At 32.6% G+C, this 114423-nt stretch overlaps 1 protein-coding gene and 1 long non-coding RNA gene across 8 annotated transcripts; both read left to right on the top strand.

Moving 5' to 3' along the window:
* The first annotated feature begins 3851 nt into the window (after positions 1 to 3851).
* LOC127721939 (uncharacterized) lies at positions 3852 to 11577 on the top strand. The gene is made up of 4 exons (XR_007991535.1): positions 3852 to 3864; positions 7914 to 7943; positions 9227 to 9254; positions 10602 to 11577. It is a non-coding gene; the product is annotated as an uncharacterized LOC127721939 (long non-coding RNA).
* Positions 11578 to 33065: 21488 nt separating this feature from the next.
* On the top strand, positions 33066 to 90586 carry LOC127721937 (uncharacterized). 7 transcript variants are annotated; one of them, XM_052228783.1, is made up of 4 exons: positions 33066 to 33087; positions 70708 to 70784; positions 80301 to 80343; positions 87870 to 90586. In XM_052228783.1, exon 4 carries the CDS (start codon positions 87894 to 87896, stop codon positions 89511 to 89513), a length of 1620 nt encoding a protein of 539 aa, XP_052084743.1. In that variant the 5' UTR covers positions 33066 to 33087; positions 70708 to 70784; positions 80301 to 80343; positions 87870 to 87893; the 3' UTR covers positions 89514 to 90586. The 7 variants fall into 7 exon arrangements, with proteins under 7 accessions (XP_052084743.1, XP_052084740.1, XP_052084739.1 ...); XM_052228780.1 differs by lacking the exon at positions 33066 to 33087 and adding an exon at positions 33097 to 33223; XM_052228779.1 differs by lacking the exon at positions 33066 to 33087 and adding an exon at positions 62014 to 62034.
* Positions 90587 to 114423: the final 23837 nt, after the last annotated feature.

The following is a 114423-nucleotide window of genomic DNA, read 5'->3' as shown; positions in this document are numbered from 1 at the left end:
TGCAAAAATAAAATTTGAAGATTTGTATTTCTGCTAAAATTGTTTATAGGAAATTAGACACATAAGTATGAGAAGACAATATCGCATTTATACCTGAACTCTTTTTTTTTATCTGCGACGTTATACATTCTTAGTTCAAAGAAGAAAAGACTGAAGTTGTGTTATTTTAACACAAGAGTAGAGAAGAGCAAACACAATTCTTCTGGAATAAAGTGAATTGTTAAGCGACTTAAGTGACATTACGACTTTCGGTAGCTTATTTGATTTCTTATCCAGATGAGAAAATCATTTAATTTATAATGTATGATGACTGTACATCCATTTAGTATTGTTTTCTTTGCATTTGATAACTCTTACTCAATTTAAAGATTATAACTATTTCAGAAACATGCTAAGACATTATTGTTACAATTAAACACTTTGTCCTGTTGTTTCTATACAACAATATTGGTGACCTTAACAAACATCTTACCAATACATTAACCAACGAACATACCAACCTGGGATTGTTTATCCTTTAACTTTAAATTACTATTCATCAAAATTTTTTATCGCTTATATCATTCACCACTTCAGTTTCACCGTTTTAGAACTATTACAATGGGTATAACTGACTTCCTGTGACTTTGATGATATTTAATTTTAATAAGACATTTTAGAAAAAGAAAGTTGCACACACTTTCATAATTATGATAAGATAAAAGGAAAACCCTGTTTAAAACAATAAAGCCGAGTTTGATAGGACCTTTATCAATCAAACTAATAAATATAAGGTCAAAGTACGGCCTTTAACACGGAGTCTTAGCTCACACTGAACAGCAAGCTAACAGGTGCAAACTTTCATCCTAGCCTGAATGTAACATCACAACATTGAAATAGACACACTATACAATATAAAATAAATTGGCTTAAACTTTAAGTTTTGTATTCAATTACAGACCTCCAAATGAGGGGTAAGTATTGACAATCACTTATAATGGCAACATGACTTGCGGTTATTCAGTTTCTTCTCTTGGCGAAGGAAAAGAAAAATCTCATGTTTGTTACATATAATCAAAAACATCATCGAATTAGTTTTGTCTGCTATTTATCAAAAAAAAAATAAGAAAATTCAACATGTTAAAGTAAATATTCATTTCAGAAATCATGCTTCACCGTTATTTTTGTTATTTAACACTATGTTCTGTTGTTTTGATCTTATTGTTCACACATCAATGTTTGTCTATAAACACTCAGTACACAAGCTTCAATTCGATAGATTTGATACACAAATATTGCTATTAAAACAATTATTGAAATAATGTTTAAACAATGTTTGTTTTAAAATGTTTAATTTGCAAAAATAAAATTTGAAGATTTGTATTTCTGCTAAAAATGTTTATAGGAAATTAGACACATAAGTATGAGAAGACAATATCGCATGTACACCTGAACTGTTTTTTTTTATCTGCGACGTTATATAATATACATTCTTAGTTCAAAGAAAAAAAGACTGAAGTTGTGTTATTTTAACACAAGAGTAGAGAAGAGCAAACACAATTCTTCTGGATTAGTGAATTGTTAAGCGACACATGAAACTGTATGCACATAAAGAGTTATTGTTCCTTGTTTTTGGGATCGACCTATATAAAAATCATTTCAAAACCTAAGTGAAAGTTTTGCACACAAGACGCGAGTTTCATCTTATATAAGTCTCTTATGTGGAGCTTGAATCAGAAGAGTTGAAAGACGACGACGGTAATTATGTAAGAGCTTACAAAAAAGAATTCTAAAATTTTGGTCAAATATATCGAGAGCAATCAATGCCTTTGGAAAAGAAAAAGTCTACCGAAAAGTTTTTACATTCAAGGAAAGTAAATTTGCAGGAAATCACCACATACATAATATTCATTATTAGCACAATAGCACTGAATACTGGACTAGTGTTATACTCGGAACATACGTCCATCAACAGTTACATCAACCAATCAACAAGGCACATCGATACACGAACCGTATCGTATTAAATGACAGAAGCGTGTAAAAAAGTATATGTTCTGTTCACATTTGACTAATACTGTAAAGTGAATGGTTCCAAAAATTAGAAATAATTAAATCACGTTAAAACGAAACACTGCAAATCACATTCTAATGTGTTTTGCTTAGACTTCTTTGACATACAAAGTTTGCATAAAAAGTGGAACACGAGTATGATGCATTAGGTTTATTTTGTTAATGCCAGTTACATTTTTCCTAAAATATAATTGTTCTTTAAATGAAACAATATGCCACATCTGCAGATTTCATTTACGTTATATTTATGTAATGTGCAAAACATCAAACAGATATATATTGTTTTTAATTTTCTTTTTGGTAAATTAATGATGCTCCAAGTCATGTATATTTCCATTTCAGTCCTTCATATATTAGGTAAGTATTGACATTTCATCTTAATGGTAGAATGACATTTGCTATTTTAATATCGTCTCGAGATGCACTTTCATTAATACCTATTGAATACGTGGACAAAAATAAGGCAATACCTTTTTCATTTGATACCGGTAATTGAAAAACCAAATCTTTTCATTTTCCTAAATCAAATGAAAAAAGACATCGATGTGTTTTTGTCTTCCTTGTATTTAAAAATATTCTTAATGTTATGTTTATTTCATTTCAGAAATTATGCTGCAACGGCATTTTTAATATTAATCATTTTGTTCTGTTCTATAAATCCAACTGGTTTCAAATATTTTTTTTTTTTGTCTTTTAATGCTTGATACACAACCTGATAGCGTTCAAAACAGTTTTTAGTATTAAGACGTATTATTAAAACATGTTTTAATTTAATCAACTCAAACGGATTACATTACAGAAAATCTACAGCTTTAATATAATTAGAAATGTATCCAATTGATATATAAATATATCTATATATTGTTTTTTCTGTTTAATAAATATACTTAATTTTAATTATATTTCATTTCAGTTCTCCATTTGATAAGTAAGTTTTACCATTTAACTCAAACGGCAGTTTGACTGTCGCTTACTTAATTTCTTCTTTATTTTGTTCTGCAACCCCACTGCTTTCACTTCATTGTGTGCCCGTTAATTATTGATTTATTTTGATAGCTTTCAAAATTAGTAAGTCTATAAGACATGTCATCAAAATATGTTTGTTACTCATAATAAAAATTTATTGATAATTTGTATTCCAAAAATATCAATAAGATACAAGACTATTGCACGAGAAGACAATGTTGCAAGCACATCTAAATGCGTGTTTTAGAAACATTGCAAAGACCTAAACTGATTGGGTCCTACTATTTTACAATCTAAAATGGCGTTATACAGTAAATCTACCGTAAGGACAGTAGACATTAATCGCATCAATAATATTTCCTGTAAGCACAAGTGCTTACTACTGAGCTAGTGTTACCCTCTAGAACATGTAGAATAAAACGTGAATCAACAATCTCATCGACCCATCAGTAACTAATTATAAGGTATTCCAGGCACACTTGTCATATGTAATGCTTGAGCAGTGTATGGATATATTAGTTCTGAAGAAATAAGTTTTGTTAACTGAATGAGTAAAATTGGTTGTTGCACTGATTGTACAGCAATCAGTTTGACTTCTGGGAATCGCATTATTAATTGACATAGAATGGGCTTATCGTCATACAATGACAACGAAGTGTTGTTTTATTTCCTCCCGTTCAAACAAACAAAAACCGCACTACGACTTTCGTTTTATGTTATTTATGATAGATTCACTTTCTCCAATTCATTATTTTTTTTAACTGATATATAATTTCTTTTCTTTTCGTTCAATTAAGCAGATGCTGTGTTTAAAGTATATTTTTATTTCAGTTCTTCAAGAGAAATGTGAGTTTGTATTTAACTTAAGTGACATTACGACTTTCAGTAGCTAATTTGATTTTTTATCCAGATGAGAAAATCATTTAATTTATAATGTATGATGACTGTACATCCATTAAGTATTGTTTTCTTTGCATTTGATAACTCTTACTCAATTTAAAGATTATGACTATTTCAGAAACATGCTAAGACATAATTGTTACAATTAAACACTTTGTCCTGTTGTTTCTATACAACAATATTGGTGACCTTAACAAACATCTTACCAATACATTTACCAACGAACATACCAACCTGGGATTGTTTATCCTTTAACTTTAAATTGCTATTCATCAAAATTTTTTATCGCTTATATCATTCACCACTTCAGTTTCACCGTTTTAGAACTATTACAATGGGTATAACTGACTTCCTGTGACTTTGTTGATATTTAATTTTAATAAGACATTTTAGAAAAAGAAAGTTGCACACAATTTCATAATTATGATAAGATAAAAGGAAAACCCTGTTTAAAACAATAAAGCCGAGTTAGATAGGACCTTTATTAATCAAACTAATAAATATAAGGTCAAAGAACGGCCTTTAACACGGAGTCTTAGCTCACACTGAACAGCAAGCTAACAGGTGCAAACTTTCATCCTAGCCTGAATGTAACATCACAACATAGAAATAGACACACTATACAATATAAAATAAATTGGCTTAACTCAAGCAAAAGACATTTTCTAAAAAAACAAGTAAACATACACTGAACGACTGAATTTGAATTTGATCTATGACCCAATGTGAATATTATATCAATAAAAAAGGGGGAAGATGTAAAATAAAACCAGAAAGACAACTTTAATCTTGGACAAAATGACGTATAATAAAATAATGTACACAGGTAAATATAATAATTTTGTTTCAAGGAGTACATGGAGTACGGAAATATTTTATACAAGATAAATAAATTTGTTGTTCAAAGTACGAGAACAGAAGTGAAAATTAATCGTCATACTATAAAAAATAGTGAGACGAGATATAACACAAAATAAGTAAACATTGAACAACAAAAATGCATTTCAAATTGTTTCAACAGGTCAAATGAACATGTATGTACATTTGAAAGTACTCGCAGTTACTGAAAGGTAGTTAAAGGCCAAAAACAATTAATAATAAAAATTTATACACCAGAGACTAAAATCAACTAAAACACATCCTAGGGTTTTAATGTTTTAACGTCACGGACAGTCAAAGAATACATGTATTGTGCAATGCCAAAATAAAAGTATCGACAGACAGTAGAATAGTTCGGTTTTAACCTTATAATAAATATGTAAAATGTTATGTATAGATAAAGCAATCTCTATATAGAAAAAGAACGTGGATGTGTATTCATACATCCTCCAAAAGAGAAATATCTAGACTATAAAGATTCAAAGTCCTGTTGGAAATCAATAACAATTAACAGGCGCCCAGTCCTATATACAATCAGGCATCGGTAATGCACTACAAATCTTTGTTAAAGTCAGATTTAGACAAAGAGTAAAATCAAAAAAATACTGAACTCAGAGGAAAATTCAAAGCGTAAAGTTCATAATCAAATGGCAAAATCAAAAGCTCAAAAACATCAAACGAATGGATAACAACTGTCATATTCTTGAAAACCCATTTCTGTTGAACTTGAAAACACGAAAAAAAACCAATGTTCTCTGGATTACAAATATATTTGTAATTTAGTTAAAAAAAATCACTAAATTAAATTATGGTAAGTCAGGTGGTCCTGATTTGATAATGAATGAGTGTATTGAATAAAGCGCCTCGTCTATGGTTCTTGTTATTATTAAAATATAACTAAGTGGGAAAATTTTCAAAAATATGGAAAGTTTCATATATCTTTGATTTTTAAATCAGTTGATCCTAATGATTGTAATAACTATAGAGTTATATGTGTTTCAAGTTAGGTAGATTATCTTCTGCAAAACAGATTGACCATATTCATAGATTCAAAATATTTACTTAGTGTCAATAAGGGTGGTTTGAGAGAAGGATCTAGAACAATTGACCACATATTCATTGTTAAAAAATCAATAAAAAATATTTAGATAATGTAAAACAAAATCTTTTATATTTACTTTGTGGACGACAAAATGGCATTCGACAGTGCTGTAAAAAAGGCATTACTGCATAAACTACTTCAAAAGGGAATAGATAGCAAATTTAATGACTTGATAAAACATATGTATAGAAATACCTTATATAGTCGTAAAACTGCTTGTTTAATAAGTGAATCATTACAGGATAATTTGGGGGTATAACAGGGGAATGTCTAGGTCCTACCATATTGAATATTTGTGTTGGTGACCTAGATTCATATTTTAACACTATTTAAACTGGTCAAGTTATTCTGAATTAAATAAATTTTAATCATCTTCTGTATGTAGATGATATGGTTTTAATTTCAGAGACACCTACTGGCTTGCAGTACTGTTTGGATGCCTTATAGTCCTTTTGTATTGATTCGAGTCTTAGCGTGAACACTAATAATACTTAGATTAGGATTTTATCTAATAACCAAAAATAGATTTCTTATAGACAAAAATTGATTTTATCTTTGTCCCATTAGAATCTTTTAAAGAATAAGAGTACCTAAGTATTGTTTTCAGCATTAAAGGTGCCGAAACTCTTCCTGGTACAATAGGCAAGGCATATTTAACCTTCAAATTAATCAAAATTACCATATTCTAACTTTATTACAGTGGATAAATGGGTGAGAAATTTCAACTATATTGACTTGTGGATCTAAATTTGGATCTCAGATAAAATACTGCAGATAAATTTCCATTTGAAAAGGTTCATACTATGATTATGGCAAATATTCTTGGTGCTCATGGTAAGGCTTCCAATCTAGATTCATGTACAGAACTGGAGTTTTATCCATTATAGTTTTTATCAAATCAGTTAATGTTTGAATATTATTCTAGATTAACTGACATCGAAGTTGGTAACGACAAAAAATGATCTATTAAGATCTGCTTTTGTAGAAGATGAAAAATTGTATTCGCAGAAGAGCTCTTGCTGCCTTCAATCATCACATAAAAACTATAAATGTTACTTAATTTGTATAATAAGTATCATACTGCGTAAATTTGCGGATTCACTTATTATAATAAAAACTTTTATAAATGCAACACATTAAATCAAATTGAGCATACTGAATCTAATAACAAAGGTAAACTCTGATTTTATAGTAAGATTTGTTCATCGGTTGACTTGAAGGCTTACATTAGCTTTGATAAACAAAAATATGATAGATCACTTCTCACAAAAATAATTATTTGTTGCACATAACCTTACTATTAAAACTGATTGTTACAGTAAAAGAAAAACTTTAGCAACGGAAAGATTCTTCAATTCTGGCGGGGATAAAGTAGAAGATGAAGTGTATTTCCTTTTTGTATTGTGCTTTTTTTGAAAGCCTTCGAGAGAAAATCAGTATTTTCCATTATTTGTTCAAGATGATGATATCAAATCAGTATTATACTCACTTATTCCAAAATTGTCTCAAATGCCAAACAAAGATGTAACTTTTTTTATAGTTTATAATAAGGCTTAGTTTCAGTTGGTCTACTATTAGTAACGGAAGTACTGTACAAAAGAAGTGAAATCACAAAAATACTGAACTCCGAGGATAATTCAAAACGGAAAGTCCCTAATCAAATGGCAAAATCAAAAGCTCAAACACATCAAACGAATGGACAACAACTGTCATATTCCTGACATGGTACATCCGAATCGCTAAACCAAGATTTTGAAAGCCAGGCATGTACAAATACGTCGAAAAATTTGGATCTTTATGACCTAATCAATTTCAGATAAACTTTGATCATTTCTTTATTAACGGGGGATTTTAGTTTATACTGTAGATCAAAAGTTTTTTAAATAAGCAAAGTTAGTGAAGTAACTAAACAAGTATTAAGAATACTGCCAACTTTGCTAACTGACGTTAAAATTAGAGGGGAAAAAATCACATTTTTGTTTGAACTTATTAAAACATTTTTTTTACCTTACAGGCCACCACCATATAGCAAGATTAGAGATGTGTACGTATTTTGTCAATGTTTATTTTCTTCAAACGTCAACATTCCCACATGCATTATATCGAGCATTGTAACCTTGGTATAATATAGGAACAGCTATTAACATATTGTTGTGCCATTTTCACATTTTTTTATCGGTGTGTGAACAATATTTCTTCTCACTAGTGAAATATTTTTTCTCGGCAAAATATTGGTCGATATTAAATTATGACGTCAAATTGTCTTCGTTTGTTGCTGAATCTTCCTATAGTGACGTCAGGAAAAAAAGGCGACAATGCATGATGACGTCACATAAAAAGAACACAACTTTCTGCAAATCTTTTGTTGCAGTGCTTTTAAATATGAATTGTTGTGCCAATGTTCGGATAAATAGATTGACGTTCATCAGTATTTTTTTAAGGAAAAGTATATTTGGTATGACAAAATATAATTAAATAAGTATATACCCTGTTTTGTACTAGTACTTAAGACGACAAACTGAGATGGAATGTTAACTTAACAGTTTGTTTATCTTGGTACTTAGGGTAACATACTCATGATACTACATATATAGAATATCAAGTGAAACCACTAGGGTGATCTTATATTCGAGCTGATGAAGTCAGTATCAAAAATATTCTTTTTATCGGCAATTTGTTTTAACTGTATCTTATTTTAATTTTTTTTGGTTAAGAATATTAAGTAAAAGGGAATACTTAGTTAAATATCTTTTACGCGTACAAAACGTTGGGATATGTGTTCGGTTGAATTAATAAAGTCTCGTGCATTTCATTGATAAATTGACGCAGATGGACTTCAGCATGTGACAGTGGTGCACTGCCTAAAATTTCGACTATCAAGTCGTGTTTACGATCTAAAAAATATTAAGCAGTAATATCTAAGGTAAAATTTACAAATTCCGATAAAGTAAAACACGACTCACATTAAAGGCGAATTTTAAAACGCCGCGATCATCAGCTGTTGCTCTTGTTAATTGTTTAAAGTTTTGTAGGTTGAAAAATGCTTTGAAATATCTGTCTTAAACATTATTATAGTATGTTCTAAGTGCTTTAGTGATTAAAATATTTTTTTATATACTTTACATTCAACACGCATGTATATATCTGGTTGATACCGCATTTGAATCTAGTTGTTCAATCTGAAACAATTACTAGATAGACATCTGAAGACAAACACTATCACTCAATTTTTTTTCTGTCCTTTCGTTAGTTATGTTCTGTTTGTTGGTAACTTGTAAACATGTTAGACAAATTATACATTTAATGTATTTTTCTTATTTTTTTCAGAGCAAGCGTCGATAGCCAATCGCACAGCGTATGTATTTCATCCAAACGTTTAAAGTAAATCTTGTTTGTTTTAATATATAAATTTTCAGTGCACTTAATATTATATGCATACAAAGATCTAAAATATTTACAGAAATATTTTGCTTATGTAGGAAATCATACTCTTTACGTCATGAAACAGTTTAAACTAGTCATTATATATCATTATTATCGAAAGTTTGGTACTTTTATTTTGTAATGCATGTTTTATTCCTTCTTGCACTTTACATAATTTATAACATTAAAGAGTAAGAAACATATAGCATAATGCACTGCAAATAATCATGCGTAACTTACGATTTGTAATTCACCTTAAAATTACGATGTTCCATATCGTTTGTTATAAATGCCTGTTTTCTACAGCTACAGCCAATAAACTGCTTTCCGAGTACTAAAGTATGTTTCTTATTCAAGAAGTAGGCGTATATGCTCCCTTTTATTTATTCTCAAATTGTATTCAAAATAGGACGAAAGAGCGTTTTTTATGACCTGCCGATACTGTTTCCAATCTTTTTTAGATGGCAGACGATATTTCATTTTATTTCAAAAGTGTTTAATCTCTTGGTATTGAAAGATGGTGAAGTCCCTGGTAATGACATGGCCATTGAGATCAAATCTAAAATTTGATGATTCTCAGTCTCCAGCTGAAGAAGCATTATTTTCTAAACTGACGTATGATTATGACTTAAAATTCTACTGTTTGTGTATGAACACTAATAATAATTGGTTCTTTGCTATCAAAATAAGGGGTGTTAGTTTTATATGAAAGAGTCATTACATATACTAGATACAAGTTGATACAATCAATATCGATGTTGATATATTTATTTTCAGAAAATACAGTTTGTGAACTTCAGGTTTATCGATACTCGAGAACAGCCCATGGCTGTATTTATACACGTACTTTCAAATGTTTAGCTGAAAACGAAATCGTGTCAGACTCCTTTAAAATATAATGTAATTTACCAATTTGTGTTTGTCCAAGTTTAAATAAAATGTGATTCCTACCATTGTTTTTAAATATAGATAAGAGATTAGCAAGTGTATAATATTAGCGATGTTTAAGTCGTTGATCTCGATTGATATGGTTGCCTGTTACTACCTTGTCTGTTATCAACAATATTCATGATATCAACAGAGGAAGTTAGATGTTCCCTTGTGCCGATATATTGTCATTTAGACAATTAGGGGATAATAACTAAATACGTCAATTTTCGTTCGTATTTCAGAAATTTAATATTGTTGATTGATATAACTACATTATAATAACGTGCTTTTCGACAGAATTTATTGTTATTTTATATGGCCTGTATTTGTAGTATATGTATTCTTTCAGGATGAAGATCCTCGTAGATGTATTCTATCATAACAAAAAGGAGCAATTTTCAAGAAAAAAATGTATCCATAGATTTATTATTTTTTTCTTACAATTATAACTTAGTAATATTATCTTTGTAGATTACTATTGTAAGCATATTAAATCTGAAATAACAATAGACTTTTATTACAAACAATGTATAATATAGGGGTTAGTCATTTATTCAATTGCTAAATTGTTTGAAGGTATACTAACAAAAAAGAACAATTACTTTTTTAAATATAGCTCTAAAAAAAGAAATACATTTTTTTTTAAATAAGTCGTTACCTTTCTGGATGTTCGCTATTTTTTTTTGTCTATTCTCTATTTATTTTCTATATGTTTTTTTTCAGAGATTTATTGTTTGCTTGCTTGAACTATAATTACTTTAATAAGCGTGATATTCGATTCTTGCTGTACATTCCGTTATTTCGATCAGTTTTATATCGTATACATTACGAAAAATTTACTCATTGTATACCTAAAATGTTTTTCTTTTATGGTTCACAGAAACGTGTAGTTAAAAATTTCTACATGTTTCCATCATTTAGAGGTCTTTTGGACATTTTGTGTGTTGACAAATTCTATCTTTTTTTTTGCGTCATTTTGATGTAATTTACTTTTTCGATTGAAAAGGCTTCTTAATAATCAGTAAAGTAAGTGTGCATCCTTGAATAATTCAAGATTTTATATATACGGTATAGTTTTTACTTGCATAAATTTTATTTCTAATAATGATTGAACCATAATATACACTCATCAACTACATCTAGGAAGGGGGAAGGAGATAACAACCCTACTCTGATGCCTGACATCTAATGTACATTAGGTCACACGTAACAGATCATTGATGAAGCGTAGTTTTTATTTGTTTGAAATATCTCGATTAATTCCAACTAAGACCCACCAAAAAAAAGTATACAAACCTCTATCCCTTATCCGTAATTTTGATGGTATTTTTTCCGATTGACAAAGTATCTTGATAAATATTTCGTTTTTGAAATAAGGTAAACTTTGTGAATATACTTGAGTAAGGCAATTGAACATACTTGAATTTTTGAAGAATTGCATAATAATCATTATCATTTTACACAAAGTAGCTTTGCTCTCATTTTTAATTTGTATTTTTGTGTGGTGTATAGTATTGCTACATTGGTAATTTAAATCAATTTATGTCATTGTGACTTTTGATTACTTACTCGTATCTTAACATATTATGTTTGTATCCGCATGTGGTTTTTTTTCTAATCAATAAAATTATTCGGAGTGTCTTTAGCCTTTTCACTAATTTTATATCCAATTTCGTCGTTTTTGTTTTTTGCCATGGCGTTGTCAGTATGTCGTCGACTTATGAGCTTTGAATGTCTCTATGGTATCTATCGCCAATTTCTATATCCTATCGAACTGCATTGCTTATGAAAATAATGAAGGTTCCTTTAAGACCTACAATTTTAAAGATTCAATATCTTAAGTTTGAAATTCATTGTTGAAAGCACATAATACGATAAGGATCTCACTTTTTGCAATTAAATTTTTTTTTTTTGTCTCACTGTCCTACTTTGTTGCTCAACAACCTTAAAGGCAAATAACATTTAAAAGCTTTGAAATAATAAGATCTTTTCGACATTTGTAATACGTTATCACTAATACTGAAATGTGATATGTAACGCCACTTTTAATTATATCACGGTTGACGGTCGGAGTCATTTGCAACAACGCTGCGATATCGCAGTCAGCGCTTTCAACCAGGATATTTCAAATCTTTATTTTGAACATTTTACTAATATTACTGTATAAAAAGAATAACCGTACTGTGTTTGTAGAGTTGTTATCGTCAATTTGGGATTTGATAGTCGCAAATGCATTTTTACTGCCGAATAGGATCACTAACGGACAGTGACAACTCTTCAATCACAGATCTGATAATCATCAGTGATTATGACCTAGGATTCATTGAATAAACTTAGTGGTTTTTTTTCACTTTTTAGCTTTAGGAATTATTATAGCAATAAGGAAGGTCAAGTAACAAAAAATAGTTTAATTTTCTGAGGAACCATCTACGTCTGTAGCAATGGAATAATAAAACAATTTTATATGATTTCTGTTGGTTTTTTTTATTCATAATGAACGGATCTAGATACTAAATGATAAAGTCATTAAACAAATAGTATTTACAACTTCAAGGACTCACTAAACAATTTCTTTTCCATTCGACCGACTAAATGTATATCATTATACATCATTATACAAAAAGTAATTTTGTTTTTATTTTCTTAATTGTTTTTAGTGATTGAGTTTGTTGTTTAGGAGAACTCAATTCCAATGAATTACCGCTAAATCAAAAACCAGTCACGATGTCTGTGCATACGGCAAAATTTCAGACCATTATTCTTGGAATGAATGACCTGATATTTTGGTGCTTTCCAAGCAAACTGAACATTACACATGAAATAGAAAATTTGGGCACTTTTAGAACTACTATTGTTAAACATAAATCAGTCTATGTCATTGGGTCTTTTGATAATCTTGATTTTTATTGTTGTCGTCGCGTGGTTATTTCCTTATATTAGAAATGTGTATGTTCGGAGCGTTTAACTTTAAAAAAAAATGATATTCAATTTAAAGCCTATTGAGGTAAATTGTAAAGTGTCGAAGGCTCATTTGAAATCCAGAATTCAAAATTTAAAGATTCGAATATGTATCTGAACTTCCTTGAAATGCATGGTCAAAACTCATAAGTTATTAATTAATACAATGATCCTTTATTTAAAGTTCTAAATCACTTCAAGTCAAACACATGACCGATGCAGATATTTTCTTTTTATTTTGATCAATAAATTTTCAAATCCTCTACTGATGAAACGACGACGAAATTCATTTCACGCTTTGTAGAAATGAAACAAAAAAAAAAAAAAAATCACAAAAATCACCGAAAAAAAAAGATCACAAAAATCACAAAAAAAAGATAACAAAAATCAAAAAAAAAAAGATAACAAAAATCACAAAAAAAAAGATAACAAAAATACAAAAAAAATACTGGATAGTACAGCATACTACATCAACCAAAACATTGTCTCCTTCGAAAATAACACACATACGAAAACAACACGATCCAGATAGCCCGACTTGGTACAGGCAAAAAAGATGTGGGTTGAACCAGTATCAAGTTCGCACAAATCTTCCAATTGACCGATCTTTACCATATATGTCTTAAAACACACAATGAGGAAACCTGCACAGTGCGGGTACCCACAGGATGACCACTAACTTTTAAAAGGAAATAAAAAGGACCTAATTTAGAAAGCAATGTCAAAAAGTGTTCGATGCTACATGAGCTAGCTAAGGTAGCTAAGATGATTACAGGATTCTTCAAGTATCATAATATGAAATTGAAATCGGCAGTATTTGTAGGGAGCCAGATTACTCCCTTGTTTGTCATCCAGGTGAAATCGAATATGGTGGCATTAGAAAGACCGGCAAAAGAAACCGTGCAAAAGGATATTCTAACTTATAAGGCGTAAACAAATTGAAAATGCCATAGCAAAAACCAAAAACGACCAATATAGAAAATTAAAGACTGAGTAACACGAACCCCATCAAAAATCAGGGGGTGGGTGATCTCAGGTGCTTCTCAAGGGTAAGCAGATCCTGCTACATCTGTGGCACCAGTTGTTTTGTTCATGAAAATACAAAACATGTGATAAGTCTAATTCGGTCGGTCACATTCTAGGAAAATAGGACGGGATTGTGGTTACAATGTGGTAATAATAACATATAAAGTGTCATTGGACAAATTGAACCACATAAAGACTTTTGATAGAATTTAGCCAGTCAGAACCAAGCATAGGAATATAATGTAAGGATCTATATTTAAATCAATATATACATATATATCAATTATTTACAAATTAGATAAAAACATGGCCTTCAGAGGCTATTCATGGTTTTAAATGGTCAACATATGAATTTCTTGATCTATAATAATGCTTAAAGTGTACTCCTCTCTGTAACGTTATGCATGCATCCTCATGTCATGCTAGTGGAATTGTATATCAGCAATAATGCAGCATATGTATTACTCTTGGAGCCTATCTTGGATACTAATGACCTTGCGAACGATACAGACAGTAATTTGTAACGATCTATTTGAAATGTTGATTTGCATTAAGTATCTCCGATTTAAATAATTAACATGAATGCACTGGATTTCAGATAAATATTTAATTATTGTATTTACCTATATACAGTTAAAAAATCGTAAAAGTTTGAAAAATTAACCCTACAGTATATTGACTTATAGGATTGTTTTATTCACCAATATCCGTATTTTGTTAAATTCTGCAGTGGAAAAAAGGTGAAATCCTTTTGAAACAATAGATACAACAACCATTATACTCCGTTCCGATGCCTGCATTGGGATTGACATTTGTGCTCTGATTTCACTTGTATTTTGGCCTTATGAATCAATATAGAAAAATCCAAATAGAGGCGGCTCGTATTGTCACAGGAGCCACCAAGCTTTGTTCTAAAACTTAACTTTATTATGATAACGGCTGGGTAACTCTGAGTGAAAGAAGATCAAGACATCATTTCACGAAATGTTTCATGATCAAACTCCTGATTATCTTTTGTAGTCTCGTACCTCAAAATTTTACAAAGTTTATAACTATAATACTAGAAGGGCATTTATTGTTCAAAACCTGAACTATAGAACTTCTTGTTTTTATCAAAATTCTTTCCTACCATCAGTTATTCGTGAATGGAACAGCCTTCCACAAGATGTAAGATGAAATCCATCAAAATCACTCTTAAGAATTATTTAATTCATGATATGAGCTGCGTCGGATAAAAATCGACCTTATGCAAGTGCATGTATATGTGTACATGTGTAAGACTTTGATTGATTCTGGAACATTCAAATACGAAAGAAAAGATGAATTTTGGTCTGTTTTGTAGATTTTTCTTATAACAGCTGAATTTTCAAACAGTTACAGATTTTCAATAGAGATTTTTTCAACCCGAAATAGGTTAACATATGTATTGATATTCATTTGCATCAGGTCGATTTCTATCCGCAGCTCATATAAAAAAAAGTCCCTTCATATTATAATACTGGTTGAAGAAAAGGTCAAATACTTCACGCCAGACTCCGGTTGACTGTAGTAGCTTAAATGGACACCTTTTCAAGAAAAATACAGTGTTCATTCCAGCCTCTCTATATGTGGACAAGTTGAGAACAGTAAACACTATCTGCTAGAATGTCATAATTATAGACTCATTAGGACACAAACCATTTCCACACTACCAAGAAATGTTAATATACAAACATTATTATCAGGTAGCGAAATCATCAGTGATGAGAAAAACGAAAATATTTTTAAAGATGTACAAAGTTTTATTTTGGAAACAGGGAGATTTGGTTCATACATTTTTGATTTTTTTTGTCGAACTAGATTTTGAAACTTGGTAATTAAACTTTATTTTGTGAAAATATACATATCATATTCACAGCTACATATAAGACCACAATTAGAAATGAGTTGATCACATCTTTCGATCAAACTGACTTCTGAGTAACGGGCAAACCACAGAATAAACATGTAATGTAAATTGAAAATTATATTATTGCGGATTTATTTACACTATGCTCCCAATTTTGTCATTTTGTTAAGTGAGACGGATTTATATAAGTTTTTCTTGTTTCCGAATCCCTGTATTTCTATTGTATAATTGTAATTTGTGCACTTTTGAAAAATAAAATATTGTTTAAACTAATAAAGAAAAGTTGTCTTGGCAAGTGACGCAGCTTTATGATTGTGGCGAAAAACCGCTGCAAATGCTGTTTTTTTTTTAATTTTGATTTATCCATCCAAAGACCAAGGTTGAAAATAGAAAATTCACTCTGTTCAACAAAAATCTTTTTACAATGCAAATTCCGACCAGTCAAACTGTTCTGGCACAATGACATTATAAAATTAAAAACCAAAAATATTTATCATTAGATAGCATAAAAGGGAAATGATCAATCTAAAACAGCTAAAACCTAAAGTCAACTATGCCCTATCGAGTTTTAGTATTGCTAGTGATTTAGATTGCACAAATATGACGTGAAATGTAAGTTTAAACTTCATGTAATCACAGCTTAAACCAAATTGCTATGCAAACAAGAAGAATACAAATGCCATTTGCAATAACAGCCAACCCCTCCCTATCTCTAAACATTTCGATCAGTTGAAAAAAAAATAGTTGTTACAACGGACGAGCAGGCAATAGACGGACACTACGTAATAAACAAGTCTAATAGAATAAGCGTACAGAACACTTTAAAAGGGGGATAAATCTTTAGGATTTCATGCATTTACGTTTGACTTACTTCCCTTATACCGAACGAGGTTTTCCCATACTAATGTTATTGGTCATACCAATTGATAATTTGAAGGTCTCAAAACAGTTGACGCTAGGATAGAAGTGAAATGGCGAGAGGGAATATTGACTGATTTTCTTAACGCCTATAGGTTAATATATTATTGTTGTTGTTTTTATTTTGGAATCAGAACAATAACATTAACGGTACCTTTTTTATGCAGCAGATGCGCATTTCGACAATGATATTTCTTCAGTGATGCCCGAAGCCAAAATAGCAAAACTTAATAAAAACGTTAACATAGCTGATAAAACTAAGAGGATCTGAAGGAAACCAAATCCGGACAATGAATCAGAGCTTTGCTTGCTGGAGATGTTTTCCTTAATTTTAAATGATTTCAAAAATTTTATAACAACAAGTTTGAATTTAACAATATATTTTCATGCCATTACCGAAATACTGGCTACTGGGCTTGTGATACCCTCGGGGATTAATAGTCCACCAACAGAGGTATCGACCCAGTGGTAGTAATAACATTAACAGTATCTATTTTTATGCACCAGATGCGCATTTCAAAAATTAATGTTTCTTCAGTGATGCTAGAGGTCGAAATATTTGAAATTCCAAAACTTAATAAAATCATTAAAAGAACTGATCAAAACAAAAAGGACCTAAAGTATAGCTAAATCCGGACAAGGAATTAGAGCTTTGCATGAGGGAGATGTATTCCATAGTTTAAATAATGAAATATAGATCTAATCATACAGGTAAGCTCTAACCAGTGAACCCAAGGATAATCGTGAAATTTTGACAGAATTAACAAATGGGAATATTGGATTGTTAGGAAACTATACTGACAATTGGCCAATTATAACCTGATCGGAAATGCTGAAAGGAAGGCTTTCAACAAACATCGAACATTGGATCGAAATACCCAATCAGATAGAAGAACGTTGCCATGTATTTATACATTCATTCGACACAACCAAGCAATTACCAAGTGTTCTACAGTCGGATATGAAAGTCAGAATAACCCCTTCTAAAAATCATAGCTGTTTTCATATTGATCTGTTACAAGACCCCCGGTTTATTGTGGTGTTCGTATTGTCCACTCTCTTTGGAGATTTGTTTTTCATTATTTGTCTTTTCGTCTTTTGTCGTTTTTTGAGATGGCGTTGCTGGTTTCTCTTCGACAAATGGGTTGTGAATGTCCACTTGCTATCTTCTGTTTCTACACTGTGTGCGGTGTCCAATTTATAAAAAAAGATTCCATGGTCAGGAAGCTAGTCCTCCAGCCTGGCGGAGTATTTATGGTATTAACAAATGTATACAAAGTATACAGATCTTATACCATGTGCACAATTACATCCATTGAATTTTGATGTACAATATTACTACTGTTACAGCCATATCTCAAGCTTGGTATGAAATAGAAGGTAGTCGATCATTAGATAGAGTTTTATTTCTAAATGCAAGCTAACTTTGTTTCCTGGTTGGTTCATTTTTCGATATTCGTACTTACATCCCTGTACATGTATGTGATAAAACATATTCCTGGCCATTTTCGACATCCTTTAAGACGTACACGTATTTTGACTTGCAGCAATGTAATATGAAATAAATCGCCATAATCTATACTACTAAAGGAAGAGAACGATTTCATTGAGCCGCAACTCCTCTGAAACCATACAAAGTCGGAAATATGTGTGATATGACGTATAAATGTAGTGTTTTGTACTTCCTAAATTTGTCTTTGAAACAATCTTTTTTCCACAGAAAACGCCAATTTTAGCGAAAATAATCCAAATTCGGAGACCGTTATCGATCCGTGTCTTATACGTTTTCGCGCATGCTCAGTCGACGTACTGCCCGCGAAATCCAAGTGAAAGCAAGAAGAAGGATAGAAAATAGGACAGTTAGTCCTATAAGGATCATGTATTGTATTGTAAGTGCATCATTTTTCTAAGTTAAACGACATCCACCCTTTTTACTCAGGTGCAGAACAGTCCAAAGATGAAATGGGCGTTGAACGTGTCGAAGTGATCCTCCCCCTTTTTGTGTGCCTAAACACAGGCATCCGACGTCCGGACCCCCCTTTTTATGTGTAAACTCTTTGTTTTCAACACTTGCCCAATTGTACCGCGATTTCGCGGGCATCTTCTAGTTATCATAATGGTTGCAGACAGATTTGTTAGCATGTGCCAAAACAGAAAATATAAATCTTTAAAACATTCGCTGCAGTTTTTCCCCGATTTTTGATGGGATTTGCGGTGTAAATTTAAGATATTTCTGTTTCGTATTTTGTTCTTATATGAATATAAGAAGATGCGGTATGATTGACAATAAGACGAATTTCTACCAGAGACCAAATGTGTATAAGCAACTATATGTCACCGTACGGCCTTCAACAATGAGAAAAACCGATAGCGTATTGTAACAATAAACGAAAACCAATTTATGATACACAGTGACCAACGTCAACCACTGAATTACAATCTCTTGGCGTGGACGCGGGACAGGCACAGACAGAATGTGGTGGGATTAAACATGTCATGGAGCGCTCAAACCTCGCATTACTTGGGATAGCGTAGTAACAGTACGAGTGGGGTTTTTTTGCGTGTTTTCTTTTTTTGGTAATTGTGTGTTTGAGCTTTCTTCGGCTTGCACTTTGTGATTGTCCTTTGGCACCTGTTTTCTTGGCAAAATTATTTTTTAAAAAAGTTGCACGATAACAAAAAAAGCTTTTTGCACACATATGACGTGAAATGTAAGTTTAAGGTTACAATCTACCATTAGCTCCTATGGAACCAGTCGATAATGAGCATAACATGGTACTCAGAAACATAAACATGGCGGATTTTGATTGGGTGGAGTATGCCACAAATCATATTTTCCCCTGAAACCTTATGGATTCTTGGTTGAAGCAATGACAAAATAAAATTTGATTCCTCCTTCTGAAATAGCTGAGATTTTTTTCTTCCTGTTGTTGAATGCATAAATTTTACTGTTATGTTTCTGCGAGATTGATGGTCACCCTTGACAACTGTAAATTACACATAGAAAAGCAACGCGATCATATATTTTTTTTTTATGAAATATGTTGACACAATAAATATTCTTTGTTTTAGAAAAAGGTTTTATAATAAAAATCAGATCAACGAAATCAGTACAGCAAGAAACATTACTGTTGTCGGCAATGGAAAAACCAATTGTTTTTTACATTCTTAAACTTCATGTAATCACAGCTAAAACCAAATTGCGACGCAAACAAGAAGAATACAAATGCCATTTGCAATAATAGCCAACCCCTCCCTATCTCTAAACATTTCGATCAGTTGAAAAAAAATAGTTGTAAGTGTTACATAAAGGCAACAGTAGTATACCGGTGTTCAAAAGTCATAAATCGATTGAGAGAAAACAAATCCGGGTTACAAACTAAAACCAAGGGAAACACATCAACTATAAGATGACAACAACGGAACAACGGACGAGCAGGCAATAGACGGACACTACGCAATTAACAAGTCTAATAGAATAAGCGTACAGAACACTTTAAAAGGGGGATAAATCTTTAGGATTTCATGCATTTACGTTTGACTTACTTCCCTTATAACGAACGAGGTTTTCCCATACTGATGTTATGATAATTTAAAGGTCCCAAAACAGTTGACTCTAGGATAGAAGTAAAATGGCGGGAGGGAAGATTGACTGACTTTCTTAACGCCTATAGGTTAATACGTTATTATTTTTTTTTTTGGAATCAGAACAATAACATTAACGGTACCTTTTTTATGCACCACATGCGCATTTCGACAATGATATTTCTTCAGTGATGCCCGAAGCCAAAATAGCAAAACTTAATAAAAACGTTAACATAGCTGATTAAACTAAGAGGATCTGAAGGAAACCAAATCCGGACAATGAATCAGAGCTTTGCTTGCTGGAGATGTTTTCCTTAATTTTAAATGATTTCAAAAATTTTATAACAACAAGTTTGAATTTAACAATATATTTTCATGCCATTACCGAAATACTGGCTACTGGGCTTGTGATACCCTCGGGGATTAATAGTCCACCAACAGAGGTATCGACCCAGTGGTAGTAATAACATTAACAGTATCTATTTTTATGCACCAGATGCGCATTTCAAAAATTAATGTTTCTTCAGTGATGCTAGAGGTCGAAATATTTGAAATTCCAAAACTTAATAAAATCATTAAAAGAACTGATCAATACAAAAAGGACCTAAAGTATAGCTAAATCCGGACAAGGAATCAGAGCTTTGCATGAGGGAGATGTATTCCATAATCTAAATAATGAAATATAGATCTAATCATACAGGCAAGTTCTAACCAGTGAACCCAAGGATAGTCGTGAAATTTTGACAGAATCAACAAATGGGGGGTGTTGGAATGTTAGGAAACTATACTGACAATTGGACAATTATAACCTGATCAGAAATGCTGAAAGGAAAGCTTTTTACAAACATCGAACATTGGATCGAAATACCCAATCAGATAGAAGAACGTTGCCATGTATTTATACATTCATTCGACACAACCAAGCAATTACCAAGTGTTCTACAGTCGGATAGGAAAGTCAGAATAACCCCTTCTAAAAATCATAGCTGTTTTCATATTGATCTGTTACAAGACCCCCGGTTTATTGTGGTGTTCGTATTGTCCACTCTCTTTGGAGATTTGTTTTTCATTATTTGTCTTTTCGTCTTTTGTTGTTTTTTGAGATGGCGTTGCTGGTTTCTCTTCGACAAATGTCCACTTGCTATCTTCTGTTTCTACACTGTGTGCGGTGTCCAATTTATAAAAAAAGATTCCATGGTCAGGAAGCTAGTCATCCAGCCTGACAGAGTATTTATGATATTAACAAATGTATACAAAGTATACAGATCTTATACCATGTGCACAATTACATCCATTGAATTTGATGTAGAATATTACTACTGTTACAGCACTTATCTCAAACTTGGTATGAAATAGAAGGTAGTCGATCATTTAGTAGAGTTTTATTTCAAAATGCAAGCTAACTTTGTTTTCTTGTTGGTTCATTTTTCGATATTCGTACTTACATTCCTGTACAGGTATGTGATAAAACATATTCCTGACCATTTTCGACATTCTTTTAGACTATACACGTATTTTGACTTGCAGCAATGTAATATAAAATAAATCGGCATAATTGGTATAATGGTTACAGACAGACTTGTTTGCATGTGTCAAAACAGAAAAAAATGAAGATCTTTTTAAAATCCGATTTCCAATTTTAGACTTTCCTCTATCTTACAGCTAGAGGTTTAAAACTGTCTGTCATTCGTAAGGTGAATCACTGGTGGAGCAGAACCTGCGAACCGTTTCTGGGCATTTGAGTAAATCCGCTGCAGTTTATCCCCGATTTTTTATCCGGTTTGCGGTGCAAATTTAAGATATTTCTGTTTCGTGTTTTGTTCTTATATATATAAGAAGATGCGGTATGATTGACAATAAGACAACTTTCTACCAGAGACCAAATGTAAGCAACTATCTGTCATCGTACGGCCATCAACAATGAGAAAAACCAATAGCGTATTGTGAGCTATAAAATGCCACGAGATGATAAAAATATAAAACAATAAAAAAAAACACATATTTTATTTATTTATGTTTAAAACAATAAACCAAAACCAAATATGATAGACAGCGACCAACGGTAAACACTGAATTACAGTCCATTGACGTGGCCGAGAGACAAGCACATACAGAATGTGGTGGTGTTAAACATGTCAGGGAGCGCTCAAACCTCCCCGAACCTGGGACAACGTAGTAACAGTTCGAGTGGTTTTTTTCTCGTGTTTTCTCCTTTGGTCATTGTGTGTTTGGGCTTTCTTCGGCTTGCACTTTGTGATTGTCGTTTGGCACTTATTTTCTTATCACAATTATTTTAAAAAAGTTCTAAACGTTAGTTTATATATGGCAGTGTTTCCTATTTTGAAAACCTCGATAGTAGACTGGGGTATAGAATATGGTGATCCCTTGGTCTTTCTCCGACCGGCAGTAAAACTCTTTCCAAAGTGCAGTGCCGTTTGACTGTGCGGGATGTATTAACTCCTAGTCACGTCCGGTCAAAATTGGGACTTTCAATCCGATGCATCGTGGGAAGAGAGCGTGCCATGCTCCCTGCAAGTTAAGAAACATTGTTCCAATGCAACAATTTCTGTCCCTATCCAATTTACTCACATTTTCCAGTGGCGTTCCAAATTTGCCACCCAGAATCCAGGTCGACCTCCCATTGCAAGACCTATACCTATTGTATTTATTGTAAATTTGTTCTCATCCTGAACATGCATGAAATATTTGCAACTGGACGTAAAGCAAACAACAATCAATCCTTATTCTAAGGTCATGCATTTATAAAGACCGGGACCATTGACGTTGATTGGTGTGGTATATATAATGTGTTCCTAATTTTCAGATAAAATGCAACCGGGCGCATAATTATTCACAAAATTGTTATAAAAAATGTAAATATCAAAAGTGAATGCACACAGTATACGCACAAGAACGGTAATTTTCCTTACTCTACTAAAGAACAAATCAGTTTGAAATTCAATTGGATTTAAGTAAAATTGTAAACTTCATTAATTGTATTTAAAAGATTTTAAACGTGTCAAACAACCAATTTAATTAAAATTACAAGTTGTAATATTGTCTATTTGATGAGGTTTTTAACAACCGGATATTAAAGTCTCTACACGATGTCGGCAATAAATATAACCTAATGGGAACAAATATTTGCATAAAATATCCCGGATGATACAACATTGTTAAGTCAATACACATTGACTCGTTGTAATGAAATGTTAAGAGTAAGGTAATAGACGTCGTGGTCAACATAGAAATGTGCTTCTGAAAAATGTGATTTTTTTTTTCTTCGGAGGTGAAGGTTTTTAATTTTTTTGGATCAACCTATAAGAAAAATTCTAGCGACGGAAATTTGGCATACATTTGTGCATTACACAAAAATCTTTCATTTTCCTGTGAAGTGAGTACAGTAAAGCATGTATATAAAGGTCACCCTCTAAAACACAGAAAACGAACTTTGTAATAGAGGTGCATTTAAATTGAAGTTCAAAAATGCATAGATATTACTACTGCGGGACAAGAAGAATGTGGCCTTGCAAGACAGGATTCGCCCAAAATAGATATGACCTTTGCGGCAGATTTGACTGAATATATAAAATATTCTCTTGCAATATTAGCTACTGCATCTTTCTGCAATAGATTTATTTTTCAGTTTGAGTAAAGTGATTGCCTATACATAATTTACATGTATACATGCATTCATTGTATGCTTTTCTCTTTGTCGTTTTGTAACTAAGGTTTATTGTATGCGACTTTTGTGAGAGTTTATGTATTTGATTGAGTGTTATTAACTCAGCTAAGAAATGTTCCCAACTTCAAAAGCTCGTGTGTGTTTACAAGTGACATTATAAATGGCAAAATGCCATACACCTCTCAAAAATGTTTTATTTTCGAGTTTCGCCGACTCTTATAATGACCTCTTTAGTTCGATATATATATATATATATATGTAATATTTGCCACTGGATTTTAAGCAAATAAAAATCAACCAACAAGAATATAAACTGTTAAACTTGTATAAGCGAAATATAGAAACTGGTATAATTGATTAATTACGTGATTGTTTGATTAACGTCCAGTGGCAAATATTATGTGCATGTGCAGGACAACTGCAGTAATTGATAATCTTACTGTAGCGTTATTGTCGTTCTGCGTGGAACAATAAAGATGTTTTTTGGATGAAAAATATATATCACTGTAGGTTTTGTAAAGATTTTGGAATGAAACCACCGTATTCGAGCATTCTGATTGCCACTTAAAGTTTTGAAGGACTATGGTATTTCCCATCTACTGTATAACTTTGCAAAAAGAAAAATTAATATAAGAACATGTATGATGCATATGTCCGTGTTCATACTGTTTTATCAATATAAATCAAAAGGAAAATAAGAAATTCTAAAACATTGCTTGTGGAGCTAAAACCTTAGTTTTAGTACAACTACTTACTTTACTGGAAATTTACAGACAAAATGTGTCAATTAAGTCATGCCAGAACTGAAGTACTGACTTCAAGACACATGGTACTCTACTGACTGATAGTTCATCAGCAGAGATACATTGTTGTAGGAAAACATGTAAGATACTGCATTTTGTGTGCACAACACTTTTACTGCAATAAGTATCGTAAGGTTTGCTGTCAAAACTTTTGAAATCCAAATATTTTAAACTTTCAAGACCATGCATAAAAACCAAAAGAGCCAAAATGCAATTTGACCTACAGTGTATGGTCGTTTTGTTCAAGAAAGTTGCCATAAGTGATATATATCATCAACGTGAACGAGTGTTTCTTGCAGCAAAACCGTTCGGTGACCTTTTGGTGGGATTTTAAAGGTTAACAGTGTCATGTTATAGCACATGTTTATTTGTAATATTTTTAGTTTGCATACAGGTCGGGTAACATTTTGATCCAAGGGAGTGCGATGAGGGTAAGACTTCATTCAGAAACGTAACAAATAAAAAGAAAAAATACCATCTGAAATTATACAAACTATGGCCTGTTCCAAATTTCATAACTTCTCACTGTTTTGCCAATCGTTAAAAACTTCAAAAGGAGGCTGTAAATCAAAATTTTGTGTCTTTTCTCTTTTGAAGGGTGTCAGAACTTAAAACTTTCTGTGTTTAGTATAGCACGACTGCCGCTTTAACCTTTGACATCAGCTTTGAAATAAGCCTTTGTTCAAACACGGATAAGTGTGAACATTCAAACAGTTGCCATAATTCAATCATGCCTTTACTCAAATGGTTCAAATTACAATCATGCTTTTATCCTAATCTTTGATGTCGGTTTAAAATCTATATTTTGAATTATTGTGTTTTGGAGAAATAAGTCTAATATTTGTTAGCAATTATAATTTTAACTTTTTAAGCTTAAATAGTTAAGGCTGTAAAAGATTGATCCAAACGGAAGAAAATACGAAACAAACAGATAGCAAAATAAATTTTAAAAAGTATTTCTGCTATTTGAATGTTACCCTAGCCCGTAATAAAAATGTTAGTTATTTGTTGGGGAGGCTTGGATTTCTTTCTCTAAAATAAAGAAATTTGATCTTAATGTGTTCTATTTTATGGGTACTTTCCGGAGACCTTCAGGAAAAGGTTTCGGATTTAGTATATTTGTTCATTGAAAGTAGACGTTACGGGTCAAAACAATAATGTTCTATAAATATAAATGACAGTGAAGTACTGTGAAGAATCTCAATAAAAATACACACAACATTTAAAAAAATAGTTAATGTTGCAGTAAATTAACATAGTTACATTGATGGTGGGTCTTCGGTGGCAGAATGGTCTAAGTAGTCGAACTACTGTATGACTAGCCCGTCAACACTGGGTTGTTGGTTCGAATCCCGCACGGGGTAGCTGCACTCGACTCCAATTTTAATTGACTAGGATTGTCCATTTTCCTACAGAAGATCGGTGGTTCTGTCCGAACACTCCAGCTTCCTCCACCAATAAAAACTGACCGCCACGATATAGCATAATAGTGTTGAAAGTGGCGTTAAACACCAATAAAACAATCAATACATTGACAGTACTTTTAAAATGACATTTTTAGTTTCATGGAGGACGGCAAACACAAGAAATAAAGATTACGGTATTCTTCTTCATTTTTTGTAGACAGTCAGTGACTGCATCGATCGTTACGTAAATGTCATATAACTTACCATTAGCGTCAGTATTGGTCTATACGCATGCACCAAATTCGGTTTGTTTGACATATATCTTATCAACTTGAACAGTTGTCTGACATGTTGTTGTTCCCTTTTTGTGTCAGTTTATAAATCAGTCGAGTATATGTTACTTAATTTCCTATAACCATAAATATAGACTGTTTCAAACGCAATATTGACCAACTTTACCAAATTACACAGATACTTGATAAAACCACAGACTAGTTCATTCAGATGCCCATTTTTCATATGGTCTACTTTGACCTATAATGGTTTACTTTTACAGATTGTGACTTGGATAGAGAGTTGTCTCATTGGCACTCATACCGCATACCTAGGGGCATTATGTTTTTCGGTCTGTGCGTCCGTTCGTCCGTTTGTCCGTCTGTCCCGCTTCAGGTGAAAGTTTTTGGTCAAGGTAGTTTTTGATGAAGTTGAAGTCCAATCAACTTGAAACTTAGTACACACATTCCCTGTGATATGATCTTTCTAGTTGTAATGCCAAATTAGAGTTTAGACTCCAATTTCACGGTCCACTGAACATATAAAATGATAGTATGAGTGGGGCACCCGTGTACTATGGACACATTCTTGTTTTGTCTCTTTTTGGCATATACATGTAGCTCGTCAAGCATTTATACATTCCTGGCATTCAAATGTTTGGATTTAAGCAGCTTAATGGGCATGGACTCATTTTGTAAATACACACAATAAATGATTGAATATTACAATGGAAATATGTAGCGTAACCAAAGCTGACCATTGAAATCTTCAAATATATGCGAGGCTATTTTAGAAAGTTGCAGACGCGTTCAAACGCCACCAATCAATCAAATATATATAGTTTGCTTTAATTTACGCTAAAACTTGATTTTATTGTCTATCCAGCTTTAATCATGCATCCTTACTTTTACAGATAAATGTCGTTGTTTCTTAAACATCGATTCAAAACAAACAGTCAGTTTGAAAAAAAAAACGCAAATTGATTGATTTCTTAATGAAGTTCGTTTACAGCTGATAGAACTCCTGAACAATACCAAATTGACTGCAAGCAAATTTTCTTAACAGTACTGAATTTACCGAATTATATTGGTATGAAAAATACTGAAAGCTAGCTTACAAGCCAAGTATCTTTAATGAAATTTAATCATGTTGATCTGAAAACGGCTAACTACTGTGGACAAAACCTTTCAAGCAGGCATTATGTACACACAATCCAGGATTGAAAAATTACACAGGAAACTTTTATTATTACACATCTGGTTATTGAAACCTTCAAATATATATTAGGCTATTTTGGAAATTTGTGGTAACGTTAAAACGCCACCAATCAATCATATAATTAGAATTATCATCCAATCAGCCAACTATTGTACAAATAACAGGTATATTAATAGGTGTTTGCTTTAATTTATTTGTAATTGTACAATTAAAGTCTTCAACTTGAGCATTAGTGAACATAACAGTTCCTTTTGGGGATTGTGTGCGGTTCAGCGTTTTACCAGATTCAGATTCAATATTTTACAAAGGTCTCACCACTTATAGTACATATAATACAATCATTATAATGTATACATTGTATAAAACAACATGTCGATTTCTGGAAAAACCGAAGACAACGATTGGAATTGAATAAACTGAACATAAAATGTCAGGGTTAAATTGTAGGATGAAAACCATGTCTATAAATCATATTCGCTAGAAAACATGAGAAAAGCTCGGCGAGCCTCACTATTTATCTATGCAGTTTATAAAGCTCATACAATTTTTTTTTATATTGCGCATATTGCATATGGCCTTTATACCATCAAACCTGATTTTAATCGACGATCCAGCAGCTTTTTTAACATGCATCCTTACTTTTACAGATAAATGCCGTTATTTCTTATAAGAGTTACGTCGGTTCAAACTACATTAGTTTGAAAAAAAACACAAATTGATTTGTTTCTTAATGAACTTCGTATAAAGCTGATAGAAACTTTCACTCCCAAATTAAAACTCAAATTTATAGTTTCTGTCAGGAATCTACGATTGGATGATAATGAAAAGGAATTAATTTTAATCTTATGGAAAATTTCTAGATTACCATTGAAATAAGAAATTAAATTAGTTGACAAAATTGAGATCGTGGAATGTTTTCTGTCTATGGGTTTTCCCACTTGAGATAGTAAACAAACGTTTGAATGACAGTTTAATCACAAAAAGTATATTAACGTGTTTGTTACGACATTTTCCATGAAATAAATGATATTCACACTCTAAACAAGAGTGGTTGTGACAGACATACTCCATCGAATAACACGTGGTTATACAGGGCTACATGGAACACCATAATATATATATAATTCGTCTCAAATTTAGCCCAACAATGTTAGATCTGTAAATTTGCTAACGAAAATTTTTGTTCTTCCCTCAGCGGGATTCGAACCTTTGCTTTTGGGACATCGACAGATTGGTAGAATTGGAAAGGAATTGCAATTAAATATTCAATGAATTATTTGCACCAGTGATGATGATCTTTTAAGTAAACAAGTTGATAAATTCTATCAAGCAAGTTCCAGAGACTACTTCTGCATGAGGTCTTTGTAAAGTTTATACTGTAAGAGTATCACATAGAATTTGTAAAAACAGCTGCTCAGCTATACAGATTTTTAATCTCTTCGTAGGACTGTTATATGGAACTATATATCTATAATTATGGCCACCATCTTGAATTCCAAACAGTATCCTATTAACCTAGAGATTCTGTAAAATGGATTATCTGTATTTATTTGCCAATTGCAGATATTGCGTAAAAATTACATTTTAATGTAGGTATTTCACCAAAAATAATCATTGACCAAGACAACGCTACTATATAGTGACCATTTTAATTCCAAATAGAACAATATTTGCAAAGATTTTTAAAAACGGCGTCTCTGTATTATAATATTTTATTTATAATAAAATCATGTCATTGATAAAGAGCAATTTACGTTACCAATTAAGAATGCCCTGAAAGGACATTGGCCTACCAACGTTGTTTTCAGAAACGGTATCGATGACCTTGTGGTATCATGCTGGCTTCGAGTGCTGGAGATAATTGATTCCATCCCCAGCCGGTTCAAACCAATGACTTGAAATTGGTACTTCTCCGCTAATCAGGTGGCATATAGGTGTAAAGACTGGTCTACTTGGATTAAGAATGTGTCTGAGAAGAGCGACAAATCTTCAAGCGGACTGTAACCTTGTGAACTACTAACACGGTAAAAATCCGCCTTAACGCATCGGTCTTGTACAAAGAAGTGTTCTTATCTCATTAACATGTTATTATCCCGACATATATGTAATGTTTGCCACTGGACGTTAAACACCATCAGTCATCGTCACCATCTTGTTAAGAACCGATGAATAGTTAACGTCGTCATTAAGTTCAAGATTTCCCAAATGTAAAAGTCCTTTATTTATATTCAGTTGGAGTCCGATGTGGCATGTCATTACAATGCATAAATTAGATAAGTGAAAGTTTAGATAAACAAAACTGAAGATACGGCCTTTTGTGCAGTTTTATGTCATAAATAAGTTTTTCAAGTATCTTTTGTGTTGCTCATCAGTTTTGTTTGCACAATGAAATTGAAAACACAGGTGTCCTTTTAAAATCGCTTTAATTTGAATCTCGGAAATTTCGTTTTAGTACAAATAGCTAATAAACGTACATAAAAGTTAAAGATTTTTGACCACAGCGGCTGGAAAAGAACTTTGAGTGTTTCTGTAATGATTATACCATCGGAGTCAGATGTGAAAAGTACATTTAAATTAGTTGATCACAACTGTAAAAATCCAATTTATAACGTTTAATCTATGACCAATGTCAAAGGGGTATGGCAATAAAGTTCTTTTATTTTTCTCTATTTCCTTCAGTCTTACAAAAGAATAAAATGGACTGAACGTACTTAATATCTTACCTTTTAACTTACATGGGTGGCATGTGTGATTTAATTGTGAAACCCCCTTTATAAATTATGAATGATTCAAGAATTTTGTACTTTTTGAGAATTCAACCCTGATATTTATTGGTTAATGGTTATTTGTATTGCATGCAGATCATCCCATCCTTTTATTTACTGCAGAACATAAAACAATAAAAAAATTTACGCCTATTTAGTGTTGATTGATTAATCGTCACAATGCATGCTCACAAAGGCTCACAAAGACAAGCAAGAAAAATCCTTAAAGACCACAAAAATGCAAATATAGTACAAAGAAACTTTTTTTGTGAATGATGCATATCCACAAAGTGCACCGCCATGACACCATTTCATATACCTGTCACAAATTACCTGATTGTATCAGATCTTTACTAGACTTAATTACGTCACGCATGAATTACATATTATATCTTTCAATACACAGATTGTGCTCCAGTCAAAAAAGCAATAGCCCGTACCTAACAGACGGGACTTACCTGTACCTACAGGTGTAAGATCAAAGAAAAGATAAAATAATCACGAATTTAAAATCCGTGAAACCTAGCGTAATAAAATGCGGATTTAAAACTTTTATATTATTAAATGTTGATATTTAACGATTGATTTCATTAACATATATTTAAACACTATAACAGATGTGAGAAAACTTGTCGAGTTTTGTATTTACCTTCTCTTGAGTGGTTTATTTTAACGCAGGAAGATCAAATTTGTTATCAAGTTGAAACAATATTAATGCAGGTTAATACAATGTATACACAAACACAAATATGCCATAATTTTTTTTTGAAGAACTTCGTTTACGCAGTCCATTAGAAACTTTACGTTATGTTAAGGTTGTATACCTATAGATATAAGACGATGTGGTATGAGTGCCAATGAGACAACTCTCCACCCAAGTCACAATTTGTAAAAGTAAACCATTATAGGTCAAAGTACGGCCTTCAACACGGAGCCTTGGCTCACACCGAAAACCAATCTATGTCCGTTAATACCGAAAGTCCAGCATAAAAAAAAACAACAACAAAATTAGAAAAAAATTAAAACAAAAAACAAAAAACACTCGAGTGAAAACTGAAACAATAGTATGAATCTCATACAAAGCGACCCACATGTTCGTTAATAAGTTATTAATCTCCTGCTTTTCGTACATCACCCGTCATGTCAATAAACAGTCATATCCAGTAACAAGGGGCAGACTCAAAAACATGATAACGGGACTGCATAAGTAACCGTACAGTGGCACATACTTCATGCATATTCTGTATTTTACCAAGATTATCGAAATCTGTAGAAGTGGATTTCTAACATTCTTATATACTCGCATTTATATACTCACATATACATGAAAATTAACGGGAATACATGCTAACTTATAAGAAGATATTATTCTGACTCTGAGCCTGTCAGTCTTTGCTCTTACGTCTAAATGTTGCTTGTTTGGCGGATATGCAGCTACTTCCAATTATAGCCTTTAATTTGGCTCAGTCGGGGATACCACTCAAGAGGAGCCTACTACTATGTCGAGACAACCGAGTCGGTTAGAATTAAGACACAATGTGTAATGTGAGATGGCCGATAAAGTGAATACTCCAGATCTTTTGCAGCATGTTATAATACTGTTTAGAGATTTAAGATTTTATAAAAACCAACCAATTTATGAAAGAAGTTGTATTTTTTCTTTTTTTTTCGATGGCGTTGTCAGTTTATTTTCGACTTATGAGTTTGAATGTCCCTTTGGTATCTTTTGCCTCTCTTTATGAAAAATGGGTATATAGTGACGATTTTAGTCGTTCCTTCTCATAACCGTATCGGATCTATAGTTGTTTTTGAGAAAATTTTATAACCGTTTAAGTTCCAACATAATTGAGACAGGTTTTAAATTAAAATTTTTATCCCCGAAATAAGAGCGTGTTTCGGTATATCATAGCAGCTGAAATTCATTAACGCTGAGGCTGAGACAGACGGTTACCACTCGAGATTGGGAAGATGACAGTAAGAAAAATGACATCAGTGAATTTGTCATAGTTCATTTTTTTGAATCGTCCACCAATGTCAATTTCTGGAAGAATACCATAACGCCCCTACACAGTAGAAAATGAAATTATCCGAGCTAGGGTTTAATTCGGTAAACGCTAAATAGATTAACATTTTATTTTGTTAAAATATCAATGTTTTTTAACAAAATGTCCTGTGTTATCAATCTAAAATCTTTGCAGGTATTATTTTGTCAAGTGTCTCTTAACGTTACATCAAGGACATCAATTTATTCATTTCAATCTTTACTTGACATGTTTTGCTACCTGTAGATTTGAAGATCAAAGACGACAGGTATGGATAAACACGTTTATTTATATTTATTTAGTTTAATGGATTCGAGGTATTTTACACAACTTAAGAAATTTTGAGAAATACTTGTTGCTGTCGATTTCTATCAGTCACTGTGTGCTAAAGGTCAATGTTTCAAGTAAGTTGTTGCATTTTAGATTTTAGATTTTAAAACGTATAATTCATATGGTGTTTTATCTATATACAAAATCTGTTTTATTAAAAGGTGTCGGGATATCTCAAATCTTTCTTGCATTTCATTACCTTTTTCTTACTTAACCTGCCTGAAGAAAAAGAATTGTTTGTTTGAGCGCAATCAACGTACTCTTCAGACCAGGACTCCCCGACGAGGGGACACATAATTGACGTTATAGCTCCAAAAAGTAGTAACCCTTATAACTCAAAGAGGGTGTGAGAGTCTGAGCAGGATCGACCTACACTTACAACTATATCTCTAGAAGAGGGTATGCTTGTCGTAGCGGGATCGACCTACGCTCACAACTTTATCTTTTGAAGAGGGTATGTTTGTCTGAGCAGGATCGATCTACGCTTACAACTATCTCTTTTGTAGAGGGTATGTTTGTCTCAGCGGGATCGATCTATGCTTACAACTATGTCTCTTGAAGACGGTATGTTTGTCTCAGCGGGATCCACATACGCTTACAATTATGTCACTTGAAGACGGTATGTTTGTCTTGAGCATAATCGACCTACGTTGACAACTATGTCTCTTGAAGACGGCATGTTTGTCTGAGCAGGATCGACCTATGCTTACAACTATGTTTCTTAAAGACGGTGTTTGTCTGAGCGGGATTGACTTATGCTTACAACTATGTCTCTTGAAGACGGTATGTTTGTCTGAGTGGGGTCGGCCTACTCTTACAACTATGTCTCTTGAAGACGGTATCTTTGTCTGAGCGGGGTCGGCCTACTCTTACAACTGTGTTTCTTAAAGACGGTATGATTGTATGACAGAATCGAATGACGCATTCAAGTCCAATGTTATGGACCACTTTATTATTTGAATAGGATATGTTTGTCTGAGTGGAAGCGACCAAATAAATGCAAAAAACTAAGTTGAATTATGGTCATCAATGTGCATGAAATAATCTGTTTGTTACTAGTTGTTTTTGATCAATGAACATCCCTGGTGTTCCTCAATGCTCTTCAACTTCGTACTTCATTCGGCCTTTATTTTATCTGAGCGTTACTGATGAGTCTTTTGTAGACGAAACGCACGTCTGGCGTACAAAATTATAAGCCTGGTATCATTGATGATCTTTTTTTATCATAAGTTGATTTCTATATTGTTCTGTTGAAACGTTCAGTAAATTAAACCCTTATTAAATGTTATGTGTTTTTATATTGCCACCAGAATCTCCAAATACGCTTCTCATATCTAGTATTTAAGTATATCGTCAACCCGTCTTTGACTTGATATCCATTTATTGCTTACGCGAGTGTTTTTTCGCGCGTCTGTATATAGAGTTTGCTTTCTTGGAAAAGCCGGAATTGTGGATTTTTAGTTTGCTGCGCGCTTTAAATAAAAAAAAATTTCTATTTTTTACTGCAAGTTTCAAAATGTTTCTTTTGTATACACAATATAACATTCCATCCATCTTTGGCTAATTATACATTCCGCACAGCCAAACTAGTCCAGACGGGAGAAGTTTACAGTAAAACTCCCTTAAATATGAGCCACTCAATGTCAATCATTTATAGTCTGCTTCATTTCTAGTTATTTGAAGGAACGGGTCAGCCCAACAGAAAGAGTGTGAATGGATAATTGTATATGTACCATTGTTCTAATGATTTATTAGGAGTAAACAGTATTTAGAAGTGTCCGTTTTAGAATGGTCTTAAAATATGTATATCCGGTTGTGGTTGTCCTTTCAAATCACTCTAATTAGACATTAAAAAATTAACAAAAGTTAAAAAGGCTGATCTTAGCAACAACCTTGTAAACAGGGTTTCAATTACCACATATGACTTTATAAAATACTGAAATTATACTTTATATATACTCAATATCCTCCGCGAGTTCAGGAGCTGCCAACGCATCTGTCTCTCTTCCAATCGTCTTTTCTAGTACATTAGGACTGATTTGATATTAGAGACCTTTTAATACTTATTCACATCTTATGAATTAAGTAATTATAACTAAAAACAACGTCTATCTTACTATTGTTTTAACAAAAGAAGACTTTTTGCTTTTCACTCTTTCTTTCATTTGTTTTCTTTTTGCGCTCAAAATTTCCTAGATATAAGAAGATATTGTATGAGTGCCAATGAGACAACTCTCTATCCAAGTCACAATATGTGAAAGTAAACCATTATAGGTCAAAGTACGGCATTGGCTCACACCGAACAGCAAGCTATAAAGGGCCCCAAAAATGAAAGGTGTAAAACAATTCAAACAGGAAAACAAACGATCTAATCTATATACAAAAACGAGAAACGAAAAACACTTATGAACCACATCAACAAACGACAACCACTGAACATCAGGTTTCTGACTTAGGACAGGTGCAAACAAATGCAGCGGGTTTAAACGTTTTAATTGGCGCAGTTCTTCACCCTACCTGAAACAATAGTGCAACATCACAACATAGAAAGACACACTATAAAATATCAATTGAAATGGCTTAACTCAATCAAAAGACATATTAACAAAAACAAGTGAACATACACTGAACAAATAAATTTGATCTATGACACAATGTAAATACAAAATTAATTAAACAAGGGGGTTAGATGTTTATCATAATCAAAAAGAAAACCATAACCTTGGACAAAATGCCGCCAAATAAAATTACGTCCACAGGTAAATAAAAATAATTTTGTTGTAAGGTATACATGGAGTACAGAAATAATTTTGTTGTTCCTAGTGCGAGAACAAAAGTGAAAATTTATCGTCATACTAAACACTTATCAAAGGTGGTATATATTAAAAATAGTGAGACTAGATATAACACTGAATAAGTAAACATTAAATAACAAAAATACATTACAAATTGTATCAACAGGTCAAATTAACACGAAAGAACGATTTGAGAGTACTCGCAGTTACTGAAAGCTAGTTAAAGCCAAAATCAATTAATAATAATATCTATATTTCTTTGACTCTGTATAAAGCATGGTCATTGTCATGTAAGAGGAAGAGGGTCTGGATGGGGGGTGGGGGGGGGGGGGGGGGGGGGGGTGGGGTCCTCCGGTTCTGTATTCTTTAATTTTTTAGGCCATTTTTTCTATTCTTTATATTTTTGAAATATTATTCAGTTTATTCTTTATTTTGGCACCTCATTGTTTTCTATTCTTAATTTTTTCCGTCCATTTTTCACTATTCTTTATATTTTTTGCCCATTATTCGCTATTCTGTAAACCCCTTTCTCACCCTCATGTAACAGATGAAGGTAGGACACGTGTTTTACCTCCCTAAAAGAAAAAAATATATATACCATGTTACTGTTTTGACATTAACTTCAAGCAATCAATAACCAATTAATCGTTTAGTGTACCAAATAAAATAGTTCCTAATCTTTCGGTTTATTTATCAATGAATTATAGTACATAATGTGAAGTATGGTCGCAGACACTGGAGGATTAATCTGTCGTGGTTACTCTTTTTCAGATCCGGTGTCGTTGTTATTTAAGAAATTTCGTTTTTTTTTACTATGAACTTATAGTTATTGAAGAATAAGGCTACATGTGTAGTTAATCGAAATAAAACAAATCTGTTAAATCATAATTCATCCTTTGAACAGATTTTAGCAAGAATTTTGCTTATATGATTGACTCCGATGACTCTGGCATGTATTATGACGCTTACTACAAAACATTTTTTTTTTACATTTGATGGAACAGTGTACTTATAAAACCTCATTTGATAATATACCAAACAATACCTAAGTAAAGAGTGTACACGAAAACGGTATTTATCACTGTTAAACAGTAAAATGAACATGTGTATGGTTTGTAATTATTATACATATTAATTCAGGCTCCCAGTACCATCTAGTGCAAACTATGGTCCATATAAACCTCCAATAAGTTATGCATATCAACACTTGTGGATATTTTTATCACGCAGTCATGGTTATATAAAATGAATACTAAGTCTTGATAGCAGGTACACTGTATGTCCGTGCTAATGTGGTATAATGTATATGCACAGTCACGTTCGATAAGACTTTGGACATAACTTGAAAAGGTGTGTGTGACCTTACTATATAGATATAAGAAGATGTGGTATGAGTGCCAATGAGACAACTCTCCATCCAAGTCACAATTTGTAAAAGTAAACCATTATAGGTCAAAGTACGGCCTTCAACGCGGAGCCTTGGCTCACACCGAACAGCAAGCTACAAAAGGCCCCAAAAATGACTAGTGTTAAATCATTCAAACAGGAAAACCAACGGTCTCATCTATATAAAAAAACGAGAAACGAGAAACACTTATGAACAACATCAACAAGCGACAACCACTGAAAATCAGGTTCCTGACTTAGGGCAGTTGCAAACAAATGCAGCGGGTTTAAACATTTTAATAGGCGCCAACATTCACCCTAACCTGAAACAATAGTGTAACATCACAACATAGAAAGACACACTATAAAATATCAATTGAAATGGTTTAACTCAATCAAAAGATATATTAACAAAAACAAGTGAACATAGTGACTGAACGAATAAATTTGATCTATGACACAATGTAAATACAAAATTGTTAAAAAAGGGGGGTTAGATGTAAAACAATATCAGAAAGACAAGCATAACCTTGGACAAAATGCCGCCAAATAAAATAACGTACTCAGGTAAATAAAAATAATTTTGTTGTAAGGTATACATGGAGAACGGAAATATATTTTACAAAATAAATAATTTTGTTGTTCTTAGTACGATAACAGAAGTGAAAATTTATCGTCATACCAAACACTTATCAAAGGTAGTCTTCAGAATCGTCAAAAAATAAACTGTGGCGTGATTTAGTATTCATTAATATTAGAATATCATCAATGAAAATTAATTCTCCAGTCCTAATGCGCAAACTTTGTTTTAAGGGATCTATGGCTTAAGTGTGTTGCGTAAAACAACACTTATGTTATCGGACATAAACCTAGTACTTAGAAGTTATATTTGTGGAAAAGTATAGGACTCAGCTCCTGATGGGTTAAATACGGCACGTTTTGGTTAATCTCGCACCGAACATTCTCTTAAACATTGACTGACTATATGATATATCATACAATTATAGCCTTTGTATGAGGTCGATGCGAGGTTATATCGACCTAAGAGAAACATATTGAGTGATGACGAAGTCCGAAGTCGATATGCTTCTCGATATAACATTGTGTTGACCTCAATCAAAGGCTACATTTGCTATATTATTAATCAACAACTATTGCATAAACAATGTAAAAAATTGGGGATTTCTAGAATGTATTTTTTGTAACATTCTGCATGCCCTGTGCATGCCCTGCTTTTGACCTACACACAACAGTATTCAAATTGTTGTAAATACAAATGTACATGTGATCAAGTTTTAAAGAATCACAAATCCTTAGAACTATATAGAAATATAAATACTATCATATCAGACACTCTGTAGTTTGATAGGTTACATTGGTTGTTGTTTGCTCGGCGACCAGCGACAAATATTACAAGTATAGTCAAGGCGTGAACAAATCATGTAAGAACCAAATTAAACTAGACAAGTGATGTCCCCGAGCTCCACTCTGAAGTAACTGTATTATAACAAAGTCAATGTGCGACTTTCTTTGAGATATTATTGTGTCTTCAAGACACAAATGATGCCCCCGCAGATGCAAAGTGTTGTATTAAAATACACACAGTTGAGCATTAGATCACATATGTCTATGGTTCACTGTAGGAGGAGTTATTCGGAATCGCTATGCACTTCTTATGCAAGCATATACTCCAAAAAATGACAAGGTTCAACTATCTCCCAAAAAAGCAAAACTAATATTAATAAAAATCAAAACTCTGATCACATGCACACCATCAATATATGTACAAACAGCCAGCAAAGTGAAAACTTCCTAGCATTCAAACTGAAGGAGGAGTTATCCGGAATCGCTATGCACCTCTTATACAAATAAATACTCCAAAAAATAACAAAGTTCAACTATCTCCCAAAAGAGCAAATATTAATAAAAATCAAAACCCTGAGCACATAAACACCTTCAATATATGTACAAACAGCCAGCAAAGTGAAAACGTCCTAGCTTGCAAACTGTTGGAGGAGTTATCTGGAAACGCTATGTAACGTGAGGATACCCAAATTGCACCTATTTTGACAGTTTTTCACATACGTTTTTTAACGATCCAGACAAAAGTTACCATTCTGTGTTTATTTTGTAGATGTATCCTTTTTTACTGCATAGTTACACCAATTTAATTTTGAATCCATAGTGAATCATAGAAAAATGGGTTTGAACCGACCTCCAAACGATCCATGATTCTGTAATGAGGAGTACCCAAATTGCAACCATAATTTAATTCACATCCTTAAAAATCGAATAACAGTTGTTTTGTTTTATTTCTTCAAATATTTAGAACAATTTGACATTAGTCCATGCTTAGTATTCATTTTTTAAGAAATAGATGCTTGTAACATATTTTATTTGCTCATTTTTAAAAGATGACTTTTTGTGAACGTCGTATGGCGACGTTCAGTAGATTTTACTTTTTCCAGTGTGCTTCATCTGTTGAAATATATACTGTGAACGTTTTTTGTATATATTTGAATATATTTACCTATGTTAAAAGACGTCTATAATGTCAAATCATAAAAATACAAATCATTTAGTCTCAAAGAAAACTTGTAAGATTTTCGCAGTTATTTTTGTGGAATAGGTGCAATTTGGGTACTCGGTGCAATTTGGGTACTGTGACATTACCTCTTATGCAAGTATATACTCCAAAAATGACAAAGTTCAACTACCTCCCAAAAGAGCAAATATCAATAAAAATCGAAACTCTGACCACATGCACACTTTCAATATATGTACAAACAGCCAGCAAAGTGAAAACTTCCTAGCATTCAAACTGTAGGAGGGGTTATCTGGAATAACTATATACCCACAATAGGACAGACGGACGGACAGACGGACAGGGGTAAAATAATATGCCCCCAACTTTCAGTAGCGGAGGCATAAACAGGACGATTCTTTAAAATAATGGACCGGTAAGATAGGAGCGCAATTACAGACTTATCACACCAATAAGTGATTCAGGGTTTTTTCCTCGACAAACAAATCTGTTCAACTTTAATTAAAAACAAACAGTTTTTTTACCAATACAATAAAGGAACAAGTGTTTTGATACTCGATGTTCAGTTTATTCATTCTCCTAATGGAAGTCAACTATTTTTTTCACTTTCCTTTAGAAACTTAAAACTTAAAATCAAACTGACAATTAAAAAAAAAAATACGCTCCTCTCTTTTCCCATCCTCATACAAAAGATCGGTGGTCCATGTCATAAGTTTAAAGCAACTCCTTCAGGCAAAGTTAACTTTTGCTTTTTAAGCCCTGTATAGATTGTATCCTCAAAACTGGCTGTCCAACTTTTTGCCTCGAACGTATACGCGATGAAGGTAACACCTGCCACGCACAGGAAAATTAGTATCATATTTTCTCCCTTTTCTTTATTCATTTTACCTTGGTATATGACTGACACCATATACATACGGTGAATACTGCAACAAATGAGCCTTTTAAATCTCGGGTTTTAATAATGTACTTACAAGCCGAGGAAATACTTGTGGGAAAATATCATTATATACAACAAAAGAATATTATTTATGGTTGAACAATATTAGCTGACAAAAATGTTGGAACAAGAGATGAATATTTTATAAATATTATCAGTCTGTCTGTTAATGGGATGAAAAGTGACACCGAATAAACAAAACAAAACGCACGGATGAACTAATGTTAAATCAAGGACAAAAGAACGTTTTGTTGGTTAGCTGTTTCAGGCCGGTAAACAAGCTTCATGATAGAATTTCTTTTCAATGACATGTCAGTTCAAACGAAAAGTTGCTTACAGGTTAAGAAATAAAATGTTTATTATGAAGACAAATTATACTAAATTCGTTCAGTTGGGTGAAATGACATAACTTGTTATAGTGGTTTTGTAATGATTTTTTACAACATAAAGATGCTTCTTGTGTGTTTTATTTCTTAACAATACGAGTATAGAAACATACTTTTTATACATTTTACACTATAAGCACTTTTGATGTTAAAATTTGCATAGTTTTGAGTAAAGATGGAACACCAGAAAATGATATCACATAGAGGATACAGTATAACGTCTAGATAACCAACAACAATTTGAAATCAATTTAGAAATATCGGTTTTCAATACAAAATGCAATGAAAGGGTCACTAAATCAAGGGCGATATCAAGTTCATTAGAAAGTTTAATACAAATTATAGGCAGTTCCATAGTCCACTGCAGTCAGAAAACAAGAATATACATTAAAACGATATTTTTTGTTATCATCAGTGGAAGATTTAGACTACACACTATTTGTCACTAACGACAATTTCATTTTACATATACATGTATGTAAAGAACTGAAAAAGTGGGTAATTTGTAATAGCATCCAAGCTCGACAATAACATACTCACGAACACCCTTAAATAACTGATAGGATTAATTGACTGTTGCTAGTTTAATGCTGCAGCAAAAATGTCATGCATGTTCAGGACGATTTAACAATTAATTTCAAAAGTGTTTTGCAAGGTAAATCAAACGACAAAATTATTTCATTTTATTAATATTATTTTTACTGTTAAGTCTTTTTTTTTGTGATATCCATTTGACGTGACTCTGTACTCCCGTCATACTTTGAACGACAAAATTATTTTATATTTACCTGTGTGACGTCAAACGCGCGATTCTACGCCAGTACTTAAAACCTTCCACCTTTTTTGGTGGATTTTACATAGATAAATAAAAATCGTATAATAAAAAAGCAAAATGAGGATGTTAAATTTGATGTATGCCTTTTTGTGCTTCTTTGTTACATTTGTTTGTTTTTATAGTGATTAAGATGATAACACAATGTTGACTGTTGTATCCCTATTTTTGACATTTTTACCTATTTTGTCTGTTTTGTTCACGCATCGTTGTCAATATAATGGAATTTGATGCGACTGTCATACAAGTGAGAGGTTTAGCTAGCTATAAAACCAGGTTCAATCCACCATTTTCTACATAAGAAAATGCCTGTACCAAGTCAGGAATATGACAGTTGTTATCCATTCGTTTGATGTGTTTGAGCTTTTGGTTTTGCCATTTGATTAGGGACTTTCCTTTTTGAATTTTCCTCGGAGTTCAGTATTTTTGTGATTTTACTTTTTTTCAATCAGGCTTACCAGTATAAAGTGTCGGTAACTTGAACTGCCGCTTGCAAAAGTGGGTATATTGGATAGGGGCAAAAATTAGCCTTGGAACAGGCTACTAGACGGACCTCTCAAAGACGTTTTGTAAGGATCCTTTTACAAAGCAGAGAACATGGCATCGCAATTTACGTTCCTGTTCTGACCGGGCGTGGCTGCGTATTTATACATCCCGATAGCAAAATAGGCGCCCATCTTCAGCAAATGTTTTACTTCCGGAAGGGACAGTTTAGGGATTACAGTACTTATATACCCCAAGTTAACCCTTTGTGCTTCTTAATGGAGAAACATGCATCAAACAGATATAACCAACATTCTCCTAAAGACAGCTTTCACCATGTCATCTTTTAGAATCCCAAGAGTGTTTTCTGCTTTTTTCGTATCATCTTTCTAATGACAGTATATTGATTTCTCTTTAGAAATCGTATCACTATAAAACTGTCTAGATTACAAATAAATTTATCGCTACAGATTTGTTACGTTAAAAGCTTTTCTTTCTTGTTTATCACCAGTTATTCAAAACCCAGGAGTCATTACAATATTTGTAATTTTAAGTTAAATATTGTCCTTAGAAGAAATTTATTTTTCTAAGAAATAACACATTGGTTTAACTGAAAGTATAGGAATAATTAGGTTGCAGATATTTTAAGCACGTCAATATGCACATTTTGTTCAAGTTGCTCCCCACCCTTGAAAATTTACTATTCCACTAAAGTGTACACGGCGTTTTGATCATGTTAAAATTCGGTAATAATTCTTAAAGGTGTGAAAAGAGAACTATGTATAGCCAGGTGTGACACACATTTCTTTTATTTTTTTTTTACTATCTCTTGGTAGATGCAATTGTTGAACACTGTTAGTCTTCGATGGTGCCATCCGCCTAACAATCAATATTGCTCAGTCTTCAGTTTTATGTTTATATATATTTTAGAATTGTATATATATAAATATATATAAACAAGTCTAAATTGAAAACAACGTTCAAACCTATGATTACGTTGGATAAAAACCGCAATTTTTATACGTGTGCATGAATACAGCACAAACAACATTTTCCTGAAGACCAAAAAAGTGAAAAAGTATATTTTAACAAAACGCATTTGACTAACAGGTCGAACAACAAATGTTCTTAAACCCTGCTGACTGCCATTGGCGATTGCCAAATAAACGGATCACCGATGTAATAAATGGATCTTAATTATAAATTTAATACTAAACAGAAAGCAATAAACTTGCGGAAAAGATGATATACCGCAAACAACAGGTGCAAAGGTTTTTGTACACCATATCCGGATTTCGACAATTAATGTCTCTTCAGTGATGTTAGGAATCGGAACGGTATTTGGAAAGCCATACAATTTACCTCAATTTAGGATAGACTCTTGAATATTGAGGAGTCAAAATAGGATGAACGGATGATATAATCCCGAAGGCAAATATAATACAAGCCCAAACGAAAAAAACATAAACAAGTTTAAATTGAAAACAACGTTCAAACCTATGATTGCGTTGGATAAAAACCGCAATTTTTATACGTGTGCATGCAAAACAAATTTCTTGTTAGAGGGGTCTAAATATATATACTCATAGAAATTAGAAGATGTGGTAATCGGGATAAGTGCCAATGAGACAACTCTCCATCCAAGTCACAATGTGTAAAAAGTAAACAATTATGGGTGAAAGTACGGCATTCAACACGAAGCCTTGGCTATGAAAGACTCCAAAATGACTAGTGTAAAACAATTCAAACAGGAAAACCAACGGTCTAATCTATATAAAAAACGAGAAACGAGAAACACTTTAGAACCACATCAACAAACGACAACCACTGAAGCAGGTTCCTGACTTAGGACAGGTGCAAACAAATGCAAATGCAATGTATATATATATATAATTACTCTACATATCAGCACAACAGTAATATATATATGAATATGGTGTGTTTTGTAATCGTTTGTGTGTATAATGATCGTGTTTCGTCTTTTTCCATGGCGTTGTCAGTTTGACTTCGACTTATTCCTTCGGTATCGTCCGCCTCTCTAGTAAATTTGATGAAAAATTGTACAATCAGGTAGAACTCACTTATTGCAGGTAAGTTGACCATAAATGATTTGTTCTAGTGTTTAAGGTTCCATTTCATTAAACATCTCTCCATTTTTTCTTGAATAACCAGGCTATGATAGAGGGCGTTAAGCTTTTGGAAGTGATGACTTCAACTTAAGGAATTTTTGTTTCAAAGTTTCTCCCCTCTTAGAAATACCTCTTTATCTAGATATGTATATATATATGACGCGAACAAGATCCGGGATCTCGTAATAAACTTTAGAGATAACAACTCCATGTTTAGGTTCTGCATATAATGAAAAGTTTCAGGGGGACATTTACTTAATCTGGTCTGTCGTCGGATTGCATTTTACATCGGCAATGTTTGTATTGTCCTTTTTGGTTTTTATGTCTCTTTTTTATTTCTATGATGGACAACAATTTTTGGCAATCTTATCTTTCGAAATACTTTTTCTATTACATTTTTTGAGTTAATATTGATCACTTTTAGTTACAATCAATTATACAAACATTCTGATCGTTCATGTCGTCGAATTGCATTCTGCATATTTCTATAAATGTACAACATTTTAATTAATTGATAATATAATTTTGTTTACGACAGTATATCAAGAGTCACTAAATTTAACTATCAAGTTTTGTTTTCGGAATACCTTTTCTATTAAGTTAATATTGATCAATTTAGTCACAATCAATTATACAAAAAAATCTCATCCTTTGATGTCTATTTTTTATCATGTGAATCAGTCTCGTTTCTATGTTTTATCATGTCAATCAGCCTCGTTTACTCAATTCTTCTCCATGAATTCAATTAAATGTTCTCTTTAATCACAGAATTCAATTGATACTGATTTATATATTCATTTAATTTTATCATTTTAATTTATCTAGGTTAGAAATTAGGATTAAGAGGAGATTTATTCACATATTATTGATTTTTAAACATCAAAACAAATAAGAGACATGTTTTAAACAATGCATCAGGTAAGGGTATACGCAATTTTAACTCACGTCAACTCACGTCTGTAAACTGAGGTCAGTAACATTATTCAGTCGATTCCATACAAGTCGCGGATCACATATAAGTCGATTTCAAACAAGTCGCATATACCATCATAATATTCACTGATTCATTGTAGAAATGTGGTCACCTATACTTCCCTTATTAGGCAATTAGACCAATAATGTTTAGCCGACCGTTGTGTTGGATGTATAATTACATAGCCACATTAAACGGCAGAGGAAAGGTTGAAATTGCCGCCCCTTGTTGAGGTCAATAACATTATGCAGTCGATTTCATACAAGTCACATATATCATCATAGTCAATTCACTGCATGCTTGGTTTTAGAAATGTGGTCACCTTTACTCTTCTCGAGTCGTCCGGCAATAAGACACATATTGTTTGGGCGCCCGTTGTGCAAGATGTATAACTACGCAGCCACATTCAGTTGCAACGGAAACGTTAAATATGACGACCCGTGTCGAGCGAGTGCCACGCTCTCTATACATGAAAGAAACTTACTGCAACTTTATAAAGGGCCCGTAGGTGATCTGATGCAAAGCAAAAGTTCTACCTATATCCAACTTGCCTTGTCTCTCTCTCTCTCTCAATATCAGTCACTAATCTGTATGACGTCACGTAATCGATATAAGTTACGGTTACAAGGCCTTTATCAAACCCCTTATACATATGGTTTAAGTCAGGTCACGTGAAAAAAACATCTAAATTAGTTGTACTTGAGGTACATGTATATAATAAAGTGTATATGGATCTATATGATATGGCTTTTTCAATATCACACTCTGTATCTACCCTCAACCAATATAATCTCTCGAGCAGAACCATGTGACCATATTTATATACTTGACCCCACTCAACCTTTGCGGTGCTCAACTACAACTGATTTATTGTATATGTGAATAAAGTAAATCAATAAACAGGATCTCAAAAACACCTTCAATAAAATAAAAGAGGGAGAAAAGATATCAAGGGGACAACAGACAACATCATGGTCAGAATTTAAAATCGACAAAAAGACAAACATTTTCCTGTTTGAATGGTTTTACACTAGTCATTTTGGAGGCCCTTTATAGCTTGCTGTTCGGTGTGAGCCAAGGCTCTGCATTGAAGGCCGTACTTTGACCTATAATGGTCTACTTTTACAAATTGTGACTTGAATGGAGAGTTGTCTCATTGGCACTCATACCACATCTTCTTATATCTAATAACGAAAATTATCAAACTGCGGATGTAAAAGAACCCTAAAAATCTTATTTAACCCCGCTAAATGATGATACCCCTTCAGTCAAAAGTAAGAGCATCGTTGATTTGTTTTATGTGAACTTTAAATAAATAGTGCTGGTGGTAGATCTGTAATAGTCTCAGTTCAATATGCATACAGGGAAAGGTTGTTACGAAAGTTTTTAAGCTTGATATCCTCCTTTACACAGCACATGAAAGCACTCCATGCAGTGTTTGGTTTCGTTTGTGTTACGCAGTCTCTAGTTTTCTATGTAGTGTTTTGCAGACTCTAGTTGGGTTTTTGTGCGTTTTTCGCTTTTGAGATAACCATATTTTATATACTCAAGACACCCATGGATTTATTTACGACAAAGAAGCCACACGTTCACAACCTCTGGCTTCGTTTTTCTAAATACAACTTCCGGTTGGCAACGTTTTGACAACACCCATTATGACACCAGGAGAATGAAAATAAAGGATATATTTCACAGGCTAAATGAGAAGCGAAAGATACCAAAGGGACATTTGAATTCATAAGTCGAATTAAAATTGACAACGCCAAGGCAAAAAAAGAAAAAGATCAACAGAAAAACGGACAAAAAAATGTACACAACAGACAACATAGAAAACTAAAGACTGAACAACATGAACCCCACCAAAAACTGGGGATGATCTCAGGTGCCCCAGAAGGGTAAGCAGATCCTGCTCCACATGTGGCACCCGTCGTGTTCTCGTTTTAGTACAAACCCGATGATAAGTCTAATTCGGAAGGTCACATTCGGGGAAAAGGGGACGGGATTGTAGTTACGACTATTGGAACAAATCCGTTGTCATCTAATTGATGATTTTAAATTTACTGGGAAATCACTGTATTTTTATATATTATATCATGCTTTATCGGCTATTGTAACACTCTTTTGAGCGTTGTCTTTTGACTTGCACACCAAAGGTCACAGTTGTGCTAGATTCAGTCTAAATAAAAGATATAAATCTCAATTTTGTTTTATATACCGGTAGATTAGGTCCATAGGCGCGATTCATTTCTTTAATGAAATAAACATTCCTATGTAAATGTTGCGACGCTCGAATTAAGATTTATTTCCTTAATTTGACAGATAAAAACTGAAGATATTTGAAAATACAGGAAATTACTTCAGGGATTTAGAGAATTTGATATAATCCAATGGAAGCTTCTTCGTTTCTATTGTCTTTATATGATCCTGAATCATTAATTAAGACAATAAATATCTATTTCTATAATATTTGTTTGTTTTAAGTCTATCCTTTATGGAAGAAGTTACTACTTCCTCGTAATTCTTATCATAAAACTGTCTACACTTAATACATTTTACCATAAAAAAAGCCTGGAAACATTCATAATGAAAAGCAGGCCCCGGTTATACTACTATAAATTGTTGTTGTGGGCTATCTATCTGAACCTTGATCTCTTCTGTCCAGCCGAATAACCTGTATACACATGGGATTGGGGAGTGGTATTCGCTTGGATATGATGGATGTATAAATACGCAGCAACGTCCGTTCTGAATTGGAAAGTGTAAACAAAACAAATACTCCCATAACACGACGTTCCCGAATTAATTGGGACAGGCACATGGACATTTTGTAAGCACTTATACCTCCCCTCTAATATCGATCAGTGGAATAAAACAAAAGGTGTCTAACTATTTAACTCCTGCACGATATACATCAAAAACACATGTATTTTGTATGGACAAAAGTGATATACATTTCTTTGAAATATCTGGCACCGGTTGGGCCCGCGCCTTATTCTGCCCCGCAGCCCATAAAGGAAATTTAATCATTAATAATACACAAATACACATGACCATGTCAAAAGAAAATAACTAAATTCTACACATAAATCATTCATTGTTGCACTATAGGTACTGATATTCACATCTAGTTAGCAATATCATTTGTAGCAGTTTTGTTATCATCAATATAATAGATGTTAAGCATTGAACTTAAAAGAGAATCGAGAGCTTTTAATGTAGATGTAGATTTTTTATGAATGAATAAACCTTTTATAGCCGACATTCTAATTCTTGAAGTCCGTACGGTTGCCTATAATTGCTTACATCCATTTCATCTGAACTTTGGTGGATAGTTGTCTCATTGGCAATCATACTGGGCTTTTTATAGCCGACTATACGGTATGGGTTTTTCTCATTGTTGAAGGCCACACGGTTACCTATAATTGCGTGCATGTATCCACTTCATTTAATCTTCGGTGGATAGTTGTCTCATTGGCAGTCATGCCACATTATTTGTATACACTCTATATGAATATAATGGTGAAAGTTGTTTTTTTCATTCTTAATTGGTAACAGATTACGTCTTTTTAATTATTTAAGTTCTTTATCTGTTATTATTTTTTTAAACAAATCTAATAACGAATCATAACAGCTATTATTGTTCTTTATTTTTAACTGTATCCTTCCCCATTCATTTGATTTGGTCTTGTCGAAAGCAAGTTAAAGACGGGTGATTAACGGCAGAGATAACGTCAGACATTATCAGCGAACCAATCCGTTGTTTTCTCGTGGCATTAAACGGTAATCTCTTTATAAATATGGTGACACGAGAAGATAAAAAATATATTAAATCATGTCAAGAGCAGTAAACAGAACCGCAGTTTAAACGGAATGCAGCTATGTATAATATGTTGCCATTTTGGGGTCTTTTATAACTGACTATATGGATTGGTATGGTATTTGCTCATTTTTAGAGACCATACGGTGATCTATATAGTTGTCGTTACATTTTTTGGACTGTAGTTGATATCGTATCATTGGCAATCATACCACATCTCTTTATTTTTTATATTGACATGGTGTAAGTGACCGTAATGTTTGTGTATGGCGAGAATTATAAATTTTGTTCAGGATACGCATCGTGCGGTTTCCTATCACGGTCCCTACAGTAGGAAAGTAGTGGACACCTAATCCCAGAATTATAGCTACTATTGTAATGACCATTTTAATGTCTGAGTCGTATTGCAAAATATTGGGTTCATCAAAATGGAAATGAGTATAGTATGTTTGATATTCTCCGTTGGTATGAATAGTTCTTATGTGAGTTATCTTTGTTCAATGGCAGTTATGTTGTGGTTCAAGCTACGCAGTCTTCAGCTTTTTCTGTGCAATATTTTGCAAACAATTTCGTCTTTTTGTATTTTTTGCGTTTGGTCATTGTGTTGTTTGTCTTTGTTCGACTTCAGACTTTGTTAATCTCTTAAAGTATCGTCTTACTTTTGTTGAAATTTAATCAGATACGGTTGCATTCGTTCCTAGATGTTGTTTGTCCTATACTGTGGATTCTTTTATTTTCGTGGGTACCAATTTTCATGGATTGAGGAAAACTTGCATATTCGTGGATATTCAATTTCGTGATTTTGGCAAAGTCTGGATACATTCCTTTAGACAATATGCAATTCGTTGAACATTTAAATTCGTGGTTCCCCTGTACCCACGAAATGCACGAAAATTAGTATCCAACGAATATTGATGAATCCACGGTACTTTAAGACACCGGGTTATTGTTTCTGGTTTTATTTTTTTTTTTTTTTTTTGCTTATGACATTTAATGCTGAACTATATAAAAAAAAGTTGTTTGAATGCCAATGAGACAACAGTCCATCAGAACCCAAATGACGTGGATGTTTAAACAATTATATGTCTCCGTGCGGATTTCAACAATGAGCAAAACACATGCCGAATAGTCATGCAGCTTTTAAAGGCCCTGACAAAATGTGCTACTTTTCAAACGAGAAAACAAAAGGCCTGATTTATGCTAAAGCAATAAACGAAAAACAAATATGAAACACAGCAATCAACGACAACCACTCAACTACAAGCTCTTACCATTGAGAAAGCCATATATAAAATGTGGCAGGGTTAATAGCACTTTTGAAAAACAAGAACTTTAAAGCAATAAAAGTAAATTAGGCTAAGTTTTGCCAGAAGCATAAGATCATTGATAAAAAAAAGGTTCATGATAAACGACATCTGTGTTAGAATACTAAAAGAAATTAAATATTGCATAATCGAGTACTATAGCAATTAAACAAATACGCGGGAATATGATATACAAATTAAAGCGAACTAACGATCTTGATGCATCAACTTCAAGTATAACTAAAAACCAAATACGTACTTGACATGATAGAAGCTTGATCAATTGTGATTCAATTTACCAATCGTACATTATAATGAAGAGTAAATAAGTGTTACCAGACAAGATTAATCCTGTGTGGAGATAGAGACAAAGTAGGCAAATATAGAATGTATACAGAGAGGATTAACAAAGTAAAAACTAGATAACGGAAAGTAAATGTTGACACAGATGGTATACATGGGAGTCTTAATTGTGTCGTCTCTGGTATTAGGTTTTCATTATGGTTGATCTTTGTGAGCTACTGTCCGACACTGTGTCTTTTGGGTGGCTTCTAGCTTCTGTATCATTAAGAATAAATGTCACGGTTTTACACCGATAAAGATACTAGGTTTGGCCTATTAAAAGACATAGATTTAAGTACGTGGAAACGATTGATTGACATTTTCTTAATGACCAGTTGCGAATATTTCTACTTATTTAAGAAACATGCAATTATTTGATCATTTAGGTCTTGTAAACATGATTATATAACAGTTTTCTAAATAGGTTTCGTTGTATAGTTGCCTCTAGCGATGGAACAATGTTAATATAGAAGGAAACTCAGGTGTGTATTCGAATGTTGTAGGGAAAGGTGTTTTGACCTAAGGAAAATTTTAAGATGCGAATTGTTCAATCAGAAACAATTTATAGATGTGAAAAATCAAGATAATTTCATAATCAAAAGGTAAATATAATTGAACAAACCCTCCAGAGACAGAAAACTAAGAATAAGGAGAACATCTATAACAGGAGATTTATGTTTAACATATATATCCACAATATAATAAATAAGGAGATGTGATATGATTGCCAATGAGACAACTAGCCACCAAAGTTCAAATGAAGTGGATGTAAGCAATTATAGGCAACCGTACGGCCTTCAACAGGTATGAACCAACGACAACCACTGAACTACAGGCTCCTGACTTGGGACGTTAAGAATGTGGCGGCGTTAAACATTTTTGTGCGTGCTCAACCCTCCCCTAACCTGGGACAGTGGTGTAACAGCACAACATAAGAACAAACTATAAAAATCAGTTGAAAAAGGCTCAACTCATCAGATCGATACAAATACAAAAACATCAAACAAAAACAAAGACAGGGCGTGGCAGGGTATATATCAATCCCTCATCTCTAACAACAAAAAAGACACTAAGTATAGAGTCTGAGAGTACATGCAGTTACTGACAGCTAGTTCAAAGGCAATAACAACTAATTAAAAAAATCATGTATCTAAGACCACAAATTTACTTGTGGAAAAGTCCAGTAAAAAGCTAAATACTGTCCTAAATCGCGAACGAGGAAATAAATAGAAATACAAGGGGGAAATGATTTAAAACATGAACACGAGAATGAAAATCATCACCGTAGTCAACTGACAAAGACGAAACGACAAATATATATATCTTAACATTTATATACTGAACTCCATTAATACTCGGGTGATATCTTATTATCTGAACGAGTAAGTATGCAGTAGTTGTTTCACTAGAGATTACCGTGGTACCAAGTTAACAAATACCGTCTGGAGATAGGTCGTGTTAGTTGACAATACGAAACGAGTACTAAAAGAGGGTTGGTTGGTAAAAGAACGATGTTGTTTTCTGTGTCACCGATTTTAATAATCTTGTACGAACAGGAATTAGCCGATTGTGTTCTGTTCCGAATTGTGACAGTTTGACTGAGTAAATTCGCATGGCGGGTGAGACATGCATAGCAGGAGACACTTACCCTGTCGACGCACCCGGTCTCGCTACTTCTGGAGTTCATGCCATTCCCTCAGTTTTCGTTTGTTGCCAACTGACTTGTCTCTAATTTGCGAGATATAAACTTCGTTAACCCTCTTACTGCGGCAAGGACATATGTGTCTTCCCCTGGCTTACTGCGGGAAGGACATATATGTCCTTACATACATTACCTTTGTGATTATTTTTTCCCTTTCTTAATATTTCTAAAAAATACACTCTCCTCCATTAATTGAATACATTTTAAATATATTATTCCAGTTGAAAAGCAAGTCCTTGGAAACGTCCGTTGTCGTCAAGCTCTATCAGCAACAATAGCAGGGGGAATTAATTAGGTGGCGCTACAGTCGTCCGTGACGTCAAAAAGTCCGCCAAATCAATCGGCTAAAAGATTGACGTTTAAAGTATTTATTTCAACTTGTCATGCTTTTATTATAATTGAATTTTAAAATTTGTAGGTTTTGCGACCAATATAGATTCAATACGTCATACAAACATTATCAAAAATAGCTTGTTTTTGCTATTTCTTTATCCTTTCCGTTCTAAAAAATTTCATCCATCTTTTTTGTTCGCCAAAAACATCGATTTTTCATAACTTGACGTTTGCGTATCCAAATACGGAAGAGAACGGTTATAATCTTAAATGAAACCGGGTAAACTATTTCAAATTTCTACACAATTTTGAAGCCATCATTTTTTACTATTATACATCAATTTTGGTGACCACCAGTCATGTCAATTTGTACCTGGTTCTGGCTGCGTTTCTACTTCAAAACAGTAAAGTTCAACTTCTTTTCATTGTACCTGTTTCCAAAGTACTCTAAAATACTGATTTTATTATAGATATGAATGAAATTGTGATTAAAAATTGTTGTTTTTCACAATTCCATACGATACCTCCATTTTAAAGTAAAACCCTTTTTGATCCCCTACACAAATTGACGGTGACATTGTTTTCTTTTTCAACATACGTCATATAACGTTTACAAAATATGTGTCAGGGTCATGTGCATAGTGAAAATTTACACATTGGACAAGTTCTTCTTTATCGCGTTTGAAACTATAGTATAGGTCTAAGAAAATTTCATTTATACTGGAAGCAAATATGACAAATTAATGATGGCCTATGGATAAACAAAAGCACAAAAATAGCAATAGAAAATGCATTGCAAAGAAAATTTCTGGAGGAAAAAACATATGAAAAAAGGAAATGAAGGTCAGTTAATTATATTTATATTTTATAAGTTAAAAACCTTGCTTATTAATTATCTCTTTACTAAGAAAGCTACATTAATAAGGGAAAACACTAGCTTTTAAAGTCAAACAAGAAATTAATTTATAGAGATGTGTTCTTACAAAATTGAATTTATTCAAATGGCAAATTATTGTCAAATTTAATCATCATTGATCATTATTAAAGTAAAATGCACAAGATTAGTCATACCAACTTTCATTTCTGAGATTAATATCCAATTATTCAGGTAAAATATACAATACTTTGTTTATAAATATGTAAAGCAACAGATACAGCAACCTAAAGAGAAGAAGCACCATTTTTTTCAAAGAATTTACTTTCATAATCTATAAAATACCCTGAGAAATTGGACAAAGGCTACTGTGCTAGCTAATCTAATAGTTGAATTTTACAACAATAATGATTTTAAAATTCAAAATTATGTCACTTTCACTTATAATTTTAAGCATTTTTTTTACAGAATTTTTGTCTTTTTTTTGGTAAACTTTTCCTTTTTCTGTAGGATATTTTCTAGGCTGTACTGTACTGTTCAACTAAGAAACATAGGCTTGAGTTAAAAGGCTTTTTTTACTTTGAAGAAAGTAAATTTTGACTCTTGGTCCCACTTTATTAAAATATAAAATATAAATGGTCAGTACTATTTTTTTTCAGAAAGATTATTTAAATTGTATACAGTATGTTTTATTGCATTAAACATTGTTAGAAGTAGTTAAAAAAATCCATTAGGAGTGATCCCATATCCCATTATAAAAATTGCAAACTGAAAGTAAATTTCATCAGCCAGAGCTAATTTATATCAGTTCAGCTAGGTTTCTAGATCTAATTTTTACCATTTTTTTTTCTTTTAATTTTTACCTGTAATCCTTCTCTGAAAAGTAGGGAAGTATCTCTTCTTAATATTATAATAACATAGTTGTTAATCGACTTTCTTTTATTTTCTTCTTGATTTTTGTAAAATAAACTCCTTTTTATTCATTTTGGTGGGTTTTTATTTTTGACTGGTGATATCAAGGGGAGATAACCACTTGCACAAATCGGCAAAAAACCACCGCTTCGTGTTGAACATAACTTGACGTTTGCGTATCCAAAACTGTATTGCCTAGATATTCACATCGAGTGTTTGTCTTAATCAGAAGCTTTATTAAATTTAAATTCAGCCCATCATTTTTAGTTTCCTCGACAATATTTAGATTTTTCGATCAGGAGCCTTGACAATTTTCACACAAACTTCAAGTTTGAAGATAAAATAAAGAATAAAGGACTTTGAGTTGATGTGTAAGTTTTGACGAGTTAAAACTATGTATATTCAAGATTGTTTTGATCAATAATTTTTTTCTATGACAGTGGTATTTTAGTGAGTAAAAGTGAGGTTTGTCTCATCCGTAGTTTTACTGAATTTTCACGGTCACGTGACTCTATTGTTGCTGATAGACTTGGGGTCAAACCGTGACCTGCTTTCCAACTGATTCATTATGTGGTTATTATTTTTGTTGTTGTTTTCTTTTACCCATCTTTTTCATAAAACGTCATCATTACGTCATATCTTATTTGACGTCGTAATTGAGTTGAAGGCAAGATAGCGCTAAAATGAACAATTTCATTTTTAAAAATGCTTCTTATTGATAAGATAACATAGAATCATAGTATGAAATAGAACAAAATCAACATGAACAAATAATCATTGAGCAGTACAAACAAAAATATTTGATATTGGTTTTGATTCTTGTATCCAACAATATATAAATTCTTCAAACAAATGTCCTCAACTCTTTTAGATTGGAAGGGACAGTGATCAGCTATATACTAAGTGTTGAACTTGGTACTTGCCTTGGTTTTCTTACTTGTTTGAAAACAAATGAATTAAACAACGAAAAAGTCTACGTTGGTATATAAATAAATAAGTCTACAATTAATTTACTGACACGAATTGGCTCAAAAAAAGCATTATGTATTCTGATTATCTTTTATGTTTTATTAGCTATAATAAGCTTTAATTTTTGTGCTAAAATATATAGAAACAATGCAGTTATTAAAAACCCGTTAGTAACAGGAATCAGCCAAACAATGAGAAAAGCCATTATACCGAATAGTCAGCTAAAGAAGCCCCCGACATGAAAAAATGTAAAACAATTCTAATTTGAAAACTAACGGCATAATTTATAACAATACAATTTATGAAAAACATATGTGACAGGCACGAACCAACGACAACCACTGAATTACAGGCTCATGACGTGGGACGTGAACAAAATTGTGTGCTATCTTTATTTTTCCGGTCATTTTTTGTTTGACGAGTGTTTTTACCTTTGAAATATTTGCTGCTGAAAACTTATGTCTAACACTGCCTAAACTATTTTGTGTTATAGTTTTATTTATCCTGCCAATTATTCAACCTTTTAGAACATATATTATTCTTATTAACAAGTCTAAATTGAAAACAATGTTCAAACCTATGATTGCGTTGGATAAAAACCGAAATTTTTATACGTGTGCATGCAAAACAAATTTCTTGATAGAGGGGTCAAAATACAGCACAAACAACAATTTCCAAAAGACCAAAAAAGTGAAAAAGTATATTTCAACAAAACGCATTTGACTAACAGGTCGAACAACAGATGTTCTTAAACCCTGTTGACTGCCATTGGCGATTGCCAAATAAACGGGTCACAAGTTTTTACAAAATGGATCTTTTAAAATTATTAATTTAATACCAAACAGAAAACAACAAACTTGCGGAAAAGATGGTATACCGCAAACAAAAGGTGCAAAAATTAGTACACCATATCCGGATTTCGACAATTAATGTCTCTTCAGTGATGTTAGGGATCGAAACGGTATTTGGAAGGCCATTCTTATTATATATATATATATACAATTTTATAACGTGTTGACTGTGATGACTGTGATGACTCGACGTTACTCCACATTGGAAATGTATTTATACCACTAGAAGAGTTTCACATTTTTAAACGGCAAATTTTGAAATTCCTTCACATTTATTCAATAAAGTAACACCTTACGATGTTTAAATTTGAGACAAGTTTAGTTTTTTAACTCATTTCATGGTAATTCTGAAGACGACCTTTCATACAAAGATCTATATTTTCCTTATACTTCACGTGTTTTATATATTGAGTGTAAAATGCAAAGTTGCGAAAAAATAAAAATCGAAAGATGTACATGTAATAACAGATCTTTTCTAAATATGCATGTGTAAATATTACATTGATGTACACATATGAATAAAAGCATACGGTGTTATTTTGGAATAAGTTTTCATGGGTTATATATTTCTATATACATTTTTAGCTATATAGATATATTCGTAAGGGCCCTTTAATTATTTATTCTGTATATAGACCTATATGTATTATAATGATATTTACAAATAGTATAAATATACCATTGAACAATATTAATCAAAGAAATTAAGCAGTTATTAACGAAAATATTAGAATCGAACCGTAAAACTAAGAAACAGAAAACACAAACATGTAAATATATAGCCAATAGCGCAACCCATCCACAGATTCCAACACCTGAGTAAAAAAAAATACAGGTATGCAAAGATATAACAGTTAGGAAGCGATTTTTTGGTGGTAACTAGAAATCATGCAGGTAAAAAGGTGTGTTTGATTAGGATTTGTCATTCGTCAAGCGTCAATGTGATATGATAATGAATATGACATATGAAATATGATTTTAATACAAGTCATGTATAACATAGAAAATAATAACAGTATATATTATAAAACAAGAAATATTTCATGTGATGACACTAGCGTCGGTGCAACCATCGTCTACAAAGAAAAGGAATTAAGACGTTTGCAGTGTTTCACTGGGTGTAGGGAAAGGGGGGATATTTCCGGAGACAGATACATTTTACAGTATATATAGCAAAATATTTCACAGCATTTACATTATGTTGGCATCTTTAAACATTTCTATTAAAGTAAAGGATATAAATTGTGTCTGCTTGTATGCACGTGTAAACACCATTACTCTTAAATGGGTCTTTGTTAAGAAATTAAGGCTTAAAATTAATTGCATCATAGTAAACCAATAGAATTTGGCCTTTTTAGGTGCGACGATATTTATTTTGGGACACACACATCCTTTAAATCGGAAGAAAGATTCAACCCGACCAAAAGGCAGAAAACACCACAAGGCCACCAATGGGTCTTCACCTCAGATGGCCCCTAAACAATAATGAAATTATGTTGACAGCTCAGATTCTAATATTAGCGTGCTATGAAAATACATGCATAGGAAACACAATTAAAACAAAAGAAACATTTATTGTATAGGTTATAATTATATTCTGCACTCCGAGAATCATTTAAAAAACTTTTATAAATGCAAAATTTTATATCAACTTGAGCATATTACCTATGCTTTGATATACCAAAATATGAGAAATCTCTTCTCACAAAAATAAGAATAAGTGAAAAATGACTTGGTAATGAAACGGGGTGCTACAGTTTACCAAAAACTTTAGCAACTGAACGTTTCTGCAAATTTTGCGGATATAAAGCAGAATATGGTGTGTACTTCCTTTTATAATGTCCCCTATATAAAAACCTTCCAGAGAAATTATATGTTTAAGCTTTCAAAAATAAGTTAAAGATGATGTTATCAAATCAGTAACATATTTAATTAATCAAGATAAGTTGGCTAATGCCAACCAAATTTGTAAATATATGAGAAAAGCCTTAGAATATGAAAAAGGAGATGTTTTATGATTGCCAATGAGACAACTATCCACCAAAGTTCAAATAAATAGGATTTAAGCAATTACATGCAACTGTACGGCCTTTAACAATGAGAAAATCCCAATTTGAAGTTCAAAACAATGCTTAGTGTCAGTTAGTCTACCATAAGCAATGGAAGTACTATAAAAAAATAGTTCATTCTTATGTTGTACTGTTACACCACTGTCTCAGGTTAGGGGGAGGGTTGGGATCCCGCTAACATGTTTAACCCCGCCACATTCTGTATGTATGTGCCTGTCCCAAGTCAGGAGCCTGTAATTCAGTGGTTGTCGTTTGTTTATGTGTTACATATTTGTTTTTCGTTCATTTTTTGTACATAAATTAGGCCGTTAGTTTTCTCGTTTGAATTGTTTTACATTGTCATTTCGGGGCCTTTTATAAAGCTGACTGTGCGGAATGGGCTTTGCTTAATGTTGAAGGCCGTACGGTGACCTATAGTTGCGAATTTCTGTGTCATTTGGTCTCTTGTGGAGAGTTGTCTCATTGGCAATAATACAACATCTTCTTTTTTATATTGTAGTTATATATACAGCATTTAAATAAATTTCTCTTATTATGCATTATGTACTTTATATACCATGGTTCTTATGAGTGAACATATTTTAACAAACGAATCCGATGTCATATTTTTTATATGTGCTTTATCCAATAAAACATTTGATTTAAAATAACCAACCGAAAATATGTAATACAGACTTGAAATTTTAGAAAGTATAGTGGTGTTTTGCAAAAACTGAGCGTTTTCTTCCAACCTCTGCGAAGTGCTTGACGTTAGCTAATCTAGACAATGTTTTGGTATTTCTCTACGCACTAAGAGGGTTAAACTACTTTATCGGCAATTTGTACATTTTCCCTTTGGTCTTACTGGCTAATATTTTTAAAATCATTGACAGGACTTGATACTCGAAAATATTAGGCAATGACGTCATGTATCAGTGCAGCAACGTCACGTGCTCAAGTCAATCCGCGTCAATTTATCAATGAAATGCACGCGACTTCATTCATACAACGTAACAACTATCCAAGCGTTTTGTACGCATAAAAGTAATTTTACTTACTATTTTATTTTACTTTTTATTCTCAACCAAAAAAACATACAGTTAAGACAAATTGCCGATAAAAAGAATAATGGCATTTTATATTTTGATTCTGACTTCATCAGATCGAATATCAGCTTCCCCTAGCGGGCTCGCTTGATATTCTTGCTGATAAAGTCAGTATCAAAAACAATAATGCCATTATTCTATTTGTAGCCTTATTTTAAAAATAAACGACCAATGGAACATATCTGATGTATTCTAGGAACTAAACATAGAATTTTAATTCAGTTCTAAATTAATTCTAGTATGATTTTCAATTACATAATGATACAATCAAAATAAGAACTGCGACGCTGATATCTGGTGATACAATGAAGAACTAAATTTACTGTTTGTAGTGTAAATCGCGTATAACATATATTTTACATATTGTTGTTCTTTGTTTTTAGGTTTTTTTTTGTATAGGTCATCAAAATCTAAAACGTCTTTGCAATAACTGATTTAATTGTTATAGCCATCGTCCACAATGTAGGTTAGACATAGAAGTATTGGTTACATGAACCTCTTAATCTACTGATTGACAATAAAGACTTTGGTACTGACGTATCCGTTTGTCATTCTTGATATGCAACAACATAGTCCTGGCCTGTTCAATTATAAATTAAGATTCCAGACACATGTTGGAAAAAGCCCCTGCTCTCTTTACTATAACAAATTCGAGCAGCAACTCTTCGCAATTCCGTACATCACTGGTTGCATAGATGTCTTAATGTTCAGGAAGTCTCTTTTTCTTTAAATGAAAATTATCCTTCCATTCGTCCGTTCGTAGGTTCGCTTCCCTGTCTAGTCAAACCAAAGGGATTGCATTTGTATGTTTGCTTCTCTCCAAAACACGTGAAAGTTAGTATTAAGGACAAAGATTATATATGATCAGCTCAGAGCCAGCGAAATGTGATAGGGTAGGAATGCACATTTTGTTTCTTCTTATGGTGACCATGCGCGAGTTAGCGCATAAAAAATCGGACAAAATGTATCTATCTATCAAACAAATTGTATTTCAATCACATCTGGGAACACTATATCTATATATATGTTCCTTATCACACAACAGCGTTTTCATCATGTTATATGTTTTCAATTCAAAAAGCTTACATAAGTATATAGTTCTTGTCGGTCAGAATAGAAAAGAGTGTGTATAAAAAAAAAGATGTGGTATAATTGCCGATGAGACAACTCTCCACAAGAGACCAAATGGCATAGAAGTAAATGTCAACTATAGGTCACCGTAAGGCCTTCAACAATGAGCAAAACCCATACCGCATAGTCAGCTATAAAAGGCTCCAAAATGACAAATGTTAAATCAAAGTGTGTTACTTGCTTAAACGAATTTATTAAAATGGCCTGCACGAGGAGAATAATAATTTGAATGGTCTAAAAATAAATTTGCCATACTAGTATATCTAAAATACATTATAAACACAGTTTTATTTGAACTAACTAGACTACATGGTTACTAATAACAGACATCTATAAACGCATACTTAATCCTATAAATTATCTTTGTACTGAATCTAGGTAGTTTGGTCCACTTTCTTTTAATACATGAAAAGTTCAATTAAATTAAAAATCCCAACAAAATGACTTTCTTAACTTCACTTTTTACCTATGGTAATATTTAAGTAATGGTTATAATATAGTCTCATTTTCTAGTCACCAAGTATCAATACTCATATCTATTTTCACATTAGTAACAGATATCGATCTATGTTGAAAATTTTAATAGACTATTTTGAAATTTACAATATAGGAAAAACGTATTACAGTTAAACGTATGCAAATTACGATCTTTGATCATTTGGAAGTTCATTATATTTCTGTTTGTTGAGTAATATATCCCGCTGATAAATTTAAGTCATGTCGTTTGAAAAACATTTTTCAAAAGATTTATTTTTAAAAAGAGAAATATTCATTTTTTTGCACAATAGTATGGAATTATTTATGACAAAAGTTCGTGTCAGTGCTTTCAGACCGTAACTAATATTCATCGCGGATTAGCATTCGGAACAATGTTATCTCAGAATATGTTGATTTGATTGGACAGTTCAAAGCCGCATAATAGCTTTAGTTCTTTCGAAGGCGATAGAGTAAATAGTACACAAAAACACGGGAGATAACTTATAGCCGTTATAACAATAAATGAAGACCTATTTAGATTTTGTTACAGGTAAAAATTGTCATTTTCGTTTCACAGGTGAAATAACACCTGACTTGGCATTATCATACTGTATGTTTCGTTTCGTAATTTAAAAGGCGGAGTATTTTCGTTGGATATTTTTGTCTTAATTTGTTATGAATGCAGATTATGGAAACTACAAAATTATAATCCATTTCGTAAACAAAAAGGTTAGATATTGACGCATTGTTAGTGACTTATAATATTTTGGATATTTTCTGTGTTGTGGAATGAATGATATTTGTATCCGTAACGTAAGTTTTCACGATTTATTTTTTCTAACATCCACTGTAGTTTGCTTTAGTGTTTGACAGTTTAAAATACTTTTATTTTTTTTAATGCATTTCTATTTTTTCCCTCTAACATCAAATGCAGTTTACTTTTGATTTGATAGTTTTAAACCCTAGAAAAAAATCAGGTCTTTTCTTAATTGGTAGAATTTATCTCCATCGAAAACAGCCGTGTCGCATGATTAAGGGAACTTAAATATCATATACACTGATTTTTATAAAATTATAAAAAGTGAGACCATGGACCGTTGATTCTCAATTTCAACTATCTCTCTATCACTTTTTCTAACATCCAATGTAGTTTGCAGTTTAGTGTTTGGCAGTTTTAATACTTGAAAATTTATTTTTACACATTTTCTAGAATTTATCTCAATTGAAACAGCCGTGTCGCTTGAATTATGGAACTTAAATGCCACATACACTGGTTGTTATAAAACATGAAAATTAAAACCATGGAACGTTCATTCTCACTGGCAACTATCTTTCTATCTCTCTTAAAATACTAATGATGGAATTTTCTAACAGTTTTTCCCCATATACCTTTTGTGAAATATTAAATAAGGTTAACTTTTGAACGAAGATTTTTTTTAACATTTAGTGCAAATTAAAGCCGATGTGGGCTTATTTCCAATGAGATAGCAACCAAAAGATAAAAAAAAAACACTAAAAGTTACAATTTCTGTTGACAATGCACGAAGACATGTAAGCTTTAGAATTTTCCAAAATATGTGTGATCGGTTTTAGCAAATTTATGTAAAGCCATACATTTTCAGTACAAGAGGGATGGGTAGACTGAAATTTAGCCTCACAATGGCCCTAAGTTTAGCTTCTGGTAGAGTGCAATATAAGCAGAGCCTGGCGGTCAACTTATATATAAATTGATTGATTGATTGGTGATTGTTTTACGCCGCCTCAGACTAATATATATCAGACTTATATATACAGAAATCATCGGTATAAGCAGACCCTTATTGGCTAATACAAACATTTCTGTGTCATTTGGTCTCTTGTGGAGAGTTGTCTCATTGGCAATCATACCACATCTTCTTTTTTATTACTACTTAATTTTAGAATATTAATAAAAGTTAAAAACCAGAAGTACTTTGTCACTATGGTGAAATAGTACTTATTCTTCTAATTATGGAACACGAACAGACCTACATGTAGGAAGATTTGCAATAGAGAGGTATATAAAAATGCTTAAGTTTTAGTTGAAGAAAAGACATATTAAGTTAGTATTAAGAATCTATGATCGAAACCAATGTTAAACTTGCATACACATTTTTTTTTATTCATTCGTTCATATATCAGATTTTTACAGTTCAACTCTCTACAAAATTTTAATTTTACAAATGTGTATGAAGAGGGAAAACACATATATTTAATAAACTCTTCAACACTAGAATAAGCAAATGAACTAGGCTCTTCCTTTGTAAGGAGGTCAATTAGAACTGAAGACCTGCATGCTTACACTATTATGATTATAATTGTTTCCCTAGCTGTATTGTTTATTGACAATATAGTATTTGTGGTAAAATAGTAAATAAAAGTCAATTTTTTAATTGAATCAGAAACCTGTAAAATTGGAATTTTAAAAATAGCAAACTTATTTGAATTAAAATATTCAAGATCTTATTCAAATAATATTTCATGACATCGTCTTGATTGTGCATGGAATATTTTGCAATATTTGCCACTGGACGTTACACAAAAGAAATCCTTCTTATACGCCGAAGGCTGTAGTCTTCATAGTTACATTGTAAAATATAATTTCCCCTTAAATGATCAAAGAACAGAAGAACATAAATTACATGTAAATTACATACAAAAACAGATCATGTCATTTCATTGAAACATCATAGAAATAGTTATATGTTTTACATGCGCATGTCATTCTTGTGATGTTTTAATATCCTATAGCCCACGAGAAATTAAAATATTACAATAAGTTACTTTAGTTTCATTATAAGTTAAAAAAAAAATGACACATTTTAAATATTCAATTTAATTACTTTTTAATTATTTCTATTTCACATTATCAGTTTAAATGTTCGTTAATATAATTTTGCAGGTGACCTGTTATGTCTGTTATATAAGTTAGGTTCCTGACCTTACTCAAAGTTAAGCATATTATTTCTTCGTCATAAATATAGTTATTGTATCGCTGATATGAACTAAATATTTTATAATATATGAAAAAAATAAAAAGCTCATAACTCACAATCTCAAACTTTTTCACATAAATTTGCTGAATGTCATAGACAGATAAAAAAACGAAATGAAAATCTTTAAGCATAAAATTTGTTCCTTTAAAATTATCATAAATATATGACACTATATTCATTATCTGAACCCTTTAAATTGGTATGATAATACTTTATTCCAGAAGCAATACAGCTTATAGGATACATACACATGATGATAATAATTTAAAATAGTAAAAGTTTAGGAAAAGTTGCAAAATATTAATCAAGACCCCCCCCCCCCCCCCCCCTTTTTTTCCACAAACACATATACTACAGTGATGGACTGGAAATATTATTTGTACACAGAAATCGTACAATACTTTATTTGTTCATTGTCATTTAATAAAATAAATATTTAGTGCTACATAAATAAACAACCTTAAGTAGTACTTTCCCACACAAAACCGTGACATGTGACGTATAGAACTGTCAGCCACAGTGTCGTGATTTTGTCACCTTTTTAAAAACTTGTCCATTTCATTATGTTAATTACCTTTTTACTAATAAGTCCATTATGTCAATAATCTCTTTGTTGTTGTGGAGTATTAGTTAAATAATAGGACTAATTACCTACACAGGTGAAGACAGGTATGTTAATTACAGGCTGGTTAACAAAAGTACTATACGATGAATAATGGGGTAACTATTTTTATGGTAATGTTGTACATATTTGTGTATAACACCGAAGATAACATTTATTAATAACTGTCAGTTATTTCATCAAAGACTTCAGTGCAGTTTATAAACAGAGACGTACACTTAGACAAAAATAATTGGATTTAAATATTTAATTAACTGAAAATGGATTTATTATATTTATAGGTAGGACGTTAATTAAGTCTTAAATTATACTTATAAATAATTTTTTTTTTAAAAGTATATGAATTATCTTAACTTTTTCAAAATCCCTGCGATTCTGAGTTTTTAAAGTAGATAATAGACAGTCTGCTTAGTAGACATTTAGATTTTATAGCAGATAAAAACATTATAGTGTAAATAAACCTTGACAATTTGCCCTATTGGTGGAGGATTGGTGATAGAACTGTAAATAGTTTACTGTAAAGGACCGTTTTAATATACTTGTGGATAGTTGTCTTTTACTCCGATTGTGGAAGTGTGTCTAGATTGGCAGAAGATAGTAAATGCCGATACAGATGTATCTTAGTATTTTAAGTCGCTGTGTTGCTGTCTTGTTGACTTATACCCAACAGCTATTATATTCATATTGAGATAATGAGATTATATTCATATATTGGTGAATAAAAAAGATTGAATAATTCACCGACCTTTCTTAATAAAAACTGCACCAAATAAATTACTCAAACTGCTTTAGTTTCAAAGAATTTCTCAAATATCAATAAACAGAAATATTTTAACAGTAAAATCAATATGCATGCTATGTTTAAAAAATAAGCAATTATTTCCTTGATTAAAATTTTGAATCTTTTCTTGTTGCGTTCATAGATTTGCGACTTTGAAACGAACGAACAAAACTTTTTAATTTAGATTCGCAAATAATAATAGAAATTTAAAGTTTTCTACTATTTCACATTAAACATTCACTATTTTCCCATCTGCTATTAAATACACATAATCTTTTCGCCAAATATTGAATATTTTCATTTTAAATTTTAAGCACGATTTATATCTTTTTCTATTGTATTTAAACAAAAAATCAATCACATTTCGCCCACAGATAAAACGAAGCTAATTTTATTTTGACAAAAGTTTAATATTTATGTCCAAATAGACCTAGTCAATTTATCAAAGTTTTTATTTTAAATATTTTAGGACTATTAGAAAAAACAACATTGATTGTAGATTTATACTTGGCCGGAATTATTTTTTAAAGTTTGCTTTCAAAATTAATATAATCAGAAGTATTTGATTGAAACGTTGCCAGTTTTATATAATTCCGCTTTTGGCATTGTCTTTTTAAGAAGTAGAAAGACTTACGTTAAACACCCTCTCACTGAAGTAAAAAAGGGACAACTTAGGGCTGCATTGAGAAAAACATATTTTTTAGAAATGCACGGTACAGAGGAACAAATAACCAGATACGTCAAGTTGTTCATAATAAAATATTTGTTACTGGACAACAAACAAACCTCAATCAATAATTGAGTTGAATATTTGCCAATTGTTTGCATGGTTTCAGTCTTACTGCCACCGGTCTTTTTTGCCGGTTTTTATAAAATCACGTGTCCTGGATGCTTGGTACCGTTTCATACACGAAACACCAAGAATAAGTAATACTGTAAATATGCAATACATTCAAGATAAATAATGGCAAAAAATCTCGGTTCTTTCGATACATATTTTAATTTCATTTTAATACATGCCGATTATTTAATTCACAAACACGCAATATCCCTTCTTTATAATTTTTACATGGAAAAGCGAGTGATTGGTTGTTGTGGATAAAGGGGGGTCGTCTTGCGTTTCGAACAATTCACCCCAAACACAAGTAGAATATAAAATGTAGTACAATACAAAAACAAAATGGAGACGACTTTCTGTGTATTTTCGTAATATACTGTATTTTTAGACACTGGGGTATCCTTAGTTATATTATTGTAAGATATCCTAGCTGTCGCCCTATATAAAAATTGGTTAATACAGTATTAGCTATGCATGGAGGGTCAAAAATCTTCTATGAACGTTTTGATAACACGATCGGCTTACAAAAACTAGTTCATGTAAGCCGATTTTCGCTAATCCTCCTGTGACATAGAACATACGACAAAGAATTGAAGCCACTGTTCTGAAAGATTATATCGTATTTACAAGAAGTTCTTATCAGATCATAAATACTTTTTATAAATAATCATTAGTTGTAGTTTTATGTATAATGCCTTTTACTTTTTCCATGGATTAAACCATTTAATAAGTAGTTTTTGAATAGAGTAAGAATACCCGACTAAATCTTTTAAGTCTACTACAAACAACAAATTTTAACAGATATTTTCGTTGTTTTCAGTCTTTCGGGTAAATATTTGAACAATTTACAATTTGCTTTGAATGATAATAAAACAATTGCTAATGTGTTTTAGCTACATAATTTTCAAAGGTCTGCTTCTTGGCGGACATTTTTTTCATTTACTTGAACAAGAGCTACACATCTAACTCCATTAAATGCTAACCGCGCAAGTAGCCGGTTATCAATGAATTGCTACATCGAAATGTGACAATAGCCAGAGGCCAAAATGTCCTTCTTCCACACTCTACTTTATCTGGCAACAGACAGGAGTGCTGTTTGTCTGGTACCAGATAAACATTGTGTTTTTCTTGTACTAGTTAGAAGTGCTGTTTGTCTGGTACCAGATAAACATTGTGTTTTTCTTGTACTAGTTAGAAGTGCTGTTTGTCTGGTACCAGGTACACATGGTGTTATTCTTGTACTAAATAGTAGTGGTGTTTATCTGGTTGCAGATATGAGCGGTTATGTCTGCGATTACAGACCGAAGTGATGTTTCTCTGGTACCAAATATGAGAGGTGTTTATATTTTAAAAGATATATGTTCATAATAGATCTTGGATAGTCTCTGTTAAATTTAATTCAATTTTTTCTTTACACTAGGTGTAAAGAGCATGAAATATTATATAGGTACTTGACTCTGAAGACAGTATATTGACCCTAGGATGTCTTTTTGTTTTTTTGTGTGTCTGCATTTCTGTCCAATTGTTGTTGACATCAAATCTCGTTTTATTCACATACATAAAACTGACAATTACAATTTCATACTGAAGTCTTTATTATGACTGATTTGGATCATTTTCACCATGTATTAAGTAAATTTGCAAGTATCTTGACGGATCCACATTGACCTGTCCGTACCCTAATATGTAAAAACATCTGTAAACTAAGATGTCTTTGGTTCTTTTTTGTGTAGCTTCATTTCTGTGTAATAGATGTTTACACCAAATATCCTTTATTCACATAATTATATAAATCTGACAATGACAATTTCATACTGAAGTCTTAATTGTGACTGATTTGGATCATTTTCACCATGTATTAAGTAAACTTGCAAGTATCTTGACGGATCCATATTGACCTCTTCATACCCTTATATGTAAAGACTACTGTAAACAGACAACATGTGTATAAATTTCATTAAAATCCGAGACTTTCTGTTGTCGACGTAACTGAATACGCTACTATTCATCATAAGTGTCAACTCAAGTCTTATTTAAACTTTTCCTATTGAAACCATTGCCTGATATCAATCTTTTAGATACATCCCCGAACAATAGATCTATACATTAGTTACAACCTTGGATCGCCTGACAAGGTACATAGATCTGCATACATACTATTTAAATCTGATATCAAGACAAATTTCAGTATTTTTATGACGGAGAGAACTTTTAGGTAGGCCATCGTCCGTAAATATCAAACGAGGACTTGTTGAGTAAAGACATTCACTATAGACTGTTCCTTTCTTTGATGTTATCTAATTAAGAACATCTGCTAGAACCTTACTACACCCTTAAAAACGTTCGTATTGCAAAGTCGATTTTATCTCATCACGTGAACAATTTTATATAATTCTATTGCAAGATCTCTTATGAGGAGACTTTTTTAGCACTGTGAAACATTACTTGCGGCTTTGCTCACATACTTCTAAAATTATCAACAAAATATTCAAGTAGCCGCATATTTTTTTTTAGAGTTAAATATTCTCCACATACGACGACTCCAAATTACAAACAACTTCCCGAGTTTTTAAATGTTCCCTGCGACTTTTCAATCATTTCCGGGTTTTAAAATGTTTAGGCATAATGTTTATGAGTTTTGAATAGCCACTTTGTATCTTCTTTCTCTTTATTCCTTATGATAATTCAACAATTTTCAAATCTTGATATGTTCCTTGTGGTCTTTGTATCATGAGTCTTGAAATGCTCCCCGTGTCTTTTTGGATCAATTCCGAGTTTTGAGAGGTTCCCTAAGCATGTTTAATTATGGACTCTTTCCAAATGTACCATGTTATTCTAGGTTATGTTAGTTTGTTCTGTCAAATCAAGTATAGTTGCTGACGTTTCGATGGTGAAAACATCTCTTAATTTTCTAGTTTAACCACAGAGTATTTAAACAACCTGCAAAATAGATTAATTCTGACAAACTATCTCTTTTCTGTTTGTTATTCTCGGTGCACCTTGGTAGTAGGAGGATTGTATATTTTGAATATTTTAGAAACCTCAAGTTAGTTTTATTTCTATACTGAAAGAACTGAGTAACGCAACACTTTTATTTTTTTTATTTAGTTGAGGACCTTTGAAAATTGGAGAACACAACTTTTGCGTCGTGACTTTGTTTTTCAAATCAATGTTTTTTTTTCAAAATTTTTAGATTTTGCCGATGGGGAGAATTTGAATTCAGTAAAAACCGAATACTTCGAATTAATCTGAAACAAAACGGAGAGTGCTATTACATAGTTGTAGTATAAATGATAGTAGACTCAGAAAGGCATATAGCTAACATCGCTTGGAATATATTCTTATGATAAAAGAGGGACGAAAGATACCAGAGGGACAGTCAAAAGAGGCAATACAGTTTTATGTGTATTGTTTTGTCTGTAGACTGCGTCTCGTTTTTTGTCTTTTTTAGTTTGTTTTCTGTCTTCTTTGACTTACTGTTTTCACCTTCTTCTTTCGTGTTTTCTCTACTCTTTTACAATGTGATAATATTTCTAAAAATTTGATCCTTAAAAATCATTAAACGTGTACATGAAAAAGTAATTGAAATGGACTCTTGTGGCAAATACCGCAAAGTCAGTACATAATGAAAGCATGCAGTACACAGTGAGAGTGCAGGTATAAATGCGAATATCTACTATTTGATCTAACCAGTGTTGTACAGTGAATATCAATATCCTGAAGAAGCTGCTCTGATTTTTTGAAGAGGAATGATAATCCGAACGTCTTTAATTGGTTCGGCATCCAACAGTAACAGATGACATTTCTGCTTCCTCCTGACAGAGTGTTAAAGTATTGATTTATTTCGACGAACGTTCTTAAGCTTTCTTTTTTAATATCCATTCTGTGTCGTGAAGAAGAAGCCATGTTCTGATGTCATTTATTGGCTTGTGATATTTGTAATTAACTCGTCTCTTTTTCCTTTGCAGCGTGAAATTGAGGTGCTATAGTTCTAATATTTACATATATTCAATGTAAAGAAAGGAATAAAGCTGTTTTTCCTGTGGTAAGTTTGATATTTTTTGGAAATTTTATCAACAAAAACATGAACTGGGTTGGATTGGGCAGAAGCAAGCCTTTATGAGCACAACTATAAGTACACAATATAGCACATATTAAAAATCACACGCATATGCAAACCAGTGAAATATCCAAAATGTTCCAAAACGGATCAGGAGGGTTCCACAGGAGAAAAAAGGGATACAGTAGTAAAAAAACATTACAAGTTGTTGGACATTATCCTCCACCGAATTGACCCTACAAACAGAAAACTGATCGCTAACGGCCTTGAATCATGAAGGATTTTTTTTGTATTACGAAATTTCGGAGGAGCAAGAAAAAATGACAGCAGCATGACACGTATATATAAACAGTGATAAATTGCACTATTTTCGTAAAATTAAAGAAAAAAAAATCAACTACATCGATTTAATAGATGGAGATTAAGTATCAGATTAGAGTGAATTTACATTAATCATTTTTTTAGTTATCAGAAATACTATCATGTTGCAAAACACAATTTTCTTTTACATGTAATTTATCATAAGAAATGCATGACGGTGGGAGGTCTGTCATTGTGGGTTCCAAAACTCGGAATCCTATTAAGAAACAAATCTCTGATAATCTGATGATTAAAAATATTCATGTTAATAATAAGTAACAGTTCCACCATGTTTTAAATGGCGGTAAATGGAAGACATTACGAGAAGAAATAGATCCGTCTTCCATGTGACAGTACCCTGTCAAATGTGATTGTGTTGTACAACTTATATTACTACAATTTCCTTTTTACCTTCGTAAGCCACCATTAATTTAATGTGTTCGTAAACCATGCGTGAATTTTATGTAGAAAAAGTAATTTAAAGTTGGATTTTTGTGTTGTATATATAAGGTTACGTATTAAAGTAAGGACTTTTTATTACTTTACTTTCAATAGGAATTTGAAAGTTATTTTTCCCCGTTTCATCTTTTGACATTACAAGTAAAATAGAATATAAATACAATATAAAGTAAAACAGCAGATGTAACCACCATGGATTGTTTTAAAGGTTTGCTGTACTTTTTTCATCACTTGCAAATTCCATAACAATAAAACCATTTGAATCGTCTAGATATCTCTTTATGAAATTGTGTTGCATCATATAATTTTTATGAGTCTTTTTTAGTTGAAGATGTAAAGGATGCGTTAGCGTTTTGATTCTTTTTCTAAGCGAATTACAAAAAACCGAAAATTTAATTTACTGTTGCATATCATTTACTTTCCTCGCCAATTTTTCAGAGGGGATAAGCAAGGCAAATGGCATTCATAAGCTCTTACTTAACCCTTTGACAACAACAATGTTTTATTTAAATGTAGCTAGCAACTGTGGAATTGAAGTAGATGTTACACGAGATTATACCCCAACCCCAATATATGGGTCACTCTAATTACTCCTTAATATCATGTTTAGATTCGACGACGAGGGGGGGAGGAGGGTTAACGACCTTGACTACCAATGAGGTTCTTGCACAGATGCAACCATGCATGGAAGTAATATATTGTATGTTACTACCATGATGCATTTATGCATATACTATGGGTAAAGTATACCCTTCTATCCCCCTTTAAAGATGGCAGCCTGGTCATCAACCGAGTCATCAACATAGCATTAATTAATGAATCCTAGGAGACTGTATACTTACGCGCCTGATTTCTTTTGACATAACAAAATGGTGTCAACTTACTGAAATTGACTTATTATGATGCGATACATAAAACATTGTTTTGATGTAAATCTCGCGGGATGAATATGTTACGAGAGTTCTTATCCAGCTTAGCAGAATGGTTTCTGTCAATAAAACGTCATTAACAAATCAGATGTGACTTCTGAATATTTATATTACTCCAATGGGAGATTTTCCTGGACGTATCCAATGATTGATAACTAATATGAAATAGCATAATTTTCTCCATCTCGTTGTGTGTATTTATGAGGTATAGAGCCCTTTCCTATTACATTTCGGATGCAATAATTGAATCAAATTGACCCGAAATTTTTTGTTGTTAATTAGACTGAGGTCCCATAATGCAGGGTACATGATGGAAGCAATTTGAATGTTATTTCAGATCTATACGTGTTCCAAAAGATTTTCCAGAATTTCTATCTCTGATTGTATATACCCGGTTGCCTAGGATGGAAAAGAACATAAATAAATAAACCCTTTTCATTGGTTCACGTTCTTTTAGAATTTGTTTCGTAATTACAGCGTCCTCAAAGATAATAACAGAACCAATAAGAACTCAAAATCAATGTTCCCACAATGCATCACCATTTTTGAAAATTTCCAATTACGTTAAGGCATTAAGTGTGGAAACATTGACTAGGTTTGAAGTATTTAAAGTATGAGAAGTATTTCTTCACAATTCATATCCATTCCAAACCCATATATAACAGTTCCTATTGAATTTAATCAGATTATTCAGTAATGGATGAATCTTGCTTTCTAAATATAAAGAAATCATTTGGGATTAAAATTAACAATTTTGGGATTAGTGATCTAAATAAAACATAGTTACTTCATCTAACGGTTGAAAAGGTCTCTAACAATGAAGAGTTATTGACGTATTAAACATCGAGCTTGGTTTCAATAGCTTTTACATACAGAACAGTAATGAACTACACCGTGATTCACAGCCGGAGATTTTCCATTTCTATTCCGTAATAGATTTCACTTTTGTACCCGGCAAATTCATTGAACCTGAATTATCTGAAAAGTGTTTTTTTCTAATGTACTTGATTTGTAAAGAACATGCTGAGTGCTCGGGTCATATCGACTTAAGACAGAAAAATGGTATATGTATTAGAATTTCCTGTTGGAACACTTGGTTTTAGTTTTGTTTTAGACGGACTTGTTAAACGGACATTACCCGCATGGAAGATTGACTGATAGACCGATTAAACATTAACCTAACTTTTTATCTAAATAACTAGCAAACTGATATACTCTATATTTGAGACTATTATACTAACGGGATTAGAATCTCGTAGGTGTTTCTTTGCGATATTACCTAATTACCGGTCTCCACGAGATATAACGAGACTTGCGCTGATTTGGAGAGGATGGTGTCAACGTCTATACTTTAAAAGCTCTATACCACAAAACCTAACATTACTGATAGAATTTTAGGAAATAGCGTTGACTAATATTATAAAATTTAATTATAAAAAGGTGAATCGTGAATGAAAGTAATGAACATATTTTCAGTGTGTCATAAAACTTCATCATCATAAAAAACTATGAATAATAACATTAAATTAGTTTCTTTGTCAAAGCGAAGAGGACTATTGTAACATGTGGTTATAAAATAAGAAGTCAGAAGATTGACAAAGTACGACCATTTGTTTGTGTAGTATAGGGATCTTATTGAGGTTTTTTGTCATTAAATTGAAAACTATAGTCAATCACCTCTGTAGATATTAAACGTCCAACCAATGTGGTGCCTTTTTGTCTTTTGGTGGGAATAGTTATAAACTTTGTAATATAGACATTTATTTCTATTGCCATTGGGCGTTAAGGCAATAAGAATCAAATTATAAAACAAAATAAATATATGAAAAACGTCACTGCCTAATGAACCAGATTTTAATATAAATGAAAAAAATATAATGTAAGGCTAGAGTATAACAAATCATTTTTTTTTAAGTACTATATTGACAATATAACTCTTCCATGGTTATATGAATGTAAAGTATATAATAAATGATTAACGAAATTGTAAATTATTTTCAGACTCCAATTAGTGAGGGAATCATGAATTTTCAATTTCCTCGTGCTTGTTTTGTAAAATTGACACCGTACAAGCAACATGCTTTTAATGCATTTATTTTTCGCAGTTTGCAATCATCCATTGAGACGTAGTATTCAGCTTTTTAATTTATTTTAAGTGAATGGCAGATACAAATTCCTTTTCCAGAGCATGATTACTTTTTCAAACCTGCTTTATACCCTTTAACCCTGAAAATTAATTGGCACAGTGCGAATTATTCAGCACTGATTCAAATTCGTAGCTTTTTTCACATTTTTTTGTGTTTGCACTCAAGGCAAAGTTTGCTGGTTGATTTTCTTAATTAAGCCAATTTAATGTGACATTTTGACAGGCTGCCTTCTTTGTTACCAACCTCGAGACGTCAAAACGTGACTTGTAATAAAACCGTATAAAATGCTAATTCCAAAGACAGATTCCTTAGCTAATTCTAGAAGGATTTCCTTAACACAACCAGCCATCTGCTTCTGTGTAGACATTTCCATGGAGAACTGTCATTTCAAAGACGCGAAATTATGCAACTGAAGATCTTCATTTAGCATGATCGGAAGATAGAATATCTTTGCATCCTTCCTCAGTACGACATCACATAGAATATAATTATCGATAATTGTTTTACGGTGTTACCGTTAATTTCAAATTAAAACGTTTCAATGAAGTGGAAAGAAATCTCTTACACGAATCAAATCATCATCTTTATGGCGCACGTATTACCGGTATTATGCAACGTGCTCAGAACTGACGATAAGAAACATATATAATTTAACTTCTGTAAAATTGAGCCATGAAATTATGATAGAACAACGACGATATCAAAGCAAGTTAGTCTAGTATCTTTGGTGAGATTTTATCAATCTTTAATTGTCTGGTCAACATTCGAACCATTCCTGATGAAGGTAAATCCAGATACATGTATTGAAAGCTGAGATTGAAAGCTACTTAATCAATATATCTGACTTTGATTCACACGTGAGTCCTGGCTCATTGAACGACGATCAATATAAATGAAAGTGTCTTCAGTTATTCATTTTTTATTCTGACAATAAGTTTTCATTTCGATAATTATCAGTTGTCAAACTTTAGAAAATTTCTGACATGCATTCAACGGATAAAAACTCAATAATATATATATAACTTGTAAATTCAAAATTTAAGTTGATTGCACAATTTTTATTTTGCATTGTAATCTTTACGGCTGTCATATATTAAGGCGAGTCTATAATAGCCGTCACATACGTTTCATTGAAGATGTGTTTTAAATAAACAGTTCTGATTTCAAAGAATCAAAAGATTTGCAATATTTAATATGGTATGAGTGTTCAAATTTGAGGAATATAACTAGTGATGTTTTCAATAAGCACAAATATTTCAATTATAAAATTTATTTACTAACTGTAATTGATTTTATGTAAATTTGAACTACTAATGACCTATTTATCTATTTTAACACATGAAAGGTAATCCTTCTTTTGTGTCATAGGCTATATCTCTTTTGAGTTCGGAAAGCCTTGGGACTTATCATCGAAAAATAATCTGAAAAGTGGTAATTGAATTTTCGCACCTAAATTGTGAATGTCTATCTAACAAAGTTTACGAACATTTGCTAAAAAGTTATTACTGGCGAAATGGCGTTGAATGGTAATTGTTTCCACGGAAATTGTATCAATATCTCTGTCAGGCGGTGATTTATGACAGACATAGTGAATAATGGCGTAGAGGTAATCGAAGAGAATTAGAAATTTTAAGTTAGCCTATGGTCAAATACGTTCATAAAAATTAATACCAAGAGTTAATAGCTTTCAGAGGAAGTTTTTTCGATACAGATAGTTTTATGGGAGATAATTAAAGTATAACAAAGGAAAACAATTATTTTGGACACAAAAGTGGTCAACTGGGATAAAGGAAGAGAGTGAGAATGAAAAGAATGTTTCCGGATACACATACATATCTAAGAGCACTTATTGTTCTCAGCAGACATAACTAAAGATTGATTTGTGGTTATTTAAAGGTTTTGAAAATGAGATGGGACAGGTAATTGTCTCTGAAAACAATTTTCCTTACTTATGCTCAGTGTAACTCATGATATGTATTTATGTATTTAATTACCCCATTTTTCCGATTTTAAAACCCTATTGGGATTTTGAAGATTTGGGGTTTTTCACTTTTTTTTCAAAAGTTGTTTATCAAATTATGTCTCCCATAACATCTATCAGTTAGTCCTGGATTCGACCCGGTTTTGTCTGTATAGAATAAGAATTGTTGTTCGCCAAATTAGAGCTCAAAGAGAACATACAAATTAAATATAAACAAAAAGTTGACAATTAAACCCTGACAAGGAATACATTATTCAAAATCTTAAAATTCAGTTGAGATATACTTCGCCCATTTCTTATCAGTTCGGACAATAATTACCTCAATATCGAGCTGTCCATCATTTATCACTGATTAACTTGTCATTTTACAAAAAGACATTAATATATACATAATCTACATTGTATTATTTACTGCCGACCCCCCTAAGGTGTCATGTACAACATCTTGATATTCAAAGGTTAAGACAGGTCTTATCGCCCTCTCGATAACCAATAAAATATAATAACTTGCACCCCGCGGAGCGATAGCGAGGTAGGGGTTAATATAAAGATGATAGCACTTTGAAATTACCAATAAACTATCTCTCCACGAGCACCTGCTCGATTGATGGTGAAGAAGAAGCATATTTTGCATAGATTTGGTTTTCTAGTCATTTTTAAAATGAATAAACAGATCGTTTCAATTATTAATGCGAAAAAGACAAAGTGTGAACTGTTGGCAATATTCACATACATGTAACAACTTTGAATCAGTTAAGCTAAAATGAATAGGTTATTTTTTTATTCTAAAAAAATGGACGGCAAAATCATAACCACTGCAATACATATTTAGTGAACCGCTCGCATTTTAATAGCCTTTGCTAAGATATAAAATGGTATTTTCATTTTTCCCAATGTAATAAAAAATGGAAAGATAACATCTGTCAAGTAAAAAAATAATGAAATTTGATGTCTATTTTTTATGATTAAGTTTCGTTTGATCGTACCTTTACCGTTTAAAGTATCCATGTATTTACTTGAAAGCACGTTTTCATAGTTCAGTTGTTGTCAATAAACGGAAGGACAGTCGCTTGGGGCAAGGTAAAAAGTTATAGATGCTTGTGAATTCGACATATATCATTTTATAGCTGAGGACCCAAAAGCTACAAATTCTATGCACGTAACATGTTTTTAACTTATTTCTATTTATTAAATGTACCTTTTGTTATTCTCCTAAGCGAAAGAAAAAAGTGGGATGCTTGATTTTTAAAAGCTTGTTTAACCCCAACAACATGTCCATGTGCCTAATTCTAGTCGGCAATCTTTTTAGTGGTTCCATAAGTATTATTGTTGTAGTCTTTTGAACATTTTGGAACTGGTTGCAGACCTTTTGTTGTGTGAGGGTGTGGATGGGAGTTTAATAATAGAGAATAATGGCCTAAAATATTAAAAGTATACAGAAATGAAGGACCTCCCATCTAGATCCTCTTGTCTGTCTCAGGACGTACAGTGATTTTGTGATTGGTATAGATATTGTGTATAATTGAAAACATGAATGGTGTCTAACTAGGTTGAAATTAGGGGATACCCTATTTGGCTCAGTCGGTTAGAGCACTGCCTTTAGACCATAAGGTTGTTGGTTACAATCCCTATATAGTGCCATCCATGAGATGTTCACCACATATAGCTTGTCTTTTGTATGAGAAGTTGAAAATGATCGTAAATTTTCAGAGACACCAGACGGGTCTCTTGCGATTCCAAACAGTATGTATAAATATATGATTGAACAGAATGATTGATTGAAGTCATTTGATGTATCTTTGTGTTCGGTGGCTGAGGCCATAAAAAGGAATATGTTTGTTTGCCCTAATCCTACCTACCAAGAAAGCTGCCTACTCAAAATATTTGATAAAGTTTTTTTTTAATCAGATAGGCATGAAGACTAAAAACATCTGACACTTCAATTTACCTTTGCCGTATAAAAAAGAAAATGCCTACCTACCTACCTACCCACTGTGTCTACCTCTGGGTAGGGTTTGGGCAAACCAAAATATTTTTAATTAAGTGTGTGGCCTGACCATTCAAGTTATTTCCAATGTCAAGGAACATTATAATATCCGGAGGAAAAACATTATGGCACTACGAACCCAGTTACTAGGCAATGTTGACCTAAGCCAAGATTGGCTATTTGTTCAGCCCTCTTAAGTTTTGATACAATGTTTCATATATTTTGCTGTCTAAAATTTTAATTCCTACATCCATGATGAAAGTTGTACTTGAAAGACATTCTCTAATAGTCTCATACAACTTCCATGCTTAGTCTAATCAAATCCATGTATATTCTGGTTTTTTTCCCCAGCATACTCAATATATTATGAGAAATGGTGTCAATATATTGACGAATATGATCAAGAACGTCTTTTATTTTCTCAGCATGCTCAATATATTTTATCAGAAATGGTGTCAATATATTGACGAATATTAGCCACGAACGTCTGTCTTTTGGGAAATTGACTGAACCTTTAATTGTCAAATCACAGAGGAATTTCCTTGTCAAAGTCCACAAATAATTCCCTATTCCCAATACACCAATAACTCCTTATCATTAATTGATCTTAGTCTGACAGTCTAAACGCATTGGAAGACACTGTCAATTTGATATGCAAATGAGCTGTCATGTCATATTGAAAATTACTAGTCTATTCTTTATGTAGCTAACACAAATTATGCAAATTTATTCATACTGTCGGTGTTAGGGCTGTAGGGTAGAATAAATCGAAAATTGTAATTTACATGTTAAACAAATATTAGGCTTAACATCGGGCGTTACAAATGTTACACTATTATACACCAAGTAGGAATTTAAAATGTTGGAATGTATGGCTGCAGGAGAAGAAAAAGAGCAAACAAAGTGATGATCTATTTATAGTACAAATTTTAAAAATAATGTTTGTCTCGATTTATTTTGTCTGAGGTCAAATGAAACTGTCATCGTAGGTTTATTGTTGAAGATAAATCGTGTAGGAGTATGGTATAAAAAGAAGGGGAGGGGGAAACGAAAAATATATAATACAGTGGAGATCATTTCTAACCTCTCATCAAATCTGTCAGAATCTGTCAGGAGAACTGTTATAGGACAGTATGTAGAACTGTCATCCTGACACCTTTTAGACAGTTCTAGCTAGAACAGTTCTAACCTAGAACTGATTTCTCTAACTGCAGTGACGTCATTTAGAACTGTTCTACAATCCTGACAGTTCTACGGTTAGAACTGATTTAGTCAGTTCTGCTGCATGACAGTTCTACGGTTAGAACTGATTTGGTCAGTTCTGCTGACAGTTCTACGACTAGAACTGATTTGGACAGTTCTACCTAGAACAGTTTTAGACAGTTCTACCCTAGAACTGATCCTGACAGTTCTACCTAGAACTGATTTGGTCAGTTCTACCTAGAACTTATTCTGACAGTTCTACTTAGAACAGTTCTAGGGTAGAACTGTTCTAGGTAGAACTGTTCTAGGACAGTTTAGAACAGTTCTATGACAGATTATTCTGACAGTTCTAATGAGAGGTTAGAAGTGATCTCCACTGTAGTTCGATCTGTATTTTTTGGATATAAATAATGTTTTCAATTTGTTTCTTTGTAGGTATATATGGCAGACAGAGGAAGAATACTGTCAACATTATTTAGTAAGTCTAGTTTGTAAATTATAAATACAGATTGTGTGAGACGTATAAGAATTGAAATATGTTTTTTTGCAAATTTGCTGGGAACAATGAACTCGGTCACTAAGATGCTTTATAATGGTTATATTTCAGAATCTATATTCTAAAACATATAGACGTGCTTGCAATGTCTGAATGCATGAGCTATAAGTTGACTACTTTTTAAAACGCTTAACATGAGGTTGTGGATGGGGTTTGCAGAATGTAGAGAATAATGGGCTATAAAAGTAAAGTATACAGAAAAATCTGCCCCAAAATTGAATAGATAGGAGCGGAGTACTAAAATATACAGAAAAGAGAAGAATAGGCAAAAATATAAAAATATAGAAAATTGCCGTGAAAATTTAATAAAGATATAGAAATGGAGACCCTGACATCAGTGGCGGATCCAAGGAAAGAGGGGGGTGGTTCCGGGGGTTGGGACTCCCTTTTTTAAAAAATAGTTGGATCCGCCCCTGCACATCCATATCCTCTAACATGCAAATAGCAACATTTTAATATTAGAAATATCAATAATGTCAAGCTAACAAAAATAAACGCAAAATTGTATCATCAGACTATTTTAAATCAGCATGTCATTTGGTTAATTGTGTCGTTGGATTGCTGTCTTGTTGACGAGTACACTGTTTCTTTCTTTACTCATAGATATATACATCTATGGTCTAAACAGGGACTTTCTATACTAAAAATATAGTATATTAGTATAGAAAGTCTCTGGTCTAAACAGTTAAAAAAAACTTCCAACTCAAATAAAGAAACTACTACGACGACTCCTAGTCACAAACTAAGGTAGATAATCGTAAAAACCTGTCTATACGATGGTGAACGTTTATTACCAAAGTTAAGTCATTACTTTTTGTTTGTACCCCTCAGAGTCGAACAATTCAACATTAAATTATTTGAAAGGGAAGTCAAAAATAAATAAAACAATTATAAAACTGACGTGAACCTTCAGCGGAAACAATTTTATTCTAGTTTAATGAAAACAATATATCATTTTTATTAATATTTGACAAGCAGTTTATAACCCCAAGGTGTTCATCTACATAATTTTGTAATAAATCTACAAATTTAGTCATTGATCCATCTAAAAACCAAAGATATTTCTTCTTTAAGTTTTTGTGGTTTGTAAAGCCTTCAAACATGCGACATGTGGAATAAACTATATAGAAGAAAGACATCTGTAGTTTGATGGCTTAATGGTTTCATATGTAATTTTAATAATTCGGCTTATCTTGTACTTTCGCTTCGCTACTCCCTTCCAGTCTCCACATGCAACATCAACGTAATAAGTCTATTATGTTTATTTTTAGTTGCGGAGGTTGTTTTTTTTTTAAAGGAGGGTGGTGTTTTTACGTATGTGACAGTGAAATACATATTCGAATAAACAAGAAAAAAGGGGAATATCTCCTTTTTGTTATAACATTTTAATAATCTTCCTTATTTTCTATTGAAACGAAAACAAAAAGGAGACCTCCCTGTCCTTTATAAAATGATATAAATTTAAAAAAAAAGTATACAAATCATATTTTGGCTTTCAAATTCTGTACTAAATGTTTATGGGGGAAACAATGATAAAAATAACGTGTTGGTCCTCTATAAGTTTTCTAAAATAAAACGAACTGAAAATTAAACTGGTTTTTTTTTACCAAACTTGATGTGTAACTGTAACAGAGTGAAAAGAGCCGTAAGACAACATAACTTCTTGTATAAATAGAGTGATAATTAGTCCCATATTTACCGTTATTTGATTAACAGGCCTGCTTCATAAACATTATCACCATTAACACATCTGGTATTCCTCTTGAAAGAACAAAGAAAAAATATGGCATTCTTTAAAAAAATGGATCGATAAAAAAAAAACAAGCGTTGATGATGACACTTACATTTCGGTATGGTTATCGCACAAACAAATAAACAAAATGAAATAAAAGATGAAATGGAGCAGATATTAGATGCTTCAATGTACTGAGTCATTAGATGTATAAACAACTGCGTTAGTAACCTTGACTAGAATCATCAAAAGAGATAATTATTAATGATTAAATTCATGGAAAATTCGTGTTTGCAAAAAAAGAGATGCTTTTCACCATTTATTTTAATAGAAAAACTATAAATAGTGTTTAAATGTTTAGAATCGATACGTCCATAATTTACACCATGCCTCATGGCACAGATGGACAATGTATAGAAATTGGATACATCTCCAACCACAACGTTAAAGTGTAAACACAGCGAGGGACCTTGTCCATCATATTCAGACCATTGTCAGTTTGTGTATAGACTTGATGGTGACTAGTTATTCATAAAACTGACCGAGTCAAACGTTTAAAATGTTAGGTGCGATGGATTTTTAACGCATTAATTTAAAAAGCTGTTACTAAGGAATTAATAATTAAAAAAAACTATCAAATTTTGGAATGAAACAGCATAGTATTTTAGGACATATATAGTTCAATCAATTTAGAAAACTGACCGTGTGCGATGGATTTTTGAAAGCCGTTACTTAGGAACAGATAAAATAAAAAAACATCAAATTTTACATAGTATTTTTGGACATATACCTTTTATTCAATTTAGACATAGTGAATTATATATGTAAAGAGAATATGAATGTTCTTATATCTTACGAAATTCTACCAGTAATTTGGAGTTTTAAACATAACATAAGAGGTAAGATCGTGTTTTTACTACGATGACTGCTAACATGTGCATTATAGAGTTTTTCTATCACTTTTTCACATATTTCACATAACATTATTTCACCGTCACATAAATATTTTTTATTGCATCATCGAAATATTTAAAAATAAGTTTATTCAAGTCATTTGTTTCAAATCTTACTAATTAAAGGGCCTTAAATATTTGAACATTTTACCTGTCAGATTTTAACGTGTTTAGAATTGAAACCAGTGACAAAACTATTACAAAAATCTCTTCAAGGTAAATTTAAATTATACAGGTGTAACTCACAGGTACATCGTAGGAATGAATGAATTTTATCTTTGTCTTGTAAAAGCAGACGACATTACATTCTTCAGATGTCGTTGTCCGCCATTACTAAGTAAAAATATGTGTTTTTTTAACAGTATAATTGGCATTGGTGATACATTTTGTGCTTAGATTTTGTTCATGCGAACTGTATACAATGTTTATTATTAACACGTGTGTGATACACCACAGTTTTGGATTTATTTGGATTTTTAATGTCGTTTAATTTTCATAACAGGTATATAATTTTACTCTATTAGTTTCATTTGTTGTTGAATGTTCATAGATTTTGTATACAATCTGTAATTTTGATCAATCATGTCTATCTGCATTAGAACACACTCTTAATCTGAAGCATTTATTTGCATTTTCCTTTTTTTTTTCAATTTGTGTTTTGTCATACTTTGTGAGTAAAAATATACTTGAAAACTGACCGGAAGTACTTTAATATTCCCTCGGACTATAAACGGATTATTATTGACCGTGGAAATCATTGAAATGTTCATGGGCGTTGTTGAAAACAGTCCAGACAATTGCTTGAAAGTTTGCACATATACATGTATAATGGGCTTATGACTTCGTATGATTACGATTTGTAAATCCTTGAGCTTGCTGCAAAGAAAATGTCTTAATACAGCAGCATTTCTAAAAAAAAAATATGATCATGTTGAATAATGTCATAACTAGTAGGGTAGTATCATTCCAATTTTCTTTAGAATTGCTGAAATTAGTTATTTTGTTTACGAAATTTAAACGGGCGGAGGCTGCAAAACCTCTAAGTATTTATCTGTGTTACATGCTTCTGTTCTTAATTGTTACACTAATTGGTCAATATAATGTTCTCAGAGTATGCTTTTCCCAATCTTGTAGCATCCATTTTAATTTAAAAAAACATGAATTTTATTTCAAAATAATTTTGCATATTGCATTTTCAAATAGTAGTTCTACAGCATGTACATATACACGGGGATCTTGATGGGGGATTTACAGAATAGAGAATAATGGACCCTAAAGTACAGAATAGAGAAAATGGATCAAAAATAAAGATTTGAGAACAATGGGGTGCTTAAATATAAAGAGTAGAGAACAATGTGCCAAAAAAAAAATAATACTATAGATAAAATAATTCAGAAATTAAGACCATACCCCCTTGTCAGACCCTCATATACTTAACTATCAATCAATGTCCATTACATTTTATTATTATCATTACATTCTTAATACAATAAAATTCTTTCCTTTTATCAATATTCTATAAAATATGCATACATTTTACTACCTTTCCTATGTTGTCAGCGAAAATAAATTCAGCTTCAAGATATAAAATGTCCATTTCATCGAGAAATCGATTTTCTGGGGACAAATTTAGATTTATAAGTATTAATAAATTGTCCCGTGATATCTTGTACATGTCTTCTACGTAACCGGTGTCGATTTGCAATTAAATTACTTTTCCCTTACATCACTTCTGCATCGCTTTCGAGTATGAAAAGATAAAATGAAATTGATGAGATACACAATAGATGCACCCTACGGCTTATACGCTGTAAATTTCCCTATCATGTGAGGTTAATTCGTTTTAAAACACAACCCAGACGCTTTATGGTTGTCATTTAACTCATTTATTTTAACTTAAAACTAATTTTCTGTAAAACAACCTGATATCATCATTTAAAGAATAAACAATATAAAGACAAGAAAAAACCCTACCTGATTACATGTTGTACCTGTTGTGTCTACATATTTCAAAGGCATTTTGTACATTTAACAGTTTTTAAAGCTTTTAAGAACGTTGTTTTTTAAATTTTTATTTTTCTTCCTATATCAATGTATGTTTTCATTTCTAAATATTTGTAATGTGAAATTTTACCATTATTTTCGTCTTGTGGGATGCTTTAGGGGATATTTATCCCAGTTATTAAGGATTTAAAGTAACATGTTGCTACTCAACCTCTTTCCTAGAAAAGAAAGGATATTGGGTATCCATCAATGACACACAAAAAGTTTAGCCTATTTTAATCCTGGCTTTTACTTAAAGAATACATTCGTTGATGCAAAAATGAGTTCTTGTGGTGCTTTTTGTACGCTAGCCAAAAACTTGTTACTCTGCACTGAAAATTTTCTTTGTTCTTCAACTTTTTTGCACCTTGTTTCACATGTTCAAACGTGCATAATAATCTAATCAAGTAAACGAAAGGTCTGTTTTTTTTTAAATATTTATCCGCCACATTTGCGCTGTTCTTCGGGTGTTGTACCAATTAATTCTATTAAGTGAATTGTTCCCCTTTGTGTCTTGACTTATTTCTTGTACCGTTCGTCATCGCTGATTTCTCTAGTTAGTTTTCATGTGCAAGCATTCTAAACTGTGTTTCTTTCGAATTCGAAAGTATATTGGGACCACGGGGTTGACATCTGATGCCCTCTTATACTTAAAATAAATTATGGTCTATAGATAATTAAAATAAAGATTTATCAAGTCTTTGGTAATTTTTTCCATTCAAGGTTTGCTCAAATGCATTTTATATAACTAAAAACTGAGTTGCACAACAATGTCAAGCTCATGAATTTAGCAATGTGAGGAATATTTTTAATAATCTACGGTAAACAAAAAAATGTGTTTTTTTTTCAAATCGGAGCAACAATACATAAAAACATATTTTTAAACATGACTTTGGTATGAAATCCATAAAATTGCAATAATCAACTTATACTTTGTTATTAACTTTCTTTATTCCCAAGGTATTCAAAAATTATCATTACATTGCTTAAAACATAATATCAACAACGTTGTAAAAATCAATTTTAAAATTAAATGAATTGCACATCAATAAAACTTGCAGTATTGGAATTCACGATCGGAATGTGTTCCGAGGTGTGAAGTCTTATTGTACACAACCTGTCTGTGCATAATGTTGTGCACATCAATTTGAAATTAAATGTATTGCACTTCACTCAAACTTGCAGTATCGGAATGTCTTCTGAGGTGTGAAATCTTATTGTGCTCATTCTTCTTTGTGTGCATGTAATAAAATGTGAATTGCACAAAGCCAGTTCGTTTTCCTATTGATTTTATCAGTGAACCATGTGTGTGATACACAAGATGGTGGTTTGTTGTGATTCATTATTCAAATGTCAGGTTAGAAAAAAAAACTTTATTTAATTTTTGTGTGTATTGATTGAGTCTTATGTTTTAATTTGCAATTTGTCATTTTTTGCATAGATTCAAATATTGATTTGATATTTCAATTGTTTTCGCTTGAATTGATGCTTAGTAAACAATATGAATGAATGAATAATTTGAAGTTGGTCAACCATCCTCTGATTTTTGGTTTCTTATACGACTTTGATGAATTCCTTACTCCTAGACTGTTTAACGTCCAGTCAAATATATTACAGACATGTTTAGTATCAAATGTCAGCATAATATTTGATTTTTTTTTATCGGTCAGTGATACAAATTGACAAAAATATGATTTCTGTAGCATCTGTTCAGGTATCACGATATTAAAAACTTGAAATTGTTTATATTATAGAAGTTTTGGTAGAAATAAAAAGTAAAAAAAAAAAAAATAACTGACCATAACATTTCTTGATTTTGTTTAATCTTGTTTGGGGGTTAAAAAATTAATTACAGTGGAAGAAAAAACCTAATATAATACAAGATAGAAAGAACACTATTTCTTTGTGTTTATTATGGCTGTCAATCTTCTCAGTTTATCTGAACTAGACTAAGTCATCATTTTCATTAGTTAGGGTATTTTTTGGCATATCAAGGCATAACCTTGAACTTTTACTGGCCTTGTAACCAACTGAGATTGATATATAACAAACATATCAACAATGGATAGTTGGTTCCTGAAAGCAAATTGTGCAGTATAAGCTGTCATGAAGGAGTGAATTTATGAAATATGTGATTGGATATCAAAGCAAAACATCAAAACCACTTAAATATATGATTACTGCGGAATAACTTGTTTAATAGTTATACCTCTGACTGTTCAATGTATCTAACAAATAAGTAAACGAAAAAATAATGTACTATAGTTTATTAAATGATAAATTCTTTTTGGAATATTAAAATATAAACACAGTTTCCAGGAAAACATGTTCTGCAATTGGTATGACGAGCTCACAGCTTAAACATTTTATGTTGTTCTCTGTGCATACTAGTTAAGTTTGCTTGGTGTGTTTAAAGGTGAACCTTGAATCCTTTAAAGTTACTGCAAATATAGAAACAAACCGGTTAAACAGTCTCTTATTTGATACCCGTCCTATGATTTAGTTGGATAAAATAACTATCTCAAAAAGTAAAGTAAATATGAATTTATGGTCAATCTAGCAAACGAGCAACTTCATTGTTTTTATGTTGGTCACCTACCTTGCAACATACGGGAATTTGTGTCACTCTTGTTGTCAAGCCATACAGATAACGGACATGGAACCGGTCTGTAATAATTTAATTTAGAAAATATATTAATATGTTCTCTCTTTTCTTTCAGATTAACTACATTTAAACAACAACGATGTATTTTCTACATACAGCTGTACTCGTTCTTTTATTTTGTAATTTTAGTCAACAATCTAGCGTAGTTTCAACAAACCAACCATGTGTTGTAAAGGGACAATTTACCACTCATTTGCAATGGTATGGTTACTTACTTCAAAAAACTTTACATAAGGAAGCTAAAATAGAATACCAAATTACGTATCCCGAACGAGAATGCTGCGTGAATATGATGATTTACTATGACGACCAAATAAAAGAATTAAAAGAAACAATGAATTGTCAGCAGAGAAATGCTATTCTCCCGGAGCAAAACAATCAGGTTATATCATTATCAACACAAAATCAAACTAAAGGATGTGAAAGATACCGTCCGTCGGCATCAGCCGAACCGCTCATCGTGTGTACTGGAGAGCGCACGCTTCGTTCGAGTGGACCAAGAACATGGTACATCGCAATTAGCCGCTGCAACAGTGATTCGTCTAAACCATTAGACATGAGCTTTTATTTTAATGTTTCGAACTATTTTGGTGTATGCGAAGTTGACCCATTGTCAAATACGTATATTCCTGTTCGTGTGGAATCGGGAACAGATGTGAATGTTATTGTTGCCCTTGGGGTTATTTGTGGAATTTCTACTATAATTGCCATCGTGTTTGCAGTTTTGTTCTTTTTTGGTCGTCGCAGAAGAAAAGGTAAAAAGAAGGCGGGTTCCGTAACGTCTAGCCAGGCCACCATGACGCAGGATATATTTTACGTAAATCCGTCATTGTCAGAACGTGACCAGTCCGATTCACAATACAGTCATAGCCAATCCAGTGGTTCGGAAAATTATTATGAAGTAATTCCCGACAGAAGAAGCTATGAAAGCATTAATACACAGCTTGCACTGCACGGTCAAAGCTTACGGGGAATACATATTTCGCATGGTAGGGACAATAGACCTAATATACCACCATATATATTGGAGGATTACCCACCTCCACCATACCAACCACAACCCCTTCAAAATGGAATTCACCATCGTCAGTCTAGTGCGGGTGCTGTGTTACAGCCAGGACAAAATCCCGCTAACGCAGGCGCAGGGAGTACTCCACTTTTAAACGGTCACATGATTGCAAATGGACGTCCTGTACATATGAGTCCAGGATTGCACTACAATAGTTCAAATATAGTGGGACATAATAGATCTGAACAAACGCTTCAAAAGCAAATTCCTATCGGAAACCAGTCACTGCGTCTTTATTCTCAACAAAGAGTTGAACAAAATCAGGGACAAATTAGACCGCAGTCAAGTCAGGGTAATCAGACACTTCCTGCCGGAAATGTTAATCAAAATGTGCGCGCTCAGCATCAAATGAGTGACAATAGTCAGCAGACTAATCCGTCATTTAGTCAAGCTAATGGTAGTGTAAGCAATCCAAACTTTGTTCGTCAACAAATTCCAAATGGCGGACCGAAAATCTCAAATGGGGTTCCGAATGGACAAAATATTCAACTCCAAACATACAGTCAAAATCAAAACCAACAGACTCAGTCTATTCCTACGTCGAATGGTCGACAAAACATTCCAAATGGAAATGTCGCTAAGTTACTTCATGATGCTTATCGAATTCAGCAGTTTGAAACAACAGCTTGATTTTTATAAAACCAATGCATCTAGTGCTAACAGCAGTATTTATAATCGAAATTGTTAACTATAATATATGTTAAATTTAGATAAGTTTTGTGTTCGTGTAATTTTAAAGATTAGGAAAATTTATTTCTACCCTCGCATTTCAAAATAAATTTTAAGAAAGTACAATTATATTATAACTTGTCAACTTACATAGAATTTATGTCATATATGAGCATGGATGCGAGATGAGATTTTAAGTTAAAATATCAGGAGTTGTAAAACAATTGTTTGAGAACTAATACGTATACATGTATGGATTCAGAATTAAGGTTCTTGAGAGCAAAAAGAAAGAAGATACATAAAAATGGCCAGTCTTTTGACCTACTTTCAAAGAAGTATTTCCTTATTTTACTAGTATATAGAATATATCTATATGAAGGCTACCTAAAACTTTAAAGGGATGCAATCTATTTGTATATTAATAGAATGTAAATGTAGGTCGAAACGTTTTTAAGCATTACATGAATTATTAGTCAATTTGAATATTTCACAGTTTTACTGTGTTCGTCATTATCAATTGAAAATAACACAAATGATACTATATTTCTGTTCATACCCGTATGCCTGCCCTCATTTTAATTGTGTTTCGTTAGTTGACCACGTGGTGTACATGGTGTAGTACTTTTTGTGCTCCTGCCCTTTTACTCGCGAGATATTCAGTTATTCGAATGGTTTGAATGAGAATGATTGTCTTGTGAGAATGATAATTTGTTTTCCTATTATGTTATATTGAGTAATGTGAGAATGACTGTCAGTTTTCATATTTTGTTGTGTGAGTAGAATGAGTAAGACAGTCAGTTTTCGTGTTTTGTTATATGAGTAAAATGAGAAAGACTGTCAGTTTTTCTATATTGTTATATTGAGTAAAATGAGAATGAATGTCAGTTTTCACATTTTGTTGTGTGAGTAGAATGAGTAAGACTGTCAGTTTTCATATTTTGTTGTGTCAGTAGAATAAGCAAGATAGTCTGTTTTCATATTTTGTTATGTGAGTATGTTATACGATATTCATTAAATTTGTCATACATCTGAAAGTTTGTTTTGAAATTTATTTTGACTCATGAAAGAGTCAGTATTTTGCATTTTGGAGTAAAACCACTAATTCATGCCCTTTTCTTTCTTTCCATCTTATGTTAAACACATATCTCAACGACGTTATGTTATGGAAACGACACCCTTGCTGAACTGGTCCTTATAAAAGCATACATCCACCATTGGATAAAAGAGCAAAACGGTTGCTAGTAGTTTAAATATGGGGTTTTTCGGCATGAATTTAAACTGTGCGCATACACGTTATGACAGCTAAGAAATTTGCAGTACTTGTCAAATTATTCACTAAAACTATATTTTTAAATAACGATAACGTTTGTTGTAGCTTTCGAGATATTTATACCGCTCGATATATTGTGCGCATATAAAGAGGAAAATGACTTAAGCTAAATGAGTATCTTTCAAAAGTTCCACCATACTGCAATATAGAAGATTTTATAAAGCATCGATTCTATTTGCCGAAAGTCACGGGATTAGTAACGAATACAGCATAGCAATAGAGAGTTCAAGCGACCCTTTGCGCGAAAAACAACAAATTAAAACGTATGAAAGCACACGAATCAGGTTTTGAATGGGCTTTGAAGACCAGATTATTTCAATGTGGGGTTAATGTTCTCTTTTATCATGGTACAATACAAGACGGCTGAAGGCGGAGTTGGTCATCTGACTTTGTGACAATTGTGACACTTTGACCATATATAAGTGGTCAAAGTCACACGTTTTCCGTACAATTATTGACACAAAAATCATTAACTATAATAATACAGTACAAAATACAAAATGTCACATATTTCCTAAGGGTCAAAAATGGACAAAAATGAATTACTTCAGCTGAATTGAATAAATCCGAAATAGCCGATTTACATCAAAATGAAAAATTAACACCCGGAGGCAACTTCGGTATCTGATGTTCCGTGATAAAAATTGACACGATTTTGTCTCGGATAATAATTAAAGTACACATATCCCATCGCGATAATGATCTCCATTAGAGTATAATAACAGACCACGATTGACACTCGATACTTTTCTTTAGTTATCTGTAAACAAAGAGAGGACTCAAACAGAAATTTAACACTTAAAAGACCAAATTAGATCAAATGGCGTTCTGGCAACAGTTGTTATAATCAGGTCTGCAGGAGCCTCTTTATTTGCTAATCTAGTCAGTGTGGATTCTATAAAACAGACCTGTATTTATTTAAATTAAATATAATCATTCTTTTTTGCAATTTGAGATTTTACTTAAAATCAAAGTAGAGGGAAAGGTAGGATATTTGTCACTTAAGTAAAGTTTGTTAAATCTCTGAAAGAGACAATTTAATATAATCACTAGTTACTTGTTTCTGAATCAGTATTGTCACTATATGACAACTGATACTGTTTTCATTTAATAATTAAGTATTGTTTACACTAAATTCCTGAATTGATTAAATGGTTATATTTTACTGATCAATAATAAATGATACAAAAAAGGATAACAGGAATTTTCAAAAGTATTGGTCAGTACAACAGCAACCACTAGCAATGGACTATTTAGAAAAAAAATAGACGTACGAAAATTAAAAGCAAACAAGAATGTATCGAGCAACACATGGTTCAGATAGACGGGCTTGGTACATGCACAAATGTTTGCTAAATATTTGAAATAATGCCTTATAATAAATTGTCTCCAGTGACAAATGATATTTCTTGCACACTCAGCACGAGAACAAAACAGTCAATAAGCTGTAAATACTTCAAAGATGCCCGGATGAAAGGGAAACCGTGATTTGGAGCTCATCTGATAAGAAGTTTTGTCTTGTGCCTCAGTAATATATTTATTTATATTAAGTTGCATCAGTTCGAGATCATGTTATGTGTATAAGTGTGTGTCATTATTCAGACAGGCACAAAGGGTCATTTGCGAAAACCGATCCTCATGCTTCGAGATGTTGAAAGTTAACGGAACAAAAGGACATAAGACTATGCTTAGGATAAAGAATGCACGTATTTTTACATATACATGTACAACAGGCGATGAGGTGCCTTTTTTCTATGCAAAAAGACCAATAATTATCAATTTCCACCAACTGCACCAATTATATTGCCTAAACATTTGTAGTCCATATCTCCCAATACAAAGTATAAGGAACACAATGGGTACTACGAGTGAAGCACATGGCTTAAATCTATGTTTTAGTGTGGTTTGTATGGCTCATACTTTGATTTTCTTCATAACATTTTGCGAACTTTATACCTTTTATTTGTCCTTTTGGATAAGCATGCCGTAGTCTGTCGTTCGACTTATTGTAAGACTCTCGTTTTTCATGATTCTACTGATATTGTATGTAAGGTTAATGATGGGTTAATAACAACAGAGTATACTGGACAAAGCAATGAAGAAAATCGAATAATGGGGACATAGAATATAGAAAAAAGAAAATGTAAAGCAAACAAAATTAAGAATAGATAAAAAGCCTTAATTAAACAAATAACTCAAAAAGATCCCCATCTAGACCCTCTTATAACCTGTACATACACTTCTTCATTTCGTAATTCGATACTATAATTATACTTTTGAACTTTCCGATTATGAATTATATTACATTTACTTACAGTCATCATGCTACATCAGTATTTTAGTTTGTGGAATATAATCTCTTGACAAATCGATATCTGAAGTAACAATCGTATGTCCCTAAAGCTAGTGTCTTGGTTTTTAATTTAGATGTAGCTTTAATCTGTCTGTAATACGTGATGCTTCAGTGCTTTACTAGTTCATTGCTGTCTTTTGGAGTACAAGGCCACCCAATCGGAACATATTTGTTATCATTTTGACCTTTCGGAATCTTCCGTCAAGCACTAAACAATATAAAATTCACTTTTTGGACCAGAAAAAAAGGAAAGAAAATATTTGAAGAAAGACAGACACGATCATGGTAAAAAGATAAATGACACCTCTGGGCAAAGCACTTTAAAGAAACTAAAGATTGAGCAACATGAACCCGAGATTGAACTCTGGTGCTCTGGCAGGATTAACAGTTCCTGCATCACGAATGACACCCGTCGTATTGCTCATTTCAAGTAAAAATCCGTATGAAATGAGAAAAGAAGTGTGGCTAAGTGACAGGTGGAACATATCCAAAGTAGAGGACAAATATAACTCCATATAAAAAAAACGCTCAATATACATCACATAAATCAACGATTTTACAACATCTGAATAGAATTTAATTTACATGTAATAAATACGGTCGTGATGAGTGGTAAAGAATTAAGGAACATCTACCCCAAAAATACAATACTCCTTGTTACGCTAAGTGTCACATGTGAATCAGGATTTGCTTACCCTTCCGGAGCACATGAGATCACAACCGGTTTTTGGTGGGGTTTGTGTAGCTCGGTCTTTAGTTTTGTATGTTATGTTTGGATATTAGCTGTTTTTTGTCTTTATGTCGTTTTACGTTTTTTGCCACGCCGTTGTCCGTTTGCAATCAACTTATGAGTATACCTTTTAGTATCTTCTGCTCCTCTCTTAGTAACTAAAGTTATAGATAAAATTTCATAATATAAATGTGATTCAACTCACATTCTTAAGAGAAGACAGATAACACATTGATAATTTTAATGTCGCTGTATACAACTTCAGGAAAGCTCTGAAATGTCATTATAAATAAATTGTATATGTGAAACCACCGAAAGATAAAGTCTAAGTCAAATGCAGTAACAACAAAAAAACAGAGATATTCACTGGATTGCATGATTGATTGATTGCTACTTTCTTAACGCCAAGTGGCAAATATATCTCGCACATATCAACGAGGACAACACAACAACAATTACTATACAATATGTAGGTTCTTCAAAGTGGGCCGTCTGGTTTAAAGGGCGGGACATTTGGACTCACGTCTGCCACTCCAATTTGAGGATATGTTGGAAAGGTATAGAAATTTTGCTTTGCAACAGGACTCTCAAAGTGTATACACAGGGCATCAGCTTTAATGTCCATATTCCGACCGGATGTGGATGCGTATTTATACATCCAAATACACAGCCAAGCAGAGGAATCGTACCATAGCCTCAGCCAGAGAAACTGGAACCAAATTATATACGCTGTAGTATACCCTCGAGGTTCACATGATTAAAATTTCCTAACAACATACCAGAACAGGAAACAGTATGTTTATAGCAAGTTCCATCTTGTTCTACATATCACACTCTCAAAATCGCCAAAGTAAAGGATAACTGATCCAGACTTCTACGTCCTTTCGTACATCGGGTTAAAGGTCAAGCCATTCAGTTCAGTTGTTTTATATAAATCAAGTCAACATGCAGAACTCCATCTAGGAAATAACGTGCTACCTCGATATCATGGTTAAAATGAAGGAAAAGAATAAAAAATGACAATAAAGAAACATTCTTCTTCGTAAGTCAGAACAACCAATATTTTATACAAAAGGCAATAGATGACAAAGATTGAGATGGCAAAAAATGAATGACATGTGAAATCCAATCAAGTTAACTAATCAAGCAGGAAAAAAACTATATACTATATCAGACAAATGCTGTTCTAGTTGAGAAATCAAATATTCTGGTGTACGGTCAGTTGTTTTATTGAAATATATTGGCAGCAAAATAATGAACTGATCAGAGAAACAGATTAATGTTTGGTCTGATTAGATTTTGTGACTAATTAGAGCTGACTGGCCATTATGGAACTGTCTCTGTAAGATGGATGACAATTCTCCTTCGTAAATCTAATAACACGTTCAATAACTAGTCTGGTAATCCTTGGTTGCTTCCTCAATATCGTAAAAATTACTAAATCGAAACTAAATCCCATATACATTCGGTGATTGTGAGCCATAAGACTGATTCCCAGCAGTTTTTAGTCAATTCCAATCGGTGAATCTTAATTGTGAGCCATAAGACTGATTCCCATCAGTTTTGAGTCATATCCAATAAGTAAAGGCATATATTTAAATGTATTGGCTTCTCGGAAGAAATACAAACATATTTTCATATTGAGAAACTATCAAAGAGAGGTCGAAGATATATTTCAAACGGATATTCAAATTCAAAAGTCAAAAGTCAATAAAAAAAACTGACAACGCCATGGCAACAAAAGAAAAACGAAGAAAAGACAAACAGTCTAAAAAACAAAACACAGAAAAAGTTAAAAGCTGAGCAACACAAACCCCCAATAAAAACCAAAACCAATACAATACAAAAAAATAAACAAAAGTACCAGATTACCAAAACAAATTGTACATACTTTCAGTTTATATATGAATTATGACACAAATGTTACAAATCACTCATACAAGTCATTCAGGCAAAGGTCTGTTCCGTTGAGACATGTATCTGTAATTCTATAATATGCTCAAAACCATTCAAGTCGTGCCTCTGGCTTCCCTAATTTTAGATCACGGGCGCTTGTTCGATACAAAGGAAGCTACAAGGAGCACCAGACTAGTTATTGAACGTATTTCTAGATTTACATTACGATGGCGAATTGTCATTCATCTTACACGCCATCACGAGTTGGTTGACCGTTATGGAATATCCGTTTCACAGATGATAGCGGATATGTTCCTAATGTCGTAACTACAATCCCGTCCCCTTTTCACGAATGTGATCTACCGAATTAGACTTGTTACCGTGTTTGTACTAATATGAGCAACACGACGGGTGCCACATGTGGAGCAGGATCTGCTTACCCTTCCGGAGCACCTGAGATCACCCCCAGTTTTTGGTGGGGTTCGTGTTGCTTAGTCTTTAGTTTTCTATGTTGCGTTTTATGTACTGTTGTTTGTCTGTTTGTCTTTTTCTTTGCCATGGCGTTTTCAGTTTATTTTCGATTTATGAGTTTGAATGTCCCTCTGGTATCTTTTGCCCCTCTTTTACAGAGACAGTTATATAATGACCAGTCAGTCAATTGTAATTAGTCGCAAAATCATAACTGACAACAGACATATAGCAGGTACGTTTTGCTGAAGTTTTCACCAGGAGCACTGTCAGTTCCAGTTCTGATTAATAAAACAAAAAAAATGAAAATAAAATAAGAGGGAATATTTAGCATGTTTTTTCAGATCATAAGTACCTGTTCTGTATTTCCAAACTTTCGAAAACCTGTGCGCTCTTTAATCAAATGTAAGGTATAAATGAAAATGTTGATTTTTTTCAGCAATAGCCTAAATAAGGTATTGTCACTTTTAAATTTGAATTTAAGACATAGTGTATGCATGCTTGAAATTTCAGAACTTGACATATATATGAACCATTGAAGCCATTGATTGGTTGTTTTCTTTTAGAAAAGTAGACGATCATTTAATTACGTTTATTATTGTATACATTATAAACTACACTGTAAAAATTGTGCTTAGAAATTAAACAATTGTATTACATGTTTAGTTCTAAACATGTTTAGGATTGTGTTTAATATCTAAATACTTTTCTCAGTAAGCACATTAAATGTAAACATGTCTTGAATTTAAACACTTTTAAATGTGTTATAGAATGAAAGTGTTTAGGAATAAAACACTTATTTCTAAGCTAAACACGATCCTAAACACAATCCTAAACACATTGTACTGAGACACGTTTAGATCAAAACGTGTAAAAAAATGTGCACAAAAGATGTGCTTAGAATTGTGTTTAGGATCTAAACACCATTTTTACAGTGTAGGGGCACTCTACCGTTATTTGTATTTGTTTAAGAGAGTCCAACGGAAAAAGAATGTCGATTATAAGAATAGAGGATAAAGTCATCATCACAATACAACAACCGATATTATACTAGTACAATGTAAAAGTGAATGAAATATCTTTCAATTAGGATTTTCTGTCATTGGCCCATACCCAGAAGCCCTGCCGGTTGAATCCATGCCATCTCGTACACCCTTTAATGCCAACTGGTATTCAACCATCTCGAAAAAGATTATTACCGATTTAAACCTTTACCAAGTTACACTTTTACCAACTCGTATCAAATTCTTAGATACTAAAGGAGCATACGATTTCCTCAAAATTTGTATATGTAATTATCAATTTGTAATATGAAAATAAAACGGAGACTTGTTCTCATTCAGAGATAACACCTGCCACATAGTAGATAATATTTCATGAAATGCTTATAAATAATTTCAGTCTTGGTAGTTTGTTCACCGTTTCTGGTTTTATCTGCTTGGTTAAAATGGGAAAGAACTACCTTTAATCCAATTCAATGGACGACTTACACCATTGACACAGATACATGCCATTTTTTCTGAATCTAATCTCTATTCTGACACTGATGTTATAAAAACAAGGGGCACCATCTGACATTCAAAACTTTCAGTCAAAAGCTTTCATGTTTTAATTTCATATTCCAATAAATCTGAAAATGCATTACTTTGTAACAACTTCTGTTACATCTGACAAATGAAATTTGACGGACATTTTTTGTTTAAAGCACCTTGATGATGTTCTCGACCATTGAAATGTTTAGTAATTTCCTGATATTCCGAATGGATAGCGCTGATATAAAATTTCGTTCTTTGTTGGCTTCTTTGAGGATTTTATTTCAAAGACAGATGTCATAGAGTTCATATAATATTCAATATAATTAATCAATACACTTTTTCAAATGAAACAAATAAAGGTCAGTTAACATAGATGAGGGTGTTGATGGGGTTTACAGAATAGAGAATAATGGACAAAAGGTACAAAATAAATGTAAAAAAAATAAAAATAGATTAGAAAAATATCAGCAAATGAAATAACGAATAGAGAATAACAATGTTGTAAAATATAAAGAATAGAAAAAATGGACAAAAAAATAACAGAATAGAGAAAAAATGGCTTAAAAATTTAAAGAATACAGAACTGATGATCCCCCCTTTCCATACCCTTATAGACCGTACTTTGATTTCGACGTTAGAGCATTTTATTACCTTACTGCGTATGGAATTGCAATTTAAATTCAATTAAATGATTATGGATCATATAATGGGTCATTATTAAAAGGAAAAAGCATGTTTATTAGAAAAAAATATTGGATTTAAAAATAGATTTTATTATTTGTCAGAATAATTATAAAACAATGCAAATGTACGGAGCCCTGTTGGTCTCACACAGATTATAAAGTGTCTTTTAAAGTCCTGCGCTGAAGATGTGTAAAGTCTAGCGCTGGAGATGTAAAGTCCAGCGCTGGAGATCTAAAGTCTAGCGCTGGAGATGTAAAGTCCAGCGCTGAAGATGTAAAGTCTAGCGCTGGAGATGTAAAGTCCAGCGCTGGAGATCTAAAGTCTAGCGCTGGAGATGTAAAGTCAAGCGCTGAAGATGTAAAGTCTAGCGCTGGAGATGTAAAGTCCAGCGCTGGAAATGTAAAATCAAGCGCTGGAGATGTAAAGTCTAGCGCTGGAGATGTAAAATCAATCGAATTATACGAATTCCAAACAAAAAGAAATTAGAAAATTCAGCAAAGAGTCAGAAACTCACTAAAATAAGTAAGAAAATACCAAAACGAGAATAAAAAAATTTATTGACGGAAGAAGAAATGAAGCACACTATGACCAGCAAACAACCATTAGATAGCTGATAGTGAGCATAAAGAACCCTCAGATAGCTGATAGTGGGCATAAAGAACCCTCAGATAGTTGATAGTGGGCATAAAGAACCCTCAGATAGCTGATAGTGGGCATAAAGAACTCTTAGATAGCTAATAGTGGACATAAAGAATCCTTAGATAACTGATAGTGGGCATAAAGAACCCTTAGATAGTTGAAAGTGGGCATTACGCAGCAAAGAACAAAACACCCTCAGATAGCTGATAGTGGGCATAACGAACCCGTAGATAGTTGATAGTGGGCATTACGAACCCTTAGATAGCTGATAGTGGGCATTAAGAACCCTTAGATAGCTGGTAGTGGGCAAAGCGAATCCTCAAATAGCTGATAGTGGGCATAACGAAACCTTAGATAGCTGATAGTTGGCATAACGAACCTTTAGAAAGCTGCATTCTGGTACAGGATTGTGTGAATGTTCGCCAACGTCGCCAACGTCGCTAACATTTACAAAATCATTTCTGTTCGCCAACGTCGCCAACATTTACGAAATCATTACTATTCGCCAACGTCGCCAACATTTACGAAATCATTACTGTTCGCCAACGTCGCCAACGTCGCCAACCTTTATGAAATTAATACTGTTCGCCAACGTCGCCAACCTTTATTCTATTCTATTCACTATCAGCTATCTAATGGTTCGTTATGCCCACTATCAGCTATCTATGGTTTTTTTATGTCCACTATCAGCTATCTAAGGGTTCTTTATGCCCATTTTCAGCTAGCTAAGGGTTCCTTATGCCCAATATTAGCTATCTGAGGGTTCGTTATGCCCACTATCAGCTATCTGAGGGTGTTTTGTTCTTTGCTGCGTAATGCCCACTATTAACTATCTAAGGGTTCTTTATGCCCACTATCAGCCATCTGAGGGTTCGCTTTGCCCACAAACAGCTATCTGAGGGTCCGTTATGCCCACTATTAGCTATCTAGGGGTTTGCTATGCCCACTATCAGCTATCTGAGGGTTCGTTATGCTCACTTGTAGCTATTAAGGGGTTCGTTATTCCCACTATCAGCTATCTGAGGGTTCTTTATGCCCACTATCAGCTATCTGAGGGTTCTTTATGCCCACTATCAGCTATCTGAGGGTTCTTTATGCTCACTATCAGCTATCTGAGGGTTCTTTATGCCCCCACTATCAGCTATCTAATGGTTGTTTGCTGGTCATAGTGTGCTTCATTTCTTCTTCCGTCTATAAATTTTTTTATTCTCGTTTTGGTATTTTCTTACTTATTTTAGTGAGTTTCTGACTCTTTGCTGAATTTTCTAATTTCTTTTTGTTTGGAATTCGTATAATTCGATTAATTTTACATCTCCAGCGCTAGACTTTACATCTCCAGCGCTGGACTTTACATTTCCAGCGCTTGACTTTACATCTCTCTAGCGCTAGACTTTACATCTTCAGCGCTTGACTTTACATCTCCAGCGCTTGATTTTACATCTTCAGCGCTAGACTTTACATCTCCAGCGCTTGATTTTACATCTCCAGCGCTGGACTTTACATCTCCAGCGCTAGACTTTGCATATCTCCAGCGCTAGATTTTACACATCTCCAGCGCTAGACTTTACATCCCCAGCGCTAGACTTTACATCTTCAGCGCTTGACTTTACATCTCCAGCGCTAGACTTTAGATCTCCAGCGCTGGACTTTACATCTCCAGCGCTAGACTTTACATCTTCAGCGCTGGAATTTACATCTCCAGCGCTAGACTTTACATCTCTAGCGCTAGACTTTACATCTCCAGCGTTTGACTTTACACATCTTCAGCGCAGGACTTTAACAGACACTTTATAATCTGTGTGAGACCAACAGGGCTCCGTACAAATGTACCAGAGCAAGAGTCAATTGATTCATCTTTAACTATATATGTTGGATGTTGATCTACCTTTGTATCGGTGGAAATTGGTAATCAGTCTTCGGTGTATTGTTTTAAGATTAAAAGGGGGGGGGGGGGGGGTGGGGTGGGGGGGGGGGGGGGGGGGGGGGGGCTAGGATGAAAAATTTTGTCGTGCATTTTTAGTTGTTATCTCTGTCCTGCCTTTTATTTTCACTTTTTTCGGTCCTGCCGTTTTATTAGTTTATCCTGACTTTTTTTACATAAATTGTCATCCTGCCTTTTTTTTTTACTCAAAACTCCTCACGGTCCTGCCTTTTTTTCAAATTTCATCGTAGCCCCCTCCATAAAAATCAAATGGTAGCTCCCTAATCTTGATTTACAACAAAACCTGGCTGGACTGATTTAAGCATATGCAAAGCCAACTAAGAGTCAAATTGAAGGTTGCATGCATGCGGACCCAAATGAGTTCGAATTATTGTCTTTCAAGACGTTAATATAATAGCAATGTTTTTCAGCTTATTTTTACAAAATTTAACCAAACTGGCTGCTATTTTCAAATCATTATTATAGTATTCCGCTTTTATTAATTTTTGAAACAAAAAATAATTAATCATGTCTAAATCGCGTAAATAATGTCCTTTTAACACTCGATTTCATATAAAACTTCAATGTAAAAAATGTGAAACCCTGTCGAAATTCTATGGTACAGAAGCAAAGCCATCGTGCACATGGCATCTGACCTTCGATTTAAAAAAGAACTAAACATTCAAGACGATTAAAAGAGAACGAAACATAAAACCACAATTAAAAATAGCAAAGTTAATTGAATGACTCTTTTTTTACTGATTATGAATTATCATTCACGAGAGTTCGACAATTGTTCCACCATATAAGCAATACTATAAACACGATATCCGAATCTGAAATAAATGAAATGTTTTCCAACAAGTTAATTACGCTATTTATGGGGGAAATACGGTATACATTCGAAAGAAATTTTCATTTTCAAACCAATCGATTTGGGCATTGCTTTATCACTTGTGAATCTTCATCATCATCAAAATATGAAATTAACGGCCTCAATATGTTACAAGAACAAACACACAAGTAATTTTATTATCACAAATATCAATACATTATCGACCTTTGAAAGTCGTTATTGAATAAGAAGAACGTTTTATGATAGTATTTTATGATATTGTTAAACCATTACTTACAGATGTTTCAATACATTTGCGGCAATTACATTTGACGATTCAGAATTGTAATGAAAGTCTCTTCATCTTTATACATTTATATATATTCAAATAATAATTTATAAAAAATGACAGTTTCAGACACACGTTTATATAAAAAGTTACGCTAACACTTCAAACATTTGCCTGTAAGCTTTATGTCAATTAATTCTTGACATTTTGAGAGATTCAGAAAAAACTTGACTGTAGTGCTAATTGCAATCCATAAACAGTAATATTTTATCATTCATCATTCAATATTAATTGATCTTTGTCACTTAAGCCCACCATATATATAGTTATGTATAGTCAGTATTTACACATCATTTATTAGTCTATGCCTTTCAGACAATAAATGTTTCGAACGAAATGTAAAGCAATTAAGAATAGCAATTGTTTGTAGGTGTAAGTAATGCTACTTCGATAGCTTTCAGACTTCCCCTACTCTAAGAATATTTGGAACCAGTCATTCTACGTTTTATAGTCTCTAATGAGGCTTGGTTGAGAGTTATTGACGACTTGAAAACTTACCCATGGCTCTCCGGCCTTTTTTCGTGACGGTATATGATAAATTTTTTCACAATGCTTTTAACTTTCAATTGTATTCCAATATGTTTAAAAATGCAAAAAAATATTCGTCTCCACCAAAGGGGTTATGTATATGAGATTAAGAATCGAACGCCGGAAATAGTTTCTGAACAGGAAATCTCAGATCGAGGCTTGTCCGAGTCGCTTTTTACTCGTTTATAAATCAACCCAATGCGACTTATCACCGAATTCAAGCTTAACCGATTAACTTTCGGGAGAACCTTTGTTTACCTTCGTTTTGTTTTTGGTGAAATTCGTGTTGCTCAGTCATTTTTCTATGTTGCCTTCTGTTGACTGATTGGTAGTTTGAACATCGTGTGTGTCTGTCATATTTTATTTACGAGTTCGTGGTCATTATATTGTTCCTTGGTATCTTTTACTTGTCCCTGTTGACTGATTGGTATTTTGAACATGGTGTCTGTCATATTTTATTTACGAGTTCGTGGTCATTTTATTGTTCCTTGGTATCTTTTACTAGTCCCTGTTTACTGATTGGTATTTTAAACATGGTGTGTGTCTGTCATATTTTATTTACGAGTTCGTGGTCATTATATTGTTCCTTGGTATCTTTTACTAGACCCTGTTTACTGATTGGTGTCTGTCATATTATATTTACAAGTTCATGGTCATTATATTGTTCCTTGGTAAATTTTTTCTTGTCCCTACACCCCAAACAAATCAGAAATTACAGGATTTGTGAGTGTATGACCTATTACCAACTACAAGTATGCATTTCTTAACCATGAAACATCAGGACGAAACACCTTTAATAGTGCAAGACCAGAAAATTCCAAAGGAACATGGGTCAGATGCTTTGTCTTATAACTACTTATAATTCTTTTTTCTCGTCCTTTCAACATGTAAACAAATTTCAGAATGTTCAAAGGTCACCAGGGGGTAAATGCTATCCCACCAAGGAGAATGAATGAGAAATAATATCGTGAAGAGCGCAAAACCGGGAAATGTCACCAGGGGCGTGTACTCTGTCTCACCAAGAAGGTTGAATGAACAATAACACCATGCCCAAGAATTCTTTGTACAAACCCTTTGTAAACATATGTCTGGACAGAAATAAACATATTGGAAATCATTTATTTATTTATTTCATGAGTCATAATGGTTACTGAAACATGCTCCAAGACCAAGCAACCCATTAAGAATCTTCATGCTAACTTCATTGCATGCTGGTATCGCAGGGTTATAGTGTTGCTATCTTCTTTCCTAATTTATGAGCTCGAGTTTATGAGTATGGTGGCATATTTCTGCTCTTTCTACTTGTCGATACGGAAATCCGGACTTAATCAATTATATAATAATTTGCACAAGGTGGAGTATGGCACCTTTTTAGGCCAGAACTGTTTGTGGTTTAGCAATCATGTACTGCAATACAACACGGTTGCACCGAGATACAAATGCCCTTTATACCATATTTTGTAAACTATAGCGTATCTTTAAAATCGAATTGTTCACGCATAATTTCCACTGTAATATTTCTATAAAAGATGGTAATCTTTTCGTCACTTAACGTTAATATCCAGTTTAACATTTACTTTATTATGCTCACCTGTGTGGAAGTTAACACCTGAACGGGAGATGGTCAATCAAAAACAGGTAATAAAAAACATGGCGACAATAACATCAAATAACCGTGTCTCACACGCCTATCGCAAATCTCATCACTATTTTACTTATTCCAGTTTTATGATGTTTAAAGACAGCTTTTGTGTTTTTTGATCGGATCTTTCCGAAGTTACATTTGCTGCGGGCCATTAATTATTGTAATTTAACTTTATAACCAGAAACTTCATTGGCTGGAGTTTTTAATGCGAACTTAATGCAAACCTCTGTAGGTTATTTATTGAAGGAGACAAAAGGTAAAAGATTTAATGAATAATGCCTCACACTTTTGCTAGGTGACGATCGTTAAAATTTTCAGCTCGAACAATTATTTTTCAATAAATAAGGGCCTCTGAGGATGAATAATTGACAGCATGTAGCTCAACATCAGTGATTGAGTTTCTACAAAAGTCTAATATGAATTTATTATAGTTAGACAAAATAACTACTACTGCCTTTTTAATTCGAATTTGTTAAAGGTCAACAAAATAACTACTATTGCTATAACATCATTCAACGTTACCATTTTTTTGCACGAGATGCTCATTTCGACAATTTATGTCACTTCAATAATACTCGAGGCCAAAATAAAACCTAATACCAATGTTGAAGAGCTGACATATAATATAACCGAAAATTAATGGTATGTTTTGGGATATATGATCTTTTTCTGTCCTTATCTAATTGCTGGCTGCAGAACATTGAACTGTTACATATTCTGACAGCATGCATTTATTATATGTGTGTTATAAACGGATAATAGCTCTAGATGTCTCAGCTGCTCACCCCTAACACAAAAAAGATGTCTCGCTAAGATTTAGGTGGTCTTGACCAGAAATTGTTCATACCTGGTTGAGTCTGGCATTGTGTTTGTATATTTTGTATATTTTGTGTTTTCTGGTGACGTGAGATTCGCATGTTTTGCGTTGTCCATATAGACTGTTTCCCCAAACAGAAAAATAAATGAACAAATTGCTTTCAAATCGTATTCAAATCTCTTTCAAATCGTGATTCTGCGATTTGTTAGTACCATTTGCTTGTGATTCATTAAACAAATTATAAACAAATCAGAATTTGCCAAATTCCCTAAAACTGATTTCTTTGTGATTTCTTTCAATTGTATGATTTGTAAGCCATTTGTTTCTGTTTTTGCGTGATTTCTTTATGATTTGTTTACTTAGAATATTGTATGAAGTGATTTGAAAGAGATTTGTTAACTTTGTTAGCTAAAATGATGTGATTTCGTTATGATTTGTTTACTTAGAATATCATATGAAATGATTTGAAAATGATTTGTTAACTTTGTTAGCTTTCATGATGTGATTCATTGATGATTTGCTACAATGAATAAAATGTTAATGCATTCGAATTTTCTTTGTTTATCTATCTCTCTGACTTCCGGTTGAGATCAAATTCAAATTTCAAATACTGTTCTATATTAACTGAACAAAGAAGGTTGCAAGCTGAGGAGTTGTACTATCAATGATGAGAGTGGTAAGGAATCTCAGTTATTTATTTATAATTCCACACATTCAATTAATACTATTTAACATGTAAAAGGTGTGAAATTTTTAAATTCAGAAATGGTGCATTTAAGTATCTCGATTTAATTTTGTACTGCCAGGATTAATTTTCAAAATAAAAATGTGTAAAAGATGTGTAAACAGATCGAGACATGCAATTAAAGACTAGCTTCCCGAGCCAGAAGACAAAATTCACTGGCAAGTTTCATGTTTTAATTTTTCATGTTTACTGGCCAGATCCCGGCCAGTAGGGGCAAAGCTACATTAGCAAATTTGGACCAAGACTAAGACTCATCATCTATATATATTCGACATGCATCCTTTTAGTACACGTGGTTGCCCAAGTTTTGTCAAATCTCGTTAGAGTCAAATTCGGAAGAGAAGTAAGAGAAACCTAAACAGAGGGAACGATTCGTCCCTCATCGCAACAAAAGATAGTATTCCTTTTTACAATTAGAGGAGTAGCTAAGGTAAAATAAAGACAAATGCACTTCAAAGTTTGGGGGTAGTCAGGGGCAGAAAATATTTTTGATCTGAATGTAAATGATTTAATCTGTGAATTGATGATTGATGCAAATTTATTGACGATTTGCTTGTGATTTGCTTGAGGTAGAAATATATGATTTACTTGTGATTTGTTAAAGATCTGATAACAATTTGTTTATAATTTCTTCATAATTTGAAAACAATTTGTTTGTGATTTGCTTGGGGTAGGAATATGATTTACTTCTGATTTGTTAAAGATTTGATAACAATTTCTTTACAATTTCTTTACAATTTGAAAACAATTTGTTTGTGATTTGCTTGAAGTAGGAAAGCAATGATCTCTGATTTGTTAATGATTTCAAAACAATTTCTTGGCAATTTGTTTGTGATTTGCTTATGAATTGGAAGCAATTTGTTCGTGATTTGTTGTTGTGATTTGTTAGCTCATTTGCATGTGAAATTTTATCACTTTCAAATCATAAAGAAATCATACGATTTGGTTATCATTTGTTACCATGATTTGTTCCTCAATTTTTTTTGTTTGGGATCGTTTAATATCGGTCTTGTTGTCTGTTGTGTATATTCTTTTGATGTTGACCCGTATCTTGTTTATTGTGTATTGGCCTTTTGGGGTGCGTCATGTATCATTTCTACTGTGCATTTATCATGTTATATATACAAGGTCATCTTTGTCGTGTTTTTGTCCTTTTTACTTGTCTCTTATCGTTTCTGTTGTGTATTTTCCTTTGAGTTGTTCAGATTTCTGTCGTATATTGTCCTTCGAGTTTTTTTTAGATTTCTGTCATGTATTGTCCTTTTTGAATTGTCACGTGTGTTGTTTCTGGTCTTGTATTTTTGTTTAGTGTTGTTTTGTATTAGGCATGCCAAGTATCATCTTTTCAAACCATATTTTATCGTTTCGTGTATTTATGTCCTTTTGTATCTATCTCGTACCTTGTCTTCCTTTTTGGTAGTCTTATATATCGGCATGTCGTGGGTTTTTCTTCTTTTTAGATGTCTTGTATGGGGTTTGACGTGTATTTGTTCTTTTTTAAGTGTTTCGTATCTTGTCTGTCTTACATTGTTCCTTTAATTGTCTTGTATAGGGTCTACTGTCCAGCATTTGCCTTTTGGATTTGTCTCTGATCAATTCTATCGAAATTCATGTTTTATGTTGTTTATGTCTTGTATCGGTCCTCTATTTGTATGGTACTGGCTTGCATTGTCTCTTGTCTCTTTCGTGTTGTTGTTCCTTTTTTGGTTGTCTCGTTTCGTATATTCGTTTGTGCTTTCTCGTACTATGCATATCCTGCAATTTCCTTTGGGGGTAGTTTCGTATTATGTCTGTCGTATCTGTCTCGTATCCAGTATTACGTATATTGTCCCATGGGTGCACGTCATTGTCATTCCTTACAAAGAATAGTCGCTTTAGTACGGATCTACCTTGCATTTCCTACTTCAGAACTAGTACAGCAAAGGCTTTAGTCAATATAGAAAAGAAGGAAAATCTACTTGTTATCGGTTAAGAGTATTTTTTTATCTCCGAGTCATACATATGCCTTAAAATCACGCAAAACCCAGACGACAGATACGGTTTTATGCAACAATGGATTTAATAACTTTTCAATCTCCTTAAGTGATATAAGAAAGTTTCTCCTGCTTTGAAATAGTTTTAAGTATTGATAGTATGGATATCATTACATATTAAAAGGTTATGGTTTTCCTAAAAAAATATTCTGATCCTCAATTTGATGAAAAAAAAATATTGTGGTCAATCAGATGACCAAAAAAAAAGAAAATATTCTGAATCCCCATACCTTATAGTGTTAAAATTTTTAAGAAAAAAAATTGATTGATAGCGTCGAAAAACTAAAAATAAAAAAATGTTCACATAGACAAAAAAACCATACCCCCCATGAAGTTAAATGGTCGCTTCCTAACAAACACTATAAACAATATCCATTAAAAAAGTTCTTTTGATGCTACTTGGAATTCATATTATGTCCTTGTTGATCTGTATCGTGCGAGTGTATGGCTGTGTAAATTTATTCTACCATGTAAATATAAAAAAAGAAAATGTGGTATGATTGCCAATGAGACAACTATCCACCAAAGTTCAAATGAAATTGGTGTATGCAATTAAAGGCAACCGTATGTCCTTCAACAATGAGAAAAACCCATACCGTATAGTTGGTTATAAAAGACCCCGACATGAAAAATATAAAACAGTTCAATTGAGAAAACTAATGGTCTAATTTACAACAAAATTATTTACGAAAATAAAAAAGGACCGACATGAACCAAAGACAACCACTGAACTACAGGCTCCTAACTTTGGATAGGCACATATAGCATGTGGCGGTGTTAAACTAGTTTGCTGGCGCCTAGCTCTCCCCATAACCTGGGTTAGTGGTGTAACAGTACACCATAGGAACATCCTTTAAAAATCAGTTGAAAAGGGATTAACTCACCTGATCGATTCAAAGCAGAAAACATCTAACGAAAACACAGACCGGACGTGGCAGCGTATCTATACATCCCACAACAAAAAAAGACACCAAGTAAAGATCTGAGAGTACTCGCAGTTACTGACATCTAGTTCAAAGCCAATAACAACTAATAAAAAAAATCATGTATCTAAGACTAAAATATCAATTAGTACACATCCAACATCCAAATGATTTAGTGTAAAGACTTAATCAACAGTAAAAAAAAAACATAACTTTGTGCAATGCCAAAATATAGGTATCGACAGATTGTATGTGTATAACAATAATATTTAGTATGGTTTTAATTTACTGATATGAAAATTAGTATTTATACCAATAAAACATTATAATATATCTAATTACAGCGTTGAATTGGTAACCGTTTAGGATATTAAGTTTATTTAAAGGATTGATAAGTTTACCCGGATCGTATTTAAATTTTAGGGCTCGGTAAACAACATTCCCGTAAAATTTAGGATGTGCTATTCGTTTGAAATAATTTTCTACAGGTACAGCCAAACTTCCAAACCAAATGTGTGTATCTATGGAAGAATCTAGTAAAGGTTTTATGGAATTTGTGGTAGCGAAATCCCTGACTTAATAATTTCCCAATAATACATAGAATACGCTCTTTTGAATCCAAAACGTTACTAGATACACAGGCATAGCGAGCGAGTTGTGATATATAAACTCCGTAAGCCTGTGCAAAAGGAACAGTGTCAGTAGCCTGTAATTCAGTGGTTGTCGTTTGTTGCTGTATATCATATTTGTTTTTCGTTCATTATTTTGAACATAAATCAGGCCTTTATTTTTCTCGTTTGAATTGTTTTACATTTGTCATTTACGGGCCTTTTATAGCTGACTATGCTGTATGGGTTTTGCTAATAGTTTAAGGCCGTACGGTGACCTATAGTTGTTAATTTCTATAGTCATTTTGGTCTCTTGTGGAGAGTTGTCTCATTGGATTCTTATTTTGATAATCACCGTCCATAAAAGGAAAATTAACAATAGGGAAAGAAAAATCATTCGTAAATTTTTGTGTAGAGTTTCTCGTGTAAAACTGAAATATCTATATTTAAGCATATTTAATTTTTGTCATCTATTTACTTTTCTTTCCAAATTATAAAAATCAGTTTTCATTTATGGTGTTATTCTGATTAAAACGGGATGGAGAAGAGAAAAATGTACAGAATGTTAATGCAATCATAGAAATAGCAATAAAAAGTTCGAATACAAGTGTTTAGAAAAAATTAAGGAGATACCAAGGGGAAGACCAAAACCCACAAGTCGAATAAAGACAGACTGCACTGTGGCCAATACAAAAAATACGGAAATCACAAGCAACATAAAATTAAGAATATGTGGTATAACTGCCAATGTGTCTCACCAGATACCAAATGATGTACAAGTTAGCAAGTATAGGTCACCGTACGGCCTTCAACAATGAGCGAAAAACCATACCATATAGTCTTTGAAACATAAATCGCACTTAAAACCGGGTTTAACTCATGTGCTTTGGAAAGGTAAGCTGGCAGGGCATCCGATATTTTGACTTTATATTATTAGGTCTTTCCACCTTTCCGTGGAAAGACCTATTGATTTTCTTCTGATTATTTTTTTTTCTTCCGCCTAATTTTTTTCTTGCGGTGTATTTTTGTTTCAAAAGATGTCGCTTAGTTTTTTAGTATATCATATCATACAGTCTATACGCTTTTTAAAATGACCCTGTTTAACCGAACACTCTTCTTTGTAAGAGTTATCTCCCCAAACACTGTTTTTCTTGTTATGAGATCTCCTCCGCAACCGTAAAAGAAAGCGACAAATTTATTTTTCCAAATTGCTCGTTATATCCCCAGGATGTTAAGTTTTATTTAGACCGAAGCTTTACGAAGACTCCATATGAGAGTTATTTTCCGTTTTGTATTGATATAAGTGAAATTTATTTGTAACTGGAAAACCATAAGTGATAGAGGTCTAGGGTCTTTTGATTTGAGGTCCTTTGTCCATAAAAATGAAAATGAGGTCAAGGTCAAAGGTCAAGGTCATGTTAAAAATTTTGATTTTGAGTTTGTTATAACTAATTTTCAGAAATCTTATAAGATATCGACAAAATACTTTTACAGAATTGTTAGTTGCGACATGTCGTAACACGTAAATTTGAGTTGAAAGGGTACGGAGACATTTAATGGGAGTTTTCTCCCCTTTTATATTCAAAATTATATGTATGGTGATAAACTCATTCATCTTATATAATTGAGACCTCGGGTCTTTTGATTTGAGACCCTTGTTTCATGACCTTTAAATTGGGGTCAAGGTCAAAGTTTAATTTGACGTTCTATATTTATTTATGTTTTTTTTCTGATATATGAATTTTATTTTAATCGATGTTTGACTTCTTGTCATTTCCTTGTGTGATACTTGGAATATATAGTTTGTACTTGTTAACTTATATGGCTGTGTCATGTTTAGGATTCTGATATATTAATGTTATTTTAAGCGCATTTTACTTTTTTTCATATCATCCGATCTTAAAAGAATAAATGAGAATATCAATATCAAATAACCTTTTTGAATATGATGGCTTGAAAAAAGATACTAGTAATGGAATGGGGACACAAGAATAGATTCTATATCTAATTAGGTCAAAGGTGTGTTTTGCATTGTTTTACGTACGATTTAGGTCTAAGGTAAAAACAAAAAAACTCGCTTGAAAACCAAACAATTTGGATTGATGTTGTCACATTTGATCTTATCTCTTTAATTTTTTCTAAACACTTGTATTCGAACTTTTTATTGCTATATCTATGATTGCATTAACATTCTGTACATTTTTCTCTATTCCATCCTTTTTTTAATCAGAATAACACCATAAATGAAATACCAAAAATTAAGAAATGACGCCAAACGGGTTGCATATTAAGATTTTGGTGGTGTTATTATTTCTATGCGTGTTTTCGTACTTTATTTTGCCTTATTAACTATTTTGATTCGAGCGTCACTGATGAGTCTTGTTGACGAAACGCGCGTCTGACGTACAAAATGTGAAGCCTGGTATCTATGCTGAGTTTATTCTTTCTTGCTGGCTGGTAGGTTTAGAACATTTGACCTAATAAAGATATAACTATCCAGACATGACTTTACGGAATGGTGGTTGGTTATCAAGAAACTCCAATTCGTATTCCCTACAGGTATTGTCATGCTTGTATTTCGGAACGAAACGTTATGCCTTTTTCATAACAAAATCAACCGAACTGAGAAAAAGCAGACTTTAAATACTATAGCAAGTATAGATTTTTCAAATTAAATCTTTCAGAGGTTCACAAAGTATTAGTCTCTCAAATATCTGAATTTATATTTTTCATTTAATGCGCGCAAAAATGGCAAAACGGCCTCGCTTTGAGATATTTCTTTAATATTTAGATATCTGCTAAGTTACCTTTACCATTGAATGAGTTACCTTCTCCTAAATGCTCTCCAACTTCGTACTTTATTTGACCTTTTAACCTTTTTTATTCGAGCGTCACTGATGAGTCTTTTGTAGACGAAACGCGCGTCTGGCGTAGAAAATTTTAAGCCTGGCGTCTTTGATGAGTTATTATGGCACTAATTTCTTTTAATATCTAGACAATTCATTATAAATTTATCTTAATATTTCAGTGCAAACATGTTTCCATTAGCAATTATCTGCATGGACATTTTCATCGCTAAGTATAGATCAGTATAATATTAAGCTCATTTATAAAAGACAAACAATAGTAGCAACCGTATGCAATTTCCATTTCAATTAACGATCATGTGAGGGAATTATCAGTATTTAGTATTTAGATTGTCATTATCAAACCTTAGAGAATTAGCGTCATTAGAACCAGCTTCTCCTCTAAACTGTACAGTGGATGTTTTCCAAGCTTTTCTATCCTTAAGGACCAACTTTCTTGTTCATTCTAAAACATATCGTTTTTGGAAAAGAGAAAAGTTAACCATTATATCCACTCAATTATTAAAATAATGCCAAGGGACAATATAATTCACAAGTCTAGGAAAAGAGACGGCATCCTACCTAGTTCGCCGCCGTAGGTCTCTAACGACGAACAAAACCCATACTATATAGAATAAGAATAAGAATAAGAATAAGAATAAGAAAGAATAAGAATAAGAATAAGAATAAGAATAAGAATAAGAATAAGAATAAGAATAAAAATAAGAATAAGAATAAGAATAAGAATATTTATTATTCCAATCAAGGGCCCTTGATGGGCGGCATGACATGTACACATACAACAATACATCATGATTTGTAACAGAAAAACATTTTTTTTTATACATTGAAATGAAACATTAAAAAGTTCGGACATGTTATTATCTCCATTCTATATAAATCACATACATTTAATTCCAGGCAGGACCAGAACCATAAAATCATTACAATTATCATTGTTATTACATACATTAATTTACATTTCGTCTAACATCTAGACATGTAATAATATAGTTCCCTTAATATTTCCCTGTATATCAAGCTAAAGAAGGCCGATCGATTACAAAATATGAAACAATTCATTCCAAAGAGAGGTTCCTGGCTTGGAAAAGGCACATAAAGAATGTTGTGGGTTAAATATTTTTGTGAGCACCCTTCCCATCCACTAACCTTGGAAAGTGTTGTAACAGTACAAATATATAACTAACTGTAAAAACCAATGTAAAAGCACATTGGCTCGGTACTACGCACATAAACAACTAACAAAATGACAAAATGACAAAAAATACTAAGTATAAGCACATGAACAACTAACAAAATGACTAAAGAAACGAAGTACGATCAAAGTCTACTCGCAGTTACTAAAAACTAGTTCAAATCCCAATTTCAACTGATAAATATATCACATATCAAGTTATGTTGTACAATGTATGATCCAACATACAGACATTTAGAATATGCAAATAACGGGCACCTTATCTATCTAATATCTATTCCTATTCTTTTCAGCAATATTGACTTGCTCATGTCCTCATTTTTTATGTCTAGTTAGACTACGTCTGCTGATTTAATAATCCAGTCGACCCGAAGACATCGAATTTTCCTGTCAAATTATAATTCTGAAAGCTTTTGATTTCAAGCATTTGACACGAAACTGTAAAGCATCAATCACTAAAGTTCTTTTCCTCATCAATCATGGAAGGAACTTCTTTCCCAATTTAATTACGTAAACGGTAATTACAGACATTACACTAGCATGATTGACGCTTTGTATAACCATTCAATCAAATACGGGCCTTTGTTGATCCCACCCGTCATTGCTTCGTACTTTATATTTGTATATGGAAATGTAAGAAAATATAAGACATACGTTGTATTCTATTTTTATTAAAATTGAGCCATCAATCATTTGACTTTACGTTAAAATCCTATTTGCATTTTGAAAGTACAATGCTATATCTAAATCGAAATAAATGTACCCATGAC

This window comes from Mytilus californianus, unplaced genomic scaffold (assembly GCF_021869535.1).
Source record: "Mytilus californianus isolate M0D057914Y unplaced genomic scaffold, xbMytCali1.0.p SCAF_12, whole genome shotgun sequence".
Taxonomy (NCBI): domain Eukaryota; kingdom Metazoa; phylum Mollusca; class Bivalvia; order Mytilida; family Mytilidae; genus Mytilus; species Mytilus californianus.
This window is presented reverse-complemented; position numbering and strand designations above follow the sequence as displayed.

What these genes read in the sequence shown, in the direction of transcription:
- LOC127721937 (XM_052228783.1), top strand. Translation starts at nt 87,894, where the DNA reads ATGTATTTTCTACATACAGCTGTACTCGTTCTTTTATTTTGTAATTTT.